Source organism: Hibiscus syriacus, unplaced genomic scaffold, assembly GCF_006381635.1.
Source record: "Hibiscus syriacus cultivar Baekdansim isolate YM2019G1 unplaced genomic scaffold, ASM638163v2 tig00112285_pilon, whole genome shotgun sequence".
Lineage (NCBI taxonomy): Eukaryota > Viridiplantae > Streptophyta > Magnoliopsida > Malvales > Malvaceae > Hibiscus > Hibiscus syriacus.
The window spans coordinates 1,517,617-1,661,795 of record NW_024063293.1 but is presented as its reverse complement, the minus strand read 5'-3'; the positions used below and the strand labels follow the sequence as shown (position 1 = coordinate 1,661,795).

The 144,179-nt window shown below is 35.4% G+C and overlaps 5 protein-coding genes and 3 pseudogenes across 5 annotated transcripts; 5 read left to right on the top strand and 3 right to left on the bottom strand.

Moving 5' to 3' along the window:
- Positions 1-6,799: 6,799 nt before the first annotated feature.
- On the bottom strand, positions 6,800-7,489 carry LOC120177284 (U-box domain-containing protein 9-like). The gene is made up of 2 exons (XM_039183488.1): positions 7,334-7,489; positions 6,800-7,288 (listed from the first exon to the last, which is right to left on the bottom strand). Exons 1-2 carry the CDS (start codon positions 7,487-7,489, stop codon positions 6,800-6,802), a joined length of 645 nt encoding a protein of 214 aa, XP_039039419.1.
- Positions 7,490-7,511: 22 nt separating this feature from the next.
- On the top strand, positions 7,512-8,454 carry LOC120177283 (annotated as a pseudogene).
- Positions 8,455-38,253: 29,799 nt separating this feature from the next.
- LOC120177282 (U-box domain-containing protein 9-like) lies at positions 38,254-56,589 on the top strand. Its single transcript, XM_039183487.1, has 4 exons — positions 38,254-38,290; positions 46,820-46,823; positions 55,973-56,231; positions 56,314-56,589. The coding sequence occupies exons 1-4, from the start codon at positions 38,254-38,256 to the stop codon at positions 56,587-56,589; spliced, it is 576 nt and encodes a 191-aa protein (XP_039039418.1).
- A 7,447-nt stretch (positions 56,590-64,036) lies between these two features.
- LOC120177222 lies at positions 64,037-66,823 on the bottom strand (annotated as a pseudogene).
- Positions 66,824-72,534: 5,711 nt separating this feature from the next.
- Positions 72,535-73,112, top strand: LOC120177223 (EPIDERMAL PATTERNING FACTOR-like protein 9). Its single transcript, XM_039183446.1, has 3 exons — positions 72,535-72,610; positions 72,681-72,751; positions 72,833-73,112. The coding sequence occupies exons 1-3, from the start codon at positions 72,538-72,540 to the stop codon at positions 73,016-73,018; spliced, it is 330 nt and encodes a 109-aa protein (XP_039039377.1). The 5' UTR covers positions 72,535-72,537; the 3' UTR covers positions 73,019-73,112.
- Positions 73,113-84,936: 11,824 nt separating this feature from the next.
- LOC120177187 (dCTP pyrophosphatase 1-like) lies at positions 84,937-85,796 on the top strand. Its single transcript, XM_039183410.1, has 2 exons — positions 84,937-85,080; positions 85,528-85,796. Exons 1-2 carry the CDS (start codon positions 84,952-84,954, stop codon positions 85,786-85,788), a joined length of 390 nt encoding a protein of 129 aa, XP_039039341.1. The 5' UTR covers positions 84,937-84,951; the 3' UTR covers positions 85,789-85,796.
- Positions 85,797-98,132: 12,336 nt separating this feature from the next.
- Positions 98,133-106,833, top strand: LOC120177281 (annotated as a pseudogene).
- An 18,869-nt stretch (positions 106,834-125,702) lies between these two features.
- LOC120177211 lies at positions 125,703-126,972 on the bottom strand. The gene is made up of 3 exons (XM_039183432.1): positions 126,750-126,972; positions 126,058-126,225; positions 125,703-125,967 (listed from the first exon to the last, which is right to left on the bottom strand). Exons 1-3 carry the CDS (start codon positions 126,771-126,773, stop codon positions 125,911-125,913), a joined length of 249 nt encoding a protein of 82 aa, XP_039039363.1. The 5' UTR covers positions 126,774-126,972; the 3' UTR covers positions 125,703-125,910.
- Positions 126,973-144,179: the final 17,207 nt, after the last annotated feature.

The window sequence follows — 144,179 nt, the reverse complement described above, 5'->3', positions numbered from 1 at the left end:
ATGGACACATGACGACCAACTTGGCAGAGGCAATCAATTCAACGTTAAAGGGTGCATGTCACTTACCAGTAGCGGCTTTGGTAAAGACTACATATTTTCGTTTGGGGGCGCTTTTTGCGAAGCTCGGGGGACAAGCTCAAACCTAGATGCAAGGCGGTCATGTCTATCACCCTAGATTAGTTGCAGATCTACAGAAAAAAGTTTCTGCATCAAATGGAATGTCTATAAAAAGCTTCTCTAGAAGGCATGAAATGTTTCGTGTCACAGAGTTGCCGCAACCTCTTCAAGGGATTGAAGCTGTGTCGTTAAGAGTAAATCTAAGGGACAGAACGTGCGACTGCAGGTTTTTTCAAGCTCTTAAGTATCCATGCTCTTATGTGATAGTAGCTTGCTCGCATACACGTCAAGACTATAACCATTTTTTGGATCCCGTATACCTACTATCTGAAGTTTTTAAGGTATACGAATTTGAGTTTCCCCCCATATGTAATGACAAAGACCCTGATGAGGTTCAAGATTGGCTTTCGATTGTACCAAATCCGAGTTTATTGAGGGAGCGTGGTTGTCCAAAATCCAATCAAATTCATTGCGATATGGATATTCGAGAAAGATCTAGACAAGACAGAAGATGTGGGCATTGTAGAAACCCAGAACACACTAGAAAAACATGTCCACTTATGTTGTCATCAAGTAACAATTGATGAGGAAATGATGTATTTGTTTATCAAATAATAATTCTTGTACTTTAATTTGCATTTACTTCAACTTAATGTCATTCGATAATCGTTGATGAAGATTAAAAAAATGATACAATAATACGAGATTGGACGTTTGCGTTATATGTGATTATAATAAAAGAGATAATAAGTGACAAACTTAAGAAATTTATCGAATAATTTGGTATTTCAAAATAATTTTAAATACAACAAACTTACAATAAGTATTAAATGGTAAATGATAACCAAATTACAATAATTGATATTAAATGGTAATAAACAAAAATAACTGAAATACATTAAAAAAAGTCAAACAAATTTAACAAAATAAAGTAAGTATTAAATGAGAAATAATAAAAAATTACAATTAAAAAGTCCAATAAACTAAATACAAATATAATAAAAAACAAAATCTATCGATGCTTGCGATGCGAATGTGTTCCGCAGGGCGGTGGCTGTCGTTCTCAAGGAGAATTTCTTCGTATCACTGGTTATGACTCATCGCTATCATCATCATCACCATCATCATCGTCATTGTCGTCGTCCTGAGTAGGTACATTAGGTTGATGAGGAGCTTATGATGATGAAGCACCTCCATAGAATAAGGACCCTGGAGGTGTATGACTGACTATCCCACCGGCCTGCGAAAACTGGGAAAACTCATAAAACCCAGACATCGCTGAGTGTGAAAACTGTACAGGAGGTGTCTGTGCTGCGGCCATGGGTGATGAGACTGAACCCGCCAAATATGCAGCATATGAACCCCAAGTCGGATCTACAAACATAGTCCCATAATAGCCTCCAGGAGGGGTCATCTGTGACGGTGGCGATGGTGGGGTCATAAAAGCAGGTGAAGGCGGCAACGTCGGCATATGGTAATGGAAAGGCGGTGGCGGCATCATATATGACTACGATATATAAGTCGTTGGATACAGTGGTTGTTGTGAAGGTCCAGCTGGTGCAGCTGAGGATGAACCGGAAGCACTTGCTCTCCGTCCACGAGTCGGGGGATGATGGTGCTGTGTTGCTATACGTCTCTGTCGACGTCGCGGAAAGGTCTGCCCTCGTGCATCCTCGGGAAGTAGAAACAGTTTCCCATTACTGTTGAACCACTCGTAATAACCGTCAGCAACCAATAAGAGGTCAAGTAAAATTGGCTCTCTATGGGGAAGGCGCCGATATCGATCCTCCCACAACACAACCCACGCATGATGCCTCACCAGCCAATCTGTATCTGTCTTGCCGCGTCTATCTGTGCTATGCAACTCGTCCATATTGCGAGGTGCTTCCGTAATTGGTTGAAAACAACCAAATTGCCGGAGCACGCGATCAGTGGAGTGCCACTCGACGGTCGCATAACAGATCAAGGGGATCGTCGCCATCCAAACATCTGATAGGCCCCTCAACTCAGGTGGGATCACCGCCCTCACATCATCAGTAGAATATGACACCCATTCAAACTAAAACAAATATATATAATTTTTATCAAAATAATAATATAATTATATAACTATAATCTAAAATCGATTTTTAAATATTAAAATTCATACCTGTGTGCCAGCCTTCTGATCGATTTAATTTTTTCTAAATCATTAGGTAGCTCCTGATGATTTTTCCTATCAGTAGACCACCTATTTAAGAAAAATAATTTCTTATTCACTGTATAAAATTATTAATATACAAAATCAGTTTTATAATTACCTTAGGAGTAGCGGAAATACGAATGGGTTCTTGACAACAAGACATAAAAAGGGCAATCGATACCATGCCCGAGATTGTAGCAGCAAGATACATCCGCTGATAGCATTACTCCTGTAGTCAATGGCTCGACACATCTCCCTGTACAGGCAAGCCAAAACTACCGTGCCCCAACTGAGTGATCCTGCCAGATAAAAGTCGCCAAGATGTTGCAACCACATACAGTGAACTTGGTTGCATGATTTTTCAGGCATCAACAACCCTCTTATCAGCTGCAGTATACATGCCCGTGCATACTATTTAACTTCATCGTCAGACGCGTCCTCGCTCAACTCTCGAAAATTGGCATTAAACCAATTTAACAGTATCCGTCCACTGTTAAAATTTTTCGGGACACGTCCTAGACTAACCCGACACAAAGTAGTCCAAGAACCGGAAGTTATCCTTGATATCACACCTCCATCCATCGGAAGCCCCAGGTGCATAGAAACATCCTCAAGCGTGATCGTGCACTCTCCGCACGGAAGATGGAATGTGTGGGTCTCCGGCCTCCACTGCTCTACTAAGGCAGAAATAAGGTATGGTTCTATCTTACAATGACCTTGATATCTACCTAGGTGACCGAATCTAGCCTCTAGTAAATACGGCATTACACGAGTAAGTATAACTAACTTAAGGTTCCTAATAAAATGATCTAATATACGGTCTGCTCCTAAAATATAAATAATTACACAAATTAATTTTTAAACTAATAATCATGCATTAAATAAATAAATTAATTAATTAAATTAAAACGTTAAAATGTTATCGTATCAGCAAAGTGTCGAGATATATGATTTCCATCCAACCAAAGTAGACCGCCTTCCATTTTATATCTGCAAAAACAATTAATTAAATAAAATATTAAACAATTAAAATAATTAAATAAATTATTAAAAAATACTAAATATATTAAAATATACGTTAATAAGAGAATATAAGAGTATTTGAGAGAAGTTGAGAGGATTTGATGTGATTAAAGTGATTGAGAATGGGGGTATTTATAGGGAGGGATGGGTGTGAACGGGCGGGGGTAGGATGGTAATTAAGGGTATAGCGCGCCGCAAGGGTCGCGTCTTTCTGACGCGTGTCAGAATCACAGGTAAGGCGCGGCCCCTGCGGCGCGCTATACCCTTAATTACCATCCTACCCCCGCCATACCCACGTGTAATCTATGTCAGCATAAGGCACGTCGCAGGAGCACACCTTACCCCACGTGGCGCCAAATCAGCGCATAGCGTGCTGCAGGGGGCGCGCCTTACTGTAAAGGGTGTTAGATCGAAAAATATAGTCTGACTGGTGTTAGATCGAAAAATATAGTCTGACTGGTGTTAGATCGATAAATATACCGGTCACCGGTGATTTTTTTGGAAAAAACGCCATGGTATTAGGCCAATTTTACCGTGAATATTAAGACAAAGATCTTTTGGATCGACTGTAGACTTTAAAATATTAGGGCAGAAGATATTAGAGAATGAGTAGATCAAATTACAACTAAAGTGGAAGGTCGGCCCAATTCTCCTCTGGCTAGGTTGGGTATCACATTAAGTATATAATATATACTTCGACAAAAAAGTAACGGACCTTCAGATATCACTATTAGATTAGACTACGTTAGGTTATGTTCTTTGTCCGATATTTTCTCTCTTCTTTCGTTTAAATTGAGCTTTAATAATTCTGAACTTCGTTAACTAATATGGATTAAGATGGCTCAATATTTTTTCAGATTTTTTTCTTTATATTTTTATAAGGCTTTAATGGAGGTTTTTCTTTTCACCTTTTGTGTGTAATATTTTTGGATTTATTACAAAGCATTATGGAAGATACATGGAATTTGATAACAAAGAAGATATCGTGCATTAGATTAACTTCGCAAATTTTTATTATGAAAATGAATTTTATTTGATTTGTGTTTGTTTTGGTTTTGATGACCGATGTGTTTGATATGAGTTTTTTGGGTTCTACTGACGAAATGGTCGAGAAAGATGATAAAAAAAACTTAAATTTGTTGATAATGTATAGCATAGGTTTTAAGAATATTGATTTTAGTTTTTTTTAAGATAATGCAAAAAGTAATTTATTTTAATTTTTTAAACCAATAATGGGTTTTACTTTAGTTTTATAATTTCTTCGTTATGTTATGATAATAAAATATAATGATTTAGTCTTGACGCCATTTTAATGACAAACCATGATTTGAACAACTTCATATGTTTTATAGTTCGTGCACATGAAATCCATGCAAATGATGAAAAGGTAAAAGCAACACGGGACTATCCCACACTATCTTCCATCACCAAGAGTTATCGAATGGGGTTAGGTGACCCTCCTGACGAGTTACCACCTAAAAGCCCTAATCACTATACCATATCAATGAAGAATCACAATTTACGAAAGCCAAAAGGTAAGTGTTTTATTATTCATTTTAATGATATTGTAAATTATTTTTTCTCCTTTTTAAAAGGTAAGACTCTTGAAGTTGTCATTCATACTAAACACAACTCCTTTAAGTGCATAAAAGATTGAGGTAATCAAAACATAGTAGACGAGGCACTACCACGAAGGTATACTCTTACATATCAAACACATACTACTATTCCGAGAATTGAACATATCAAAGATGTATATCACGATAACTCAGATATTTCTGATATTTATACTCATACTTTTAAAAGTGCTTTTAATGTGCTTTACCTTGTATATGGGTTTCTTTTCCAACTAAATAGGTTTTGTAGTCTACAAATCTCCTCTCGATAATTCTTAGTTCATGAACCACACTTAGGAGACTTAAGAGATTACTTCAACAAAGCAGTTGACATAGTTTTTAAACACTTATTCTCACCACACACGAATAAAACCATGGAGAAAATATCTGAAGCAATCATACAGAAAGCCAACAGTGGCCGGCGCCATGTTGAATTTCAACCTAAACATCATATTAAAAGACTTGTATGCAAAAGAGGATTTCAAGACTACAATAAATCAGTTCCTACAAAGAACAAACTTCGACTAAAATGCATAAAGTCACATCACATTAATCTTGGTAAATGTTTCACAAGTTTTACTTTCAACACATCTAATTCTCTTTCTCTTGGATTTTCAGATTCGAGGACGAATCCTTTTGAGGTGAGGTGGAATGATACATGCACCAAAGTCCATAATGATAATACATGCTTCTATGAATAATGTTTCTACTCAAACCTATTAGAAGAACAAAGTCTCGAAGATTCAAATCATATCTATTCGGTAAGCATAATGTGAATGAATCATTAAACGATTATAATGTTGCTCTCTTTAATGTTTCATATTTGAGGTCAAATCTTTTTGAAGAAAGGGAGGATGATAAATGCATCACAAGGCTCACATCAAAGGAAGAAGTAATAACTCTTCCAAATGACCCACTCGTCTAAGCCTTGGAAAAGAAGACCAGAACAGCAGTAGACTTGCGATGACTTTTTGAATGAGATCCTGATCTTATTTGGTCAACATGTCTTCTGAATATACAACCGACTGTCTCTTATCTTTCCAATAGATCTTGAATTGCATCAATCCGGTATCAGGAACTCAATATATGATCATTTTAGTGAAGACAATGTATGCAAAAAAAAATCCTATACGGGATTAATACGAGGTTTTGTAAATATTACGAATTTTTCAAATTTTTATTGATTATTTGTAATATAATTTAATATAGGATGATGCATTATTTTTTAGGATTAGATTTATTATTTTATTAGGAATTAAAGTTGGTTTAAAACATGTTTAGTTTTGTTATTATTTTATTCCTTAGTTATTTAGGACCTTTAGAACTCATCTCCTATATAAATGAGACTTTATTCAACTTTGTAAAACAAATTTCTTTGATTAATAATACAACGAGAGTTCGTTTTTACAAGTGATGATTGCCTTGTTCCTTTGAAGCTTCTTCTCATGGAGTTCTTTCAAGTTTTTGTGAGGGAGATTAATATTCACACTCCAACTTGCTTTTTCATCACAACTAAGAGGGCTGGTTAGAGTCATATTATCGAGTTTGCATTTTCATTGCGATTAGGAGGGTTCGATAGGACACTTATCTACCTATTTTGCAGAAATCCATCTACACCATCAATCATCTTTACCGATAATCTTATAAGGGAGATCTTTTGATTTCTTTATTATTTTACTTTATTTTCAATTTCTTTATCTTTTATTTATCTTGTTCTAATCTTGTTGCTTTGATTCTAACACTTAAAAGAAACCCTAAAGAATCTTAGCTATTGTCGTCACCTTCCCCTATTAATTTCCCTTTATTTTTTACTAAGTCTAGAGTTTTCTAAATTTGATTATTCAACAAGAGTAAAAGTTGATTAACCCGTCACCGCTTTCCTATCAAGAATGCGGTTAAATATGGCAGAAGCAACATCTTTCAGCGCTAATGTATGCCCCTCATCGAGAAGCTCAATCAAAGGGTTTAAAGCACCTGATTTGCCAATGAGTTCCTTGTTGGATTCAAGAGCAGATAAGGTGAAAAGGGCAGCAACTGCATTGCTCCTTGTTTCAATAGTTCCATATCTTAGACCTTCCATAAGCAGAGTGATGGCCATCGGCCTTTCGGCAACCAACTTCTTGTTACCGTCATGAATTGAAAGATTCAACATTATCGTAATCACATTTTCCTGGATATCAGTGTGGAGAACGCCGCTTTGAGATTTGGATCCCAAAAGCGGGGCGAACAGTCGAGGAATGGGGTTGATGGATTCCCCGAAAAGGGCACGGAACGAAGGGGTGTTCTTCATCAACAACCGCATCTCCTTCGCAGCTTCCTTCAGATGAGGGCGCTGCGGCGGACAACTTATCTAGCAAAGAAAAGAAAAGAAACGATAACGCTCTGCTTCCGTTACACCTTCAACACCATGCTGAACCGGGATTTGCAATTCAATTCCTTGATTGTCGCACCACTGCGATATCATTTCATTGATGAGGAGATTCGGAGTTAAAATTGTGTGCGAAAGAACTTGTTGGGTATGAGGGCAAGAAGATTCCCCGCTTTCAGCCATTTCTGCATAAAGATTCTATCATATGTTAGCCCGAAAGTATGGCCCCATCATGCACTTACGCCTCGGGTTGATGCCCGTGATTGTCGTCTCGTCCCCGGAAGCTGCCGAGCTGTTCCTCAAGACACATGACCTTGTTTTCGCTAGCAGGCCGCCTCAAGAAGAGTCAAAGTATATTAGTTACAATGAACATAACTTGGTCTTCGCTCCATATGGTTCATACTGGCGCAACATGCGCAAGATGCACACCTTAGAGTTACTTAGTAACCACAAAATTAGTACAGTCAGATCCATGAGGAAGCTAGAAGCCGATCTCTTAGTTCATCGAATTAGAGAGGCTGCTGCTGCTGGTGTTGCTGTTGATATCAGTTCTGAAGTCACATCTTTTAGTATGATGTCGCTTGTAGAATTGTCATAGGAAAGAAATATAATCGTGATGATTTTAGTGAAAAAGGGTTCGAAGATACCGTCCGAGAGACTATTCAAATAGCATATGCGTTTAATTTAGCGGATTACATCCCTCAAATTAGAGAACTCGATCTTCAAGGGAAAATCAATCGCAAGAAAGCTATTGCCAAGGATTTTGATGACTTTTTAAGAAGATATTTGAAGAACACGTTGAATCTAAAGATGAAAACAGAACCAAGGACTTCATAGATGTCATGTTGGGATTCATGGGATCTCAAGAAACTGAGTACCGCATGTAAGGAGACACTGTCAGAGCAATCATCTTGGTACTCTTTTATTCCTCGATATATGTCCCTTTCTGAACTCGTCTTTCACGCCTTTCGATCTAAAATTTTGCCCTGTACATTTCGATTCTTACAGGACATGGTTGCAGCTTCAATGGATACATCGGCAGCTGCGACCGATTGGACAATGACGGAACTCATCAGACATCCAAATCTGACAAAGAAACTCCACAGGAACTCGAAGATATGGTAGGCATGAATCGGACGGTCGAATAATCGGACCTGGAGAAATTGGAGTACTTGGACATGGTTATGAAAGAAAGCTTCAGGCGTCATCCAGTAGCGCCATTGATTGTCCATGCATCTAGGGAAGATTGCACGGTTTACGGTTTTCACATGCCAAAAGACGCACGCAGCTTTATAAACGCATGGGCTATAGGTCGGGACCAAAGGGTTTGGACCGATGCTGACAAGTTTAATCCGAAAAGATTCGTTGGAAGCAACATTGATGTTCGACAAAACTCTGATTAGGTCGTAGAAGCTGCCGAATGCAATTGGGTCTCAACATACCCAGCTTGAGTTTAAATTTAATCGAGTTAAGTTAAATATGTTTGATTTTATTTTAAATTATTATTTAATAAATTAATAGTGAAATTATCTTTTACTAAGTGGTTTTAATCTGCGTATCTAAATTAAAATGTTGTTGCTATAATTAAAAATAACAAAACGGGATGGGGTTTATAACTAATGGGCTCAGATAGAGTCCAAAATCACGAAATCCACGGCGCTCCACGGCTGGCGGTGGTCTTCTTTCGTTAAAGAACCAAATCTAATCTAGTGAAGATAAATTATGAGATCCATTGATGTTAGAAAAATAATACCATTGGAAAAACAAAATGTAGACACCCATTTTCTTCTTATTTTTTTTCTTTTTTTTTTCTTTCCAAAAAATAGAAATAATAAGAGTTACTCTCTTAGGAGGACTCTTCCACCTCCATATCTTTTAAACTAACAACCACCATATCCCATGAAATCCAATATCCCACTACAACTCAACTTCCCCAAGAATCCCATACAATTTGGACTCTCACCATCATCTCCCATACATGTTGGATATATGAACTGCAAAACTACACCGTTAGCACTGATTGAAAATATAAACAGTAATTAAAAGGAACAAATTCATAAACCGTGTCGTGGAAAAAAACCACTGCCTTAGAAACGAATTCGCCCCGATGTGTGTAATCGTTGCAGTAGGCGGACCGTCCCCCGAGGTTAACACGGTCGCTCCGTACACCCGAAATCGGAGTGGACTGCCGGTGGTATTGCTCTTCTTATCGGAAAGCACAGAAAGAATAATTGCAGAAAACACTTTGAAAGTGAATTGTGAATGTTGAGAGTGAGTTGGGAAGCTGAATATAACCCTCTATTTATAGGCTAGAAATAGGGTTAAAATCGTCCATAAAATTTCAGGATTAAATCTCTTCTTTTGTAACAGCTGAAACATCTATATGAACCTGACTAAAAAATAGTCCAGGTTCATTGCATCATTATTCAGCTGTTATAACTCCTGAAATTATATCATGTAACCCCTGAAATTAAATCAAATAAATCCTGTAACTCCTGATATTAACAGCTTGTCTCCTCTGTACAAAGCTGGAAATCAGTCAAGATACATCTTAACGTTTTTGATTTAATTTAGGAAAAAACTGTTTAATTTCTGATAACTCTCATAAACCAGCTGTTATCATTTGAAATTAAACAGTCCTCAGCAGCCTATAAATATCAGTTGAAATCTTTCATATTTTTCCATTTGTTTCTTTCAAAGAGAAATTCCTCTAAAAAGATAGTATCCGCGCGGACGTGTCGAAGACACGTATTACCACGACCACGACCACGACCACGAGCCGAGACAGACGGACGGCGGTGGTGGTGCGCGAGAGTCCCCTTTGTTCTCTTTCACTCAACAAGGAAGTGAGAATTCCATACTATAAATACTCATTCCCAATAGTGTTTCCAATACTATGTGGGATTGAGCATTACCAATAATACATCCCTATTTAAACCCATCTTCATACCTTGTAACGGGGAGGAAAAAAATTCTGAAAAGAAAAACAGCAAAAAAAACACAGAATTTTGAGAAGAGAAATCTGTGCAAAGAAAAAGAAAGAGCTCTATAGATCGAGGGAGGTAAAACAAAAGCATCAAAGTGACGAACGAACTTTTAAGTCTTGAATGAGCTAGCGTTCAACATTGAATTTCCAGACTTAAAGAAGGTAACAAAATCAGAATTTGGAACTACTTTCTTGGTATATCTGCACGTTTTTGGGTTTTGTGTGATTAACTGTTTAATGTTTTCATTCGTCTCTAATTTGCTTCGTTGAACTTGGCTTTAATTGCTCAATTCATTTAATCAAGATCCTTGTTCTGATCAATGTTTGAATGGTGGTATCTATCGAATTGATTTTACCCTCAATTACGTGGTTGCTTTTTAATTTTTTTAGTTTGATTGTGAAACATGTCTTAATTATTTATTTCCTTGATTAGCCAACTGTGGATTAACGTGATTAATGTGCATAATCGGTGATCAGATTTCAGCAGCTTGGTTAATTAATTTGTTCTCGACATGTAGTTTGTAATTTTGATTTCCATAGTTGATTTGCGCGAAATAGAATATGCCATTAATGCTTTAGAATTTCACGTCTTGATCCATATTTGAGCATAACTTTTAATTTGTAATTAAAACGTTAATTGGTTCAATTTGGTATAAACTCGCATGACTGAAGTTATTTTTGGCCTGTATCTTTTGATTAGGTTTTGATCTCCATGATTGATTAGTATTTTTTTAAAAACAATTTATTAATGGAATAATTGGATTTAAGTTAAATAATTAATATTGCTAAAACTCACATTATTTATTAATTGGTTTTAATTGACTTTAGTTTTGACACCTAGACACTCACATTAATTATTATGATTCGTAATTGGACTATAGGGAAATAATTTGATGATTCAATATTTATCTCTCTTTTGGCCTTAATTAAGAATTTAAATAATAATTTTGATGAATGTTGTTGAAATTGGGTATGTTTGAATCAAATATTTTTTGATTTTTTTCGGTAGTAATTTCAACCAATCAGAGGTAAGTAATTCGAATCGAATATTTTAAATTTTAATTTTTAATTTTCGCAATTAAAGACAACCGAAAAATTAATTGGTACCGAAAGGGCGGTTCAAGGGTACTAATCCTTCCTTGACAGTAATCGACTCCCGAACCCGACACGTTTATGGTACAACGCAGATCAGATAAGATGGTATCCGACCCACCTAAATTCTTTTTAAAATGGTCGGTGGCGAATCTAACCCAATTATTCAAGTCGAATCCCAATTCCGGGGCACCACCGAAAGACGGTTACGACACAAAATAAGAGTGAATAAAGGAGCGTAGAGGCTGACAAAGGAAATGAAATTAGGGTTGCCCCTCTTAAAAGAGTTGTTATTCTTCTTAATCGGTTCAAAACATTATAATTTAATATAAATGTTAGAATTTAAACTTACATAAGATAAGATATATAAATATCATTGAAATAGAAAAATATAATATAATATAAGACATTATCACACTTACAAACCTGATCTGAATTATTGATAATTTAAGTTATTATTAAGCTTTAATTAATTTTAATGTCATTATCACACTTACAAATTTGATCTGACATGGGAAAATAAAGATATTTTAGGGCATCCCATAATTCTAAAGGTAGGTTAAATGGTGATAACATTCTTATTCTCTTAACTCTAACTTTTTCCTAAAATTATATATATACGCATGCATGGCTTAATTTGAGTACATGGATTTTTACAAGTAAATTAAATAAGGAATAATGGTATTAATGCATTTGTATTCTCGTGAATCTTTCAATATGGTATCTTTACTTTCTAAATATTTAATGTATTTTAATTTCATCATTCAATATAGCATTTGGGGTCTAACAACGTAAATTCTAATTTGTCGTGATACATGAATCACCCTAATAGTGTCTCGTGTCACAATTCTAAAAAACGAGAAGTTGAGAAACTTGGAAATAATATAATATTTTCTTCTTTAAAAGAAATTCTAATTTCCCATAAGTAGAAAACACACAAATCTGAAATGCTTTGAGGTTGGTCCAATAAGCAAGCTATTATAATTAGCTCAAACTTCTTAAACACAGGCCCCATTTATCTCCCGCAACATACTACAATTTATTTTCATTTTTTAAATACTAACAAATAAGGTATCATTAATCATACTATTAGACTTGTTAAATTATCCAAAAACAAAGGAGGGAGGGGGGAACTACTCACCCAGAAATTCACTCTTTTCCCCAAAACAAATGATTTTCATTTCATTTTTTAAAATATATTTTCCCACTTTACCCTTTCTTGTGGGGTTAGAATAGGGTTGTAAATAAGACGAGATCGATAGCAGGTTATTCGAGTTCGACTCGGTTAAAATTCGACCAGCAATCAATTCGAATGGATTTGATTTGAGTTCTTAATGAGTCGAAGAGAACTAATTGATACTCGACTCGAAAAGCTAGCTTAAAATAAATAAATAAAAGCAATACTTTAAATTAAATTATTAATAATGTTAATATTTACAAATTTTTTAAAATACAATATAAGATTTTCATGTTTTAAGATTCAGGTTAGATTTTGAGTTCGAGTTTGAACCGAGTTTGAGTTTAAACTTCAATCGAGCTAGGTTAGAGAATTTTCGAGTTCAAATTTTTTCGAGCTCGAGCTCGAGTTTTAATTTTTTATTTTGAATTCAAATCAAACTTGATAGTTTTAATCTCACAAATTTTCAAACCGATTAGAATTCAGATTTTAACTTTTTCAAATCGAGTCAGCTCAACCAGCACTATAAAAATGGGGAGGTAAGGTGGTGAGTATCGTCAGCCAGCAAGCTGGCCTCCACTCCACTGTCTGTTGATTGGAATTTTATGTGCTTAAATTATAGTTTCAAACTGTTGGGCTGCTGATGAGTGTTGTTAACAACTGAACTGATGACAATTATAAGTAACTTTTTTTGTGTTTTGCTTGTTAATGACAGTGAATCAATGATGGGATTGGTAGCTATATAAATAAGGATCCTTTCTACCGGGTTTGATAGGGCACATGCATAACTCAACATTGTTGAAAAAGTAACGTTTTTTGGTTACTGCTGATAGGATTTATCTAGAATGTTTTACCATAAATTCAATGTAGCTTCTGTGAAATTATGAATTTCCCTATAAAATCGATAAAGCTCTTTTGTAGACATTTATATGATGATGCAGTGCTTACCGTTGATTCCTTTTAATCTACTATGTATTCAATTTTTTTTTTTTATTAATTACAGTTAAAGTATCAAAAACTCGTTTACAGAAATAAACCAACCCCGCCATCAAGTTTGAATGCATTTGAAAACCCCGACGGGCGACCTCCGGAGCCGAGTTTGAGGATATAGGTGGGCCCAGCGAGAGAGAGACTGGCGTCTCCTACTCGTTTGGATGTTGAACTTCTGCCCAAGAAGGGGAGGAGTGAAGAAGATATGGGGAAAGTATCAGAAGATACGACTATGGAGGCTGTCAATGAGGATGGTGTCGAGAATAATGGAAAAACTGGTACTGGTTCTCTGATTGGCGAACGAGAACAGGGAGGAGTACAAACAATTGAAGCGGTGAAGGAATCTTACGCAAGTAAGGTTGGTTGTAATTCCCCGAATCTCGTGTTAATAGTTTTGGGATAGCCCGAGGGGCTTAAATATATCCATTAGCCTTATAGAGAAATTTAGACCAAATTAGTTTTGGGCTGGGCTTGGTTTGGCCCAACATGTGATAAAAAGAATATGTTTAAAATGAGGATGAAACTAGAGTGACCAAAGGAGTAATTATACCATTTTAAATTTCAAAAAACTGAAAATCATTAAGAAATGGTGATCTCATATCCTGCACACTCTCACTCTCTTTTTCACCATCCTCTTTGTCTTCTTCTTCTTCCATCTTGACCTACATTGCTCTTACTTCCAAGTTAAAGGTATCAACTTTGTAAGCCTTCAAGCATGAGTAAGAATCAACAAGGTAAGTACAAAAATCCTCTTATTCTAAGTTTCAATTCAATCTCCCAATTGTAAGTTTTAGTGGAGAAAACCACAAGTGGCTTTAGTGGGGTTTTAGAAACCTAAATGATTTCAGTAAGTTTTTGAAAGATTTAGATCACTAGAAACATTTTAAATCCCCCAAGCTTCCCAACAACGTTAGTAACCCTTGCTTTGCTTTCTTGCTTAGTGGGAGAAGTTGGAGAATGTTCCAAGAGCAAAAGGAAGGAAAAACTTACCTTAGGTTGAGCCTTAGACACTTTCAACGGTCTAAATTATCAAGGTAACTCACTTCTAACTCAACTCTACCACATGTAAGTCATTAAATGTGTTTGGTAGGTTGCATGAGTTATGAAGTATTTTCTAGGTAGAATTCAGAGATCAGTGTTTTTCAGCATGTTTATGGACTCTTTATGACCCCTATATTCATACATAAGACTTTAATAACAACTGGGGCCCTCAATAGGGTGTTTCGGGTAGGAAGTTAGCATTTTTCGTGTTCAAAACAGGGCATTTCTGAGCACGAGTATCGGTATTGAAGTACCTGCCGAGATGTTTCTCTGCCCTGGCGACGGAGAGTGCAAATAGTACACCCCAGACGGTGTAACTAGTCTCGAAAAAGTAAGTGCTTATATTCCATGAATCAGATTAAACACCAAATTGTAGAGTCGCCACCAATATTTTAATTTGGTGAGATTGGTCACCAAAATGTCATATATTATTTTAATAAAAATTCCTAAGAATATTATTAAAATAATACAACTCGGGTCTGCTTTACCAGAAAAATGAGTTCGGGAGTCGGTTACGTATGGAAAAGAATTAGCATTCCCACAACGCCCAAAATTGGTACCGGTATTTATTAATTAAAATTTTTTGCATTAATTATAAATTTGTTATTAAAAATTTAATTTAAAAATAATATAAATATTAAATAATTACTAAATAATATTAAACATAAATATTATTAGTCCTATTTTTATAATTAATATTAACTATATAAATCAAATTATATATTATATATAATAATAAACCTAAAATACTAATAATAATTAATCATATAATAATTTTATATTTAAAACATATAATATTTAAATAAATTAATTCAAATTAATACTATAATTATGTAATTTACCCTAATTTACTAATAAGGTTAAAATATAAACTTATTAATATGTAGGGACTAAATATATAATTAAACTAAATATACATATATATAAGGACTAAAACCGGCCCTCTAAAGGTCATTTCTCCCATTTCTCTCGCATATCTCTCTAAACCGGGAGAACCCTCTCGGTTCTCTCTAAAGAACACTCGCCTGAGGGATAACTACCATCGGTCGGCAGCCTTACGCCGCCATCGTTTGTCGTCGACGTCCATCACACCCACGATGGCTACACCAAACTTACCCAAAATAAAGATCCAAACCCCATCGTTCTAAATCTGGTCTTGCTTTTTCTTAAAACTTAGCCAAACGTCGTAGATCTGGATATTTACCTTCGGTGCTTCGTATTCTCTGGTGGCGCGTAGTTACTCTGACTACGATGGTAAGGCTTCATTTGCTCGCTTTGCTTTTGAATACTGCTGTGGATTGTTGTGATAGCCTCTTTCTTGCTCTTTGTTTTGTGTTTGTTTCTCTCTCGTTGTTGTGTGTACTTTTGCAGGTGATGGGGGTTATTTATAGTCCTCCAAGTTCGGCGTAATAATGACCCTACCCGGTGAGTCACCGGACCTACGGTGGTGACTCACCCTAGGGTAGTGAGGTGTGCGGTTCATATTGTTCTTCTGGGTTCTTCTATGGATTCGTGTGAGATTTGATGGTGACAGCGGCAGGCATGAAACTGGAGGCGATGGCTGCTAGAGTGAAAACCCTAGCTGACGGAAGATCTGAACCCTCCATTTTCCCTTGATCGAACAGATGAGGAGAAGCAGCGCAGGAGAAGAGTTGTGGAAACCCTAGCTGTTGAGTTCGGGCTTCTCGGGCCTGGACTGGAATTGGGTTTAGACTGGTTCTGGGCCGAGTATGGGTTTGAACTGGGCCAACATCTGTAAATGGGTTCCAGATTATGTTTGTAATATTAGGCCCCAGGTTATTTGGTATTTGGGCCTTGATTTTTTGTAATATTTGTAAATATAATAATATATATAATTAATATATAATAATATATATAATTAATATATAATAATAATAATAGTAACATATATAATTAATAATAATATATTATTATAAAAACTCTGACGAAAACGACTATCGACAGCTGCCCCTCTTTGCTTATTTTTGTGTTAACAAGAATAAAGCAAAGATAAAAGACAAGTTTTCGTCCAATTGACCTATTTTTGATAAAAATTCGTTCCACTACTCTTCTGTGGAGACTAGAATTAAAGAGTGTAAACATCCTGCCCAAAGGTCTGACGGCTGACCCTAAGGACTTATCATCTTGCTCGAAAGACTAACATATGACCCGAAGGATTTAAGCATCATACTCGAAAGACTTACAGATGACCCGAAGGATTTACAAATTCGTGATAAATAATTTACTGAGTAAGAGATTTCTTACATTTCAAAAATTTGATTTTCTAGAACATTAAATAAGAAACTTTGAAAACCGCTTTCTCATTTTCATGCGAAAATCATATGTAAACATCCTACCCAAAGGTTTTACGGATGGCCCTAAGGACTTATCATCTGGCTCGAAAGACTGACAGATGACCCGAAGGTTTTAACATCATGCTCGAAGGACTTACAAATGACCTGAAGGATTTACAAATTCATGGGAAATAATTTATTGGGTAAGAAACTTTGGAAATCACTTTCTCATTTTCAAGACTACTTGTTGGTTTGGGCATGCCAAAAAAATAATGCTTCTTTTATGGATTGCGTCCATCTTTTCTTCAGATGTTTGCCTCTCCAAACATGATACCTTCTATTTGTAAGGTATTTTGTCCCTGCATCTTTGTGAAAATGTATCTATGCAAATACAATGAAATGCATGATCTTTATGCAAATGATGTTCTTATGAATGCAAAATATCAATTCAATCCTCAATTGATTCGATCATTCCTTTTCTGAATAATCATCTGATCATCTTGTATCTTTGTATCTTCTTTTGTCATTTATGGGATTCTTGCCATAATCAGAATTATGACTTTGTTGACCCACTTTTGTTGATAACACCAGCTGTCTCTATCTGAACTTGAGTAGAAATATGATAAAGCTTTGGTCTTTGAAAAGAGAATCTATCGTCTTTGCAGAATGTAGATATGTGATAACTCCGTAAAAGGGCAAATTTTGGGACCTTTTCACTTAAGTTATTGAATGTTTAAGAGCTCAATTAGGAGCATATAGATGCATTTAGTTGCATGTGGTGAATTTCAGTTTGGCGTGGCATTTTATTTTTATTGCGGTGCTGCTTTATGGGAAAGGTATTTGTCTGATGATGTGCAAGTATTGAAAGCAAGGAAAGAGGAAAGAAAATGTCGTGACATAAGGAGATTGCTGAGCTAAATAAAAATGCCAAGTTCGACTGGCATTTCAAGAGCGCACATAGTGAAGGAAGATATTTTCCAGCCAACTGTCCCCGACTCCCTGTGCCCTCTGCCCAAGAAATCCACCTCCAGATACGCCTGGAGGGATCGACGCTCTGCCCGCCGGTTCTGTAGATCTTGTCTGTCCTTGGGCACCTGCGATGGAATTATGCCGGTCACTCAGCCAGCTACCCATGTTGCATCATAGCCTGCTCAGCCCGACTTCCAAGTAATTTAATTATGGTTTTGGGGTTTCCTAGGATAGTTAACACCAAGTCCTAGGATTTGTTTTCCCCTATAAATAGAGGATGAAGCCACATTATTGAAGACTTTGGTTCCACCCAGATTTGAGCTTAAAAAGTTAGAGAGAGAAGGTCTCATCTTTCTCCGTCAATCCTACTTGCCGCGACATTTCTCCATGACAAGCATACGGGAGTGGCATTCTAGGCATCCGAGAGGAGCTAGTTCGTTGGGGGTAGTTTGTGGTGGCCGAGGGAAGCTCCGACAGTGCACGTCAAAGGCTTTTTCTCCTTCCCTTACTTTCATATTTTGTTATTTGGGTTGTAAGGAACGAATAATTTTGCTTTCTGCTTATTTATTTCGAACCCCACCATGAACTAATCCTATTTGGTGGGAGTTCGCTTGAATGTTTAAGTTTTATTTCAATGAATGGTTGTTTTTATATGCTTTTATCTGTTTTGTTTATGAAACTTAATGATTTAAGGTTGTAGGAGCTACGAGAGTAGCCTTTTCTTAGAAGATGCTTAGGGTTCGAGAGAATGCATCGGTAAAATATCTTTAGTCTTCGAGAGAGAAGCTAGGGAGGAACTATATAAACAAGGGGTTTTAGGTATGAACTAGGCCTAATCCACCTTAGAGATAAGGCTAGGATTTCATTCGACTAAATGGAGCTGTACAAAAATGATAGGTTAGATGTTGATGCTGCCACAAAAAGATATTGCCGAGACATATCCTGTTATCTGGACCAATAGGATCAGTGCAGGGGCTTACGCCAATCGGTTTTGCCAGGGCATCTTAAATCTGTAGAGTCCCTTACTAGAGATAGCATAGGGCACTTCAGTAGACTCTGTCGGGCAGGTTAAGCATAGAAGAAATGCCATTCAGAGAAATAGACTTAGATTTTCCTAGTGACTCCTACCACTCATTCCCATAGCAGCTTGTCGATTGAGAAAACTAAAGTCCTATATATATTAAATTTAGTATTTGCATTTTTATTCTGCCTTGACATTTCCATTTGTTTGCATGCGTTAATTTAATTTGCCGCAACATATCCATTTGCTACCATACCACTATTCCATTTCCACAACATCCATCTCATTTTGCCACAGTATTATCATTTGTACATACCATCATTAACTTTACTTAGGTGACAAAGTAAAGTGCCTTGACAAACCTATTTGACTTCTCCAATTCCATGTGGAGACGATACTTTACTTATCACTTTATTACTTGTTCGATTGTGTATACTTGCACACACATCTGCACTCATTTATAGTACTCACAAAGAGCGAACAAGGTTTTGGCGCCGTTGCCAGGGAATTGGCAACTGGAAGTTAAATTGATTCGTCATAGCATTTTTATTTTTACTTGTTCATATTTTCTTTTTAGTTAGCTTTACTTGTTACTTTCCTTGATTTTTCTTCATTTATTTTTATAGGTACATGAACCGAAGCAACCCTTAAGAGCCATTAGAACCGCTTGATCATGAAATCGAGAGGCTTTTTAGACAAAGAAGACGCGCTCAACATGTAAACATGTACCAAATCGGAAATCAAGGTATTGGTCATGAGGAGGATCAGAATGTCGGGGCAAATTTAAATGCTGGAAACGCAGCCAGACCTCGTGCCATTCGTGATCACTTAAACCCGATTTTAGAGGATTTAAATCCTGGTATTGTGGCCCCAGATATTCAGGCAGCCCACCTGGAACTCAAACCTGTCATGTTCAATATGTTGAACTTTATCGGGCAGTTTGGGGGCATGCCAAATGAAGATGCCAGGCATCATATTCGTAACTTCTTAGAGGTATGCGATTCTTTCCACCAACAAGGGGTGCACGAAGATGTTTTGAAATTAAAGTTGTTTCCGTACTCCCTGCGCGACCGAGCAAGGGCATGGTTGAGTGGCGTTCCAGTGGGTTCAATGGAGTCGTGGACAGATCTGTGCAAAATTTTTTTGCTGCGGTATAATCCTCCGAATATGAACACCCAATTGTGGAACGACATTGCTTCCTTCTGTCAAGCTAATGACGAGTCGATGTATGAATACTGGGATCGATACAAGGCATTGCTCCGCAAGTGTTCAAACCACGGTTTTCAAGATTGGACACAAGTGGTGATGTTCTATAATGGAGTTAACGCGCCCACGAGGATGATGCTAGATGCCTCGACAAATGGGATACTGCTTGACAAATCACCAACAGAGGCATTTAACATTCTGGATAAGATTGACACTAATGATTATCAGTTTCCATCCACACGGCTTGGAGCTGGGTGCAAATCACACGGAGCTTTCGAGCTAGATTCTAAAGATAACGTGTTTGCCCAACATGCTGAAAAATTTGCAAAGGCCAAGTGAGGTGAGAGAAGTGAAGGCAATCCACTCAGCTTGTCTATTATGCCACGACAATCACAATGAGAGTGACTGCCTGACCAATCAAGAATCTATAAACTTTGTGGGCAATTTTAATTGAAGTAACAATAACCCCTATTTTAACACGTATAATCCTGGATGGCACCAGCATCCAAACTTTTCGTGGAGAAATCAAGGATCCAACAATGCCCATCAACCAGCTCGGTAGTAGAATTACAATGACTCTCAGGGTTATCAATCGAATATGCTATGTCATAATTCTAACAAGGGAGGGTCATCTTAATCAAATACCAGTTCTTTGGAGGCCACAATGCAAGAGTTTATTGCAACAACAAAAACAATGCTGCAAGACCATGCGACCTTCATAAAAAATCAAGAGGCCGTGCTCCAGAGCCATAGTTTGTCGCTAAGGGCGCTAGAGAGTCTAGTTTATCAAATTACCGTGACATTACAAGAATGCAAATCAGGATAGTTACCGAGTGACACTGAAGTCACCAAACCTCATAGAAAGGAGAACTGCAGTGTGCTAACTCTCCAAAGTGGTACACAAATTAATGTTGAAGACAAGTTTGGGGAAAGACCGAAGGATGAGTCAGCCCCTGTAACCAAGCAAGCTGATCAAGAAGTGCAAGAAGAAGCACCAGTAGAAAAGGAAAAGGCTGAGGACTCATCAAGTAAAGAAACCGAGGGGGAAATAGGGGGAAATAAAAATGCCAAGGCAAATTCTATTCGCACCCCATCAGTACAAGAAGCCATACCCCCACCTCATTTTTCGCAAAGACTGAAGAAACATAATGAAGATATCCAGTTTAAAAAGTTCGTTGACATTCTGAGTCAACTGTAAATCAATGTTCCTTTTTTAGAGGCGATGGAACAAATGCCCACATATGCCAAATTTCTCAAGGAAGTTATCACCAAGAAGAGAAAGGTTAAGCAATATGAAACAATTGCCACGGAAAAAGAATTTTGCTATTCCTTAAGTAAGCTGCCACCAAAGAGACATGATCCGGGCAGCTTCATCATCCCATGTTTAATAGGAGACAAATTTATTGGGAAGGCATTATGTGACCTTGGCTCAAGTGTGAATTTGATGCCTAAGTCAATATTCGTCAAGCTCGGGATAGGAAATGTGAGACCCACCTCGGTCATCTTGCAATTAGCCGATCGTTCACATGTTCGACCAGATGGGCGAATTGAAGATATCATCGTAAGGGTCTACAAGTACGTTTTTCTTGTCGATTTTCTGATTTTGGACTGTGAGGTCGACGCCACAGTACCCATCATCTTAGGGAGGCCTTTCCTAGCTACCGGTCGTATTCTCATCGACTGTGAGAGAGGCGAGCTAACCATGCGAGTGGCCGATCAACATGTCACTGTAAATGTCTTCCGATCACTTAAGTATATGGATGATTCTGAAGAATGCCTGAGCATTTTTGAAGTAGATAAAGTAATTGTAAAAGAAGCAAATCAATTTTTCCATGACAATTTCATTCCGTTGGATGATAATGAGAGGCTACTGGAAGACTTAAAGGCCGAAGAGCCTAACAATTTTTCATCCGAGGAACAGCAGGCTAACTTTCTCAAAGGTAGCCCAGGTATGCATTTTGAACCTCTTAATTTCGAAGAGTTTGTTCCTCCCAAGTCTTCATTATAACATGCTCCTACCCTAGAACTTAAGAATTTGCCACAACATCTTAAATATGCTTATCTGGGTAGTGATAAAACTTTGCCTGTGATTATTTCCTCTGCCCTCACTCCTAACCAAGAATCTAGTTTTCTAAGTGTTTTGTCACAGCATAAGAAAGCGTTAGGATGGACGATGACAGATCTGAAGGGAATAAGTCCAAAAATAGCATGCACAAAATCCTGCTAGAAGAATGCCATGGTAAATCCATATAGCCACAGCGAAGATTGAACCCAATCATGAAGCAAGTTATGATTAAGGAGATTCTTAAATGGCTTGATGCTGGAGTAATTTACCCCATCTCGGATAGTTCTTGGGTGAGTCTCGTTCAATGTGTCCCCAAGAAGGGAGGCACGACCGTGGTGACGAGTGAAGACAACGAGTTGATACCTACTCGCACGGTCACCGGGTGGCGAATCTGCATGGACTACCGCAAGCTCAACAAGGCGACCAAGAAGGATCACTTCCCATTTTCGTTCATCGATCAAATGCTGGATCAACTTACTGGCAATGCATTTTATTGTTTCTTAGATGGTTACTCGGGGTATAACCAGATTGCCATCGCATCAGAGGACCAAGAGAAGACCACATTCACGTGCCCCTATGACATTTATGCTTTTCGAAGAATGCCTTTTGGACTCTGTAATGCCCCGACAACTTTTCAGCGCTGCATGCAAGCCATATTCTCTGACATGGTTGAGGATTATCTTGAAATTTTCATGGATGATTTTTCTATTTCTGGGGATGACTTTCAAAAATTCCTCGACAATCTGGCAAAGGCACTGAAGCGGTGCGAGGAGGCCGATCTCGTATTGAATTAGGAAAAATGCCACTTCATGGTAACAAAGGGCATTGTTCTAGGTCACAAGATTTATGAAAAGGGCAGTTAGGTAGATAAGGCCAAAATCGAGGTGATCGAGAAGCCTCCCACCAAATTCCTTTAAAGGTATTCGGAGTTTCCTTGGACATGCTAGATTTTATCGAAGATTCATCAAGGACTTCTCCATAATATCCAAGCCCTTGTGCACCCTGCTGCAACAGAACAACCATTTTTGTTCGATCAAAAAATGTCATGACGCATTCAAAGAGGTGAAGCAAAGACTTATCTCTACACCAATCATAGTTCCCCCAGATTGGACGGCACCGTTCAAATTAATGTGCGATGCAAGTGATTTTGCCGTGGGAGCTGTGCTTGGGCAACGTAAAGGTAAAATTTTTCATGTGATTTATTATGCTAGTCATACCTTAAATGATGCAAAATTAAATTACATGACCACTGAGAAAGAATTACTTGCCGTGGTATTTACATTTGACAAGTTTAGGCCATACTTGATAGGCACCAAAGTTATAGTTCACGGTGATCATTCAGCTATAAAATACTTAGTGAACAAGAAAGATGCTAAGCCTAGACTGATTAGGTGGATATTACTCTTGGAAGAATTTGACTTAGAGGTAATTGATAGGAAATGTACTGAAAATCAGGTTGCAAACCATATATCTAGGCTAGAGAACATTTCTGAATGCCATGACATTTTTGATATTAAAGAAGAATTCCCTGACGAGAAAATTTTATATGCCACGGCAATTCCGTGGTACGCTGACCTTGTTAATTTTCTTGTTAGTGGTGTTTTTCCTTATGAACTAAACAACCAAGGCAAAAAGAGGTTTTTACATGATGCCAACTTCTATTTTTGGGATGAGCCGTACTTATTCAAGCAATGTGCCGATCAAATGATTCGATGGTGCATCCCCGAAGAAGAGCAAATTGATATCTTACACCATTTCTACACAACAACCTGTGGAGGGAATTTTGGAGGTTCGAAAACTGCTACAAAGGTCCTCCAATCGGGCTTCTATTGGCTATCGCTATTTAAAGATGCCCACGAATTTTTCATAGCGTGCGACAGATGCCAACGCATTGGGAACATTTCCAGACGACATGAAATGCCGCTACAAAATATTCTGGAAATAGAACTTTTCGATGTTTGGGGCATTGATTTCATGAGACCATTCACATCTTTCTTTGGAGACTTATATATTTTGCTTGCGATGGATTACGTCTCGAAGTGGGTTGAAGCAATTGCTACGTCGAGGAACGACTCAAAGACGGTGCTCAAGTTCCTTCACAAGAACATATTCACTCAATTTGGAGTACCGAGAGCTATCATCAGCGATGAGGGCACCCGTTACGATAACAGATTAATTGCCAAGGCATTACAGAAATATGGAGTGCGACATAAGATTGCCACGGCATATCACCCGTAGACAAATGGGCAAGCCAAAGTGTCCAATCGAGAAGTCAAGCAAATCCTTGAGAAGGTGGTGAACCCTCAAAGGAAAGACTGGTCCCCCAAGCTCGATGAAGCATTATGGGCTTATAGGACGACATTCAAAACACCTCTGGGAATGTCGCCTTTCAAGATGGTATATGGAAAAGCCTGCCACCTCCCAGTTGAGTTAGAACAAAAGGCATACTGGGCAATCAAGAAGTTAAACTTCGACGCACAACTTACTGGGGAGAAACAATTGCTCGATTTAAATGAAATGGAGGAGTTTCGAGCACAAGCATATGAAAATGCCAAGCTCTACAAGGAAAAAACAAAAAAAATGGCATGACAAAATGCTTTTGCCACGTCATTTTCATGTGGGCCAGAAAGTGCTGCTTTTCAACTAAAGGCTCAAACTCTTCCCTGGTAAACTAAAGTCACGTTGGTTGGGACCTTTTGAAGTTCACCATGTTTACCCCTACAGTGTTGTTGATATCAAGAACATGAACTATGAATCCATCTTTAAAGTCAATGGCCAGCGCCTAAAGGCCTACCAGGGAATCCCACCTGCGCGTGACAAGTTAGCGCTGCTCTTGCATGATGTCGACACTGGTCCGACATCTTAAGGATGCCATTGTATTTTAATTTTACTTCTGTACATAAATTATTCTTATCTTATCGTTGTTTTAATATTTCTTTTTTTTAATTAATTATTTTTATATTTTTATAAGGATTAAATCATATGGAGAGCACGTGAATCATATGGAAGAAGCTTGAAAAATTTGGGCGGCAAACATTGAATAGTAAAAGGAGGGAACTTTTCACTTTTTACTTAGGATTATTTTTTTTTTCATTTCTTCCTTTTTGTTTTCTTCCCGCCTAAACCCCACCTTTTTATAGCATGTCCCCACAAAAATCTTCACTTTGTTTGCATCCCTTTTTCACTTTTTACCTTATCTCTTTCAATTTGCACTTTCTATCTTATTCTTTTTTTCCGTTTGGCCGAGCCTCCATAACCGATCACGATCCAAGCTTTCTTCCTTATTTTTCCTTTTCACGATGGTCCGATCAAGACCCCCTCCACTACCCTCACCACCTCGCTTTATAGATGATGCCGCCCGCGAATGGTTCCAAACTATCAAGAACCGATGAGTCTTTTTTGAGTTGGGTTTTATCTTCCCCGAAAAGGAGGATGTCGACTTAGGGAGCGAAGTGCTTGATGTGGTCACCAAACATAAGTGGCAAAAATTTGTCAAGCATCCTACCGCAGTCAATGCAACTATAGTGAAGGAGTTTTATTCAAACATCACCGAGCCAAATTAACATGTTGTGGTAGTTCATGGTATTTCTATTCATTTTACTCATTCTGCCATTAATCGCTATTTTAAACTGTAGGTTGCTGAAGACCACCATGCTAGTTTTGCTTAAGAAGCTGACAACAAAATTTACCAAGGCATCCTAGAAGACCTCTGTCTTCCCGACACGCAATGAAATGGTCAGTAAATGAGCCGCAAGACCGTGGACCGGGAGAGGCTACTTCCACAAGTGAAGTTGTGGAATCATTTCGAAGCACAAACTCTTACCCACTTCCCAAAACACCACTGTGTACTGCCAGCGGATGCTCTTTCTACATTCCATCATATTCGGGCAAGCCGTTGATGTAGGGAAAATTATTGTGGACCAGGCTCATCTGTGCCTGAAGCGACATGCAAGTGCCCTGGTATTTCCAAATCTCATCACCGCTTTATTCCGTAAAAAGAAGGTACCACAGCCCACGGAGTTAGCCGAGGAGTCACAATGCGAGATGCCACGGCAAGCTCCTTTGCGTAGGAGCCGACGTCGCCTTATGAAGGCATCTCAGTATTAGGAGTCCCTGCTCCCAGCCATTCCAGAAGGACCTAGAACTCCTCCAGCTGCACCTGCGTCTGACTCTGAACATTCTAGCCCCGCTAAGTTAAGAAAGCGCACTCGCCACGCAACCTCTGCACCACCACCCACGTAAAGCCAAGGTACCTTGCATTTGCATTGCATTCAAATCATGTAGTTTTATTTGCCTTTAGTAAGCATTGGGGCCAATGCTTCTCTCAAGTTTGGGGGATGTAGGGTTCCCGCATCATTGTATGATAGTAGCAGTAAATTAAAAATGCCATGACATTAGTAATTGCCTGAATAGTTTTCTGGAACTTGTTAAGGAAGTCCGATGATGATGATTTTGATGGCTAGGATAGAATGTACATGACTAGTTGGGGATGATAGAATCAACTCTAGGACTTGCTTCTTTGAAACCCTTGATTACACGATTGTATGTTTTCCATGCTTGAGAAACTTAGAAATTTTTTATAAGAGAATTCTTAAAATGTCATGGCATAAAACTTTGACTGTTGAAAGCCCTGTTTATATGCTTAAAAAATGTTTGAAGTTATAAATAAATGCCTAGGCATATCTGTAGAGGGACACTCCGCTATGCCATGGCATATGAGTGAATGAAAGATGTCACAGGATGACTCTACCTAACTAGCTCGGGGGTAGAAGGTATGCTGCCTTTCACCTAGAGTGTTTGATGGTAGAGTGATGGGCTGACTCCCCTCGTAGCAGAACTAATAAAAGAAAAGAAAGGCAAGGTGGGAGCTGATTTTGAAAATGTCATGGCAAATTAAGAAAGCTTGCATAGAAAATTTTTAAATTTGTTAAGCATGGACTGGATACAAAAACTCACACACCCACACAAAGAATCTTGGTCTAGGGGACAATACTAGATTTCTCAAACCTAGTTTAGCATGTTGAAGCCATATGTGCTGAGGGCTGAAATTTTATCCCATAAGACTATTATGCTTCTGAACTTGTCATGGTATTTTTGTTTTACTTATCATTATCCATTGTTTGAGGACAAGAAATAGCTTAAGTTTGGGGGTGTGATAACTCTGTAAAAGGTCACATTTTGGGACATTTGCATTTAGAAGCATTTAGTTGCATGTGGTGAATTTCAGTTTGCCATGGCATTTTATTTTTACTGCGGTGCTGCTTTATGGGAAGGGTACTTGTCTAATGATGTGCAAGTATTGAAAGCAAGGAAAGATGAAAGAAAATGTCGTTACATAAAGAGATTATTGAGCTAAATAAAAATGCCAAGTTCGACTTGCATTTCGAGAGCGTATATGGGGTTCCACCCAGATTTGAGCTTAAAAAGTTAGAGAGAGAAGGTCTCATATTTCTCCGTCAATCCTATCTGCCGTGGCATTTCTCCTTGACAAGCATGCGAGAGTGGCGTTCTAGGCATCCGAGAGGAGCTAGTTCGATGGGGGCAGTTTGTGGTAGCCGAGGGAAGCTCCGGCAGTGCACGTCGAAGGCTTTTTCTCATTCCCTTAGTTATTTGTTTACATATTTTGTTATTTGGGTTGTAAGGAACGGATAATCTTGCTTTGTTCTTGTTTATTTCGAACCCCACCATGAACTAATCCTATTTGGTGGGAGTTCGCTTGGATGTTTAAGTTTTATTTCAATGAATGGTTGTTTTTATATGCTTTTATTTGTTTTGTTTATGAAACTTAATGATTTAAGGTTGTAGGAGCTATGAGAGTAGACTTTCCTTGGAAGATGCTTAGGGTTCGAGAGAATGCCTCGGCAAAATATCTTTAGTCTTCGAGAGAGAAGCTAGGGAGGAACTATATAAACAAGGGGTTCTAGGTATGAACTAGGCCTAATCCACCTTAGAGATAAGGCTAGGATTTCATTCGACTAAATGGAGCTGTACAAAAACGATAGGTTAGATGTTGATGCTGCCGCAAAAAGATATTGCCGAGACATATCCTGTTATCTGGACCAATAGGATCACTGCAAGGGCTTACGCCAATCGGTTTTGCCAGGGTATCTTAAATCTGTCGAGTCCCTTACTAGAGATAGCATAGGGCACTTCAGTAGACTCTATCGGGCAGGTTAAGCATAAAAGAAATACCATTCAGAGAAATAGACTTAGTTTTCCTAGTGACTCCTACCACTCATTCCCATAACAGCTTGTCGTATGAGAAAGCTAAAGTCCTATATATATTAAATCTATTATTTGCATTTTTATTTTGCCTTGACATTTCTATTTATTTGCATGCGTTAATTTAATTTGCCACAACATATCCATTTGCTACCATACCACTGTTCTATTTCCACAACATCCATCTCATTTTGCCATAGCATTATCATTTGTACATACCATCACTAACTTTACTTACGTGACAAAGTAAAGTGCCTTGACAAACCTATTTGACTTCTCCAATTCCCTGTGGAGATGATACTTTACTTATCACTTTATTACTTGTTCGATTGTGTATACTTGCACAAACATCCACACTCATTTATAGTACTCACAAAGAGCGTACAATATGACTATGCTAACTCAACAGAGATTAATCAGGATATCAGCCACGTCTGTTCTGATTTGACTCTTGAAACACTTTATAAAAAATATTTATCCTAATCTCTTTCATATCTCCACATCTAATCATATTTCATAAAAGGATTTATCCTAATTCCTTTCATGTCTCCACATCTAATCATTTCTAGAACAAGGTTCTTCAAACCATATCATGTTGAAATGCTCAACAACAAACCATCGTTCAATCTTAATTGGATTCATTAGTTTCTTTTTGTTAAAGTTCCAACATTCTTTCGTGGAAAGAGATCTTCATTATATCTCATTTCTAATCTTGGAGTTTGAAGACAAACTTTATCTTATGTCAACCATATGATCATAACATTGGTTGAGCACCATAATACTGGTTCATAAAACATTTGACAACACATTCATCCTTTCCTGTGGCTTCTGTAGGGATGATGTAATCGCATGGTGGACAAAACAGTGATGTATAGTCAACTCGATGGTCATTGGTTTACCATTTTCAATCTTCATACCTTTCTGTTTCAGGAGAACGATTTTTTCTTTAGAATAATAAGAGTCCAGTATGCCCCAGCATTTGCTTCTTGTTGGTGTGAGCCTTCAAAAATGCTCCAACATTGATGTGATCGTTCAAAATATCCTGTTGGATTCTTTTTTTTTGAAATGGGCCTTCAGCATGCCCCAGCATTCTAAGTTTGTAAGGTTCACTCTTAATGTCCATTCATGCTTCTCATGAGGTCTAATTTTGATAATGCTCCATCATGGATACTCATGGCTTAATTTGTGCCAAATTTCTTGATATTGAATGCTCCCATTCCAGTGGTACTAAACAGTAATGTTGTTTAAGTAACTTGAGAGATGCTATCACAAATTTAAGAAGTGGTCGATTTTTCTGAAAAATGTTTGAGAATGTGCCTCTTTTGAATGATATGATTATCTTCTTCTTGACTGGTTGTATTTTTGTCATTTTTTGCTATGCGATGGGATACGCGCCTTCCTTTCAAATGAGGTAATCATCTTTTCTTGACAAGTTGTCACAAAGGAACATTATAAGTTCAATTCCCTAGACTTTGGTTTCTCAAGCTTCTTGCTTTCAAAAATATGAAATGCTTCATCATTCTGGCCTTGTTAATTCTTCTTCTCAATAAGAGGTAGAATAAACATCAATTTGCTTCAAGATCCTTTCTCATTTGGGATAATTTTGTTTGAAAATGTTCTTCCTCCTTTCTTATCAAAGAATGAAATAATTTTGTAAAATACTGCTTCTTACAGGTTCACAATAGAATCAAATCATAAGCATGAATTCAAAGAATATCAAAAGAATCAACAACTTTTACTATTTCAGAGTTATAGTTATTTGAAAAGTATCAAGATTGAGAGGTTAGTTTCAGGTTGGCTTCCCTATTTTCTATGGTTACATCTTAATGAAGATGTGACTCCTTTCTTGATCTTTGTGAACATTGTCACATGCCTCATTTTCTTGACTTGGTATCTTTAACCGGATGCATACAAAATGACACAATTTAGCATAACAGTTACTAGACCTTCTAAAATACCTCAATTTCAATTCTCAGAAATCTTTGATTCTACCTAAAGCAGTGTGAAAACATTTATACAACAAAGAGATTTTTGTGTGCACATGTGTGAAATAGACTACAACAGGTATTATTCTACTCTTTTTACAACAACTTCTTCTTTTTCCATTTTGGCTTGCTGAATTCAGCTTTATCGACATTAACCATCATTGGGCTAATTACATTTATGACTCTAATTTTTTTTAAAAGAATCTGTTATAGTCTATGTTTTTGGTGAAATTCAGAAAATCTCGTTACCAAATTTCCATTTACAACAACTAACTTAAACCAGATTTATCAAAGTTTCATCGTTGAATCTCATCAATAAAAAGGGTAATCTAGTCAGCTTCGTTATGCCATAAAAGATGTCCCATGTTGTATGCTTCTAAATATCAATACCAAGCCTTTTGTCTAATTCTTTACATTGGAGAAAGTTCCCTCATTTTTGTGGAAAGGGTAGTATTTGGGATGTATTTCTTCTGAGGAAAGATCAGGGTCCTTTTTTTTTCTTGTGCTCAATCTTGATACTTTTGTCAAGGATGTATAACTCTAATTGTAAAGAGTTTTTAATCTAATGATATTCAAAGAACTTCAAGATTGCACAATTGATTCAATGCTCATAACCTTGAAAACAAAATATTTTATTTCAAAATACAGAGAAAGGAGCAAAAACATATCCAAACAAGATGCTACAAAATGAAAGGTACAATAGTGCTAAATAAAAACTTCCACTGCCTCATTTTTCCTTGGATGTTGGGTGTATAATCAAACCAGGATCTCTGTCTATATTTGCCCCCATTTCTTGGGTAGCTTCTTTGGATGAGCTTTTAGACATACAAATCTCAGCTTTCCCCTGAGTTATCTCTTGATCAAATTTCATCATTATTTTTCCTGATTGATAATTGGGCTCAATTTGAATTTCAAAACCAATCTTTTTGGTAGCAATAGTGGTATCCTGATTCTTGATGTTTCTTGTAACTGTATCTGGAGTAACATTCTTTAAATTTCCCCCCGTTTACCTTGATTTTGAAAAATTTAACGTAAGTAACTCCAAGATTATATATGTCTCATTTCTTTTTAAACATGTAGGTCAGTCTCAAATTACCTTTCCTTTTTCTTTTTCATTTCACATTTTTTCATCATTTTTTTTAGTTTGAGAGAAGTATCAAGAGTTAAATCTGCCCCGCATACTTCATTTTCCTTGACTTTGCCTGGTCTTCCATTTGTTTTGACACCATCAGCTTTATTTCTAGAGTTGACTCCTAAATGTTTAATCAAAATGGATTGACTGTTGGCATCCACTTCTATAATTCCATGAGTCAGAAGATATTGAATTCGTCATTTGAAGTTGCCACAATTATCAATAGAGTGTCTTCGGATTCCAGCATGATACTTAGAAAAGACCCTTTTATTATACCATCTTGGGTAAGACGGTACCAAAGGTTTAGCCAGACATGGGGCAATAAGTTGCGCTTCATGTAATTTGGCATATAACTTGCTGCATGAGATTGAAGGAAAACAAGGTAAAGATTCCCTTGATATGACCGTTTATTTGCTATTGCTTTCCTGAAAATGTTTGCTTTAAATGTCTGACTTTTGACCATCGTCTTGACTTGAAAATTTCTCTTTTTTAATCAACTTTGAATTCTTGAGGTTCTTAGGTTTCCCATTTTCGAAACATAACAACCGTTCTTCCATAAGGTCTTGAACCTTTAATTTTAGCATTATGCAATTTTCTATAGAATGACCAAAATCTCCATTATGATAATTGCATGGATTCTTGATATTTTTCCAATTTTGATGCAAATAAGTACTAGGAGGAATGAGTTTCACAAGACCACTTTCAAATAGAAAGGGTAACAACTCTGAATACAAAATGTCCATGCTATCTGTCATATTTCCTTATTCGTAAAAATGAGTTGGATTTATATATTCCACAACAGGTTCTTGATCACTTGTCATTATATCATTGAAATTAGACTTTTTCCTGAGACCTTTATCTTTTCATTCTCAACAGGGTCTTTTAACATTTCCTCCCCGTATAATAAAGTAACCATCATACCCATTATCTTAGACATTTGTTCCCTGGACTCAGCTTGGAACTTTCTTGTTTCTTCAAGCATTTCTCGTTGGATTTCTATAAGTTATTCTTGGATTTTCTCAATCCTCCCAACTCGAGCTAATATTCCATTTATTGCTTTCAATCTTTTAAAGACCTACCCTGATTTTCAGAACTCTTGATTCCAAAATATTTCACTGATTATTCCCATGCTTTCATGATTGATACATGCTATCATGCTATGCAGAACAGGATTGTGAATACAAAAGTGTATATGTAAATGTATGTATGAAAAGGTGTAATTCAAGAGTAATTATCTTAAAACAACTTTCATTGAACACAGAAAGGGTTTTTCAATACATCCAGAGGATCATTTCATATAAGGGATAGCTTTCCCTCCTAGTTTCTCTATTTCCTTAAAAAGCCAAGTTAATTTCCATTTATGTGTAATTCAAGAGTAATTATCTTAAACAACTTTCATTGAACCAGAAAGGGTTTTTCAATACATCCAGAGGATCATTTCATATAAGGGATAGCTTTCCCTCCTAGTTTCTCTATTTCCTTAAAAAGCCAAGTTAATTTCCATTTATGCTCCAGAATCCTATTGCCATCCTGCTTTAGTTCACTCGTGAAACCAACTAAGTTCACTAGCTTGTGGGCTACCTTACTTGCTTGAGCATCAGCTTTCTTCAAGTCATCTTCTTTTCCTCAAACCTTGTCTACCATTTCCGGAAATTACAGACAATATTGTTCATTTTCCTTTATCAGAGAACCTATATGTTCAAGAAGTTCTTGTACCAGATCTCCATAATCATCCACTATTTTCAGCAATGTGTGGTTCTGAGCTCTAATGGATTTTAATTTAGCATTAATTTCATATTGATAGATCAGATATGAAGTTTCCATGTTGGTTATGTTCTTCTTCAATATCTGGTTTTCAACTTGACATTTCTCCAAATTGGTGATGGTTGCATTATATATTTCTTCAGCAATTTGAAAATCATAGGAGAATTTCTTTGCTTGATCCTCATGTATCTTTTTCCAGTAACCAACATCAGTCTTCAGTTTAATGATTTATATCATCCATTCTTCAGGAGTACCTCCGAGTCCAACATCTTTGAAGGTTTAACTGACTTTTCAGAAATCATCAAGCATGGCTTCGACTTCTGTGCTTAATTTCTTGTTTTCGTCTTTCAAAAAACTTGCTTGAGATTTATAAAAATTCTCTCCCTTGTGACTACTCCTATTGATGTTCTTACCATAAAATATATTTGGCACCAGTCTAACAGGATTTTTGCATATGTAGCCCTTCATTATTTTGAAAACTTCCTCGAGATATCCTTCTTTTATTACTTCATAGTTTACTTGATCATGAAACCCTTTATCCATAATAAAAGCCTTTAATTATGATAATCACTCTTGAATCAACACCCTTGAGTATGCCATGATTATGCAAATGCAAATAGAACAATTAATATATGCATTTTTAGAATATATACAAACACTGGTTTCTAGTTCCATGCTTTGTTTGGAAAAATAACCTAACTGCATGATTTCTAGTTCGCATGTATTTATTCAGAAAATAAATAAAAATAAAATATTCAACGTACTTTTCCTTGTGTACTAAACTTACAAAACTTATTTGGGTTAGGTTTCACCTAAACTCCAGTTCTAGGTTTTCTATATGCTGAGTTGTGGCTCTAGAGTAAAAAGGATCAACATATTGTCCTTTGTTAGTGTCCCCTTGGACTGTCAAGCCCTCAATCCTAGTCCATTATAGACTTTTGGATTAAGTTCAATTCGAAGGAACACACCTCCTTAAGTCCATACGAAGGTGAAAACCACACGAGGAACATAAGGTGTGAGCTCACAGAATGGTCCCCTATCCCATACGGAGGTGAAAACCACACGAGGGAGTAGTTTCTCATTCACTTAAATAGGATAAGAGCGGGGTTTTAGCTCATGTCATGAATGCAGAGCACAGTGGGTGAGGAAAACCATAAAATAAAAATAATTATAATGTACAACCTATTATCCTATTTTAATAACCCATAATTAAAATCTGTTTACACATAAAAAAACAAAAGTTAGTAAAATAATAAAAATAATTATAATAAAATTAAAACAAATTTATTATTTACTACAAAGACATATAATTAATAAATTGGTGGCTGGACTCTCATTTTTTAAAAAAATTCCCCAGCGGAGTCGCTAAGCCGTCGAGACATTTCTCTGCCCTGGCGACGGAGAGTGTAAATAGTACACCCCAGACAGTGTAACTAGTCTCGAAAAAGTAAGTGTTTATCTTCCATGAATCATATTAAACACCAAATTGTAGAGTCACCACCAATCTTTTAATTTGGTGAGATTTGTCACCAAAATATCATATTATTTTAATAAAAATTCTTAAGAATATTATTAAAATAATACAACTCGGGTCTACTTTACTAGAAAAATGAATTTGGGAGTCGGTTACGTATGGAAAAGAATTAGCATTCCCACGACGCCCAAAATTGATACCGATATTTATTAATTAAATGTCTTTGCAGTATTTATAAATTTGTTATTAAAAATTTAATTTAAAAATAATATAAATATTAAATAATTACTAAATAATATTAAACATAAATATTATTTGTAACATCCTCAATATCGGGTTAGTGACTAGATTGAAAAATTTCAGAAATTGGTTATTAAAGTATGATAATTGAATAGTTCAATGATTTATTGGATATATGAAAGGTTATTTGGTAATTATTGAATAAATTAAAGGGTAAAATGGTCATTTGACTAGAAATATTTTTATCTTTCTTTTGAGCTTATAAAACACGTGGAAAGAGTGAGAAAGAAAAAGAAAATTCTAGAGCTTGGGTTGTCTCCTTCCTCTTCTCTTCCAGTAAGCTCCATGGCAAAGGTAAGCTTAATTTCAGTTGGTTAATTCTTGAGTTTTAAGCTTAGTTTTGATTCTTGGGGTGCTAAGAAAGATTAATTAGAGATTAAAGTCTGTTGAAACTTCAAAATGGATGAGTTATGAAGGATTAAATATGAAGAGTTTTTAAGTGAATTAGTGAAATAGAAGGAGTTAATAGATTTTGAAGTTGAATTTGACTTGTCAATGGTTAAATTAAGAGATATGAAGTGATAAAATGAGTTTTAAAACATGTTGAAAATCTGGTATGATTCTTGAAGTTAATAAAGAGGAAAGGATATTAAGTTTCAAGACGAGATAAATGAATATAAATGAGTTTGAATATGAGTAAGTAAGTTAAGAATAAGAAAGGGGATGATATATGAAGTAATTAAGCTGAAAAGAGGGGATTTTCGGGCATAAATTGGAATTCTGGGCTATGTGCATTGATGCACATTCAATGTGTACCGATGCATCAAGGGTAAATTTCTAGAAATTGTTCAGTGTGTATCGATGCACAGGAAGTGCATCGATGCACCCCTTAAAAATGGAAACATCGAATGCAATTAGTGCATCGATGCATAAGGAGTGCATCGATGCACATGTTAAGGGATGCATCGATACACTGTAGAATGCATCGATGCACTTCAAGGGGAAATATAAATAAACCTTTCTTTTGGTATAAGAAATGATAGATTAGAGTATATCAATTGGATACTAATATGTATCAATGTATGAATATATAGATATCGAGCACGAACAAGTCCCGGAACGATTATCAAGTTATGATTCGATCGTAAGAGAGAAAATTATAAAAATGGATTGGAACTTAGTGAGGCCAAGGTGAGTGCATATGATTATAGTATATGATTATATGGAAATTAGACTTGCGATGAGTCTATTTCCATGTTCTGATTTTATGAATGCATGAAAATAAGTATAGTTGGTAGCCGTTAGTATGTGAATATGGATTGTTATGTTATTTTCTATGTAATATAAGTTATGTGATGAGGATCTATGTTTTTTATATGTCTATGAGAAGTATGTGCTATGTGATGTATATATGAGCTATGAGTTATATGGTTCTATGAGAATATGAAAAGAGATATGTGAATTATATGAAAAGTTATATGAATTACATGAAAAGAAGCTATATGTCTACATGTATATGTGAAAGAAGCTATGAGCTTATATGAACATGTGAAATGATATAATTGAAAATGCCCATGTTATGTGTAAAGAGAGCTAGAGGTATAGTTGGCATGCCAAGAGTCGAGGGTTCTACGTGGTCCTTCGGGACATATATGTATTATTTGGAACATTTACACGATCTTATGAGACACATATGTGATCCATTGAAATATGTATATGGTTCTTAAGGAGTGGTCCTTCGGGACAAATACAGTACATAGGTCCTTCATGACAAAATTCATAGCCCCTTGTGGGACCCCATACGAGCTGTAGTGACAGTATAGTACACAACCTCAATAGACTCATATATCTACAGTTCTCATAGATGTACATGGGCTAACAAAGAGATAACAATAAATATATATATTACTTATAAAGTATATGTTTTTGTGATCTGAATTGTATTATATGATTGATATGATGATGTGTGTATGGTTTGAATGAGTCATATATCCGATAAAAAGGTATGATTAAAGGATATAAATGATAAAAGAATAAGGTTAATGATGGAAATGAAGAATGACGTGTATATGTGTACATTTGATTATATGAAATGCTATATTGTTTTGTGTGATAGCATGATATGATATGATATGATATGTTCATGCATGATTAAATAGTTAGAGTTACTTTAATGTGTTTAATGCCTCACTAAGTCATAGACTTAGCGTGTGAGTGTTTCACACGTAGGTTCTGGAAAGCAAGAAAGAGAAGTTTAGAGGAGCAAGACAGGCCAGATTCTTCTTCCCACAATTCAGATCAGAAATAGGTTTAAATTATGTATTTTTGTCATATGAAATGTAGTTGGCATGTAAGATAAAATATTTGTACTGGAAACGCTCTGATCAATTTGTAAAACCATACGTTCTATACTATAGAAATTATTTGGGTTTTATTGGAAATGTCTAATTGAATTTCATTGGATTTTGTCAAAGTAAACGTTTTGATCGGTCAATGTGACACCTCGGACTTGTATTCGGGTCGGGTACGGGTTGGGGGAGTTACATTATTTGTCCTATTTTTATAATTAATATTAACTATATAAATCAAATTATATATTATATATAATAATAAACCTAAAATACTAATAATAATTAATCATATAATAATTTTATATTTAAAACATATAATATTGAAATTAATTAATTTGAATTAATACTATAATTATGTATTAATTATGTAATTTACCCTAATTTACTAAAAAGGTTAAAATATAAACTTATTAATATGTAGGTACTAAATATATAATTAACCTAAATATACATATGTATACAAGGACTAAAATATAAATATACAAAATAAGAAACCAAATTAAAGAAATGCAAAACCTGATTTCGGGACCAAATCGTAAAGCTTACAAAGCCATAGGGATTACGCGCGTAGTTGACCCATGCAGAAATTACAAAGATACCCTCCCAAAATGACGTTGTTCGGGAGAGGGTATATATAGCCCAAAACCAGCCCTCTAAGGGCCATTTCTCCCATTTCTCTCATCTCTCTCTAAACCGAGAGAACCCTCTCGATTCTCTCTCTAAAGAACCCTCACCTGAGGGATAACTACCACCGACCGACAACCTTATGCCGTCGCCGTTCGTCGCCGCCGGCCACCACCCACGGTGGCCATAATACACCAAACTTACCCAAAATAAAGATTTGAACCCCCTCGTTCTAAGTCTGGGCTTGCTTTTTCCTAAAACTTAGCCAAACATCGTAGATCTGGCTATTTACCTTCTGTGTTTCGCCTTCTCTAATGGAGCGTGGAGGCGGTAGTTACTCCGACTACGATGGTAAGGCTTCATTTGCTCTCTTTGCTTTCGAATACTGCTGTGGATCGTTGTGGTAGCCTCTTTCTTGCTCTCTGTTTTGTGTTTGTTTATCTCTCGTTGTTATGTGTTCTTTTGCAGGTGATGGGGGCTATTTATAGTCCTCCAAGTTCGACGTAATAATGACCCTACCCGGTGAGCCACCAGACCTACGGTGGTAACTCACCCTAGGGTAGTGAGGTATGCGGTTCATATTGTTCTTTTGGGTTTACTGTGTATTCGGGTGAGATTTGATGGTGACAACGGTGGTGCTTGAAACTGGAGGCGACGACTGCTAGGGTGAAAACCCTAGCTGATGGAAGATCTGGACCCTCCATTTTCCCCTTGATCGAACGAATGAGGAGGAAAAACGGCGCAGGAGAAGAGTTATGAAAACCCTAGCTGCTGAGTTCGGGCTTCTCGGGCCTAGACTGGAATTGGGTTTGGACTGGTTATGGGCCGAGTATGGGTCTGAACCGGGTCAACATCTGTAAATGGGTTCCGGTTTATGTTTACAATATTGGGCCCTGGGTTATTTGGTATTTGGGCCTTGATTTTTATAATATTTATAAATATAATAATATATATAATTAATATATAATAATAATAATAACATATATAATTAATAATAGTATATTATTATAAAAACTCGGACGAAAACAACTGTCGACAGTACCGATATTGTTCTTTAGCTAGAGTAAAACAAGGAAATTTTGTGAAGGTAGTATCGATACTCCTTTATAGGATATTGATACCATGGGTAGGGCATTAATCATTCATATGGTATCGATACCATGGGTAGGGTATCGATATACCATGAGTGGTGGTTGACCGGGGGGTTTTAAGATTTGCAAAGGGCGCCGGTCGAGGGAAAGAGAGAAGATAAGAGAAACTCTCAAAATAAAGGAGGGGGTTGGGAGCAATTAGTTTAGGTATAGTTTCAGGTTAAACTATAATTAGTCTTTTATATAGGTTAATTAGGATTAATCTATTTAGGGTCCCTAAAGTTTAAGTGCTTATTTATAAACCGGTCCTTAATTTCTTTAATTTCATGAATTTACTTAAATGTACAGACCCCGTTCACGTTATTTAGCCTTTAGTTCTCTTAATATGATAATCTTAATTGAAAAGGGAAATTTATGTTTTAGTACCTCTATTTTTTTAAGTATTTTTGCATTTTAATCCCTATTCAGTTTTTTAATTATTGCAATCTTGCCATTTTTATTATTATTTATTGTAATTTGATTACTGTTTATAAGGTTGTTATTTTTTATTTGGTCCTTTAATTATGTTGTTGGTTTTAATTTAGTCATTTAACTAATTGTCATTAAATTAACCTTAATATTAATTTAGTTTTATTTGTAAATTATTAATTAGTTTAGTTTTTTATTTTAAATTTGTATTAATAATTTTAGTATATTTACATTTTCTTTTTATGTATTTACATTTTTTATTATTTAATTTCGATTTTTATGTACTTTATTGTAATATTTTTTCTTTGATTAATTAGATTGTAGGATAAATCCTTTATATTTAATTCTCTTTAATTTAGTTCATAATTAGAGCCTTAGATTTTAAATTTAACCCTTAGATTTAGATTTCTCACGCTTTAGTAATGAACTTTTTAATTTAGGGAATAATTTGATTTGACCCTCACATTAAATGTTCGAGGATCCATTTCGATTATTTGATTCAATAATTGGTTAAAATAAATTAGGATTAATATTAGAGCCTATATTTTTAGGTTTAGTCCTCTATGTTCTTTAATTTTCATAAATTGACACTTTAAGTCAAGGATTGCCTTAATTAACCCACCTAGCATAATTAGGTTTAACTACTTGTTTGGTTACATCTTGATTTTAAAATAATACGGCAATATTCATTTATCAATTAATTAGTAGTGTATCCTCCGTGTTATGCTCAGGGGGTGACCACTGGTAATTTCCGAAGTAAATCAACATCTTTTTCGAAACACATATCATGATTTCTTAAACTTTAAGGCAATGTTTGTTTACTTAGATCAATAACGAAGTTTTCACATAAAATGCTCAAGGATGGTCGTTATTAATCTTAGTAAACCGACATCATTTTCTAAACTTGGCATCCATAATGAATTTTAAATTAAATAAAACATTGAACTCAAAATTTCCAATTTTAAATATAGGGTAATCAACTAGGTATCAATTTTTGGATGTTGTGTGGTGCTAACTCTTCCTCACGCGTAACCGACTCCTAAACCTGTTTTTTTTCCCAAACCCAAATTTGGTATTTTTGATAAAATAAAATGTTTTATTAAAATTAGCCGATTTTAGGTATTCCAATCGTACCTTAAAATGATTGATAGCGACTCCCAACATTTCATTAAAAATCTTTTCAAAAACCTCATTGTTGCAACTAGTCAGCTTTTCCCCCTAAGAGTCGGTTGAGATAGTATTTAGAACATATACTATTTTGTAATCACCTTAACTTAATAAAAAAATAATTAAAGTACATAAATATATTAGACATTTATAAAGTAGAGGTATTATATTAAGGCATTCTCTAAAGTACACGGGATTAATGCCATTATTCCTTGTTTAATTGAACAAAGATTTTACTTAACAAAATCCTCGTACATTGCAATTTTAAGTCTTGGAATGACATGGTATCATGTACTCAAATTAAGTCACGTATATGTGTTTTTGGAAAGAAGATAGTGTTAAAAGAATAAGAATATTAACACCATTTAACCTACCTTTAGAATGATGGGATGTCTTAAACTATCTTTGTTTCCCCATGCCAGATCAAATTTGTAGTGTGATAATCGCTTATTGAAATAAACTAAAGCTTAATAATAACAAAAAAAAAAGACTTCGAAAAAAGTTCAATGAAATATTCAAATTATTAATGACTAAAGTCCAAAGAATTTTAGAGTTAATTAGAGAGACTAAAAAAATCTATACGGTTTGTGGTAAATAATTAAAAATAAATTGTATTAATGAAATTCACTGGGAATGGTTGAAGAAATAAAACTGGGAGAAAGACAGATTTGAAGGAACAATTAATAGTAATCACAAAAAATTTGAAGTTGAGGAGGAATCTGGAGAAATGTAGTTGGAAGCATCCTTCTAACAACACGTGGAAACAACAGCAGTCCCCCATTTTAGACGACAACCCTTATTGGTTGGGACAGGAGGACTCAGAATGCACCCACTTCCAAATCCCTCAAAACTTTTGTCTTTGTTTTTGTTTTAGTCATCTAGTTTTAAGACATTTTGATTATTTTTTTTAATTTTTCTATTACCCATCTATTAATTGTCTTAACCTTTTGAGTAAATTTATGTAAAAATCCCTTAAAACTTTCCTTTAAAACCCATCTTCTCGGTCTCTCTTTGTTTAATTGACATTTGAGTATTTCATTTTAAATTTGAAACTATGAAGAGATAGTAAAGGAGGAGAAAAAAAAATATTTGAATTCTATAATTATCAAAGAATAGAGATTGCAAGTTGAGATAAGACAATGTTGAAGCTTTTATTATTGTTTTTTTTTTTTAATTTTGAAAAATATTAAGCCGAAAGAAAAGAAAGAATGAAAAAAATGATAACATTTAAGTATCATTTACGTAAGAAATAATGGTTTACATATGTCAAAAGATAAATAACATTTAATTAATTAGTGCTATTACTATAGACTAGAATCTATAATTTATGTGGAACAATAAATAAATAAATATAGATAGATTTACTATATTATATATAGATACATAGTAGATTAAAATCACTTATTAAAAGATAATTTCACAATTAATATATTAAATAATCAAACTTATTTAAAAAAGTGGTTTGTGTGTCTGTTGGGTTCCTAATTTAGTTGAGACATCTAATTTTAAAAATAAAAAGCTTGGACTGTTTCTTTTATAATGTAGGGCGGGACGAACTCAAAATTTGTACTTGAAACCAATATACCCACATGATGCATGTAGGTGTTCAAAGTTGAGGCTATTTGACATAATTGACACCGTTTTTTTTTTAAATTTTCCCTTTCTGACACCGTTTGACCAATATTTCCAGAAGTAGCACCCTTTCTGCTGAGTTGGCAAAGGCGTGTCCCCGGGGACGCGCTTTACCCGTGTTTTAGCTGAGTTGGATGCCACGTGTGGAAGGCGCATCCCCGGGGACGCGCCTTCCATTAAATGTCATAAATGCCCCCATCCGTTTTTCCTAACTACCCCTCCTCCTCCCCTATATAAACCCCCTCAACCCTCTCTCATTCTTCACACCAAAATCATATTCTCCTCTTTTATATAACTCAAATTCTCCAACTATTTGAGTTTTAAATTTGTTATTAGTGGTAAGAAATTTATTTTTATGTTAGTATTTTTTTAAATAGTTATTATTTTTTATATTAATATATTTATGTAAATATTATTTTTTATTAAAATAATATTTATATAATTATTATTTATTTAGAATTATTAATTTTTTTTGCTAATTATTTTTGTCTACAGTTATAATTGAAAACGAAATGCTGTTGCGATTGGATATTGATCATATCTCCAGACATTTTAGCGATATGGTAATATTTTTTATAATTAATGTTACTATTTAAATTTATTTTTATTTTAAAGTTATTATGAATTTATATTAATTTTATTTTTTATAATGTATATTATTTAGGATGCTGATCGTATTTTAGAGACTTTTATTAAAAATCCACGTATACCGACACCGGAACGTATTTTGCCATATTTGGCTTCTGCCGGTTCGGGTATATTGCAACATTATAGGCGGTTGCAAACTCGAACCTGTCCTAATTTCTGCACTGATTGAGAGGTGGAGGCCCGAGACACACACACTTTTCACCTTCCATGTGGAGAGGCGACAATTACATTGGAGGATGTCTCTATGCATCTGGGGCTTCCCGTCGACAGAAATATGATGTGTGGTATGGCGGATGGTGATTGGCAATCAATGTGCATTGATTATCTTGGAGCTGCTCCGCCAGAGTTTAATGGAGGTAGAATAGCTTTATCTTGGTTGAAAGCTAATTTGAGGTTTTAAATGAAATGCTTCAGAGGATCAAGCAAAGGCATGTGCTCGGCATATATTCTACGAATAATTGGAGGAATATTGATGCCCGACAAATCTCGCAACCAGGTGCATTGTATGTGGTTGCGGCATCTGATCGATTTTGATGAAGCTGGAAGATAGTTGGGGTGCTGCAGTTTTGGCATTTCTCTTTAGAGAAATGTGTTGGGCGACGAATTATAAGAAAACTGCTATCGGTGGATGTCTTCTGCTTCTACAATCATGGGCGTGGTTCCGCATGCCTTTCTTATGCCCGATCGTGAATGAACCATACGTATTCCCCTTATTGTTGAGGTAATTTTCGAACTAAATTTTGATTTAAATATTTTCAATTAAATAGGGTGATATTTAGTTTATATATATATATTTCATAGGTGGTCGATGAAAAGAAAGGACCATAAAAGTATCCTACTGGGTTAGAGGAAATTCGTTTACTTATTATATGAAAGCTGGGTCTGAGGTATGTTTTTAAATTTGTTTAATTATTAATATTTTAATTTAAAATGTTAGATATAATTAGAATATTTTATAATTGAATATTTATATTTCAGTTTCAGTGGATACCTTATGCGAGCGATGAAGTGAAAGCTTGCATCCCACCCCACCTTAGTGGGTCATTAGAGGTATGGATATCAGTTATACCTCTTATATGTTATGCTATTATTGAGTGGCATCCAGTTGATCGCGTGCTCCGTCAGTATGGTTGTACGCAATATATTCCTAGAGCTCCTAGGAATTTAGACGACGTGCATAACATAGATAGACGAGGAAAGAAAGATGTTAACTGGGTGGTGAGACACAGAGATTGGATTATGCTTTGGGAGAACCGATATACACTGGTGGCCCCTCGACAATATTACGCTGAAACTGGTCATATGGTTACGGATAACTATATGGACTGGTTTAATGAAAATGGGAAGCCGTTTCTACTTTCGGCGGAAGCACGAGGGGTTAACATTCCTAGGCGCCGAGAAAGATGTCAACCGTCTCAATATCATCGTCCCCCGACGCGTGGACGGAGAGAAGGCGCTACCGGTTCTGCATCAGTCCCACCACAACATCCTTATTCGTCGATGCCGCAGGGGTACATGCCCAGCCCTCCACTTCATATGCCAAGCCCACCAGTTTATATGCCATCTCCGCAGGGTTACATTCCGAGCCCGCAGGGTTACATTCCGAGCCCGCAGGGTTACATTCCTAGCCCGCCAGGTTAATTGCCTAGCCCGCACGGTTTTATACCATATGGAGGTGCATATACGACTATGTTTAATGATCCAGCATATGGTTCATATGCATCTTATTTGGCTGGTGGTGCTTCTCCGCAGACACCTCAATCTCCATCTGGATCACAGACATCGATGCCAATGTTTCCACAGTTTTCACAGTTCCCGGGGAGCGGTGGGATTGTTACTAGCACTCCTCCAGGGTCGTTATTTTATACAGGCCCTTCAGCCCCTTCAGCGTCATCTACACCAAATGAAGAAAATGTTGCTGATGATGATAGTGAAGATGAGGAGACTGAAGAACAAGTTCCACGAAGAAATCCTCCACGAAATAGACAACCACCGCCATGTGGAACTCATTCGCGAAGACGACATCGGTGATCCCGTTATATTTAATGTTATTTAAATAATTATATTTCAGAATTTTATGTAATTTGGTTATGTTATTTAAATGTTTCATGGTTGTTACATACATATTTTTTAATGTTATTTTTTATTCACATTTAACATTAAATGTTTGATAAATGTTTTTAAAATACAAATTATATTATTCGAAATTTAAATTTAAATTTAAAATAAAAATAAAAATAATATTATTCAAATTTAAATTTAAAATATAAATTATAGTATTCGAAATTTAACATTAAATTTCAACTTAATATTCCAATTGTATTCAAAATTAAAAGTTATATTCCAATTATAGTTCACAATACTTAAATTGAAATTAATTTATCCACATATGATTTTATCATATATATATTAAAACGTATACATTAAAATCAACTTATGTTGAGTTCATCGATCGACGGAATCGGCCAAGAGGGGTGAATTGGCAATTTCAATGTCACATTTCAATGCTCATTCCATACAATTTCAATGTCACATCAACTTCTTTCACATTATTCAATTTATCCATACATTATCTAATTTATTCAAACTTCACATAACGTTTAATTAAGTTATTCTTAACTTGCTGAACTTTCAAAAGAAGTTAATTTTGGTTATAATTACCTGATTTACTGATATATCTGTCCCCGAGGGACATGAGTGAATAGGGAAATGATAAAATTTCTATGACAAAATAATGGAAGGCGCGCCCCCGGGAACGCGCCTTCATGTCCCCTGAGAAATAATAGGTACTGATATATCTAGTGTCCCCGAGGGACATGAGTGACAAATAGGGGCAATGATAACATATTTCTCTGATGAAATAATGGAAGGCGCGCCCCCGGGAACGCCTTCATGTGAATAGTGAAATAATAGGTACTGATATCTAGTGTCCCCGAGGACATGAGTGACATAATAGGGCAATGATAACATATTCTCTGACGAAATAATGGAAGAAGCGCCCCGGGAACGCGCCTTCATGAATAGTACTCCGATTATAGACACTATTATATGCAACGTATTATAAACTTTCAAACAAACTTCAGTTCACAATCTTCAAATTCTCAAATTCCCAAACTCTAAATTCTCAAATTCTATGAAAATGAGTCGTCTTTCTACTGTTGTTTTGTATGATGGAGAAATTAAGGAAGCTGAAGAGGGGGTTGTTTTTGAGTCAGATCATTATATCCCCTTAACCTTGAAGAAACATCACAATTGAGGAGTTAATCACAAAATTTCGTTAAAGATTCGTGTAGGCCAGATAAGACTATCTTCACTTCAGTGCAGATTTCCTACTGAACTTTTTCCGCTCACGTATACATCATTTCAGCTTTCAAACGATGATGATGTTTCTATGATGGTTGATGCTCATATGGGGAGTTCACAATCTCTTATTGAAATGTATGCCACTTTTATTGAGGTTTGTGCAACTCGTGGTCTCTCATATTCCTCTCACTTTGGCATTACATATCAACTGATCAAGTTGATAGCCCGACACAACTGATCTGTAATGATTTCACATCATTAATGGCGGATCCAACGCCATACCATGCCATCAAGTTCAATAGGAAGGCATTCATCTGCAACTGCTTATGATCTCAACCCACGTGGCTTCACCAATCCATATGGCAACATCTCTTCTACTTCAAGGGGCAGACATTCACTGCCAATGTTTTCGACTTATATGGAAATGCCAACGAGACGACAGTCTATTCACATCCCACATGATACAATGGCCTCAAGTTCAAGGGGAGGACACGCAAGCGGAAACTTATTTGACCTCAACATTGGATTATCGGAGGAACCCTCATCTCCACCAGAAAAACCTCTTCGGGAGCCAGGTGCAGATGCTGAAACAGGATTATTCGTTGAACCTGACTCACCACAGTTTAACGTACATTCTGATGATGACGAGGGACGTTCCGATAATACAACACCAGCCGAACTTCCTGCACATATGTATGAGGCTGATTATGATGCAATGTATGAGCCTGAATTTCCAGATCTTCCTGATGTTGGCAACTATGACTTCAATCATCAGTCAATGACGGTAATTTACATATTGGAATGGAGTTCGCATCGAAGGAGGAAGCAATGATGGCAATAAAGAGTTACAATATTCGTAACTCAGTTCAGTCCCGAGTTTGATCGATCTAACACGGAGAAATATGTCTGCTACTGCGTCCAACGTGACAACGGATGTCAATGGATGTTCCGTGTATCAAAGGAAGAGGAAGAACAACTTATGGGAACTAACCAGATACAACGGTCCTCATACATGTTGTGCAACAGGTATAAACCAGGATCATCCCAACTTGGACTCCAACATTATTTCAAGCAATCATGCCCATTGTGAAGCAAAGCTCTCATAGCTGTTGCAGTGTTGATTTCTGCTATACAGTCACATATGGGTACTCTCATATAAAAAGCGTGGTTGGCAAAACAGAATGCCATTTGCAAACTTCATGGCGAATGGGATTCCTCTTACAACGAGCTGCCCAGTTGGTTTCATGTTGTGCAAAGACTTAATCCTGGGACAATTGTTGAGTTCGAAACTCAACATCATTACGTGAATGATCGAATGTTCGCGATCGCTGCCAATTTTACTGAGTCTTTTGGACTTACCCTCAGTGTATTAATGCAGTCAAGTACTGTAAACCAATTGTCCAATTGATGGTACTTTCTTGTATGGGAAATACAAGCAAGTTTTATTATTGGCTGTGGTCCAAGATGGAAACCGCAATATTCTTCCTGTTGCGTTTGCCCTCGTTCAAGGAGAAGACACTGAGTCTTGGGCTTTTTTCCTTAAAAATTTACGTTTACATGTTGTCACCAGGGAACGAGTATGCATTATTTCAGACCGAGGAGCCGGGATAAAGCAGCAATGGACTCTTTGGGTACAATGTATAGACCTCCACATGTTCAACATCGTTATTGTGTCCGTCATATTGCTGCAAACTATTACGGAAAATACAAGAAGAACGATGAACGTCAGTTAGTCGTGCGGATGGGTATGTTTTTTTCCCAATTTTTCTATCAATTTCTTATTACTTATTTATACTTCATATTAACTATTACATATTCCTAATGGCTTAGGTTACGAACTCTTACCTCAAAGGTTTGAGTCGATACTACAAGAGCTGTTTGGCAAAATAAGAAGGGGTGCGAGTACATTATGGACATCAGCAAAGAAATGTGGACAAATGCATATGACGGGGGTATCACTATGGTCATATGACAACAAACTTGGCTGAAGCAATAAATTCAACCTTAAAGGGGCGCGTCATTTACCAGTCATGGCGTTGGTTAAAACGACTTATTTTCGTTTGGGTCAACTCTTTGCAAAGCTCGGTGGACAAGCTCTTACTTGGATGCAAAATGGACATATTTACCACCCAAGACTAGTAGTTGATTTACAGAAAAAAGTGGCTGCATCAAATGGGATGTTAGTTACAAATTTTTCTCGCACCCGTGAATTGTTTCGTGTAACCGAAATGCCACGTCCCCTGCAAGGGATTGAAGCTAACTCTTTCAGAGTTAATCTGCAAGAGAGGTGGTGCGATTGTGGTTTCTTTCAAGCACTCAAATATCCATGCTCTCATGTCATTGCTGCTTGCTCACATTCGCATTTGGACTACAAAAATTATGTTGATCCCGTATACCAACTTTCACAAGTATTCAAGGTATATGAATTTGAGTTTCCGCCCATAGGAAACGAAAGAGACCCAAATGAGATTCAAACTTGGCTTACAATTGTACCAGATCCATTGCTATTGAGGGACTCAGGTCGTCCAAAATCTACCAGAATACATTGTGATATGGATATTCGGGAGAAGTCAACAGAACAAAAACGATGTGGGCATTGTAGAAACATCGGGCACAATAGAAAAAAATGTCCAGCTCTGTTATCATCATATAACCGTTAACTCTTATGTAATTAATATTGTATTTAAATGAATGTTTTTGTTTCTAATAATTTAATGTTATTGCATTTATAATTTGTCAATGTATGTACACCTAAATAATTTTTTTTTTAACTTTTAAATACATAAATATTTAATATATTTATTTAATATAATAATTAATATTATTAGTTATAATTTTTTTTAAAATATAATAATAATTCCACCTTCTAAGTAGAGAAAAATATTAAATTAAACAAATTAAAAGTTATTAAAAATTTTATGTATACGATGACACATTTCATGTTCTGATTGGAGGATTAAATTTATTAAATTAAATTTTCAATAAGACTAATTTTATAAAATATGTAAGTCTTGAAGATTAAATATGTAATTATACTAATTTATTAACGTATGCATCAATATTTTCGTTAAATATTGATATGAGATGACTAGATTGATAACATTTAAATAATTAACTGATAAAATTAATAGATCGATAATCAAAATCAAAAATAATAATATAACCATATGTGTAATATTATAATTTCATACATTTTTCCTATAACTACAATAAAGTCAAAACTGGTTTTCATATATTGTTATATCATATTAATGTAGATAATTCACTCCACCTTTAACACACATTAACAAAATACATTTGATAATTCTTACATTATAATCGAAACATTTTACATAATATATTATTAATTTATAATAATAATAATAAAAATAAACTATTTATTATTAAACAAAATACGTGTCTGCTGAGTTGGCAAAGGCGCGTCCCTGGGGATGCGCCTTCCACACGTGGCATCCAACTCAGCGAAAACACGGGTAAAGCGCGTCCCCGGGGACGCGCCTTTGCCAACTCAGCAGAAAGGGTGCGACTTCTGGAAATATTAGTCAAACGGTGTCAGAAAGGGAAAATTAAAAAAAACGGTGTCAGTTATGTCAAATAGCCCAAAGTTGACAGTAATTGGCTTTTTTTTAATGCAAAATTAGGTATAGGCACAGGATAATGTTGAGCGTTTTTCCCGAAATATCACTTTTACCCTATAATATTCCCTATCAGGTATCCTTCAGATTATTTTTCTCGATCTAACGCCCTTTGCAGTAAGGCACGCCCCTTGCAGCATGCTTTACGTTGATATGGAACCACGTGGGGTAAGGCGCGCCCCCTACAGCACGCTTTACGTTGATCTGGCGCTACGTGGGGTATAGTGCGAGGCAGGGGCCGCACTTTACCTTTAATGCTGGCACGCGTCAGAAAGGCGCTTACCCCTTATCTCGGCCGTTCACACCCTACCCCCTCCCTATAAATACCCCCATTCTCAATCACTTTCATTACACTAAATCCTCTCAACTTCTCTCAAATATTCTTATCTTCTATTTTGACTGTTTAAGGTATATTTTATTATATTTAATATTTTGTTTTTAATTTATTTAAGTATTTAAATTTTTTAATATTTTATTTAATTAATTTTTTTGCAGATATAAAATAGAAGGAGGTATACTTCGCTTGGATAGAAATCATATATCGCGACATTTTGTTGATACGGTAACATTTTAACGTTTTAATATAATTTAAATTATTAGTAATATTTTTTTATTTATTTAATACATGATTATTAGTTTAAAAATTAATTTGTGTAATTATTTAATTTTAGGAGAAAGATCGTGTATTAGATCATTTTATTAGGAATCTTAAGTTAGTGATACCTAATCGTGTCTTGCCGTATTTAGTAGAGGCTGGATTCAGTCACATAGGTAGATATGAGGGTCATTGTAAGATAGAACCATACCTTATTTTTGCCTTAGAGGAGCGGTGGAGGCCGGAGACCCACACATTCCATCTTCCGTATGGAGAGTGCACGATTACACTTGAGGATATTTCTATGCACCTGGGGCTTCCGGTGGATGGAGATGTGATATTGGGGATGGCGCACGGTTCATGGACTGCTTTGTGTCGGGACTATCTAGAACGTGTCCCGGAAAATTTTAACGGTGGTCGGATACTGTTAAATTGGTTAGATGCCATTTTTCGGGAGTTAAGCGATGACGCCTCTGCTGATGAAGTTAAAATGTATGCATGAGCATGCATACTGCAGCTGATATGAGGGTTACTGATGCCGGATAAATCGCACAACCAAGTTCACTGTATGTGGTTGCGACATCTTGGCGACTTTCGTCTGGCCGGATCACTCAGTTGAAGCTTGGCAGTTTTGGCTTTCCTGTACAGGGAGATGTGTTGAGCCACTGACTACAAGAAAAATGCTATCGACGGATGTCTCCTGCTGGTGCAGTCTTGGGCATGGTATCGATTGCCCTTTTTATGTCCCTTTGTCAAGAACCCATTCGTATTTCTGCTACTATTGAGGTAATTATAAAACTGATTTCATATATTAATCATTTTATACACTGTATAATAAATTTTGTTTTCCTTGAATATGTGGTCTACTGATAGGAAAAATCATCAGTAGCTACCTGATGATTTAGAAAAAATTAGGGTGCTAATCGATCAGAAGATTGGCAAACATGTATGCATTTTAATGTTTAAAAATCGATTTTAGATTATGGTTGTATAATTAGATTATTATTTTGATAAAAATGATATATATATATATGTTTTAGTTTGAATGTGTGTCATATTCTAATGATGATGTGAGGATCGTGATCCCACCTAAGTTGAGGGGCCCATTAGATGTTTGGATGGCGATGATCCCTTTGATCTGTTATGCGATCGTCGAGTGGCACTCCACTGATCGCGTGCTCCAGAAATTTGGTTGTTTTCAACCAATTCCGGAAGCACCTCACAACATGGACTAGTTGCATAGCACAGATAGACGCGGCAAGACCGATACAGATTGGCTGGTGAGGCATCATGAGTGGGTCGTGCTGTGGGAGGATCGACATCGGCACCTTCCCCGTAGAGAGCCCATTTTTACTGACCTCTTCATGGCTGCTGACGGTTATTATGAGTGGTTTAACAGTAACGGGAAATTGTTTCTTCTTTCCAAGGATGTACGAGGGCAGACCTTTCAACGATGTCAATAGAGACGTTCGCCAATACAGCACCATCGTCCCTCGACTCATGGACGGAGAACAGGTGCTTCTGGTTCATCCTCAGCTGCACCTGCAGGACCTTCACAGCAGTCACCATCTACAGCGACTTACATACTGCAGCCATATGTGATGTCGCCACCGTCGTTCCCTTACCCGATATCGCCACCGCCACCTGGTTTTATGACCCTGTTGCCACCACCATCACAGAGTTTTATGACCCCTCCTGGAGGATATTATGAGTCTATGTTTGTAGATCCGACTTGGTGTTCATATGCCCACATTTTGGCGGGTTCAACCTCATCACCCATGGCTGCAGCACAGACACCTCCTGTACAGTTTTCACACTCAACGATGTCTGGGTTTTATGAGTTTTCCCAATTTTCGCAGGCCGGTGGGATAGTCAGTCATACACCTCCAAGGTCCTTATTCTATGGAGGTGCTTCATCGTCATCAGCTCCTCATCAACCTAATGTAGCTACTCACGATGACGATGACGACGATGATGACAGCGAGGAGTCACAACCACTGATACGAAGAAATCCTCCTCGAGACCGACAGCCACCGCCCTGCGGAACACATTCGTGTCGTAGACATCGATAGATTTTTTTTATATTTGTATTTAGTTGTTTATTGGACTTTTTTATTGTAATTTTTTATTATTTATCATTTAATACTTACTTTATTTCATTAATTTTGTTGGATTTATTTTAATTTATTTTGTTAAATTTGTTGGATTTTTTGTTAATGTATTTTGGTTAATTTTGTTTATTACCATTTAATATCAGTTATTTTAATTTGTTTATCATTTATCATTTAATACTTATTGTAAGTTTGTTGTATTTAAAATTATATTCAAATGCCAAATTTTTATTATTTTGATAAAATTTAATAATTGTGTTCGATAACTTTCTTCAGTTTTTCACTTACTGTAAGATCGAATGACAATAACTTGAAGTAAATGCAAATTAAGTACAAGAATTCTTATTTGATAAACAACCACATCAGTTCCTCATCAATTGTTACTTGATGACAGCAGAAGTGGACATGTTTTTCTAGTGTGTCATGGGTTTCTACAATGCCCACATCGTCTGTCTTGTCTAGATCTTTCTCGAATATCCATATCACAATGAATTCGATTTGATTTTGGACGACCACTCTCCCTCAATAAAGTTGGATTTGGTACAATCGGAAGCCAATCCAGAACCTCATCAGGGTCTTTATCATTACCTATAGGGGGAACTCAAATTCGTATACCTTAAAAACTTCAGATAGTAGATATACGGGATCCACAAAACAGTTATAGTCTTGACGTGTATGCGAGCAAGCTGCTATCACATGAGAGCATGGATACTTCAAAGCTTGAAAAAACTTGTAGTCGCACGTTCTGTCCCGTAAATGTACTCTTAACAACACAACTTTAATCCCTTGAAGAGGTCGCGGCAACTCTGTGACACGAAACATTTCATGTCTTCTAGAGAAACTTGATACATACATTTCATTTGATGCATCAATTTTTTTTGTAGATCTGCAACTAATCTAGGGTGATAGACATGACCGCCTTGCATCCAGGTTTGAGCTTGTCCCTTGAGCTTCTCAAAAAGCGCCCCCAAACAAAAATATGTAGTTTTTACCAAAGCCGCTACAGGTAAGTGACGTGCACCCTTTAAGGTTGAATTGATTGCCTCAGCCAAATTAGTCGTCATGTGTCAATATCGATATCCACCATCATATGCGTTCGTCCACATTTATTTATCGATGAGGCTGATGTAATCATATCCTTCCTCGTTTTTCGCCCGCAAATCTTGAAGCACTGATTCAAACGTTTGAGGAAGTAGTTCATAACCTGATCAAAAAATATATAACTTACTAACTTTCTTTCTTTGCAAAATTAAAATGATCGAAAGAAAACAAACTACATCAGTTTCACTTACCCATGCGCACAATTAATTGATGCTCATCATTCTTCTTGTTCCTTCCATGGTAGTTCGCAGCAATGTGTCGGAGACAATACCTATGTTGGACAAACGGTGGTTGCCACATTGGACCCAAAGACTCCATTGCTGCTTTGATCCCAGCTCCGCGATCTGAAATGACACATATATTTTCCCTCGTGATAACATGTGCACATAAGTTTCGGAGGAAAAAGCCCAAGAATCTATATCTTCTCTTTCAACAAGAGCAAAAACAACTGAAATAATGTTGTGATTGCCACTTGGACAACTGCCAATAATAAAACTTGCTTGTATTTTACATACAAGAAAGTCTCGTCGATCTAGACCATAGGCTTGCAATATTTGACAGCATTAACGCATTGTGAGTAAGTCTAAAAAACCCGATAGAATTGACATTGATCGCGAAGAACTCAATCATTATGGTATGCATAGGAGGTTTCGAAGTCCACAATTTTCCCAGGATTCAACCTTCGTACCAGCATGAAAGTTCGTTGTAAGATGCATCTCATTCGCCATGAAGTTTGACAATGACATTTTATTTTGCCAACCAAGCTTTTTTATAGGAGAAAATGTACCCATATTGCGATTGTATAGCTGAAATCAACACAGCAACAACTATATGAGAGCTTGCTTTTACCATGGGCATGATGACTTGGCATATCACTTCAGAGTCCAAGTTGGGATGATCTTGGTTGACCCCTCCAGCACAACATGTGTTAGGATCGTTGTATAATGTTAGTTCTCATCTGTTGTTTTTCCTCTTCCTCTTCGATATATGAACCATCCAATTGCATCCGTTTTCGCGTCAGGAACAGTAGCATACATATTTTTCTATCGTGGAGCAGTCGACTCTCGATTGAACAGAATTACGGATATTGTAATTTTTTATAGCCATCATCGCTTCTTCTTTGCTTGAAAACTCTATGCCTAAAGATAACTCACCATTATTTATTGATGAGTAATATCCATAGTTACCGAGATTAGGCATATCTGCAAATTCTAGCATGTATATTGCACCATAATCAACTTCATACATGTGTGCTGGAGGGTCAGTTTGTGCCACATTTAATGGAACTTCAATGAATAGTCCAGTCTCAGTACCATCCACACCAGGTTCACGAAGCAGTTCTTCTGGTGGAGATGATGGTTCCTCCATGCTCTCCACATTTAGGTCGAAGAACATACTATTTGCACGTCTTCCCCTTGAACTAAAAGGCATATTGTCATTGAGATCGAAAAAGCTCGTAGTGGAATGCCTTCCCCTGGAGCTTGAAGCCATCGTGTCAAATGGAAACTGCACAGATTGTTGCGTCGATGGCATCTCCATATTAAGGTCAAAGAAATTTGCAGATGAATGTCTTCCCCTTGAACTGGACGCGATGTTGCCATACGGATTGTTTGTGGACCCATCTTGGTACATATGTAAGGAGTTACGGATGAATATCTCCCCATTGAAGTTGATGTGACGGCACCATAATGCGGATTCCCATTATGGCGTTAAAATCATTACATATTATTGTAGTCGGGCTGTCAACTTGATCAACTTGTTCAGCCAGCCCATAGTGGGAGCTTAATGACTGACCCCGAACAGCACGCACTTGAACAAACTTTGCATACATCTCAATATCATCATCTGAATAATTACTTTGATAATCAACCATCATTTCAACATCATCATTGTTCGATAGTTCGAAAGTTGTATAAGTTAATGGCAACAATGATGTTGGAAATATGTATTGCAACGACGATATTCTTCTACTACTTCCAACATGAACCTTCCTCGAAATCTTCGTTATCAGTTCCTCAAGAGTTATGTTTCTCTTGAATGATATTTTAACACGTTCATTTGATACGAAAACAACGCCGGAAAAAGGCCATAATCTTGCTGTAAAATTATTCCATTGACCGCCATAAAAGGAGAGAATAGAACTCAGTATTCTTATTCTCCCATTCTTTCTCTTACCATTATTATTGACTAGCGCCTTTTTTGAGTGGTGGTGGTGGTAACGTCGGAAACAATCGAATGGCTAAAACTGGTTTATTAAGTTCCGATCCAACAGCCAGAGCTAGGGCGGCGGAGTTGAAGAAACAACTCCAGAGGCTGGTTAAGACCATCGTCGACGATGAGGATTACAACCTCCACTCCATCGATCAAGCCAGAGATGTTCTTTCTGCTTTGAGAGCGGTTAAGTTTAACAAACGTTCGACGGTGTCCACCGTTACGTCGTCTTTGAAATTACACGAACCGCTGTCCTGCCCCCCCCAAGAGTTTGTGTGTCCTCTTTCTAAAAAGCTTATGAGAGATCCCGTTATTTTATCTTCAGGCCAGGTATATTGGAATTTTTATTATCTGTTTTAAACAAACAAACAAAAAGTTCACTCTTTGATAAGTTCAGTTTGTTGATTTGCAGACATATGATAGACCCTTTATCCAGAAATGGCTGAAAGCGGGTAATCGGACTTGCCCTCAGACCCAACAAGTTCTTTCGCCCCGTTTGTTGACGAAGAACATCCCTTCGTTCCATGCCCTTTTTGGAGAATCTGTTGACGCCATCCCACGATTGCTCGCCCCGCTTTCCGGAGCCAAATCTCAAAGCGGCCTTCTTCACACTAATATCCAGGAAGATGTGATTACGACATTGTTGAACCTTTCAATTCATATGAAAAATTCAAGACCTCCATGTTGATTCTTTTCAATAGAATTGTTGGAGCGGTCGAAGTTTCATTGCAAGTGACCTCAAACCATGAATCCAAGTAAATATCGGATCCGATCCCAAAAGGGAAGGAAACACTGACATTTCCGCAGCTGCCTTTAAATCCAGGTTTTTCTGTAGCAATAGCTGTAGAATTAAATGCTACTGCGTGGGTAGTTACCAGAAGCAAGAAAGTGAAGCTTGAAGCAAATCGCAAAGCCATTTCTGTTTCTTTTGCACCTCTTTGGATCATTTTATAGAGGAAACTAGGGAAAACAAAAAGATATTTCTTTGCAGTTTCAGAGGTTAATCATCATGACCGTTCCTTATTTTCTACATAGGGATAGACTGAACAGTGCCAAGGCAATCCTGAAAAAGTCTGGAATATCAGAAATGCGACTTCTTTGAAATATCAGCATATAGTTTGTTTTAGGCAAAATCAACGAGATAATGCTCTCAAATTGTTTATTTCACGAAATAATGATCTCCCCAGATTAATTGCTCAAATGGAGTGATCTCCACAGTGTTGCCGTAGGTCGCCATGGCATCCGGGCGAGCTTGGAGGTCGCCATGGCATCCGGGCAAGCTTGGAGTCTCTGCATGGTTGTGCATGGCGGCATGGCAACGTGGCATGGGTCTGGGCGAGCTTGGAGTCTCTGCATGGCTGTGCATGGCGGCATGGCAACGTGGCATGAGTCTGGTGGCAGCATGGCAACGTGGGTAGGTCGCCAGGGAATCCCAATGACATTGTAGGTCGCCAGGGCATCCCAGCGACATTGTAGGTCGCCAAGGGATCCCAACGACCTATGCCTTTGCCCGAAGCTCTCACGTGCTCTGCTGTCGCTGCGCCTCTGCTCCCATACAGTGTGAAATCAGCTGCATTATTGCAGCCCGTGAACGTGAATGACTCGGCCACCTGTAATTGAAGCAAAGTATGCCCGGTTGTTGTATTATATATTGGATGGATGGGGTTAATGAGTGAAACAATTAAGAGAGAAAGAAAGGGAGAAAATAGCAAAGGAGAATATAGCAGAAAAAAGATGAGGAAGAAGAAATGGAGAGCACAACATCGAGGTAAGTTTTTTAATTATTTTAATTAGTTTATTATTTTAAATTATTAGTTTGTTAGTTTATGGTTTCAGTTAAAACAAAATTTTAGTTAATTATTTAATTAGTTTGTTTGATGGTTATATATTAAAAAAATAATTAATTAGTGTGTTAGTTAGTCTAATATTTAATTAGTTTGTAGTTAGTTAAATAGTTAAGTTATATTTTGGTTGTTGAATTTATATTATATAAAAAATTAGTTTATTAGTAGTTTAAGTTTTATTATAATAAAAAATAGTTTATTAGTTTAAGTTATATAAAAGAATAATTATTTAAATTAGTTTATTGTTATAAATTATTAGTTAATTAGTTTATTATTATAAATTAGGGTAAAACAAAAAATTAGTTAATTAGTTTGTTAGTTTAAGTTATATTATTGTTAGTTTAAGTTATATCATATAGAAATAAAAAATTATTTAATTAGCATGTTTGATAGTTACATATTAATAAAAATATTTAGTTAGTTTGTTAGTCGTTAGTTATATATAAAAAAATATGTAATTAGTTTGTGTTAGTTAAATAATTAAGTTATGTTTATTTGTTGAATTTATATTATATAAAAAAATTAGTTAATTAGTTTTTTAGTAGTAAATTATAATTAAAAATCATTTATTAGTTTAAGTTATATTAAAGAATAGTTTATTAGTTAACGTTATATTAAAGAATAGTTAAAGTTATATTAAAGAATAGTTTATTAGTTGTTTAAGAGAAAATTTACGTTTAACTTATATTTTAAAAAGTTTAGTTTGTTTTATTAAATAAATTTGCCAAAATAGTTAGTTAGTTAGTTAGATTATATTAGTTATATTAAATGAATTTTTAAATAATGTTGTTTACTTTTTTTACAGATTCATTCCAATGGCTGACCAAATTCTACTGCTGAGACTTGACAATGAACATATTTCAAGTCATTTGGGAATAATGGTGAATAAAATATTTGTTTAATGAATTATAATTAATAAATATTTGAATATTATTTTATGATGATTGTGATAATTTTTTGCATTATTTAATTATAGGAGGACGAGCAGCGAGTCCTTCGTCTTCGGCTACATAAAGTGTCCAAGCCACGCCCATTGATAGAAGAAAACTTGTAAGAGGCTGGATTTTGGTATGTAACATTTGTGCGAGATTACAAGTTGGTCCCAGGTTTGATCAGTGCGTTAATTGAACGTTGGAGACCATAAACGCACACGTTTCATTTGTCGTGTGGCGAATGCACGATAACTTTGGAGGATGTGACAATGCAACTCGGGGTCCAAACTAATGGGATGCCGGTGGTAATGTCACATGAGTTTAAAAATGTGGCAAAACTTTGCAACTTGCTTCTTGGGAAAGCGCCTGTACCACCAGAGTGTAGAGGGTGGCGAGTGAGGTTGTCATGGTTGAAGAATGAATTTCAACTTCAACCAAATAGTACGGAGCACAAAATTATATATGCAACATAAGCATATATATTACAGTTGATTGGGGGAATTTTGATGCCTGATAAATCCGGTAGTTATGTTCACACTCAGTATCTTCTTTTTTTAACAAATTTTGAGAATTGTAGGCAATATAGCTGGGGGTTCGGCGATATTGGCGTTCTTGTATCATGAGATGTGCAAGGCATCATTAGTCGTGAATGATAATAATACAGCAGAAATCGATGGATGTCTGTTGCTGCTACAATCATGAGCTTGGCATAGACTTCTGTTTTTGACACCGATTAGTCGGACTGCGGTTGACTTTTCACTTGCCAGAAGGTAATATGAATCCTCTATTTTAATATAAAATATTAATTAGAAAAAAATTATTTTGATTAAAATTATTGAACAAAATGTCTCTATTTTTGTTTTGATTGATATGCAGATGGAGACATAAAATTGAAGGCACGGGGTTGGTGCACAACAACATTAAAGAGTTCAGGCTGAAGATCGACATTAAGGCCAAAAAGGAGGTATGTATAATCTTTATTTTTTAATTATTATTTAAATTAACTATATTATTTGATTTAAATCAATTTTATTGTTTTTGTAATTTTACAGTTTAATTGGAGACCATACATGAATGAAGAATTATTTGCGTTGATATCGCACGATATTTTAGATGGGTTTCAATATTGGTGTGCTGTTACACCATTGATCAATTTAGCTTTTGTTGAGATCCAATTTGGGGATAGAGTGCTGAGGCAATTCCACTTCCACCAACCTATTCCGCGGAGTCCATGGGATCATGACCTCCTCCAAAACTTAGATGGTCGTCGTCCAGTGAATTGGGTTGAGACGCATGACGACCTGCACAGATTTGACCTTCGTCGTAAAGAAGACGTTAATTGGGTTGAGAAGCATGCAACCTACATTAATGCTTGGAATAATAGGGCTTCATTCATGCCAACTCTTGACGCCATTCAAGACGACGACTTTAATTTTGAGACTTCGGCTTACCTTGCTTATTTTTGGGATAATGGAAAGTCGTTTCTCACAATAATGGTAGAGAGGCAAAAGTTTTTGAGGTTTAAGAAAAGATTTGGTAAAGCTGAATACTCTCTACCGAGTGGGAGTGGGAGTTCATCTCTACAACCTGAAGCGGAAATGACCGATGAGGATAATAGCGCACCACAACCGTTCGGCGATGCGGGATCGTTGCATCACGCAGTTGATGATTCTACTGTACCAGCATACATACTAGAGTTTGTGCAGCCTGAGGCACCCATCTATTCTCCTACGTTTTCGTCGACGTATGACTTTGAACACATGGCAATTCAAATGCCTTCATTGCCTTCATCTTCGCATTCCACACCTTGCCATATTTTACTTGATATCCAAATTGGCTTCGAATAGATGCAGCTAACACTGAACAAGATATCCTTGGATCCTTTTTAACCATCGCCTTCACGTATTCACATATTACATCGGAGTCCAATAGTCGGTGGTCTTGTTCGATGGAGTTTCGTAAACATGTGTGCGGACCATTGTACCTCGTGATGACCCAAACATCGTGCCTTTGATTTTTCGACACTCTGATCTTCCACTTGCACTCTGGGCTATATTTTACACACTTCGCGTATAGGGTTTTCTTGTTGGACTCTCCAACATGGACATCAACATGGCATTTGATGCAGTACTCTTTAATCGCCAGTGTAGCTTCATTTTTTCCTCTGAATTGTACCCCAACTGAAAATTTACCAGAATTATCGAATGATTCAGTCATTTGGTACGGAGGTAAATGTGGCATGTCTGGGAATTCAGGTGCCCTCATCGCATCATAGTCTATCTCGTATATGTGAGGAGTAGTTTCATACGGTGATGGAATTTCATCAATTGCACCTCCACCAAAAATATTTTCGTCGCCGCCCAAAATGGGTTCTTCGGTTTCTTCATCTTCGCTTGAATCATCATGAATTTCTCCCCATCGATTTTCAGCATCAATATCAACAACCAATTCCGGTATGTTTCTCGTCTCATACTCTGCTGCTGCAGATGTCCCCCGACTTCATTTACACTTTCCAATAGTGCCATAAAACTGTTCAGGAACATGTATGTCGTCTCCTCAAACTGACTATATAAAGCTATTTCAGATGGATTTTGAGCCACACCTCTTGATGACCCAGGAACATCACATATGTTACGCACATCAACAAATAACTCAATAACTGCTATATTGGTTTACTCATGTAATCCAACCATGGTTCCAATATCATCATCTTCTTCAAGTGGAACTGCAGCATATCTGACTGGGTTGGGGCACATTATAAACCTATACCTCAAACCATCAACTGCAGCTCGAATTTTTCTTTCTATCTTATGCTTCATTTCTATAAATGTGATGTCTTTTTTGAACATCATATTTATTGGTTTTTTAGACTGAAAAACTACTCCGACCTCTTTTTCCATAATCTGTCCATTATAATGGACAATCATGAAAAAGTTGTTTCTCATTTTTTCTACAAATAAAATAATAAATTAATTTAGATTAAAATATTAGATAAGATAATTTCATAAAACATTAAATCATTCAATATAATATAATATACTATTATATTAATGATCAAATAAAAATTGTTATTTAACTTGATTGATTGATTGATTACTAATATTACTAATAATGATTTAATAATTATTGTTAATCTAATGATTTGATATTTAATGATTTAATAATAATATGATTTAGTCATGATTACTAATAATTATTTATTATAAATATTTAATGATTTAGATTTGATACTAATCATTTAGTAATTATTACTAATAATCATGATTAGTTTGATAATATTTTTTATTTTTTTAAAATATCAAACAAATTTATTAGGCAAAATATCGTGATAATGCGTTGGCCAGATTATTTCATTCAATTAATTTTTACTCCATACTAATTTACACATACAATATAAATTAAACAAAATATTTTTTTAAAACACCACTAAATATTTTTAAACACAATATTTTTTTTAAACAGAAATTATCTCGCACAAATTAGTTTATATAATCTAATATAAACTTACTAACTAACTAATTTACAACAAAAAATAATAAATTACTCACGTATTTATGCCTTCTTCCTTTCCTTTCTTTTCCTTCTTTGTTTCTTTCTTCGAATCAATCTGAACGTGGGCAAATATTGTGGAATAATGCCCTGTATGTATAAACCGTTTAATTTATTTAAACAACAATAGCTCCCACAAATTAATTTTATATAATCTAATATATTATAATATAACTTAAACTAATAAACTATTTCTTTATTATAATATAACTTAGTTAAAATAACACACTAATTAAGCACTAATTAATTTTTTTATAATATAACTTCAACTTCAAAAACAACCTAATATACGTTTAAAGACACTAACAAATTAATTAATATTTTTTTATATTTAATAACTTAAACTAATAAACTAATTGACTAATTTTTTATATAATATAATATATAACTTAAACTAACAAACAAATAATTTATACTAACAAACTAATTAACTAGATTTTAGTTTTACCCTAAACCCTAAACCCTAAACTAACAAACTAATAATTTCATATAATAAACTAAATTAAACAATAAAAAATTACCTCAAGAACTATGTTTGATCCTTTATATTCTTTTCTTCTTCTTCCTTTTCTTTCTCTCCGCAAAGTGCTTATGCTTATGCTCCTGGTTCTGCTTCTACCCTAAACCCCGTATTATTTATATAAAGAAAAAAATCGTTGGACAGAATCATTAAATTTGACTATTGAAGAAAATAATATTAGCATTGAATCTCCCAGCTATGGATGCAACGCATGCATGAGTGATAGGGTTAAAGCTTGGTCGTGATGCAGGAATCTCCCAGCTATGGATGCAACATGCATGAGGGACACAACTTGGTCGCCCAGCTATGGATGCAACGCATGCATGAGTGATAGGGTTAAAGCTTGGTCGGGATGCAGGAATCTCCCAGCAGCTTGGTCGTCGAGACTCCATGGCGACCTACACCCCACGTGCATGCCCCATGCACCGATCTCCCCCCATATACACCATGCAGCTCCTGCTCCTTGGTCGCCCCGAGTGAATGACGACCTCCTTGGTCGTTGGGCGTGATCTCCCCATGCATGCACCGATCTCCCCCCATGCACACCATGCAGCTCCCGCTCCTTGGTCGCCCTGAGTGAATGGCGACCTCCTTGGTCGTTGGGCGTGATCTCCCCCCCATGCACACCATGCAACTCCCGCTCCTTGGTCGCCCTTAGTGCATGACGACCTCCTTGGTCGTTGGGCGTGCATGACGACCTCTTTGGTCACTGTAGAATTAACCCTATCTCAACAAATAATATGTCCAAAGCATTATCTCGTGAAAAAAAAATTCGAGAACAATATCTCATGGAATCAGCCGTTTGTTTTACGGTTTCAATATATTTACCTGGAAAGCCAAGAATTTATTAACATTCCATTGAATTTTGCATTTAAATCTATCACAAAAATAACAAAAAAGAAAAATGCGGCTATAACATTATGGTATGGCAGGAATTTCCCAGACCCTAGAGAACACCAATACTGTTTGCTTCTTTACAGTTTGGGCTACCAGTCAAACTACTGCCTTTCTTTTCAATTTCTCTTGCTTCTTTATGGTTTTACAATGACTAACAAAGTAGAGAAAATTCCAGGAAGAAACTGAATTATGAAATTAGGACGACAAAATTGAAAACATAACTATTATGTTGTTGACATTAGAATATTAACAACGTAATGTGCTGGGCCTTGTTTCTCACCACATCAATGCGCCAGTAGGAAAATTTTCAAATATGATTTTTGTATTAAAAAGATTTATTATAAACTGCTGATAAAAAAAATCTTTTTTTAACATTTTAATAGGCTTTAGATAGTGAAACAACAAGCTTCCGACTTAGACTGAACAAACAAAATCACAACATGGTGAAGGACCGACGAGTCTTGAAAGAATGAACTATATACTTCTATTCTATGGTACATAAGATGAAGCCAAAATGTATATATTTATATATTATGATATCACACAGATTCAAGACACAGTTGACACTTGATCTTTGCTCTCTCCGGAAACGTTATGCAACAATTCTTGAACATGATTCGCAAGACCTGACGTTTCCAGGTCTATCTTCAGAGGACACCGATGCAAACTCTGTAAAACTAGAAGCATGTCATATTTACTCACCGTGAAACCCTACTTCCTTTTTTTTGTGTATGCAAGTAAATACCCAAGCAAATGAAGCATACCTCAGAGGTCCACAATCAATCTCCTGCTTTACGGGGAATTATGTGAATATGTGTCTGAAATAAATATGAGATCTATTTTAGTTGCCATGAAACATAAACTACCTTCTATGCCTACTCTAGACGCAAGCATCCAAAGAAAAAGGGTAAATGAAGTGCCATCAACTTACATGAAATATAACTTGACCCGCAGCTGCACCATTGTTAACCAACAAATTGAATGAATCTGCGCATTGGAACTTCCAAGGTTAATTTACATGATAAGATTTGTTGCATCTACATCAATTCCAACATGTAATAAAAACATTGTCATCTACATTTAAAAATATATTTAACAGAAACTACAAAGTTGGTAAACATAATAACTCTGTTTGATGAACTAATTTTCCTCAAAGTAACATTAAATGGTAGTGAAGCTGCCTATATCATGTGTGTTGCCTAGCTCCAAGAAAACCATGTGAAATGACTTGAGTAAACATTAGACCAATATTGCTTTCTTCAACGAAGTAATTCTAGTCACAGTTCTTCTCTAGACTCAATAAAGTTGCATACAAATAAACCCCAACCTGATTCATGGTGGAAAACCAACACTGCTGCTGAGATACTTATATCCAGGCATATACTTATCATAGTGGTGAAATTTATATATTTCAACCATCCATACTTCCAAAAGAATTTTATGAATAAGGATGATCAAACAAATACAGACCAATTTTAATCTTAAGCTTGTTTTAATCTTCTAACCCTATATAAAGATATAATATATGGCTTATGGTCATGGATTTGAATAATCATAATTCAAAAGCCACAGATTTCAAGCGAAATTGATGGAAAATTTAACATAAATTAGTTTATGTAGTCTAATAACTTCAAAGAAAACTGATATGTATAGATTAAAGCTGCAATAAACACACTTCAGCACATACCAGAACCAGTAGCTTTCATGATTGCGTTGCCAAGAAAAGGCACTTTTGAACACATCGCAGCTACCACCTGAATGCTCCTCAAAAGACACATAAAAGAGAGACTAAATATGTGATTTATTCCAAAAAAAATTTCGAGCAATCTCAAATTTGCAAAGTATGATATTTAGTCCACGAAATTTATATAAATCCAAGTATGTTTAAATAGATAATGCAGAGTAGAACAAAACTAAAAGTTTTAGGTCTTAACATTAATAAAATTTTGCAGCTTCTATTAACTTGGATGCTGTTTAACAACCAATGAATCCACTTTCTATAATCAAGAAGCAAAATCTGTCTGAAATGGAACACTGGACACATGTTAATGCCTTATCTACTCACCAATATGTATAACAGTTTTAGTTCAATCAACATTCCTTTGCACAATGTTCAGTAATAATGAAGAGCGATCACAACTGCTTGAGAAAAAAACAAACTATGTCTAGCAAACTTACAGATGGTGGAGTTGCGTCCAAAGAAGAAAAATGAGACTTTGGGATAAGAAGAGAGTGCCTAGGAAACAACAACAAGGTTCAACATGCAATGGATAAGCTAAACATAAAAAAAACGCATAATGTAAACATCGTCACAGAGTGATAATATACATAGGATAGAAATCATTCCGGTTTTGCCAACGGAACTTTTAAACTAAACATGTTGGATTAGTAAAGAAACACATACATATTAAGAGTACATTTATAAAATATTTTATCTGAAAATCAATGTGACATATAAATAAAGTTTTTCTTAAAGAAGTTAAAAGGATAAAATCTGTCCAGATATAGACCATGGTTTTTGTTTTTCCTCGCAATTCATATTGAAGTCAAATGCACACATCTTAGAAAGCGAAAACAACATCAACCTTCCTTTCCAAACTACACCTAACCTTGATTCTTATTTTGCAACAACTAACACTAATTTACCAAATGGGATATTATTAAATCGATAATTTCACTTCGAAGTCACCATTTCAATTGGATTAAGAATGGTTGGATGAAGTAATAGAACTAAACCACAGCAGAGGTCAGAAATTAGCATAACATAAATAAGAGAAGTTACTTTTGAGATGGTAAAAGTAACAATAGAAAGATGATACCTTACCCACGACTCAAGGGTCTGGTATCCAATATAAACAGGCACATATCATCTTCATACAGCTGCTTAAATTTCAACATAAATTAAATAAAACAAAATTAAAGCAGAAATTTAGCTGGAAAAAAAAGTAAATGGAGAAGAAGAAACCTTGAAAGCCGGGGATTGGCCGCGAATAATAAGACAAAAAACGCAGTCGTCTCGAAGGGTTTCGTTGCCGTGGGGAGCGCAAGCTGAGGGAGAAACGCTTGAGGAGAGGGGTAGAAGAGAAGGCGAAGGGGAGGGGCAAAGATGGGAATAGAGAAGGGCCAATCTCCGAGCTTCCATTAAAGAAACAGATTTTGGCTATGGCATCTGCTTTAAAGTACGAGTGAAATGGGATTATGGAGATAAGCTGGAGGTGGTTGAGTTGGCTATATCCGAATTTCCCACCCAGCCAGCCACGTGATATTTTTTTGTCTCTTGTTTTTTCTTCTTTAATTATTATAAAACAGAAACAGATTATCTCACTCTTCAGCTTCTCTCGGTCTGCTACCAACCCTTATCTTTCTTCTTATAAACTATATTATTTTCTCAACTATATAATTTAAATTTTAAAGATTAATAATTAAATATATATGCAATGCCCTACTTTCGCCTAGGGAATTTTGCAGCACAAATTAATTATGCCATGCTATCCGTTTAAAATTTCATCGTGTCCGGTTGGGTTATATTTTTTTATTTTTTAAATTTAAAATTTAAAACCTTTTATGTGCATTTCATCCGATTCAAATTTCTTCGATTTAAAATTAACATGATAATTTATGTCAAAACATATATTTGATTTGACTCGACTTGTATATATATAATTTATTTAAATAAAACAGTAATTTAATTAAAAAAATATTATTATATTATCCCTAAATATATAAAAGGACAAATATAAGATTATTTCGAGTTAAGTTTTTTCATCTTAAACTCGAGCTGACTCGATTTGATCACACCCTTAAAGAACTCAATTCAAACTTGAATTTTTCAAATAGAAAAATTGACTCGATGAGGCAAAGTCAAAACCCGTCGAGTCCAAGTAAAATGGTCACCCTTATTCGTTTTCACATCTACATTATTTTTACAAGAATCTAATCTCATTCACACGTTGTATTATTAAGGGTGGACATTTAATTTTGATGGATTTTAATCAACATGATTTTATAAGGTTATGTTTTATTTTAAAAATATGGATTAGAATCGAATTAAATCAAGGTTTTTTAAGGATAAAGTCATGTTAGGTTCAAATTTGTGTTAAGTCATCATGAGATGAGATTAAAAATCAAGGATCTCATCTCATTCGATTAGATTGGAAATTCTTCGAGATGATGGAGATTGGAAAAAGGATACTATCTTACTCTACTGTCCCAACATATATTTTCTCTACTTTAAGCTCAATGGTTTGCTTTTCATGTGCTGATGGTTTTTCCAAAATTCTTGGGCTAGTACACACGTTTTGGTTAGTAGAATTTTTCCTGCAGCACTAGAACTACAGTCGGAATGAACCGAGTAGCAGCTGTTATGAAAATTTCAAATTATCATACATTTTAGATTCTTTTTCGTAGTACATAAGATTTTGTGTTCGTCCTCTAACATTGTACCGGATAAATTCTTCGAGAAGATGGAGATTGGAAAAATGATTTCTGGGCTGTCATTAGATATCTCAGGCATGCCTCCAAGTATAATGAAGCCCTCCAGGTTCGTCCGTTTTCGCTCTGTCTCTGTTTTTTGAATTATACAATCCCTAAAGCTCAGATTTTTACTAAATTCGGAATGTTGCTTTTAAGGACTCGTTTTGTCTCTGAGAAAATGATGGAAAATAAAGTTATGGTTGGAGAAAACACGCTAAATATAGGCTTTAGAGTTGAGATTTTTACTGAAGTTTTGTTTCGACTCTGAGAAATCTGTCTGGTCAGTGAGAAAGGGATGGAAAATGAGAAGTTTTGAGCTGGAATATGGGTAGGAAAAATACATTAAATATAGAACATGGTATGTTTTCTAGCTTTCCAATTTGATTACTCTGAAATTTTAGAATTTATATATGCGTGGGCAAGTTTTTCATATGTGGGAGAACATGGATAAATCAAGAATAAATGGACTGAACATGGCAAGTTTTTCATATGTGGGCAAGTTTTCTAGTTGTTAAGAGTGGGAGATTAAGATTTAAGATGGAAATGGTTTTAGGTTTTAAGAAGAAGAAGACACGTGGAGTTTTTAGGAATTTTTTTAAATTTTTATTGTATTTATTATTTTTAAATTTTCATGTCACATATCCGTTAAGGGGTTAACGGCAAGAGACTTAAACAGGACGGATCGATAATTTTAGGGATCATTTACCTTTAATTTTTAAATTGATGACTAAAATTGGTCATACCGAAAACAAGAGAGACTAATCTCATAGTTTACCCTATAAATAATTATAATTAAATTTAAATAAAAAATCAGACGCTCAACTTAATTTCAAAAATTCAATTTAACTTGAAAATTTTCAAATATAACTTGAATCATATTCTTTTAACTGCACTTGACTGAATAATCACCCTATTCCATTGGTATATAAACACACTTCTTAATGTTTCAATTGCAGAAAGAATTCCTTAGGCTAATAACATGCGAGCCTGGACCCATTTATAGAAAAAATGGCTGATATACTCCATAACCGGTTTGGCTGGTTGAAATTAACATGATCGGATTCGGGCCAAATAATTAAGAAACCCACCCTTAAAACATCAAAAATCAAACATACCCTAAACTGGATAAGTAGTTTAGATTCAATCACAGAGTCCACTAAAACGAGTTCATTTCATCCAAATTGCGGAAAAAATCCTTAAACGATAAAACATTCCTTCCTCTTCTTTGTCGAAACATCGCGCGCAATCTCAGCACAATATGTCCGAAATATGCATCAACGAACGGCAACAAACAAGAAAATCATCGTAGACAGAATAGGAGGAAAGAAGGGTGTAAACATGTATTGTGCATCGTGAGAAGCTCCAGCTGTCGGGCATTATGCACGACGAGTCTCTTAAACCCGTTGGGAAGATAGTGGCTCCGAGCCCCATAACCAATATTGGGCATCAAAGTACATCCCTTGAACAAAATGTTTTATTACACTTGTCTGAGGGTACGTTTGATGGATTATAATTGGTTTTCTGAAAATTGTTTTACGTAAAATGGATTATATGAAAATTGGTTTATGTAAAATCAGGGGCGGATCCTGGGGGTTGCCAGGGGTAGCACAGGCAACCCCTCAAATTGTGAGGAACATTGATCAAATGTTATTATTTTAGTATTTATATATATATATTTTGTGATTTTTAGGTAGAATCTCTATATTTCAGTAAAATTCTTATAAAAAAAATTTATACAACAAAATTGTCTACTTAGTGTTAATTTTTTCTATTTTTTTTAATTAATACAAGTGTCACCTTTAATATTGTGCAACCCCTAAAAAAATTTATAAGAATTTTTTTGTGCAACCTCTGAATTTTTGTCCTGGGTCCGCTCCTGTGTAAAATGACTTACATTTTCTACAAAACAGTTTTTGGAAATTATTTTACAGTATTTTGATGATATTGTGTAAATAATTTTCACTAATTGTTTGATACACTGTAATTAATTTTATAAAAAATAATTTACATAAAATGAATAAAGTTTGGTTCGATTAATATTTTTAGAAAAAATTGATTTGATTAACGATTAAAGAAAAAAGTTTAGTTAAATCGGTTAATGATAATTCAATTCGATAGGTGACTTAATTAACTGTTTGAACACCATTAATTTTAATTATAGTATTTTATTAATATAATACTAATTTACTATATTAATATTAAATGCATAAATTAAATTACTCATTATTAATAATTTAATAATATTACATTTATACACGAACTAAGCAACTTCAATGGTAAAAAAATTGTTGTTGTTCCTTGATGTCTCGAGTTTGAGCATCATAAATGTCAGAGGTATGAGCATTCAATATTAAATAGTTAAAATTTATCTTTGAAAATATATTATCTTGTACTTATCCATAATTAATAAAAAATATTATTATATTTATAAGAATAATGATAATATTAATTATATGAAAAATTTATTATATATTACTAAATTAAAAATATAATATCATATGTTATTATAATATATGTACATATTAATATAATATTAAAAATATAATATTATTAAAATTGTATTATAAAAATATTAAATATTTTATTAAAATATTAAATTAATATTAAATAAATAAAATAGTATTTTTAAGCATTTATACTTTGAAGTGAAAAGTTAGGAAAATATTTTACGAAAACTTATATGGTAAAACATTTTACAGAAAATACAAATGAACTAAGAAAATGAATTATATCGAAAAAATTAATTATGACTATCAAACATCGAAAAATATTTTTTGTAAAACCAATTACAATTATCAAACATCAAAAAATATTTTTATCAAACACAAAAAAAAAATAAAGAAAACGTTTTCGTTATCAAACACACCCTACACTAAGATCAATAAAAAGAGCCATAACCAAAGGTTAGAGATCCGAATCTCACTTCCACTATGGAACACGGCTCGCTGGCTAAGAAAAGCCACTCAACTCAAAATTCAGGAGACCTAAGCCCTGAAAACAATGTCCCAGTCCCAGTCCCAGTCCCAGTCCCAGTCCCAGTCCCAGTCCCAGTCCCAGTCCCAGTCCCAGTCCCACAGTAGCATCCCCAAACATTATTTTAAATTTGAAGTAATGAAGCTAAAAAATAAGTGATAATGTGCATCCGGCGAATCGAACCTCGGTCAGTGCAGAGGAAGGGTACTATGATAACACAGCAATAGATGTGCCTAGACGGTATGCGGACAAAAAGGACTTGGTTTTCAGTGGAGAAAGGAAATGAATAATACTTGACATTATTTCTGACTTTCTTAACATAACATGGATCTTCCTTTAAATAACCACAAATTATATCTCTGAATTTTCTATATAAAAAAAACCTAAAAATGACTCGGTAAGTATAAATTAAAATCGAATAATTTATTTTACATTGTACTGGATAAATTAATCTCTAAAATAGTTACACCTGAAGATTTAACTTGTTTACACCAATATTATCACCTATGTCTGCAGCACATGAATGCGAGACCAATTTGTGAACCATCTTCTAACAACTTAAACTACCTGAGTACTGGCAGAAGACCAGTTGAAGATGACTAGAATTCAATGTGACACGAATTAATTAAGAGATATTGGGGCTTAGGGTCAAAAGTCAAGGGCTGCAAGATTCGTGTAACAGATGTCATCTGCAACATAAAGCATGGAAATCAAAGAGTGTATCATTATTAGGTTCAACTTAAAGGATCTTTTTTTTTCTTGTGACAAAATGTCCAGAAATATAGCAATGTATGCAAAGAATACCGTTGATGTCCTTGGAGGAATATGGAGATAAGCCCTTGAGGAATCAAGGGGTAATCTTTTCCTTGACAAAGGATACTGTCTTACTCTACTGTCCCAACATGAATTTTCTCTACTTTAAGCTCAATGGTTTGCTTTTCATGTGCTGATGGTTTTTCCAAAACACCTTGGGCTAGTACACACGTTTTGGTTGGTAGAATTTTGCCTGCAGACAATAGAACTACAGTCAGGATGAACTGAGGAGCAGCTGCCATGAGAATTTCAAATTATCATATATTTTAGATTCTTTTTTGTAGTCCCCTAACATAAGATTTTGCATTTGTCCCTTGGTGTAGCTGAATCCATCACCAGCAGACCAAAGCCCCCGGCACCTCAATTCTCGTTTCTACCCCCACCCAAAATATCAACCTAATCCAAACCCTTTCCTCTTTATAGAAAACACAATGGGCATTTTTGTAACTCCAAAAGTCTCATGTGTATACTCTATCCTCTTATGCCCATCAATTAACCACAACTCTTTCTTTACCCCCCTTCTCTGTCTCTCATTTCATCCTCTCATATATATATATATATATATATATACTGCCCTACAACTTCATATTCATATTATATCAACCTTATAACTTGGCAATTCCAAAGGAGAAACAATGGCCAACCTTAATGTAATCTTCTTAAACATTCTATTCTTCACCTTCTTCCTTGCAGCAAATGCAATTCAAGGTCAAGATCACTCCTTTATAATCAGTATCGCATTTGTTTTGTTTTCATGCTTATGGTTCCAATTTTGCAGGATCTAAAACAACTCAAGTAATATTTCCTTGGCAACAAAGGGTCTCTTTCTCGCCTCCATGGGAGTTGCAGGTAATGATTTCAAAATCCCAGCATTTTGCTTTTACTTTCCAGACTTCTTTCTAAACTGCAACATTCTGAAAACAAAAAAAGGGTAGCAATGAAGGGAAGATGAAAAGAAATTCAAGGAGATTGATGATTGGATCCACAGCACCTACCTGCACTTACAATGAATGCAGAGGATGCAAATACAAATGTCGAGCCGAGCAAGTTCCGATCGAAGGAAACGACCCGATCAATAGCGCATACCGCTACAAATGTGTTTGCCATAGACCATAATTCAAGTCTGTCTTGCATATTAAGAATTTTCCTGCTAGTTGTTTGTCTTGCAAGACAAGAATGCTGTTGGCTTGTGTGTTTGGATTTAGGTTGTACAAGGTTAATGTAAGAGCAAATGAAGTAGCATTTATGCCTTAATTTTGTTGTTCCATTTTTGTGCAACCAAGCTTTCGAGTAATGGTGTTCGGAAGTAGAAGATGATGTCTGGGTCTGCAAGTTGGAACATGTGGAGGCGGTCCCAAATATTAAAACATAAGCCAACAAAAACATTTTACAATCATTTAATGGCAGAATTGAAAAGTAAGAAAGAATCCAGAATGCTCATGAAAAATAAACAAGGGGGAGGGCCCCATTTTCCGAGTACCAACATTTATAAATGCTTCATTATAGTTTGGACGTGGTCCCTATACCTCCGCTTAGTACATTTAGCTGCACATTCATGAATCACCTTCTCCTCCATAATTTCTAATCCTAAGAAACATTTAACTTTTCCACAACTCCGTTCTTGGAAGCTAGATAATACCTTTAAGATCAAATCGGTAGTCTTTCAACAACTTATTCATATTTTCTACTCTAATGTTGTTTGTGTTGTTGACGACTCTCTAAATGCCACCGTTAGTATTCGCTCCTATCTCATAGGACAATACGTCCACATTGATGTCGCTTCCATAGTTAGAGATTTAGGAATAGAGGTCAAGGGCATAGACAATAAAAGTGATATTGTTGAATCCCTTTATAAGATTGGTCATAGTGTCTGTCGCGGCCGTCTTTCGGGTGGGTCCGAAATTGGGTTTCGACTTGGAATAATGGGTTAGAGTCGCCACCGATCATTTTAAAAATATTTAGGTGGATCGGACACCATCTTACCTGATCTTCGTTTTACCAGAAATGTGTTGGGTTCGGGAGTCGGTTACAGACAAGGAATGATTAACACCCTTGTACTGCCCTTTTGGTACCAATTAATTTGTCGGTTGTCTTAGTTGCGAAAATTAAAAAAATTAAATTTAAATTTAAAAAACCAATTCAAATTACTTACCTTTGACCGAAAAGAAAAAAAAAGTTCAAAAGAATGTTAGATTGAATAAATAAAAAAAATAGAAACTTATAGGACTAAAATAAAAAAAAAACATTTAAAGGACTAAAATATAAAAAAAACAAAAACTTAAGTGGCTAAAATAGAAAAAAAAAACAAACATTTAAGGGACTGAATTGGTATTAACAGAGACTATAAGGACCTAATAAATAAATATAAATAAATCAAAACCCCAATAATCAATTAAAATAAATACAGGGACCAGAAACTAAAATAACCCATAAATAAAATTTATAGATTAAAATAAAATAAACAAGAAACATGGAGGACTAAACAATAATTAATCCTAAATGCCAAACAGTGACTAAAATTATATCTATATAAATTACAGGGTCAAATTTAACATAGTATATAAATTAGTGATTGAAATAAAAATAATTAAAATTAGAGGCTCGAAAACACGGGTGAGTTAGGGGGCAAAATGGCAGCGTTTTGTATTATATATAAATATAACAATTAAAGCCTTAAACAAGCCACATCTCTCATTTGCTTCATTTGCCAGACAAGAGAAGAGAGAGAGAGAGAGAAGAAATTCTCTCAACTTCCCCCTCATCGGGGAAGAAAAGCTACGGCGGAGCTTGTAGTGGCAAGCGACGGTGATCGGAGATAGAGAGTAAGTTACCTCGAATGACTCATGTCTACTTTCTCAACCCGAAAACCGACCCCCACAACCTAAATCTGACCCCAAACCCATAGATCTAGGAAAACATATGGCCTTTTTTTACCTTCGATGAGGCTATTCCTCTCTTCCGACGAGATTTACAACCACCACCAACGACGAAAGGTAAGGCTTCTCTCTGTTTTTTCCTTTTTTTAAATTATTTTTTTGCGTAATTTGCTTCGAATCTCTCAGTTTTTTCCTCGGTATTTCTTGTGCTTACTCGTACTCCTCTCTTGGTTATGCTTACATCTATTTATAGCCATAAAAAATCTATATTTAGTGTTTCCTATTGGAACTAAAACACTTGTGTTCGTTGCTTGTTGGTGAGGTTGGTGTCGAGAATAATGCCGGGAAACTCGAGGGCCTTGTTGACTGAGTGGTTGCGAGTGGGATGGATCTTCCCTTGAGTGTTTGGAGGCGCGGTGCCTGAGGAAAATGATGGATTAGGGTTAGAAAACCCTAATTGATTCGGGTGAAAAAGTTTGGTCGGTTTGGGTCTTGAACCGGTTCGGGTTGCTTCAGATTGCATTCGGGTTGGACTGTTGGGTTTATTTGGGGCTGCTGGGTTTATTTGCACTGCTGGGTTTGTTTGTACTTGGGCTGGCACCTTTGTAATGGCTTTGGGCCTGCAAAATAAAATAACCAGAATAAATATATTGATATAATATATATATTTATACTATATAATATACAACATAACAACAACAACAACAATAAAACCCTGATTCCCATATGCAATGGGGTAAGGGGAGGTAGGGTAGTAGACTGACCCCAACGCCAGGTTGAGAGCAGCTTCCGTGGAAGATCTCCGGCAGTCAGAAAATTAAAAATAAAGATAAGATGCAAATGCGTGTATAAATAAATAAATAAATACATAGATGAACAGTCTTCATATGCAGTCTTGATATGTGCGTCTGTAATGGGGAGTAATCCCTATAAATAATTCCCTGCAAATAATTCCCTACATAGAAATCTCTGCATATAGACTGAAAATGTAAGACCCAGCTAAATTTAAAAAGAGGAAACATGAATAGAAATGATGCACAGAAGTCAATAATAGCAAGCTACGAGAAGGAATAAATTCAAATGAGTTAATTCTTAAACTAAGGCAACACTACTCCGATACCCTAGTTCTAAGCCTTCATACATTTCAATGACAGAAACATGTATAAAGTAGAAGTCATGGAAAGTACTACAAAGACATTAAAAAGAATACAGAGATGTTACACCCTATGGCTGTGAACCGCACTACTCAACTACCTTGGTCTTAAGTCTCCATACTTTCCTATCGGAGGTCATGTCCTCGGTAAGGGCTAATTCCTTCAAATCAGATCTCAAGCAGTCTTCCCACTTCCGTCTTGGTCGTCCTCTCCTTCTGACACCGTCGACTGTAATCGACTCTACCCTCCTGACCGCATCCGACGGTTGTCGCCTAAGGACATGCCCAAACCACCGTAGTCTTCCCTCCCTCAATTTTTCGGATACAGGCACCACCCCCAAGTACATCCTAATAGCAGAGTTAGGTGTCATATCCCACAGAGTCCTACCACATGTCCATCGAAGCATTCTCATTTCTGCGGCCTCCATCCTCCTTACGTGATCCTTCTTGATTGCCCAACATTCTGATCCATACAGCAGCGCTGGTCTTATTGACATTCTATAAAATTTTCCCTTTAGTTTTAGAGGCACCTTCTTGTCACACAAAACTCCAGTAGCAGCCCTCCACTTTAGCCATCCCGCCTTTATACGGTGTGTAACGTCTTCATCTACACCCCCATCTTTATGTATCATAGACCCTAGGTACTTGAAACAATCATTTGAGGGGATAATGTGTCCTTCTATGCATACTTCTACATCTTCATCGTTTTGGTTTCCACTGAAGTTTGAACATACATAATTTGTCTTTTCAATATTGATCCTTAGACCTTTTTCTTCCAAAACAGTCTTCCAGGTAGCAAGTCTACTATTCAGCTCAGTTTTTGTTTCAGCAATTAGGACAATGTCGTCAGCGAAAAGCATACACCATGGAACACCGTCTGGTGTCGCACAATAGATGTCGTCCATAATCAAGGCGAAGATGTAAGGGCTAAGAGCCGACCCCTGGTGGAGTCCGATTTCCACCGGGAATGCCTTGGTGTTGCCAACTGTAGTCCTGAAGGTAGTAGTAGATCTACAGTACATATCACGAATCACCCGGATATAAGCAGTTGGGATCCGTCTCGTTTCCAAGGTCTTCCAGATCGTATCGCGGGGAACGCTTTCATAAGTCTTCTCAAGGTCAATGAACGCCATGTGAAGATCACTATTTTTTCCCTATATTTCTCCATAAGTCGTCGAAGTAGATGAATTGCCTCCGTAGTAGACCTGCCTGGCATAAAGCCAAATTGGTTTTCTGAAACCCTAGTAACCTGTCTCAACCTAGCCTCTAATATACAACATAATATGCATATATTATACAATATAATACACATATGTTTATACATTAATTATATAACATGAATTAACTTATAAATGTTATATAGTAAAGTCAGACGAAAATATGTGTCGGCAGTGTCAATACCCTAGACATTCATGAGCGTTTCTTGCATCTTATTATCACTTGGTGGTTTCGACCATCTGGGAGAAAATTCTCTAACCTTCACACTGTAGATATTTGGTGGATCCATTGGTTTCAAAACTCTAATCAAATAAACTTTCCCCAAATCATCTTTGGCAAGCTTGTCGACGTCATTAATAATTTTCAATCTAAGAAATTTGATACTCTTGTTTATGGTTGCATTCTTAGTCATATCTTTCTTAAAGCTGATATCAATGTCTCTCTAGATCCTCTCCATTCCACTATCCTCCTACGTTGATATTAAATCTCTTCAGAAATTGATATGGGAAAAGATTGGGACCACGTGGACAATGAAAGGGAAGCAATCCCTAGTCTCTACCTCTGCTTCTCCTTCGCCTCCGGACGATTATCCAATTCGAGACATCGATGATCGATGAACCGCATTCCTGTCGATCTCCCTTCAGTTGGCAGTGAGGATGCGAGTGCAATTCCACCTTACCTTTAGACGTTCATGGAGATGATGGACATGAGGTTTGCTACCATAGAGTCTCACTTGACTAAGATTGGTGCTCAACAATTATCTTTGGAGGCGATGTATGTATACTCCAAACGTGATCTTCATGCTAGATTAGACACAGTGACGGATAGGATTGACACTCTTTCTTGCGACTTTGCTTTCTTCTGCGCTCCATATTCGGATCATTATCTTCCTCCGTCGGACGCCTGATTACTTTTCGTTGATTAATTGTTTTCTATCTGCTCATATTCGATCTTGCATTTTGATTATTTTGATACCTTTACGCTTTTGGATATTATCCTTTGATACTTTGATGCTCAATTATTTGGATTATTTTGGATTTGGATGTTATTTTACTTTGCTTATGGATTAGGCTAATCATGCACATTGATGCTTTTATTTTAATATTTATAATAGTTTGGATGCTTATTATGGTTTAAAATGTGATGTTTGAGACATGTTTTACTTTATGACCATTATAATTGCTTAAGAATATTACTTGGGTTGAATAACCTCGTTTGGTTCATTTGATATTCACAGTCCCTATTTATCTTGCTTTTTAAACTTTTTGATTTAAAAAAAGGGGAGAAATATTAGAATAAGGGGGAGTTTTCCAAGCAAATCTTAAAAATCTTAATTTTTTCAAAAGTTTTGTTATATCAGAATGGGGGAGATTCTTGAACCATGCTTTGATATTTTGATATACCAAAAGAAAATAAGTTTAAAAAAAAATTAAGGTTATTTTTAATTCGGTTTTTAAACTTATATTCGATTCAACCATTCGAATATAGAAACTATTTTCAAAGTTAAAAACTTCATAATTACTTCTTACTCTTTTGAAAAATTCAAGTCATATACTATAAATAATTTTAAAAATTTTTACAAAGGATTTCAGATTTTAATCAAGTCAAAAATCAAATTTTAACACTAGAGTATCGATACTGTAAGAACAGTAACGATATTGTTCAAGTGGTACGATACATATATCGATACCAATGTGTAAAAATACATTGTAGTTGGTACCGATTCTAATGTGTAAAAATACACTAAATTACTAATACTGGTTCCGATACTCCTATTAAATCTTTGACAAACACGATTCAAGTAGGCTATTTTCGTACCGATACTCTGTGAGTATCAATACGAGTATCAATACTCTATATGGAGTACCAATACTCCCCTCTTCTCAATGGCTAGATTTTTGTAATTAATCCAGGCAATACCGATACTCCAAGCCCGAGTACCAGTACTCAAAGTGTCTGGGCATCATTTATTTCGGGAAAATTCTTCCCAACGGCTCTATTAACTCCACAACAATCCAAACAGCTAGAATTGAATCAAGAGTTATAAAAACAAGATTCTAAGTCATATGTGAAGACAAGAAATCATAGAGAAAGCCAAGAGAAATCAAATTGAGCCAAAAATCAAGTCAACATTCTTCATTATTCTTTTTGCTTTCAACGAACACTTTGTACTCATTTGTTTCATTTTGTTGAGTGTTCTTATTTGTTCTTGATTGTGCAAACACATCCTAGAGAGGATTTCTAAGTTTTTTATTTGTAATTTCTTCTTATGAAGGGTTGTACACTTGAGACTTTGGGGTATAAGTCTAAGTTTGTTGTAAGGTTACACCTTATCCTAAAAGGTTTGAATAAATTAGTGAATTTGTTGAAATCATTAGTGTGGAAGTTAAGGCAGTGGATGTAAACTTCATTAAGGAAGTTGAACCACTCTAAAATTGCTTGTGTCCACTTTTTCATTCTTTTGCAAAAAAACTTCCATCAATTTTTTATTTGTCAATTCACCCCCTCTTGACTATTTCATTGGTTCGATTGACTCAACCGTAACTATAGTCTATAAACAAGTTTATGAGCATAAACAAATGAAAGATAGCTTTATCTAAATACGTTTGTTTATAAGGCTAAGTATTGATTCATAATTATATCATAAAAAATTTCATTGAATTTATTGTTCTGTTTACCATCCAGTCCGTGAGTAGATATCAAGAGATCACTTTGGTATCACTACAGCAAAACTGTAATTTAGCGGCGTTTTTAGCAGCGTTTTGAGAGTAAACGCCACAAACTTTAAACATATAGCGGCGTTTACATTCCAAACGCCATAAAATGGTAACTTTAGAGGCGTTTCTTTACAAACGCCGTAATAGGTTCATCTATAGTGGCGTTTTTTTTAAAAAAATGCCGCAACAGAGTAGTACTTTAGCGGCGTTTTTATACAAACGAAGCAATAGGTCCATCTATAGTGGCGTTTTTCAATAAACACTGCAATAGTTTAGTACTTTAGCGGTGTTTTTACAAAAATGTCATAATAGGGTTCACCTATAGTGGTGTTTTTTGATAAACGCCGTAATAAATTATAACTTTAGCGGCGTTTTTATACAAACACCGATAGTGGCGTTTTTTCAATAAATGCCACAACAAATTATAACTTTAGCGGCGTTTTTATACAAACGCTGCAATAATATTTACCTATAGTGGCGTTTTTTCAATAAATGCCGTAGTTGTTTGAATTTATACGAAATGCTATAGCATTATTAAATTATGGATTAATAACAAAAATGACATGAATTGAATTAAAAGTTATTATAATAATATTTAAAAAATATTATAATAGTTATAAGTTAACGAACATTAAAATATATAACTTAACGTGATTAGTAACATAATCTCAATTGAATACTTTCTTAAAACTAAATTTCTAGTTTATTGTAATGATAAAAATATTAAAACATAAATATTATTAATACTTTTTAAATAAAAATAATTTATTTTTTAAATCACATTTAATTATCAAATTAAGAAATTAAAATGTTTTAAAATTTATTAAAATTTATATATTTTTAAAAACATCTAGGGTTTTAGATTCACCTTTTCTTGTTAAAATCAAGCTTGTTTCTTTCTCGGCCGTAAAGTCACCTCTATTTTCTTTTTGCTATCTATTGTCTGTATGCTCTGTAAATTTTTACTTTGAGCTCCTCATATTCTAATCAAGCAACCCCTTTAAAATCCAAGGCTTCTAGGAGCCTAACCTCGAAATCGCCGGTTTCCAAAACCCTAGAAAAGCACTCATCCCGGCTCCCCAACCGTGCTCGTAACCCTGCCCTCTCCATTAAGGAGGTACAAAAAGTGGCTCAGACTCGATCCAAAGCTTCTACAGTCCAGATCAAGTCGGCCTGAAAGCAGATATTATCCTGGCCCACCGAATCTCCTCCACCCAAGGCCTCCGGTGGACGTCCCGATAAACTCCCTGAAAAGTAGGTCCGCTTGAGACCCTCACACTGGTTTCTTTATTTAATAATGTTATTGATTGAAAGTTTTTGGAACATGTACGAGATATTGTGTGAGTTTTACAATAGCTTAGATTCTGCAATCCGGATGCTAAGATCGAAGGGGTCAATGCCTACTTTTACAAATATCAGCCCCAAAATAGTGTTTAACTGATAGGTAATTTTACCTTAATCATCTCAGTTAGTGTTGGTTAATAGATTTATTAAGTTCTGTTTGGTTTGTTTTATATTGAGTATTTTATTTTTTGGGTTTGATGTGGTTTTATAAGCGGTTTTTATACAGTCACTTGGCTCAATTGAAGCATATTTTACCCGAGGCGATTGAGATAAAGAGAATTCTTGTGTTTGATGAAATGTCTAGTTGTATGAAACTGGATCTCCATGTAAGCATCATTCTCTAAGTATAAATTTGAATTTTGAAGTTCATAATTGTTCCAATGATGGTTTCCAAGCGGCTCTCAAGAGTTGGAAGAGATTCATTCCTCTAAAACTTTTACTTCCCTGTAATTGTTTTGGAAAATGCATGCATTGTAATTGCAGTCTATTTTTTAGTTTGCTCGTTTTATTTCTGAGAAAGAAACACTCTTCATTGTTTTTGTTAGAATTGGATGATTGTGTGTGTTCTCTCTTTAACATTTCTTTGTACAAATTATAAACTATGCATGCTAAAGTGATATTGGCTTTCCAAACAATTTGTTGATACAGATACCACCTGCTGGATTTTCAAGATCTGAACCTAACTTTTCCTGCATGAAAATTGAGAAACAAATACTCTGCTAGTTAAATTGGTAAAAATGTCATCAGTAAGCAATGCTGATAGGAAAGCAGCTCTATATGTGGCCTCATGGTTTTTCAACGTTGTCACATCTGTGGGTATAATAATGGTCAATAAAGCCTTGATAGCTACCTATGGCTTCAGTTTTGGTATGTTTTGAGTGAGCATTTACATGCAAACATTGATTAACTTTGCTTTTGCACATAGTCTTGTTCATTGCGCTTGCATATAGATTTGGTATCTAATGGATCAATTACTTCTATGCTCATTATGTTTCTATGTAGCCTTCTTGTTCTATGGTCCAACTCCATATGATCAACCTAAATGAGAGAAACAGGGTAGCAAGACTAATTGCTGACTATCTCAAACTTTAGGAACAATCCGTCTCCTAAGATCGCTCCCATAAACTAGAACAAAGCTTCCTCTTACACCTTGGTTTTTTTCTTGGATGTTAACAGATTTACGCCTGTTAGTTTTGTTAAACAATGCTCATTTTCCTTTTTTTAACTTTATATCTTTAAGGAGATAACTAAATAGGATAGCTATTTAAGATTATATTTTCTTAATTTCCCCCAAAACCCAAAAAACTAAGGGTTCTAGAGTTTTACTTGTTTTCATTTTTTTTCTCATATATCTTATTTAAAGTTGAGATGAAAAATTAAAAATTCTTTCCAATTGAAGCAGGCCTAACTTTTTCAAATGCCTAGTAACTCTTATAAACAATAAAATAATGTTAGGGATAGAATTTATGTAGAGGAGTATACTATGATTAGTTATGACTATGTTAGTTCTGATGGTGCAAGTCAAAAGTTAACAATATTCACCTAAGAAATACTTTGATTTTGTGTCCCATTTGTTACTGTGCCGTAGCTACAATTAAGTTGTAAGATTTCAGATAGTAATTTCAACCTCAGTCAGTTTATCTGCATCGGCAGGTTTATGGCCGTATCGTTCCAAGTGTTTGGCCATATGAAGACTATTCTCGTCCTGATTTTAGGTTTCATTTTCTTTGGTAAAGAATGTCTCAATCTACATGTAATTCTGGGTATGGTTGGAAGTGGAGTGTCATTTTTTAATTTCCTTGGCCTTTATTAAAAATGTCTTATTGGATTATTGCAATGAAGATCAATGTCAAACTACATTATATTTAATTTTAATGTTTATAAATTTTAATTTATTTTGTTGTTAGTATTTTTTTGCATAACTTGTCTTTATTAAAATGTATGGTTGTTAATTAGATAAAGCTAGATGATAATAAATTTAGGTGATATAGAGCATAATCATCTTAGCTAAAGAAAGATAATTAGCGACGTTTGTTCTAAAAACGCCGTTATAGATCTGACCTTTTGCGGCGTTTGTTCCAAAGATGCCGCTATATATATAATTTTTTACGGCGTTTATTCAAAAACGCCGCTACAGATCTCGGCCTTTTGCGGCATTTATTCCAAAAACACCGCTATATATCTCAATATTTTGCGACGTTTGTTCTGAAAATGCCGTTATAGGTATCGATTTTTCACGACGTTTGTTCCAAAACGCCACTATAGATCTTGACTTATGGCGGCTTTTTTGTTAAAAAAATGCCGCTAATTTTAGCGGCGCTGATTTTAGCGACGCTTCCTGTGGCGTTTTTCCTTTCGTCGCAAGTAGTTTTAGCGGCGCTTAAAAACGCCGCTAAAATTCTATTTTGTGTATGGAATTTAGTCATCAAACTTGAACGAATTAATTTAATAATTTGACAGAAATCCCTGCACGGCAACATAAAATAAGCCAATAAACAATTGCTGCTGTCAGTGGAACTTGCTAATTATAATGTTTTGTCTTTAACAATGGAGTTATGTTTTGAGGCTAGAGGGTGGGATGTCCACGACCCACGACCGGGTCCAACGCGATGACTAATAAAAGATGCCGACAAAGACCATCTTTAAAGATGACTTGTTATCTTTTTAACCATCCCAAAGTTTCTTTTGAAGATGGCTTCTCATTTGATTAAAACAATTTTCACTTTCGGTCTGCTACGTCGTTTTCATTTCGATATCCACAGATTTTGGGTAATTCACAAACTTTTTCAAACAAAAGGGGTTGGAAGCCATCACCCATCAGTCAAATGACATGTATCTTGAAAAAATGCAAAATGACAAACATAAGAAACAAATAGAACCATAAATCTCTCATCGTGCTGTTTTGTTTAAACAAGTATGTCAAGTGTTCTTAATTGACAACTGTCGTATGGATTCATAAATTTTTGACTTTTTTGGGAGTCTTTATGGGTTGATAGAAACGTCTTAAATTGACAAGGTAAAATCATAAAAATCGACCTAAAAACTTGACCTCATAACTTAAGCCATATAAATTATTAATGGAGAAATATGATATCGCTTGGACTTGATTTTAAACTCTTATAATTCAAGTAGATCGAATTGAAATTAGAATTTATGTTATATACAACTATAAATTATACTCCTGGTCGACCGAACCTCTTCCTCAGATTGATCTCTATATATTAAAACTTTAGAGAACCTGTTTGTAGTCAAAACCTCAAAAAAATTCTTCGAATATAAGACCTCTAGAGTCTTACAATTATCAGGAAGTCATGATCTTTTGATATGAATTTTGACAGGTTACATGGTTATTTATTGTCAACCGATTATATTCGCTTAGTCGGCTAATCTATGAGTAGTCTTAATATGGTTCTACACCTAACATTAATATTATATGTCACTATAAAATCCATCGATTGAGATCGAGAGAAGGGTCTTAATTTTTTTTCCTACGCTCACCTTTTTTCTATCTCTCTAGGGAGATAGAAGTCATTGACATCGATCAAGAGTCGTTCTTCCACCGACTATAATTTCCTGTTTAAATAAAAAATAAATAAATTATCTATAACTTATAAGTTGTAAATCAAGAAAACTGCACTTCCTCTCCCATTTCTCTGGATTTCATCTTTTTATCAAACCCTTCTTTCTCTTCTTTCCTTTTATCTTTGTTTTTTTTTCTTTTTGCATTTAAACAAAGGTACGATGACTGGGGGATTTCAGGAAGGTGATCAAAGTGTGACTCTTGATCTTCTTAAGCAGAAAATGGATAGCTTTGCCAAGGAAAGGGACTGGGATCAGTTCCACAGCCCTAGAAACCTCCTTTTGGCCCTGGTATCTTTCTTTATCTCCCTTTACAGGCATCTTAAACAAATCTTCATTAATCTTCATAAAAAAAAAAACAAAGCTTCATCAGGAACGTTACTCGTTTAGTCTTGGAATATTAGATTATAGTTTCCATTTCCATGAGACAATAAAGATGAAAGGTTAGCTTTTACTGATATGTATATTATTGTCTATTGTAATCTTTTCTTTGACAAACCAAAATACAGATTAAACCAGTTGAATTATCATATATATATAGATATATACAAGTGCTTTATCATTTAGTCTTGTTCTTCCCTAAATGCTAAATCACAGAACATGGTTTGCAGTTGCACCTCTGCAAATTGCCTTCTTTCTGTTTTTCTCTTATTACTTTTGTACTTCCCAGCTAGGGATTGAAGCTTTTCTTTCAACTCGGTCTGCAGATGCTTCACTTTTTTGTGACGATTCATGTAGGTGGGTGAAGTGGGAGAATTGTCGGCGATATTTCAGTGGAAAGGAGAGGTACCAAAAGGGTTGCCTGATTGGAAAGAAGAAGAAAAAGTTCACGCCGGTGAAGAACTCTCCGATGTTCTACTCTACCTCGTAAGGCTGTCTGATGTCTGTGACATTGATCTGGGGAAAGCTGCTTTGCGCAAAGTAGAACTCAATGCTATCAAATACCCGGCTTCAAGGACATACTCCAACGCCAACAATGGCATTGCAGAGACTAGTTGATCCATTATCTATTTAAGTGTTTAGTTTTCTTAAGAATTTGTATTTACATCAACGTAACTTTAATTATAAAAAGGGTTATGCTTTTGGAGTAAATTATTAAATCTTCATCAATAAAAATCTTTGACAGATTTTATCATTTTCGTTGGAATGGCTCTTAAAGTTTATACTTGTCAATCTTTAACACAATATTTGATAAAATCAAATCTGATAATTAACAGTCATACATGTATAATTTGTCAATCTATTAATGATCATGATAACTCTAGATTTGACATATACGATCAAAATGTCGGTATAAAAGTCTATCAGACAAACCTGATGAGAGGAATTTCTCTATTTTCTGATTCTCCTACCTACACTATTCATCTTCTTTTATTTTCATTTATTCTCCTAACTTGTTTTAACTCCGGTTTACGGTTGAATCTTTATCAAGTATAATTTTATTTAAACTAGAAGGAATTATCAATGTACGAAGAGATAAACTTATGGTGAAAGTTGAAAAATTATATTAAAGGAAAAATAAGAGTATAATGGGGTTCCTTGATGATCGGTACCTCTTACCAACTTTCTCTTTGAACTCATTTAAAGCATTAATGAAGCACCCCATCTCTTCTAATCATGACTACCGCAAGCTTCATTTTAAAAGGGGAATGAAACCTTTTTTTAATCAAGCTTAGAGCTTCACGATTATAATAATGAACGACCATAATGACCATCATCATTAATCAAACCCTGCTCTATCTTCACACTCACTGTTAGTGTTATCTATACGAGCCTGTGCATGGGTTGTGTGAGCTCTAGAATAGTTCTAGAATAGTTTGTTAGCTTCTTGTTATGAGCAGTTAAGTTGTTAATGATTTATTACACAACAGTTACCTTTCTCTTTGCTTGTATAAATAGCTACTCTCTAACTCAAGAGAGATCAACTTTTTGTTAATAAAGAATTACAGAGGTTTCAGTTCTTTTCTTGCTTTCTTAGATAGCTCAACTGCTATCTTATCATGGTATCTTTCGCCAATACCTGGGTGTGTTTCTTCCGCTGTTTCTTCTCCTTTTCAGTAGTTGCACGAGATTAGGCTCTCACGTCTCGTGTGTTTCTTGGCATCATGGTTGATTTGACGGTTGATCCTGAGGATGTGTCTCTGAATGCTTCTTCCCTGAGTCCAGGAACTTCTCGAGGTATGCTTGGCATTCAACACATACCAAAGCATGAAACTGTTAAACTCACTGAATCCACATACCTTCTTTGGAAGCATCAAGTGGCTTTGATAATTGATGGCTATGGGTTGCTGAGGTTCATCTCAGCCGGTTCTGTTGCACCAGATGAGTTCATCACTAATGCGTCTGGACAACGTGAAGAGAATCCAGTGTTTGCAGCTCATCACCAGCAAGATAAACTGCTTGCTTCCTGGCTTTTAATTACTGTGAGTACAGAGGTTTTACCTCACTTAACTGGACTTACAACTGCGATGTCAATCTGGAATACTATATCTCGTCTGTTTGGTGCTCGCTCCAGTGCGAAGATTTCTTCTCTCCGGCACAATCTTCATTCGCAGCGAAAGACTGGTTTGATTATTAGGGAATATCTTGCTAAGGTCAAGTCTATTTGTGATCTGCTGAATGCTTCGGGTAGTGTGGTTACTGAGCAAGAACATGTTAATGTTGTGTTAGCTGGACTTACAGTGGAGTTTGAGTCCATTATTGCAATTGCGTCACGAGAAAAAATTTCTCTTGATGTTCTTACTGAGATGTTGTTAGATTGCGAGGCTCGACAGAAGGTGTTCTTGATAGAAGACTTTTCCGCAAATCTTGTTCTTCACTCTCGAGAAGGTGGTGGTGCTGAAACTGATTCTTGTGGAACTCAGGATGCTAATAATGGGTCATCACAGGGTCATCAATCTCGTGGACAGTCAAATGGATATCGTGGTCGAGGTCGAGGGCGTAATAATAATCGTCCTCAATGTCAGTTGTGTGGTCATTTTGGACATGTGGTCCAAAAGTGTTATCATCGCTTCGATAGAGACTACACTGGTATGTCTGGATCTGAGTCGTTGATAGAGAATGGTTCGAAGCCCACTGGCGGTGGGAATTCTGCTAAACACGAGCAATCTGGTGGACAACCATATGCTCACACTGTAACCTCCATGCCTTCTCGTTCAAGCTTTGTTCCCACTCTTTTTTACTTTCCTTCCCTGTATGCTCCTGGATATTACTCATTTCCTGGTTTCTTCCCTGGATTTGCTTCGAATATTTCTTATGGTCCTCATGCTACATCCCCCTCTTTTTTGACACCTAGCTCGGCAGCCTATACGTCCACGGTTCCAACAAACTCTGGGTACAGTTCTTCACACATCATGTTACAAATGATATGTCTTTGTTTCAATCAGGTACTCTTTATACAGGTGGTAATTCCTTGCTCATGGGTAATGATGATGGTGTTCCAATTACACATGTTGGTCAAGGATTTTTGAGCTCAAATAGGAAGCCTTTAATTTTACAAAATATGTTGCACGTACCTAACATAAAGAAAAAGTTGTTGTTTGTTTCTCAGTTCACTAGTGACAATGGTGTCTTCATGGAATTTCACCCCTCTGAATGTCCTGTAAAGGATGCTCGGACTCAAGTAATTCTGTTTCGAGGGAGGCTCACGGATGACGGGTTGTATCAGCTGCTGCCTTGTAAGGATCAGAGGTCACCTTGCTTGGAGAATAATGTCTCGAAGTCACATGTGTCTTTGAAATTGTGGCATCAGCGTCTTGGCCATCCATCTCTTGATGTTGTTGACCGTGTTTTAAAGTCGTGTAGTATTGTTTTCAATAAAACTGAAGCCATGAATGTGTGTTCTGCTTGTATGCAAGGGAAATCACATAAGTTGCCCTTTTGTACATCATTGATAGAATATAATGAGACTTTTCAACTTGTTGTCTCTGACGTCTGGGGACCAGCTCCTGTATGCTCCAGTGACGGTTTTCTTTATTATGTTTCTTTTGTTGATGTTTGTAGCCGTTATACCTGGATGTACCTCTTGAAACGTAAATCTGAGGTGGCTCAATGCTTTCTTGACTTTGCGAAATTGGTTGAAGTACAGTTCGGATATAAAATTAAAGCACTGCAGGCTGATGGTGGTGGGGAGTATCAACCACTTCGAAAGTGGTTTTGTGCCAATGGAGTGCAGCATCGCCTCTCGTGCCCTGGTACCTCGGAACATAATGGTAAAACTGAGAGGAAGCATAGGCACATTGTTGAAACATGATTGACAATGTAAGCTCAGTCTTTTTTACCTCAGAAATTTTGGAGATATTCCTTTGTTTCTGCTGTTTATCTTATCAATCGGTTACCCACACCTGTTTTGCATGGCAAGTCTCCCTTTGAAGCTCTGCATCGTGTCTTTCCAGATTATTCCTTTCTCAGGGTGTTTGGTTGTGCTTGTTATCCTTGCTTGCGTTTTTTTTAATCATCATAAACTGGATTTCAGGTCAAAGAAGTGTGTGTTTCTAGGATATAGCACTTCTCATAAGGGGTATAAGTGTCTTGATGATTCTGGCAGAGTAATAATTTAGAGTCATGTCATATTTGATGAAAATGTTTTTCCTTATGCAGTGTGTAATATTCCAAATATTGCTTCAGATAATGGTGTCTCCATGGGTGTTATTCCTCTTGTCTCCCCTGTACAGACACTGCAAGTCCCATTAACGTGTGCTCCACCAGTGCCTGCTCTATTAAGTGAGAACAATCCATGTGTCTCTCCATCAACGCATGACTCATCAAATAGTCAAAGGCATAATGCGCATGGGTGTCAAAACATTGGGACCATACCTTTTGACATGGTCGAGGGTCAAGTATTGGATGAACGTGATTTTGGTAATGCGAATAAAGGCACTTTCAACGTTGTTGGGTCAGGTGCGCATGGGACCATTGCTTTTGAAAACACGCATGGGACCACGCTGCTAACTTGTGACAATATGCATACTCCAAAGGCTCCACCAACACATGTCGTGCATGCTCTAAAGGCTCCACCAACACATGTCACCCCTACTCCACTAAGTTCAACGCATGATCCAGAGAATTCAATACATGTGCATGATTTTTTAAATACAAACAATGCTCCACTAGTTTCAATGCATGCTCCATTCTTTACAGGTGCACATGGGGCTTTTTCATTTGAAAATATGCCAGCAGGTGCGCATGAGTCCATTTCTTTTTATAATATGCCAAATTGTGCTGCTCGTGCTGCTCCATTAAATAAAAACAGCCCATGTGTTGCTAGTCCCGCACAATCCCGTGCCATTGTGGAGCCTATGCTTGCTTCTCCAAATTTTGTTTGTAATGAGGCACATGATACTTCTAGTAATTCGAGTAGCACGCCTATTGGAGCTGTGGCCGACCACTACAATGCTCATGGAGCCACGCCTTTTGGAGCAATGGCTGACAATGACAATGTGCATAGAGTCGTTACAACGGGTAACAATACGCATGGGGCTAGTTTGGTTCAAAATGCTCATCCTATGGTTACCAGGGCCAAAGATGGCATTCGGAAACCCCGTGTTCTGCATGTTGAATATTGTGATGAAGAACCTCGGTCCATTAAAGAAGCTATGAAGATTCCTCATTGGAAGAAAACTACACAGGAAGAGTTTGATGCTTTGATTGCAAATAACACGTGGTCTCTGGTCCCTCTTCCTAGAGATCGTGTACCTGTTCACTGCAAGTGGATTTTTAAGGCGAAACGTATTGTTGATGGCTCAGTGTCTCGGTACAAGGCTCATCTTGTTGCGAAGGGGTTTCTTCAACAACCAGGGATTGATTTTCATAAGGTTTTTAGTCCGGTTGTGAAACCTGTAACAGTACGAGTGATTCTTACTCTTGCATTGACAAGAGGTTGGTTGTTACGTCAGGTAGATATTAATAATGCCTTTTTAAAAGGGGCATTGATGGAAGAGGTTTACATGACTCAGCCTCCTAGGTTTGTGCAAGCTGGTGATGGTTTAGTTTGCAAGCTGCATAAAGCAATTTATGGCTTGAAGCAAGCTCCTTGGGCCTAGTTTGAGAGCCTTCGAGAATACCTGGTCTCTGAAAGGTTCGTTTTGTCTAAATCTGAATTATCCTTGTTTGTTCAAAAATCAGCTAGCAGTGTTGTCTACATGCTTGTATATGTAGATGATATCATCTTGACAGGGAGTGATGCTAGTGAGGTTCAGTGTGATTGAAAAACTGATTTCTCGTTTTTCGTTAAAGGATCTTGGTTCTCTTAATTTCTTTCTTGGTATAGAGGTGTGTTCTGATGACAATGGTCTTGTTTTGACTCAACAAAAATACATTCATGAGCTTTTGTATAAGCATGGTTTTGGTGATGTCAAGAGTCTTCCTACTCCCATGGTCTCCAATTACAAGTTATCGATTGATACTGGTGACCCCGTTGAAGATGCAGCTCAATATAGAAGCATTATAGGAGCTCTTCAGTACATAGTAGTCACTCGGCCATATATTTCCTTTGCAGTAAACAAAGTTTGTCAGTTCATGCAGTCACCTCGTAATAGCCATTTTCAGGCTGTTAAGAGGATTTTACGTTATCTTCAAGGGACAGCTGATTATGGTCTTCGATTTACAGCATCTTCTCGCATGTCTCTGACTGGTTTTGCGAATGCAGACTGGGGGTCCGATCCTGATGATAGGCGTTCCACGACTGGCTACTGTATTTTCTTTGGTGGGAATCTTATTTCCTGGAGCTCACGCAAACAACAAGTTGTTTCTCGTTCCACGGCTGAAGTCGAATATAGAAGTGTTGCTTCTGCAGTTGCTGAGATTATTTGGGTTGAGTCATTACTTCAGGAGTTGTGTGTGGTTCCACATGGTAAAGCTACCTTGTGGTGTGATAATTCCAGCACTGTTGCGGTCTGTGCCAATCTTGTTCAGCACTCTAAGTTCAAGCATATTGAGCTTGACTTATTTTTTGTTCGAAAAATGGTTGATGATGGTCGTTTACAAGTTAATGAGATTCCTGCCTATGAGCAGGTGGCAGATGCTTTGACAAAGCCACTCTTTTCCCATTCGTTTCTCAAACACAGACAGGAACTCTTAGTAACACAACTAAGAGGTCTTCCTGCAGGTTTACAAAGTGGGAATGGCAGGGGGAATATTGAAGTCAAGAAGTTCGTTGTAGCTGCAGAAGCTGCAGCAAGTGCTGAAGAAGTTAATGAAGCAGGGTGAATGTTAGTGTTATCTATACGAGCCTGTGCATGGGTTGTGTGAGTTCTAGAATAGTTCTAGAATAGTTTGTTAGCTTCTTGTTATGAGCAGTTAAGTTGTTAATGATTTGTTACACAACAGTTACCTTTCTCTTTGCTTGTATAAATAGCTACTCTCTAACTCAAGAGAGATCAACTTTTTGTTAATAAAGAATTACAGAGGTTTCAGTTCTTTTCTTGTTTTCTTAGATAGCTCAACTGCTATCTTATCACTCACTATATAAGCAACCGAGTTGCGAATTGGCTGAAACACTTAATTTGCAATCCGCATTAGCACCAACGGGTCTTCTTTTTTAAAGAATGCTGAGAAAAGGTTCTATGACCGTATCGATGTTTCCAAACTCGACGCTATTGGTGCCGTGGTGCCAGGGACGGATGCGTCTGAAGAGGAGAAAGGGAAGCACCATACGGCTCGAGTATAAGGTTAAACGTCGAGGGTTCTGGTTAGGGTCACGCCCGGTGGTTCGATGGAGTGTGGTGGTTGGTCCTCTGAAAACGATCATTTCGGAGATCATGGTGAAAGAAAATTTCATAGAGGTTTATTATATGTACTTGCCCTACTTACGCCCTCAACTGTTTCCCTTGTGTTGATATATAATTTGAATACACTTTTCTCCCCCCTTTTCTCCTTCTCCTTTCTTATGTTATGAATGCTTTATAGTTTTTTTTGGCTTATTATACAAATTGGTACTTGAATCTAGTGACTTTTATCAAATTAATATTTAAACTTGAAAAAAAATCTCAAACAATACCTATGTTAACATCTCAATAATCAATTAGGTCGATCGATAAAGTTATTAAGTACCACGTGTCATAACTTAATTAGTTGTTAGAATACCTCGTTGGTGTTGAGTACCAATTTGAGAATTTCTTTTTTTTCTTTTGATTTTTTTAAAATTCAAGTACCAATATGCAACAAAAAGCAAATTCAAGAACTAATTTGAGAATTTTTGCAAAGTTCATATGCAAGAAATAATATTTCTCTAAACACTCAATAAAATAAACAATATTCTCTAAAACTGAAGAGTAATTCGTCACTTGGGATGTTTTGATTTCTTTTCTTCCTTTGCGACTATTCATCAAAGTACTTGTGTCCGTACACGCCAGCAAAATAGGGAAGCAGAGCGAAAGTATCGACATCTTTTAGAGGTTGCTAGAGCCCTTCGTTTCCATTCTAATGTTTCGATTAAATTTTAGGGTGAGTGCCTTAATACTGCTTGTTACCTTATTAATCGCTTACCTTCATTTGTGTTGCACTGGAAAACTCCCTTTGAAAAGCTATATAATGAAGTATCCAATCTTTCTCATCTTCATGTTTTTGGTTGAATTTGTTATGCCACTGACACCAATTATAATGATAAATTTTCTGCTAAAGCCTTCCTTCTGTGTTTCTTGGATATTCATCAACCCAAAAGGGTTACATTTTGTTTAATCTCAAAACCAAGGTTTTTTTTTGTTAGCAGGGATGTTATTTTCCATGAAGACATGTTTCCCTTTTGTTTTCCTATTGCTACTGTAAACTCTTTTTTTCCTTCTCATCCTAGTGTTTGTAATGATGATTTTTTGGTATTGCAACCTAGAATTCAACCTTCAGTCTCACCTTTTATTTATCCAATGCCTACGAGCGGTTCATTACCTACCTTACCTATGGCTTTAGCAGATTCTTCTATACCTTCAGTTTCTAATTCTTTACCTTCTGTTTCAGCAGAAATATCCCCAGATTTAGTCCCTCCTGTGTCACGCAGATCCACTAGAGTTTTTAAGCCTCCAAATTGGTTATGTGACTATGCTCGAACTTACCAATCAACTTCGTCTATTTCAGGTTAGTATCTTATTTCTAAACATATATTTTATTCTCGTTTATCTCATCGCACACAATTATTTCTTTCTTCCACTTCTCATTTGATTGAACCATCTTTTTATAAAGAAGCTTGTACCCATCCTCAATGGGTGCAAGCCATGAAAGATGAGATTTTAGCTCTTGAGTTGAATAATACGTAGACTGTTGTACCTTTTCCTTATGAGAAAATCAGCAATGGATCTATAAGATCAAGTATAGAGCCTCCGGTGAAGTGGAGCGTTCTAAAACACGTTTGGTAGCGAAAGGGTATGATCAACAGGAAGGCGTGGATTTTGTTGAAACATTTTTTCCCAATGGCTAAGTTTATTACGATTCGCCTTGTTCTTGCTCTTGCCTACATTTTGACTGGCCACTTTGGCAAATGGACGTAAATAATGCATTTCTTCAAGGTGATTTACTAGAGGAAGTTTATATGACGTTGCCCGATGGTTTTTGTAGTCAGAGGGAGCGTATGGTGTGCCGACTACAAAAATCACTTTATGGTTTGAAACAAGCCTTTAAACAATAGAATATTTAGTTGACAGAGGCGCTTTTATCAGCAGGTTGTTGTCAAAGTAAACATGATTATTCCATGTCTATAAAGCAAGGATAAGGTAAACTTATGATAGTTCTTGTGTATGTCGATGATGTATTAATCACCGGAATGATGCAGGGTTAATAGATGGCATCAAGAGTATTTTACATCACAGTTTCAAAATGGACTTGTGTGAACTCAAGTATTTCCTTAGGCTGGAAGTTATGCGATCAGAAAAGGGTGTTGTCTCGAACCAATGGAAACATGCTCTGGAACTTATCGAAGATGTGGGATTGGGAAGAGCAAAGTCGGTTTCTACACCCTTGGAGCAGAACAATAAACTTGTTTCAGCAGCTTTTGGAGAGACAGTTCAAAGTGATAATACTAATGAAGAATTGTAAGATAGAACTCTGTATCAAAGATTAGTTGGGAGGCTCATTTATTTAAAACATACAAGTCCCGATATTGCTTATACAATACAATATTTAAGTCAGTTCATGCATTAGTCTATGCAATCCCATCTAGAAGCAGCCCTAAGAGTGGTTCGATACATAAAAGGGAGTTTGGGTCAAGGAACTCTGCTAGACGCATCAAGTAAGTGTCAATTATTTGCGTTTTACGATTCGGATTGGCCTCGTGTCCCATGATAAGGAGGTCAGTGACGGGTTACTGCATAAAACTTGGAAATTCTTTGGTATCATGGAAATCAAAGAAGCAAACGGTGTCAAGGTCGTTTGCAAAAGCAGAGTATCGAAGCTGTTGTGAAATTCGGGTTAATTTCCACCAATAACAGATTCACCGTGAAAACTATTATCTAGGTGACTAGTGTGAAAACGATTGTACTAAAAATCACCCCAAGGTAGATTCCCAGGAAAGAGGAGGGGTCACAATGGTCCCTCTTAAAACCCACTTTCCTTAGACAGAACTACCAAGACAAGTAATTTTAATAGGACAATAATTGACAACAACTATACCCGACAATAGCTATTAAATAGACATAAAAGAGAACACCAAAATATTTCACTAATAGAGGAAATATTACAAAGAGAGAAAGAATACAAATAGCCTTTAAAATAGAAGAAGGCTTATATATTTGTGGGATAATTAACTAAGGAGGAGGAGGGCTTTATTTATAACAAAAGAATTTCCCCTCCTCCTTATACACAACCAATGTGGGACTTTTGCCAAAAACCAACAAATCTCCACCTTGGCAAATTCCACACACATCTCTAAAAAAAACAATCTTTTAATTTGTAACAATATTGACCAAATCTAAACAATGTTTAAACTTGACCGCAGTTACCACTTTTGTCAACATATCAGCAGGATTCTCAGTGGTCCGAATCTTCTGGATTATGACTCCACCTTCTTCTAGAATCTCTCGTACAAAGTGATATCGAACATCAATGTGCTTCGTCCTTGCATGGTAAACCTGGTTCTTTGCTAAATGAATAGCACTCTGACTGTCACAGTGCACTTTGATGTGCTTTTGTTCCATTCCCAATTCACCAAGCAACCCTTGAAGCCAAATTGCCTCCTTCACAGCCTCTGTAACTGCCATATACTCTGCCTCTGTAGTAGACAAAGCCACTGTTGACTGTAAGGTGGACTTCCAACTGACTGGTGCCTTTGCAAATGTAAACACATAACCAGTAGTTGATTGACGCTTGTCCAAATCACCTGCATAGTCTGAATCACAATACCCAACTACACACACTGACCATCTTGTTTGTCCTGCTGAAAGACCAAACCAACATCTACGGTGTTCAGAATATACCGCAGAATCCATTTCACAGCTTGCCAATGCTCCTTTCCAGGATCATGCATATACCTGCTCACAACCCCAATTGCCTATGAAATATCAGGTCTCGTACACACCATTGCATACATCAAGCTACCAACAGCACTTGCATACGGAACCTTTGACATGTATTCCCATTCTGCATCATCCTTAGGTGACATGGATGCACCGAGCTTGAAATGAGGAGCAAAAGGTGTACTAACTGGTTTTGACATCTCATTTATGCCAAATCGTTTTAGTACCTTCCTCAGATATTCTTTCTGAGACAAACAAAGCCTCCCCAATTTCTTATCCCTTGATATCTCCATGCCTAGAATCTTCTTCGCTTCACCAAGATCCTTCATCTCAAACTCCCTGTTCAATTGAGTCTTTAGTTTCGCAATTTCTGTCTGACTCCTGGAAGCTATCAGCATATCATCAACATAAAGAAGAAGATATATATAGGATCCGTCTTCTAGCTCGCGTAAATACACACAATGATCATATTTGCTTCTTATGTACTTCTGCCCTATCATAAACTTGTCAAATCGCTTGTACCACTGCCTTGGAGATTGCTTCAATCCGTATAGCGATTTTTCTAATTTGCACACCATCTCTTCTTTTTCAGCAACTTTGAATCCATCTGGCTGAGTCATGTAGATTTCCTCATCCAAGTCTCCATGTAAAAATGCAGTTTTTACATCCATCTGAACTAGTTCCAAATCCAACTGCGCTACCAAAGCCAACAAAATTCTGATGGAGGAATGTTTTACAACTGGAGAAAATACTTCATTATAATCAACTCCCTCCGTTTGAGCGTAGCCTTTAGCCACCAATCTTGCTTTGTAGCGGATGTTATTCTTGTCAGGAAATCCATCTTTCTTTGCATATACCCACTTGCACCCAATTGCCTTCTTTCCCTTCGGAAGACTAGCTAGTTTCCACGTCTGATTCTTTTGAAGGGATTGCATTTCTTCATTCATAGCAATCCTCCACTTTTTATGTTCTGAACTTTGAACTGCTTCATGAAAAGTGGCAGGAACGTCATCAATTGCAATTGGTGATGCAAAAGAGACCATATCAGCATAACAAGCAGGTTGTCTAATGGTCCTCTTTCCATTTCTGAGTGCAATTGATTCATGTTGCTGTGGAGGTTCTTAGGTCTGAACCTCTTCTTCATCTGACTCTTCTTCTACCATAGGAGAGTCAACATCATTTTCTTTACTGGTTGGGACAAATTTGCTTCCTTCAAACTCCACCTTTTTGGGAGTTCCATCTGTCTGCTCCAATTTTTCTGAAGTCACCTTTCTCAACATGGTAGATTCATCAAAGGTAACATCCCTGCTGAAGATTATTTTCTTTGTTTCTGGACACCAAAGACGATAGCCTTTCACACCAGAGGTGATCCCCATAAAAATCGCCTTCTTTGCTCTTGGATCCAGCTTTGACTCCTTAACATGGTAGTATGCAGTGGAACCAAACACATGTAAGGAATCATAATCTGTAGCAGGTACTCCAAACCATTTCTCTAATGGTGTTTTACCACCAATAGCAGTCGATGGTAAGCGGTTGACAAGGTGACAAGCATAGACCAAAGCCTCAGCCCAAAATTCTTTGCCTAACCCAGCATTAGACAACATACACCGAACCTTCTCCACTAATGTCCGGTTCATACGCTCTGCCACTCAATTCTGTTGTGGTGTACCTCTGAAAGTGAAGTGCCTAACAATACCTTCCTCTTCACAGACTTTCAGAAATGGATCATTTTTGTACTCTCCACCATTGTCTGTACGGAGACGTTTGATTTTTCTGCCTGTTTGAGTCTCCATCATCTTTTTCATTTAAGGAAAAATCCTAGCACCTCATCCTTTGTCTTCATTGGATACACCCAAACTCTCCGGGAAAAATCATCAACAAAGGTGACATAATAGTGTGTTCCTCCCAATGAAGTTGTCTTGGAAGGCCCCCATACATCTGAATGAACATAATCCAAAATACCTTTAGTATCATGGATTGCTGTTCCAAATTTCACCCTCGTCTTCTTCCCTTTGATGCAATGCTCACAAAAAGCTAATTTGCAAGCCCGAGCACCCTTCAATAATCCTTGATCTATCAGTAATTTCAAGGATTTTTCACCAACATGCCCCAAGCGCATATGCCATAACCTGGTTGCTTCTGACTCCTGTTCATCAGTAGAAGCTGCCACTGCTGCTGTCCCAACAATTGTACTACCCAGAAAGTAATACACATTGTTTCTTTTTCGGATTCCCTTCATTATCACCAGTGCACCAGAGATAATCCTCATAATCCCATCTTTTGCCCTCACTTCTAAACCTTTTGACTCTAAGGTTCCCACAGAGATGAGATTTCTCATTAAATCTGGTACATAATGGACACCTGTTAAGGTTCTGATTGATCCATCCTGATTCCTCAAGCGAATTGAACCAATCCCAAGTGTGTCAAGAGGGGAATTATTTGCTATGTAGATAATTCCACCTTTTAGTTCTTTAAAATCAAAGAACCATTCTCTATTGGGGGTCATATGGTGGCTACAAGCTGAATCTAACAGCCATGAACTGGAACAGCTGGTTGATGGCTTAGCAGCGAATGCGAAATCTGAATCTCCATCATCAAACTCGACCACATTTGATTCTGAGATAGCCTTCCCCCTTTCAGGTTTGCCTTTATTCTTTAGCCTGGGACATTCTTTCTTCCAGTGCCATTTTTCTCGACAAAAGGCACATTCATCTTTGCTCAATCTGGACTTTGACTTCGATCTCCCTCTGCTTCCTTTATTCTGACTCTTGGAACGGCCTCTAACAACAAGAGCTTCTGCTTCGACACTTGTGTTTTCTTGTTTGTCTTTCTTTCTCAATTCATAACTATACAAGGCAGCAGTTACTTCACTAAGAGACACATCAACCTTCCCATGAAGTAGAGTAGTTTCAAGATACTCAAACTCATCAGGAAGTGATCCCATCAACATCAGAGCCAGATCTTCGTCTTCAAAAGTCACGTCCATATTCATCAGATCAGTCACCAGCTGATTAAAGCTAGTAATGTGATCATTCATAGTGGTACCTGGTACAAAGTTGAAGCGGCACAGTCTCTTTTTCATGTAGAGTTTGTTCTGACCGCTTTTCTTCAAAAATTTCTCCTCCAGTGCCTTCCACAATTTACTTGCAGAAGTTTCCTTAGAAAATGCATACTTCTGCTCTCTAGAAAGACACGATCGAATAGTACCACATGCCATTCTATTGATCCTCTTCCATTCTTTCTCCTCAACATCATCTGGTTTCTCTCCTTCAATAGTAATGTCTAGACCCTGCTGAAATAGGGCATCTAGAACCTCGCTTTGCCACATGCCGAAATGACCGGTGCCATCAAAAATCTCCACTGCAAATCTAACATTTGTCACAGCATTTCTTGCCAAAATTGAAGATGAAGAAGCGTCTGCCATTTCTGCTACAAATTCTATTTAATAGCTGCCAATGCAGAATGTCAATTATCCCAAGGAAATTTTTCTGATGTGGAAGATCAACCTAAGCCGCAACCACAGAGCATACTAAAATAAACCAAGAGCTCTGATACCAATTGTTGTGAAATTCGGGTTAATTTCCACCAATAACAGATTCACCGTGAAAACTATTATCTAGGTGACTAGTGTGAAAACGATTGTACTAAAAATCACCCCAAGGTAGATTCCCAGGAAAGAGGAGGGGTCACAATGGTCCCTCTTAAAACCCACTTTCCTTAGACAGAACTACCAAGACAAGTAATTTTAATAGGACAATAATTGACAACAACTATACCCGATAATAGCTATTAAATAGACATAAAAGAGAACACCAAAATATTTCACTAATAGAGGAAATATTACAAAGAGAGAAAGAATACAAATAGCCTTTAAAATAGAAGAAGGCTTATATTTGTGGGATAATTAACTAAGGAGGAGGAGGGCTTTATTTATAACAAAAGAATTTCCCCTCCTCCTTATACACAACCAATGTGGGACTTTTGCCAAAAACCAACAAAAGCATGGTGATAACAAAGATGAAATTAACTTAGTTGGATGGATGGTGTTTTAACTGAATTTGAATATCAGAAAGGAGGGACCAGCTAAGATGTTCTACGACATCAAAGCAGCCTTGCAAATCGCGTCTAATCCGGTGTATCATGAACGCAAGAAACATATTGAAATCGATTGCAATTTTGTTCGAGATAAGATACAAAAGGATTGATTCAAGCAGAACATATAACAAGAAGAGAGCAGCAAGCAGATGTGTTGACCAAAGCTTTATGAGTGGCTCAACATGAATATCTAATTAGCAAGGTGGGCGTTAAAGACGTATTTCAACCACCAACTTGAGAGGGAGAGTTATGAAGCCTCTTGTAATAACAGAAGTTAGTTTGTTGTTTCTGTTATCTAGGTGTTTGCTTAGTTAGTTTACATCACTTAGCTTAATTTCTTGTATATATATACCCTTATTGAAATGAGAAATATATCAAGGCATTATTCATTTCCTATCTTTTGCATTTGTTGTTATAATGTTGACATCTTCTTCGCTTCCTTAAAGGACCGCCCTAGTGGATACCTCAACAGGTCGTTGACGGTGGTTGTGACGGGATTAACTAAGTGACTCGACATTTACAGTGGGGTAGGTTCTGCTCAGTTAGTTCCCTAACATTCCTTGGGACAGGCAGGCCCTTTAGGCTATTAGGGATCTCTGTGATCCTTATTTGAATCTCTTCAGGAATATAATTCCACCTATCTTTGACACTTTGGATGCTAACCCGCTTCTGGCTTTTGCAGTGTTGGGGATGTTGGATTAAAATCTATAATTATGGGCATATAATGTATATTTTTATCATAAAATATGACATAAATTAAGTGATCAATTATGTTATAAAATCATAAGGTATTATAAGTGTCATGAAAATAAAAGTGTAGATACTATTAAAGTTGTATTTATAATTCGATGGGGATAAAGTTATAAGTACAAACAATAAATGATTCTTACATCAATTATATAAAGGGGTTATGGTCTCCAAGAAATAGACAATCTCATATTTACCCTTATCTCGTCAGAGAGTTTATACATAAGAGAATTTTATCTTCTTAGAAGATCACATCCAAAGATAGATTCAATGGTTTCAACCTATCAATTAATTCAAGTATGCTTCCGCATCTAGTATTTAATTTATTATTGATGATTTGACATGATTAGATCTTGATTAATTTCATATTTATCATGGTTTGATTCTAACAAGTGCATCGTCGTCATATTGTGTTAAATCATTGAGAACTTATTTGATTTATAGATTTATTTTTAAATATGGTTTTAATAAATTGATTTGATATCTCATATCATATTAAAATTCAGGTCTGATATTTTATTAATTCTATTAATTTAGGGTTTTAAATTAATATGTTTGAATGCATTAATTTCATAGATTCCATTCATGTTTAATTTATATATATGTGTGTGTTTGGTTTATGGATTGAGTCTTATCGATTGTTTTATTTTTCCTCGACAGAGGTAAATGTCCTGTAATATTTTTTATAGGATTCTATTGTACAAAGAAATATGAGTGCATAGCTTTTGCTTCTACAATTATTAAGTTTTGTTTTGTGTTTCCTAATTTTGATTATATACATATTAGTGTTTAGCCTTAAAATGGATGAACCTTTATGTTTCATTTGGTCTGTTTCACCTTTAACGATTATCGTTGTATGCTTCATACTATGCCATAAGTTCTTAGTGCTAAATCTTCTAGATTATGTGTGGATTAAGAACCAAAAATTATGAAGCGTACATAATTTTTATGTACGTAAAGTTAGATTACAAATATGTATTACTTATAGTATAAGTTCGGATTATGGATTATGGATTATGTATTTGGTTTTAGTTTCTTGTATCGTATTTTGGTTTTATTTTATGAATCCATAGTTTTGATAAATAGTCAAATATTTAGATTTTTCGATTTTATAATAACATTTTTTAGACAATCTTATTATGGGTTACTTCAAAAATCATGACATGATTAGAAAATTTGGTTTTTTTTACTGTTATGGATATAAAATATATATTTGACATTGATATATTCGATTTAGTTTAACTAAAATTATTATTATTATTATTATTATTATTATTATTATTATTTATTATTATTTAATCTTTGGAAAAGTTATCTTTCACTAGTATGTACTTTGACTTTGATTAAATGTTGGTTGTTTTGAATTCGGTTTGTCTATGGTAATTTATGAAGTTATGTATTAAATGCATGTTTAAGGAATTTGTTAGAAACAATCAAATACTTGAGTTTCTAATTTTTGAGAACACCATTTATGTATTCTTATTTGGGGTTATTTCGGATATTGTAGTGTAATAAAAAAATCCAGTTTTGACATTTGATTGTTATAGAATATTAAATTTGAAATTGATATTTATTTTGAGATGACTTATTTAAAATATGAAGGGTTATATGCATGTAACTTATGATATGTTAGTATTGATCGGCCCAAAGGAAGATTAATAGTTAACATAATCGCATGTACAACTTTGGTAATAAGCATTTGATAATTATTCGGTTTAATGTGTGAGTAATAAATCGATCCAAATGAAGATTTTTGCTTGACATGTTTTTATTATTAATGTTTGGTTATCGTATTAGATATCACTTGAGATGAATATTTTCTCTAAAGATGAAATATTAATGGAGTATTTGATATCTTGAGACAAGGTTTAAGTGTATTCAAATTTATTATTATTTTGGTTATCTTTTAATTTAATTAAAAGATAAATTAAGAGAAATTGATTGGTTGACAATATTTATATGGTTTTACTTATATTGTTAATGCAATGTATGTATATATTCAATTCGGTTTTTTCAATTTTGATTGTTGGTTAAATATATATATATATATATATATATATATATTGAAATAAATTAACTTATATTATGATTATGTCTGATATTTTGATAGATTAGTTGAAAGAAAATGTCACCAAAGTGACCTCTTTTGTGTAGACTAATTTATTTGAAACATCAATATGATTATGTGTTTCTTTTGATTCATGCATTTATTAATTGGCCCAAAGGAAAGTTAATATTTGACTGGATTTCAAGCGACACTTGTGGTAATAACATGTGACAATTATAATGTATTTATTTTATGTGACCATTACATTAGTCCAAAGATTAGTCTTTTGTTCGACATAACTTATTGTCAGTGTTTGATTACTACAACAAGAGTACCGTTTATTGTTAATATTATTGTTCAAAGACTTGATATTATGTAGTGTTTGGTATCTTGTGATTGAAATTAGCCATAATTTTGAATTTACTTATTTACTTAAGATGTGTGCTTTAGTTTTATTTATATTTTGTTCTATATTCAATTTATTTATTTATTTATTGCTATCACAATATCTTTTTTATGGAAAAATACACTTAGGAACGTGAATATGAAGAAATGATGCACTTACAAAAGGTTTGGTTGTATGAACATAGACTTTGCGCTAAGTAAAAAACAATTTCCACCTCTCGTAGGAAATAACATTCTTAATTGGTTTAAGAGATTTTGAGAGAGGTGAAATTTATTTAAATTGTATAAGTCTATTGATCATAAAACACAAAATTTTATAAGTTTTTAAGAGCACATAATCTGAAAATATTACTAAAGCTAATGGTTTTCTTGACGAAGTTGAGAAATGTTTTTTAAAACAATAAGGTTTAAATGACATCATTTCTTTACTTCTTTGATGTATATAAAGTATAAGGGTCAAGGAAATGTGAGGGAGTACATTATGGATATGTTTCATATTACTTCAAAACTTAAGGCACTTAAGATCGAGTTTTTTTCAAAGGATTACTTGTTCTTGTGAATTTAGAATCGTTTCCGATAGAGTTTAATCAACTCAAAGGGAGAAATGAAATCTAAATGAGCTCATTTTTTATTGTGTGCAAGAGAAAGAAAGGTTGAAGCATAATAAGCTTTAAAGTACTCATTTAAAAAGTGCATATAAATATAAGGGTGAAAATAAAATCAGAATGTGGTGGTTAAGAGTCCAATTCAAAAGAGACAATAATATGTTATAAAGTGTTCTTCTCTTTTGGAATAAGTTAGGACATATGAAGAGAAATTAAAATTCTAAAACAGTAAGCAACTACTTTAGTTATTCTACATGATCTAGGGGTTATAAATTTTATGATTTCACAATTAAAAAATATTTTTAAGGTAAGATCTATAACACTATCTTTTAGGATATTGAGTTTGGAGGGAGAAATAAGGTTTAAAAATTAATTTAAAGGAGGAATTGGATTATAACTCAATTCCTATCATCACTTTTGATGATATCCATGTGTTATACATGTCTTTAATCAAGAAGTGAGTCTAAAATCTCAAATAAGATAATATTGAACAACTCTTCACTTAAGATGAGAAATTGTTACAGAAGAACAAACTCAACAACCTCAAAGAACAAGTGTTATTAGGAATATCCACGAGATGAGAGGAATATTATTTTAGATTATTATGTTTCTATAAGAAATAAGAATAAGAATAACAGTATAATGATGAAAGATGATTTAATCAACTTTCGTTGTGTCATAAAAGTTTTGACTCTCAAAAGTAGATTAATGTCATTGAAGAAGAGTATAAGTTCTATACAAGAAAGTTTGAGAACTTGTTTCATTACTTGAATGTGCAAATTTTATTGGTTGCAAATGGATATTTAAAACCAAGATGGATGCAAATTGTGATGTTGATATGAATAAGGTATGTCTTGTATCTAAAATATATATTTAGAAAGAATACAATAATTTCGTAAAGACTTTCTCTTTGGTTTCATTTAAAGACATTCTCAAGATAATTATGATACTTGTTGCTCATGTTTGATTATGAGTTACATAAGTTGGATTTCAAAACTGTGTTTCTCAATGTTAATATTGATGGAATATTTTATACGATGCAGTTAGAAAATTGTGTCAAATGAAACAAAACTAATGATATGCAAATTAAGAAAATCTATTTATAAGTTCAAGTATTACTCCCGTTAATTGTATAACAAATTTCACCAAGTGATTATCTCATTTGGTTTTTAGATGAATTAGGTTGATTATTGTATATATTATAAGTTCAGTGGGAGTAAATCAAATAATACCCCTTATTGCTAAAGGAAACAAGTTTAGTCTTTATCAGTGCCCTAAGGATGATTTTGAAACTAAGGAAATGTAAAAGGTTCTTTATGCTTCAAAATAAATAAAGAATTTAATGTATATTCATGTTTATACACATTCAGACATAACGTATGATTTTAGGATATTAAGCAGATATTTAAGCAATTTGGGTATGGATCGTTGGATAGCAGCCAAATTGATTCATACAATACATTTAAGAACAAAAAATATCACATGCTCACATATTGGAGGTCTAGTAAGTAAGAGATCATCAAGTTTTATAGACTCCGACTTATTGGAATATAAATGCAAAATTTTGTCACGTGAACAGCTAATTATGGATTGATAAGAAAGATCACTTTAGTTATTTGGTGAAAACTAAGTTGTTGTCCTTTATTCCATATATATAATAGAAATATCTTAAGTCTAAGCACATAGACATTATTTTTCTGGTTGTTAAAGAAATTTCAAAGTGATTATGTTTTTATAGACCATGTTGGTAGAAACTCATAATTATGCGCTTACTAAAGAACTGTCACCCAAAGTCTTTCATGAGCACACTACTCATGTGGGTGTAATATCATTTAAGAATATTTTATTTTAGTGGGAGTTTGTAATATTAATATTCGTTTGTTATAGATACAATTTCAATTACTTCAGTTTAAGGATATTTATGTTAAAATTATTTTCTGCAGAAATAAAATTTTATTTTGGTTTATCCACACTCTAATTTCGGTAAAATTTGATCTCACTAATGTTTAAAGAGGACCAGTTAGAAATAGATTCACATTGTATGTAATTTCCATGCTTCGCTCCATGATTGATCTATGTCATTTGATTATGTTTGTATATGTGATCATTCACGGGTCTAGTCATGAATGATACGAGGAGATTGTTATAGAATACCTATTGAACTCATAAGGATATACATTTATCAGGAAACATGTTGTCCAAGTGGGAGATTGTTAGATTAAAATCCATAATTATGAGCACATATTTATAATATATATTGTTATCATAAAATATGTCATAAATTAAGTGATCAATTATGTTATAAAGTTATAAGGTGTTAGAAGTGTCATGGAAATAAAAGTATAAATATTATTAAAGTTGTATTTATAATTTGATGAGGGACAAATTTATAAGTACAAACAATAATTGATTCTTAAATCGGTTATATAAAAGGGTTATGGTCCCCAAGAAATAGCAAATCTCGTATTTACTCTTATCCCGTCAGAGAGTTTATACTTAAGAGAATTCTATCTTCTTGGAAGATCACAACCAAAGATAGATTAAAGGTTTCAACCTATTAATTAATTCAGGTACACTTCCGCATCTAGTATTTAATTTATTTTTGATGATTTAGCATGATTAGATCCTGGTTAATTTCATATTTATTATGATTTGGTTCTAATAGGGGACTCTGGGGTCGATTCTCAATAGCAGTAGAGGATTGTATTGATTGCTTGCGCCGCAAGGAGAATTTGTAAGAAATGATACTTCAGTGTTGGATTATCTATTCTGAGGTTTAAATATTGGAATGATGGAATTATATACAAAATTTGGCTGCTTTATTGAAATGCTCTGTTTCTGTTTTAAGGAGTGTTTATGGAGGAATGCAGTAGATATGTTATTGTTTATTGAACTCTAGGATTGTTGATACGATAGAACTCTGCATCTGGTTGTTATAATGGGAATTTAGAATAATTCTTTGTAATGTTTTTCGTTCGAACAAAACAGTTCTCGGTTTATCCTCTACTGAAGCTGTAAATTTTTCCCTGCTTACAGTTTACTGTTATCCCACTTCTATGGAAGCTTTTAAAGTTGCATCTGATATCATGGCTTGGAGTATATGTATAATATTTTGTTGGAATTGTTGGGATTTCTCGTTGATGAAACAATTTAATCTTCTTCTTCCGAAGTGAAAATTAGCCAAAGTGGATGGATCATGGAGCCCTTAGCAGGTTTGAGCATTAGGTTTTGAAATTATTGCAACTCACTTTAGAAAAGAAAAATGTATATACATGTCCCTAGCTCTTATATTTTACTAGTTATATTCTTCATGAGATCGGTCAATGCACCTAAAGATTGTTGATAAGTTCAGACACAAAGATCCTAGACTACAGATCCTCTCCCACCACAATGCCAAGCTTCAACAGAAACAATGGGTGCGACAGTCTCCGGAGCAGTAAAGAAAACATGCAAGCCAAATGAGAGGTGACAGGCCATCCTCGCCATAATATCCGTTGCTCTGTTGTATTCTCGTGGAGAAAAAACAAGTTACACCGTCCACGATCGACCTATTAAATCTGCAATATGTGGCAGCATAGATGAGCCACCCCCTTAGCCGAAGTAGAACTGAAAATAGACAATTCAACCCTGCTACCTGTTTCCACCATAACTATTCCCGCTCTCAAAGACCAATCAATGCCAAGGCCTTCAAAATTTTTCCAAAACTCCGAATCCGCAGATAGATTTGGTAAAATCCCCTCATAATCACGTAAAACGCTTCCACAAGGTCAAATTTACGAACGCCAATCGTATTTAACTTGATCTAACCAACACGTGGGCGTCTCCATGGAATTAATTGATTTAAATTGAAATTTGATTTTTAAATCAAAACCTTGAATTAAAAATGCTACTGCTACATATTCAATTTTAGGCCTATAAACGAACCGAACGCACACGAACGGAGGTATGTTCATGTTTGTCATTTAATAAATAAACGAACATGAACAAAAAAAATTTTGTTCATGTTCGTTCATTAAAGAATATAGCTTGTTCATGTTCGTTCATTTAAATGATAAACGAACATAAACGAACGTAAACGAACACAAACAAACGAACATAAACGAACGTAAACGAACTCAAACAAACGAACATAAACGAACATAATAAATGAACATAAACGAACATACATAAACATCGAGTATGTCATAAAAAACCCGAGATCATCATGTTTCTTATAATCAATGTAAGCAATAAGCGCATTCACATCCCCATTGACGATTTCCTTTATTTTACCTCTTTGAAGTGCATTGTAGAGGTCTTTATGTGTAAATCCAACATTATGATAGCTCTCTGCCTGGTGCGTTAAATAGTTCATTATTTGTGACGTGCCAACACTGACCTCTTTCAATGTTGTTGCCTCATCGATATCAGCCTTACTTACAGCTCTATTAGAACGCATAAATGGTGTCATAGCATGTGTGCACAATGCATGATTATGTTTCTGATAAGACTTACTTATAACCCAGTGATCGTTTGTATTTGTTGTTGTAACTACGACTCTAGCCTTGCATCCTGTTCTTGTGACTGGCGTATGAGCATGTTGACGATCAACAGTATTGACTTTTGATACTCGAAACCCTTCTTTGGAATAACAAAATTCTTGTGTCTTTACATTCCCTTCCACGTCAAGTCGTGTTGTTCCCTTACGTGTACTAAACCCATGTTCATGCGCGAATCTCTTGTAAAAGTATCAAGCTTGAGCACGTGAAGAGAAGAGCTGACCAACCAATCTGTCAGATTCATCAACATTATGTACTTCATGGCATTCCTCGGTTGGCTTAACATTGTCTGCATCAGTATGATCCTTGGAAAAAATTTTGTTGTACAAGTTTAGTGGTCCCGGAGTTGATGGAGATGTAAGTAAATGTTCATTAAACATGTTTCAGTCGTGCTTTCAATAGGATATGGTAGTGGTAGTGGTAGTTGAAGGGTGGATACAACATTAAATTCGCATGACATATTTAGGTATGTACAATAACTACCTAAATATGTGTCGATACATTTTCTAAAAGTATCGACCCAAAAAACATCGAAACCAATAATTATAATGTAATAGGTAAATTAACAATGTAACCGGTATAAATATACCGGTTAATTAGAAAACAGGTCAACATAATGTACACTTGTGGAATTTGTGTCGATACTTATTGTCCAAAATGAATACCCAAATGAGATGCACACATAAAGTGTCGATACATTTATTAAAAGTATTTATCCCAATAAAATCGAAATCGATAATTATAATGTAATATGTAAATTTACAATATAAATATACCGGTTTTATGAGAAAATAGGTCAGCATAAAGTATTGACACTTGTTAAATTTGTGTCGATACATTTTGTCCATAATGAATGCCAAACGGGTGCACACATAAAGTATCGATACATTTATTAAAAGTATCGATCCCAAAAATATCGAAACCGATAATTACAACGTGATATGTAAATTTACAATGTACCTGATAGAAATATACCGGTTTTATGAGAAAATATGTCTAAATAATGTATCGACACTTTTTAAGTTTGTGTCGATACTTTTTTCCATAATAAATGTCCAATGAGGTGCACACATAAAGTGTCGATACATTTCAAATTGTATCTATCCAAAAAACATCGAAACCGATAATTATAATATAATAGGTAAATTTGCAATGTTACCGGTATAAATATACCGGTTTACTTATAAAACATGTTAATATAAGCGCTACCTATTACATTATATAAGCGTTACTTAATATGTTATTGTACTTGATAATATTTTCGATTAAATGTTTATTTTATTATATAAGCGCTACCTAATATGTTATTGTACTTGATAATATTTTTTATTAAATGATATAACATAAACGATCTAAATTTTAACTGATCACTTATTTAACCGATCTAAATTTTAACTAATAACTTATTTAACTGATCACATCATTTTTAAGCGCCGCACAACAGAAATTCAACATACAAGTATCCGTACCCAGAGATGCAAGAAAAGAGGTTGGACTATCTGAATCATAAAAAAGTCCTCGGATACCATAGTTCATAGGTAAATAGAAAGCCTTGTCAGATTCACTTTCATCTCAGCTGTTGCACAGTAACGAGAGTGATGATATTCAAAGGTGTAAGATGGAAATTAATTAATTAAAAAGCATTAACGGATCACATTTACGGTGATTTTTCCAAAAAAAAAAAAATCATCCTGCCAAATTTTATTTTTCTGTCAGACATTCTTTTATCTTTATATTTTGATTTAACATCCTTTATAATAAGATACGGCCCATACATTACGTCTTATATTGATGTGGTATCACGTGAGTAAGGAGTGGTCCATGCACCGCACCTTGTGGAATGTATAAAAAACTCGGGTACTAATTTTATAAATATTTTTAAAATGATGCATAAAATGTTATTAATTTTTATTAAGGTGATATTTGTGTAAAAATATTAACTTTATTTATTTATTTATTTTGAAAAAAACATTATACATTAAAATCTTTAAATTTTCTTTTACAAATTATTTTATAACTCGAGAAATTTTAATTTTTGTATGAAATTACACAATACATATAATCTAGTATAGGAAAACTTTAAAGGTAAGTATTTTAAAATATGAATAATTTTATAAAAGTTTTATAACTAGTATTTATTTTACAAAATGATAATGATGATGATAAATATTTTATAAATTAAAAAATTATAAATTTCATATATTTTTGAAAATTTTATTGACTTTTAAAATTAATTGTTTAAAAATATAAAAAATATTAAAATAAATTTTTAATTATATTTAAGGGATCAAATGAATTATTATTCATTAATTATTATTTTTTTAAAACAGTTAATAATGTTTATTTATTTTTAATAAAATTATTTTAATTTTTGCATGAAATTACACAATACTTATAATATAGTATAGGAAAACTTTGAGGGTAAGTATTTTAAAATATGAATAATTTTATAAAATTTTTATAACTAGTATTTCTTTTACAAAATGATGATGATGATAATAATAAATATTTTATAATTTAAAAAATTATAAATTTCATATATTTTTGAAAAAAAAATATTAACTTTTAAAATTAATTGTTTAAAAATATAAAAAAATTTAAGGGTAAGTATTTTAAAATATGAATAATTTTATAAAAGTTTTATAACTAGTATTTATTTTACAAAATGATGATGAAGATGATAAATATTTTATAATTTAAAAAATTATAAATTTCATATATATTTGAAAAATTTATTGACTTTTAAAATTAATTTTTTTAAAATATAAAAAATATTAAAATAAAATTTTAATTACATTTGAGGTATCAAATAAATTATTATTCATTATTTATTATTTTTTAACAACAGTTAATAATGTTTATTTATTTTTAATAAAATTATTTTGATTTTTGCATGAGATTACACAATATGTATAATATAGTATAGGAAAGTTTTGAGGGTATGTATTTTAAAATATGAATAATTTTATAAAAGTTTTATAACTAGTATTTCTTTTACAAAATGATGATGATGATGATAAATATTTTATAATTTAAAAAATTATAAATTTCATATATATTTGAAAAATATTATTAACTTTTAAATTAATTGTTTAAAAATATAAAATATTTTAAATTAAACTTTTAATTACAATTAAGAGATCAAATGAATTATTATTCATTAATTATTACTTTTAACAACAATTAATAATGTTTATTTATTTTTAATAAAATTGTAATTTTATATTTATTTTATATTTTTTAAAATTAATATTAAAAAAAATATTTAAATAAATAGGTGATATTTTTTAGCTTTACATTCTTTTTTATTGAATTTTAATATTTTTTAGCTTTACATTCTTTTTTATTGAAATTTATTCACTTTTAATTTTTTTATTTCATTTTTATTAATTTTTTAAAAAAATGAATAATAATTCATTTGATCCCTCAATTATAATTAAAAGTTTATTTTTAATATTTTATAGTTTTAAACAATTAATTTTAAAAGTCAATAAACATTATTAACTATTGTTAAAAAATAATATCACACATAAAAATAAATAAATAAATAAAGTTAATATTTTTACACAAATATCATCATAACAGAAATTAATTATATATTAGCATCATTTTAAAAATATTTACAAAACTAGCATATGTTTTTTTACACGTTTCACATGGCACGGTCGATGAGCCGTGACTTACGACAAAAAGAGTGTTAGATCAAAAAATAAAGATGAAAGGATGTCTGACAGAGAAATAAAGTTGATGAGGGTGATTTTTTTTGAGAAAATCACCCACATTTACAACTTGTAATGTTGCAGGAGAGACGCATTAATGTTAGTATAGAATGCCTTGGGGAATTTCATTTGATTTTTCACACAAGAATGAGAGATGACATTGACTCAGAATTTACTTATCTTATTGACAAAGATCGAGTTTTCTTCTTTTTTGACTTTTTGAATTGCAGTTGTACTGGTTTGTGCAGTCAAAAATCTTTGATAGATTAATCATCAACCGGCTGGGGTTGGGGCGATTTTCTCGATATATCACCGTTTAACAATATATTTTCCGATCAGGCACCGTTCAGACTATATTTCTCGATCTAACACCCTTTACAGAAAGGTGCGGCCCTTGCAACGCGTTTTACGCTGATTTGGCGCCACGTGGGGTAAGGCGCGCCCCTTGCAGTTCGCCATATGCTGACATGGTATACACGTGTGTACAGGAGTATAGCGCGGTGCAGGGGCTGCGCCTTACCCCAGAATCTGCCACGCGTCAGTAAGGCGCGCCCCCTACGGCGCGCCTTGGGTATAATTACCCACCTACCCCGATGTTTCACACCCCAATCTCTCCCTATAAATACCCCCATCCTCAATCATTTTCATCACACCAAATTCTCTCAACTTCTCTCAACTTCTCTCAAATACTCTTATAATCTTTGTCTAAGGTATATTTTATTATATTTTTAATATTTTGTATTTAATTTATTTAATATTTTATTTAATTAATTTTTTTCTAGATATAAAATGGAAGACGGTCTACTTCGCTTGGATGGAAATCATATATCTCGACACTTTGCTGATATGTAACGTTTTAATTTAATTTAAATTATTAGTAATTATTTGTTGATTTATTTAATGCATGATTATTAGATTAAGAATTATTTTTTGTAATTATTTAATTTTAGGAGAAGGACCGTGTATTAAATCTATTTATTAGGAATCTTAAGTTAGTGATACCTAGCCATGTCTTGCCTTATTTAGTAGAGGCTGGATTCGGTTACATAGGTAGATATCAGGGTCACTGTAAGATAGAACCATACCTTATTTCTGCTTTAGTAGAGCGGTGGAGGCTGGAGACCGACATATTCCATCTTCCGTGCGGAGAGTGCACGATTACACTTGAGGATGTTGCTATGCACCTGGGGCTTCCGGTGGATGGAGATGTGATATCGGGGATCGCGCAGGGTTCCTGGACTGCTTTGTGTTGGGATAATCTAGGACGTGTCCCGAAAAGTTTTAACGGTGGTCGGATACCGTTAAATTGGTTAGATGCCAATTTTCGGGAGTTGAGCGAGGACGCGTCATATGATGAAGTTAAAATGTATGCACTGGCATGCATACTCCAACTGATAGGAGGGTTGTTGATACCGGACAAATCGCGCAACCAAGTTCACTGTATGTGGTTGCGACATCTTGTCTACTTTCATCTGGCCTGATCACTCAGTTGGGGATCGGCAGTTTTGGCTTTATTGTACACGGAGATGTGTCGAGCCACTGACTACAGGAGAAATGCTATCGGTGGATGTCTCCTCCTGCTACAGTCTTGGGCATGGTATTGATTGCCCTTTTTTATCCCATTGTGAAGAACCCATTCGTATTTCCACTACTGTTGAGGTAATTATAAAACTGATTTCGTATATTAATCATTTTATATAGCGTATAATAATTTTTTTTTCTTAAATAGGTAGTCTACTGATAGGAAAAATCATCAGGAGCTACCTGATGATTTAGAAAAAATTAGGGTGCTCATCGATCAGAAGGCTGGCACACAGGTATGAATTTAAATGTTTAAAAATCGATTTTAGATTATAGTTATATAATTAGATTATTATTTTGATAAAAATTATATATATTTGTTTTAGTTTGAATGGGTGCCATATTCTAATGATGATGTGAGGACGGTGATCGCACCTGAGTTGAGGGGCCTATTAGATGTTTGGATGGCAATGGTCTCTTTGATATGTTATGCGGCCGTCGAGTGGCACTCCACTGATCGCGTGCTCTGGTAATTTGGTTGTTTTCAACCGATTCCGAAAGCACCTTGCAATATGGACGACTTGCATGCCACAAATAGACGCGGCAAGACCGATACAGATTGGCTTGTGCGGCATCATGAGTGGGTCGTATTGTGGGAGGATCTACATCGGCGCCTTCCCCGTAGAGAGCCCGTTTATGTTGATGACTTGACGGTTGGTGATCGACATCTCGTATAATTGTATCGTTTTTCTAATCTTCATCAGTGATTATCAAGTAACATTAACTTTAAGTAAATGCAAATTAAAGTATAATAATTATTAATTGATAAACAACTACATCATTTCCTAATCAATTGTTACTTGATGACAACAGAAGTGGACATGTTTTTCTAGTGTGTCCTGGGTTTCTACAATGCCCACATCTTCTGTCTTGTCTAGATCTTTCTCGAATATCCATATCGCAATGAATTCGATTGGATTTTAGACGGTCACACTCCCTCAATAAACTCAGATTTGGTATAATCGGAAGCCAATCTTGAACCTTATCAGGGTCTTTGTCATTACCTATGGGGGAACTCAAATTCGTATACCTTAAAAACTTCAGATAGTAGGTATACGTGATCCACAAAATGGTTATAGTCTTGACGTGTATACGAGCAAGCTGCTATCACATGAGAACATGGATATTTCAGAGCTTGAAAAAACCCGCAGTCGCACGTTCTATCCCTTAGATTTACTCTTAACGACACAGCTTCAATCCCTTGAAGAGGTCGGGGCAACTCTGTGACACGAAACATTTCATGCCTTCTAGAGAAACTTGTTACAGACATCCCATTTAATGCAACCATTTTTTATGTAGATTTGCAACTAATCTAGGGTGATACACATGACCGCCTTGCATCCAGGTTTGAGCTTATCCCCCGAGCTTCGCAAAAAACGCCTCCAAACGAAAATATGTAGTCTTTACCAAAGCCGCTACAGGTAAGTGACGTGCACCCTTTAAGGTTGAATTGATTGCCTCTGCCAAGTTGGTCATCATGTGTCCATATCGATATCCACCATCATATGCGTTCGTCCACATTTCTTTATCAATGAGGCTGATGTAATCGTCTCCTTCCTTGTTCTTCGCCCGTAAATCTTAAAGCATTGATTCAAAGATTCAAGGAAGTAGTTCGTAACCTGATCAAAAAATGTATAACTTACTAACATGATCAAAAGGATCGAAAAAAAACAAACTACATCAGTTTCACTTACCCCTTACCCATGCACACAAGTAATTGACGCTCATCATTCTTCTTGTATCTTCCATAGTAGTTCGCAGCAATGTGTCGGAGACAATACCTATGTTGGACAAAGGGTGGTTGCCACATTGGACCCAAAGAATCCATTGTTGCTTTGATCCCAGCTCCGCGATCTAAAATGACAGATTTTTTCCCTCGTGATAACATGTGCACGTAAATTTCTGAGGAAAAAAGCCCAAGAATCTGTATCTTCTCCTTCGACAAGAACAAAAGCAACTGGAAGAATGTTGCGATTGCCTTCTTGGACATCTGTCAATAATAAAACTTGCTTGTATTTTCCATACAAGAAAGTCCCATTGATCTGGACCACAGGCTTGCAGTATTTGACAACATTAACGCACTGTGGATAAGTCCAAAAAACCCGGTAGAATTGGCATCGATCAAGGAGAACTCGATCATTATGGTATGCATAGGAGGTTTCAAAGTCCACAATTATCCTAGGATTCAACCTCCGCACCAGCCTAAACCAGCCTGGAAGTTCGTTGTAAGATGCATTCCATTTGCCATGAAGTTTGACAATGGCATTTTGTTTTGCCAACCAAGTTTTTTTATAGGAGACAATGTACCCATATTGCGATTGTATAGTTGAAATCAACACAGCGGCAGCTATATGAGAGCTTGCTTTTACCATGGGCATGATGACTTAGCATATCACTTCAGAGTCCAAGTTGGGATGATATTTGTTGACCCCTCCAGCACAATATGTATGAGGACCGTTGTATACTGTTAGTTCTTATCTGTTGTTTTTCCTCTTCCTCTTCGATACGTGAACCATCCAATTGCATCCGTTTTCGCGTCGGGCATAGTAGTAAACATATTTTTCTGTCGTGGAGCGGTCGACTCTCGATTGAACAGAATTACAGATATTGTAATTTTTTATAGCCATCATCGCTTGTTCTTTGCTTGAAAACTCCATGCCTAAATATAACTCACCATTATTTATTGATGAGTAATATCCATAGTCACCGAGATGAGGCATATCCGCAAATTCTGACCCATACATTGCACCATAATCAACTTCATACATGTGTGCTAGAGGGTCAGTTTGTGCCACATTTGCTGAAACTTCATCCACATCATCATCATCATCATCATCATCATCAGAGTTGAATTGCAGTGATTCTGGGTGAATGAATAGTCCAGTCTCAGCACCATCCGCACCAGGCTCATGAAGTGGTTCTTCTGGTAGAGATGATGGTTCCTCCATGCTCTCCACATTTAGGTCGAAGAACCTACTACTTGCACGTCTTCCCCTTGAATTGGAATGCATAACGACATTCAGATCGAAAAAGCTCGCAGTTGAATGCCTCCCCCTGGAGCTTGAAGCCATCGTGTCAAATGGAAACTGCACAGATTGTTGCGTCGATGGCATCTCCATATTAAGGTCAAAGGGATTTGTAGATGAATGTCTTCCCCTTTAACTAGACTGACAACTGTCGTTTCAGATGTCAAAATAATTCTTTATTCTCAATCAATAAATTAAGGAAATGTGTAGCAAGGAGAAGGGTCGATTCCACAGGGACTTAGAAAATTATAAATTTCTGTCTGAATTATTTATGCCAGGCGTGAAACAGTAAAAATGGGGGGATTTTAGTAAAAGATAATAAAGTGATTAAATAAAAGTAATTAAAGTAAAAATAAGAAGATGAAGATTGTGAATAAATATGGTAAAAGTAGCCTCAAGCTTCGCTTTGATTCAATTTCCTTTAGATCATCGAATAAGATTTTCTCTTCGGGATTCACGTCGGTTACTTTGTCTACAAGGGCTATCTTTGTGACTCTATCTTGTATACCGAATACCCAAGGCAATCTTTGATTCCAGCTTCGGTAGTTGATTCTAACAACATCTATTGTCATAGATCAAATATCGTTTAAGTTCGTGGCGACCGACTCGGATTGTTGTTTCTATAACCGTCAATTCCGATCTCAATTCCCTCTTGGCAAAGCTATCTCGCCAAGTGTGTTCCCAGGAAGTCGAATTGCTTTCTATAAGCCGAATCTTCCTCCCACACGTTTAATTGCAACAACCTCTTGACCAAAGTCAATCTTTGATTTTGAAAACTGTTTTGATTTTGAAAAAATAAGCGCAGAGATTGAGAGAGAGATTCCGAAGATATTAAGGGACCGTTTCAATTCTCCCGTTGGAATTGAATCATCGCGACAGCTCTCGGCTTATGAAAAGTTTAGCTAAGCATGACAAAAGTCATACTTAGCATAAAAATAAAAACTTGAAAATAAAGAAAAATAAAAAGAACTTGAAAAGGAAAAGAGAAAACTTTTATAAAAACTAGAGAGAAAAGAAGAATGTATTCTGAATGATGAGTTTAGGCTTACCCCAAGTGGGTATTTATAGCCTCTCAAAGCCTAAAGGATAAACAAAGAAAATAATAAAATAATACAAAAGATAATTGTTTTTAAATTTAAATTCAAACTTAAACTAGTCTCCTAATGCAACTCTGCTCGTCAATCTTCCAGAAGGCGTGCAGACGAAGTCTCCTAGAAACCGCCACTGACTGGACCTTCTAGAAACTGCCACGTCAGACCGCGTCGTGCCCAGAGTCGTGCCCATGTCTCCAGCCGTGACCAAATAATAATATAAAAAATGCAGAATTCGCACGTTTTGTCACAAATTCTGGAAAACAATGACCTGTACGAAAACAAGCACAAAACGACCAAATCAACAGTAATAAATCCACAAAACCGAAGAAATAACGAGCAAATATTAAATATTATGAACACTCATCAAATTCCCCCTCACTTATCTCATGCTTGTCCTCAAGTATGATTAACCAAATCAGTCAAAAACTTCATTAAACGTTCTTTCTCAAGTTTCACATTTAGGGAAGCAAGGTAGAGACCACAATAACTATTCAAGTCAAGAAATCAATCAATTGAACATCACCAATTGGAACAAGTCAAGTGCAATTGTAATATCCATTCATTCATTAATTTCAATGCTCATAACTCAATACCTTACCGTGATTCACTAAAATCACTCAATGTGTTTGGAGTAAAGAAACGCTCAATGTCAGAATTTACACGGTATTACCATAAGCCTGCAAGTAAATCAAATCTCCACTACTAATAAGAACAAGATGCATAAATCAAAGGGTCTTTTATTGGTTGTAACGTGGCTTAGGTAAAGGTGGGGAAAAGGATGAATATATGGCTAAAATTCAAGGCAAGGAACTAACAAATAATAATCTCAACTCCATCAAAACATTAAGCACAACAAGATAAAAAAAAAGACGACATATCAAACAACAATTTTCTCGTCGAAATGCATTTTTTTCTTTTTCACACTTTTGTTGTTTTGTTTTCCATTTTTTTCTTTCATGTCTTTTTTTTCGAACAATTTTTTTTTCTTTTTCGAACTGCTATTTTTTCAACATTTTTTTGTGATGGAGAATAAAATGGTAAAATTATTCACTTGCCTTGAAAAAGGTAGAAAAGAGGGATAAAATAAAAAGGCTCTGGTTTATGAATATGGTGGAAACAAAGAAATGGAAATAGGCTCAAAAGTGGTTAACTAAGGGAAAATATGCATGGGTAGGCTATTTAGTGGGGAAACGGAATGGTTAATCCTAAGGTGCCCAAATCATTTTTAAGCATCATGTTCATGTGTAATCTCGACAGTATTTAACATGCAGGTTCTAGAATACCAATGCCAAATTCGACACACTCAATCAAACAAAATGAGAGCGAAATTGATATGCTCGTAAAGGCTCAAATCTCACCAAATTGTTTCATGCATTGAGCTAATCACATTTCAACTAACAAAGTCATGGAATATCACAGAAAATACCAATTTATCACAATTCATGCTATTCGCTATCAAGAATATCCTAACATAAACAATCATGTGTTCCCAAACAAGCATAGCATTCCAAAAATTTTCAACAAGACAAAGACAATCAATGAAATTTCTGACCAATTCAACCAACACATACTAGATTCAAAGCATAAAGATAAGAAAGGGAAATTCAATCCTACACTCTACTCCCCCTCACTTAAAGCGTTTTGCCTCAAAACGAAAAAAATTAAAGTGCAAGAGAAGGACTAGAGTACTCCCTGGATTTAATGTCGATCGGTCTCCTTAGAAGTGTGCTAACGTGTACCGTTACATGCTCCTAGGGGTTGAATTGGCATTGTTCGGATGATAATCTCTCAATTCTTCGTTGTTTAAGTTTGAAATTCATGAAGCGCTTTATTTAACGTCATTAGCTCGACGACCTGGTTCAGACTACAGGTTTCGTGACAAACACTTCCACTTTAGTTGCGTTTTCCAACTAAGAAATTCCTTATGAGAAATTTGAAAATTCTCATAAAGATTTCTTCGGATATTTCCCAATTTTAAAATCTCGTCCAGAAGAATGGCCATCAAAACATCTTTTTTACCAAAAAATGATTTCTTCAAACGACTCCTTGATGATTTTGACTTAATTTTTGGTGCCTGCAAAAAAGAAGGTAAATCTTTAGTTTTTAAAGGAGTTAAGATCAAATTTGAATCAACAACTGAAATATTTTTCAACTCCCTTATGTCGTCTTTGTTATCATCCGACTCCTTGCATAAATCATCAACCAAGTTAGATTTACCATCAACAAGTTCAAAAATGCCAACAAAATTAATACTATGAACGTTATCCGGATATCTCATTGCTTTATAAACATCAAATTTTAAGATCTCACCGTCGAACTCCATAGTAAGAATACCACTTCGAACATCAATTTTTGCATTTGTCGTGCTCAGAAAGGGACGACTGAGGAGGATTTCAGAACCAATGTTGCTACGATCATTTTCCATATCAATCACATAAAAATCAGCATGGAAAATTAAGTTTTCTACCTCCATTAGAACATTTTCTATGAGTCCTTCAGGATAAATAATTGATTTGTCGGCTAGCTGAAGTGTAACTCTCGTCTCTTTCAAAGGCTTGGTGGAAATTAAATTATAGACGGAGAAGGGCATTACATTGATAGAGGCACCTAGATCGCACATAGCTCGCTTGATCTTAACCTCACCAATTTTACAAGGTATTTAAAACATACATTGGTCTTTATATTTCGGTGGAAGCGGTCGTTGGAAAACTGCTGAGACGTTCGTGCCTAAATCCACTTTCTCGACCCCGGTAAGCTTCCTTTTAGTCGTACAGAGATCCTTCAAAAACCGACAATACCTTGGAACTTTCCGGATAACTTCGAGGAGAGGTATGTTAACTTCCACCTTCCGAAGTACGTATAATATTTCATTTTCTTCAGCTTTTTTTATCCTTTTTAGCTAACCTTGATGGAAAAGGTGGTGACACGTCGTAGGGAGATGGCTTCGGATCGTCCAATTGTTCTTCATCGTTCTCTTTCTGAGATCCTGCGTCAACTGCTTCTTCTTCCCTTTGGGAGTTCAAAGTGTCTTCTTTCTTCTGGGATCTTGCGCTCACTTCCTTTGGGTCTGGTTGTTCAACAATTGTACCGCTTCAGAGGGTAATGGCGCTAACATTCTCTATTGGATTCGGCTCAGTGTGGGATGGTAACCTCTTTTGTGACTCTAATCTCCCAACGGTTTGAGCCAGTTGGCTCAATTGCTTGTCCATCTCTTGGAAGTGGGCTTCAGTTCGGGTCTGGAATTTCTCTTGGGATAGTGCTAACCTTTCGACAATCGATTCTAGTGATGTCTTCTGCGACTGTTGTTGTGGTGAAGGTCTCTCTTGATAGCCTTGATTCGGTCTCGGGTTCTGCGCATAACTGAAGTTCGGATGATCCCTCCATCCTGGGTTGTATGTATTACCGTAAGGATTATAAGCTTTTTGGGGAGGTCCCGAGAAGTTTCCGACTACATTGACTTGAGCTGTTGCATCGTCTTGAATCAGTGGACAACCGTCTGTTGGATGATCAAGTAGTGCACATATTCCACATAATCGATTTTTTCATGTCTTTCCTGCAACAAGAGAGTTTACGACTTCAGTTAACTTGTCAATTTTATTTTCCAAGGAATATGAACTTATCTCATGAACCCTTCGAAAAGGTTCATTATTTGCGCGGAACTGTTGGGAATTTGTAGACATCGTCGATATTAAGTTTCTTGCTTCAGTAGGAGTCATATTCACCAAGGCTCCACCGCTGGCTGCATCGATCATCTTCATTTCCAGGGGAGATAGTCCTTCGTAAAAGTATTGAAGGAGTGTTTGTTCGGATAACCCATGTTGTGGGCAACTAGAACATAATTTCTTAAACCGCTCCCAGTAGTCGTAGAGCGACTCTCCATCAAGTTGCTTGATTCCAAGTATTCTCCTTCGTAATTCACTTACTTTTGCCGCAGGGAAAAACCTGTCAAGAAAACAACGAGTCATTTGAGCCCATGTAGTAATAGAATTAGGAGGAATATAAAATAACCACTCCTTAGCTAAATCGGCTAAAGAAAAAGGAAAAGCTCTAAGTTTGATTTGATCCTCGGTTACTCCCTGTGGTGTCATGCTAGAGCAGACCATGTGAAATTCCTTGAGATGTTTGTGTGGATCCTCGTTTGGCAATCCGTGGAATGTAGGGAGGAGATGAATAAGACCGGTTTTCAACTGGTATGGAGTTTCGCCTTGGGGAAAATTAATGCACATAGGTCCTTGTTCAGTGGGTGCCGCGGCTAACTCCTGAATAGTAGGTTCGACCATCGGATTTGTATTACCTGAATTTGATCTTTCTTCTGGATCTAATTGTTGTCTCCTTCTTTCCCGAAGTGTCTGTGCGTGGAGTCTCCTAGCTTCAGCTTCGATCTCCGGGTTGTACTCCACTAATGTGTCCGGATTAGTCCTGGTCATAAATAAAAAAAACAAAAATTAGTAACTTTGGCGAAGTCCCCGGCAACGGCGCCAATTTGACAACTGTCGTTTCGGATGTCAAAATAATTCCTTATTCTCAATCAATAAATTAAGGAAATGCGTAGCAAGGAGAAGGGTCGATTCCACAGGGACTTAGAAAATTATAAATTTCTGTCTGAATTATTTATGCCAGGCGTGAAACAGTAAAAATGGGGGGATTTTAGTAAAAGATAATAAAGTGATTAAATAAAAGTAATTAAAGTAAAAATAAGAAGATGAAGATTGTGAATAAATATGGTAAAAGTAGCCTCAAGCTTCGCTTTGATTCAATTTCCTTTAGATCATCGAATAAGATTTTCTCTTCGGGATTCACGTCGGTTACTTTGTCTACAAGGGCTATCTTTGTGACTCTATCTTGTATACCGAATACCCAAGGAAATCTTTGATTCCGGCTTCGGTAGTTGATTCTAACAACATCTATTGTCGTAGATCAAATATCGTTTAAGTTCGTGGCGACCGACTCGGATTGTTGTTTCTATAACCGTCAATTCCGATCTCAATTCCCTCTTGGCGAAGCTATCTCGCCAAGTGTGTTCCCAGGAAGTCGAATTGCTTTCTATAAGTCGAATCTTCCTCCCACACGTTTAATTGCAACAACCTCTTGACCAAAGTCAATCTTTGATTTTGAAAACTGTTTTGATTTTGAAAAAATAAGCGCAGAGATTGAGAGAGAGATTCCGAAGATATTAAGGGACCGTTTCAATTCTCCCGTTGGAATTGAATCATCGCGACAGCTCTCGGCTTATGAAAAGTTTAGCTAAGCATGACAAAAGTCATACTTAGCATAAAAATAAAACTTGAAAATAAAGAAAAATAAAAAGAACTTGAAAAGGAAAAGAGAAAACTTTTATAAAAACTAGAGAGAAAAGAAGAATGTATTCTGAATGATGAGTTTAGGCTTACCCCAAGTGGGTATTTATAGCCTCTCAAAGCCTAAAGGATAAACAAAGAAAATAATAAAATAATACAAAAGATAATTGTTTTTAAATTTAAATTCAAACTTAAACTAGTCTCCTAATGCAACTCTGCTCATCAATCTTCCAGAAGGCGTGCAGACGAAGTCTCCTAGAAACCGCCGCTGACTGGACCTTCTAGAAACTGCCACGTCAGACCGCGTCGTGCCCAGGGTCGTGCCCATGTCTCCAGCCGTGACCAAATAATAATAAAAAAATACAGAATTCACACGTTTTGTCACAAATTCTGGAAAACAATGACCTGTACGAAAACAAGCACAAAACGACCAAATCAACAGTAATAAATCCACAAAACCGAAGAAATAACGAGCAAATATTAAATATTATGAACACTCATCATGGACGCGATGTTGCCATACGGATTGTTTGTCGACCCACCTCGGTACATATCGTAAGGAGTTGCGGATGAATGTCTCCCAATTATGGCATTAAAATCATTACACATTACTGTCGTTGAGCTGTCAACTTGATCAACTTGTTCAACCAGTCCATAGTGGGAGCTTAATGATTGACCCCGAACAACACGCACTTGAATAAAATTTGCATACATCTCAATATCGGCGTCTGAATAATTACTTTGAGCTTCAACCATTATTTCAACATTATCATTGTTCAAAAGTTCGAACACTGTATAAGTTAATGGCAACAATGATGTTGGAAATCTGTACTGCAACGACGACATTCTTCTACTACTTGCAACATGAATCTTCCTTGAAATCTTCGTTATCAGCTCCTCAAGAGTTATGTTTCTCTTCAATGATATTTTAACACGCTCATTTGATACGAAAACAATGTCGGTTTCATCTTTTCGAATTTCTCCATCATAATAAACAAGAGCTTAAAGTCGCGTCATTCTTTGAGTTTAAAAGTGTGGCAATATTATATCTACAAAAAAACAACTGAAACAATGCTGATTAAATAAATAATATATGAACGAAAATATAACACAATAAAATTTTTACACATAAACGTAAATAATTTAAATAATATAATTTTATATTATTACATGTACCGTAAAACTATTTCGACGTATATTTATGCTTTCTAATTTTACAAACACATAAATTAATTGACAACAATTAGTATAATATTTTTCAAATAATCATAATAAACAATAAGTATAATAAAAAAATTTATCACAAAATTACCTTATAACGAAAACTCGCACGAACTTCTGAATTAAATATGAGAAGATTGTTGGATTGTTGTATTAATTTTTTTCTAATCGAGAGGAAATGTGAGGAGTTATCCCGGGGAAAGGATATTTATAGCCGGGAAAAGCTACAAGATGCAGTACTTGCACCGTGCCTTACATAATTATATCAAATAAAGTTAAGGCGCGACCCCTGTTCTGCGCCTAATAATTGTGCTAAAGGTCAGGCGCGGCCCCTGTCTTGCACTATACTCCTAGGTGGCATAAGGCGTTTCCCGGGGCCGCGCTTTACACACGTGTATACCATGTCAGCATAAGGTGTACTGCAGGGGGCGCCTTACCTCACGTGGTGTCAAATCAGCGTAAAGCGCATTGCAGGAGTCGTGCCTTTCTACAAAGGGTGTTAGATCGAAAAATATAATATGGACGGTGTCTGATCAAGAAATATATTGTTCAACGGTGATATATAAAAAAAAAAATCGCCTGGATTGGACCCGGACAATGAGAAATCTCAACTTTGAGGTCCAGCAACAATGTAAATTTGGGAAGGTCAAATCACATTTACTTTGAATGGAAAGAAATCAGAATCTCCTTAGGAGTATCACTTTCTTTTACTCATTATCTTCTCTGTTTATTTCCTTTGTCTAAAAGTCTGGAAAGCAAAGGCTCTGCTTTATAGTAACGTAACCCATTTGTGTTTCACTTTCAACTTTTCCAACCACTAAGCCCCCTTTAAACCAGAGTCAAATCTTGTGCCAAACCAAAACATTTGAATGAATTTGAGATGAACTGGTCGGTGATCATAATAATAATAATAATTTGCAGAGATTAAGACGTGGCCCGTGATGTTACCAGAAAACCAATAAAAAGGGTATTCAAGTTCCAACCACTCCCAACTATATTTTTCTTCGAATTCCATTTTTTCATTAAAAACCTCTAAAAGACGGCATTCCAATACAAGAAACTGAGCAATGCAAAAAAAGAAACAGCACCTCAACAACAAGATTCTACCTACAATAACCCTCACGTAATAATAGAAGTAAAAAAAACTATATTAATTCACTTCTTAACACAATAATCCTCTCAATATCCAGATTAAGGGAGGGAGGGAAACAAGTACCCATGCCATAATCCCATTCTCGTCATCCTCTTAAAACTATATTAACTTCATCCTATACACGCACATGCACTTTGGCAATGGGAAAAACAACAGCTTCACAACACACAAGCAGGAACCTGCATGCAGCTCGAAAAGAGGCTTAACCCTCTCTTCTGCATCAACAAACAGACAAAGGGTTAGAGACATTGAAATTTTAAATAAAGCTTCGACTTTACTAACTTATATGGAAGAAAGAAGCATACTTTTCTGGCTTTTGCGTAAAGCAGATGTGGGGAAATTTTATAGAGGTCTTCGTCAACCGGTTTGGGTGCTGGCCTGTGGTGGATAGGAGTGGGACTTGGTGGTTCTTTCACGTCATTGATCTCCCAGCTTTGCCTTTTTCCTTTAACATTGGACTGTCGTACTTTTGTCTGCACAATTTTCATTCATCTTTATTACCAAAAATAACACATTTACAGTCATTGAATCAATGCATGCTTATCAATTCACCATCGTCATTGTTTCATCACATTACCATTTTAGTTTAGGGACAAGATTTTCCTTTTCTTCTAAAATTTTTTGGACAACTTAACTCATAATCACTTGGCTATAGAAACAACAAAAAGCTTCTGCCTAAGTCACATGAATGCTCTTAGGTCGTAAACCTTTCATTTATGAGCACGCCAATGTCCTTTTCTCACCCTTCCAGCATTATAATAAGCTTAAACCAATGAACGCAAAGTAAACTCGTTTACATGCAATTTTCTTACTTTTTTTTTACATTTTGACCCCTTTTGCTGTAACAAGGAACCCCTTTTAATGAAACAACTCAATGCTTTTCGAAGAAACCAGTCTTTATCACGCATCAAAACAAATGTATCAAAACAAAGTAAAGCACATGAACAAGTGAAAAAGAAACTACTATGGTTTTTAAGGGTTTTCATTTGAATGTTACCCTTCTGCGAGGAACAACGATCATGGCAGGAGTAACAACATCATTATCATAAAGATCACCAGCAACATATAGATCACGATCCTCGGAGTAGCTGTAACGAAGCAAGCCGGCTTGTCTTGCTGATTCGAAACACTGAGTGAAAGGGAGATCTTTGTTCCAATCCCAGCTGCCAAAAGCTGGAATATGGCTCCTCGTATGGTATTCCTATAACACAAACCTCATCAGCCACAACAACACATGTACAAAACCAAACAAAACATTTAAGTGAAGAGCTTGAAGCATAGATAATCGTAGAGAAAGAAAAGGGTATGCTTTACTTACATCCATATTGTTATTACACAGAGAAAGGGAGGCCTAGTATTAGAATATCTTGGAGATTCTCAAAGAATTCTAGCCAATTTAAAAGGGAGGAAGAGGGGCTATGAAAGAGAAAGAAGGGAATAGGGTAAAGTAGGGTAAGGGGGTATAGAGGGTCCAAAGCAACAAAACTTCTGCTAGGTAAAAGGCAAAGGAACTCACAGTAGCAGACAAAAGGACAAGAGGTAAGGTAAAAAACGGGGTGAAGACCAAAGAGAGAGAGAGACAAGACAGGTAAACCGATATAACTGACACCTTTGACCCTAATATTTCCTATTTAACATCTATTGATTAATATTTCTCGAAGTAACATCCTTTCAATTGAGGTAGTACAAAGGTGCATTCATATAGATACATTTTATCTAGATTTTAGCTGACTGTGATGTCATACGATTAAGCGCTTTCACGGGGTTTTACTGAGTCAGATGTCACGAGGGTAAGACACATCCCCAAAAACATACCTATCATTAAATATCATAAATATCCATCCTTTTTTCCTCAACTACTTCCCTCTTCCTCCCATATATAAACTCCTTCAACCCTCTTCATTATTCACAAAAAAACATCTCTTCTTCTCTTATATAATTCAAATTCTACTTTTATTTGAGTTTTAAATTTTTTATTAGTGGTAATAAATTTTTGTTTAAGTTAGTATTTTTTTAAATAGTTGTTATATTTTTTATTTTTATATTTATATAAATATTATTTTTTAAAATAATATTTATATAATTATTATTTATTTTAAATTTATTAATTAATTATTATTTGTGCTAATTATATTTTTTGTTTACATTTATAATGGAAAGCGAAATGTTATTGCGATTATATACAAACCATATCTCTAGATATTTTAGTGATATGGTAATAATTTTTTTAATTTATGTTAATATTTATTATTATTTTTAATTTAAATTTATCATGAATTTATATTAATTTAAATTTTTTGAATGCTTATTAATTAGGAAAATAATTGTATTTTAGAGACATTTATTAAAAACTCGCGTATACCGACAACCAATACATATTTTGTCATATTTGTCTTCTGCCGTGTTCGAGTATATTGCACATATTATTGGCGGTTGCAAACTCGAACCTGTCCTAATTTCTACATTGATTGAGAGGTGGAGGCCCGAGACACACACATTTCATCTTCCATGTGGAGAGTCTACAATTACATTGGAGGATGTCTTCATGCATCTGGGGCTTCCCATCGACGGAAATATTATGTGTGGTATGGCCGATGGTGATTGGTAGTCTATGTGTATGGAGTATCTTGGAGCTGCTCCGCTAGAGTTTAATGGAGGTAGAATAGTTTTATCATGGCTGAAAGCTAATTTTGAAGTTTTGAATGAAAATGTTTCTGATGATGAAGCAAAGGCATGTGCTCGGGCTTATATTCTACGAATCATTGGAGGAATATTGATGTCCGACAAATCTCGCAACCAGGTGCATTGTATGTGGTTGCGTCATCTGATTGATTTTGATGAAGCTGGAAGATATAGTAGGGGCGCTGCAGTTTTGACATTTCTCTTTAGAGAAATGTGTCGTGCAACGAATTATAAAAAAACTGATACCGGTTGATGTCTCATGCTTCTGCAATCATGGGCGTGGTTCCACATGCCTTTCTTATGCCCGATTATTAATGAGTGATACGTATTCCCCTTATTATTGAGGTAATTTCTGAACTACATTTTGATTTAAATATTTTTAATTAAATAGGGTTATATTTAGTTTATATTATATTTCATAGGTGGTCAATGAAAAGAAAAAATCATAGAGATATCCCTACTGAATTAGAGAAAATCCGTTTACTTATTGATACAAAAGCTGGGTCTGATGTATGTTTTTAAATCTATTTAAATATGAATATTTTAATTTAAAATGCTAGATATAATTAGAATATTATATTTATTTGAATTGTATATTTATATTTCAGTTTCAGTGGATACCTTATGCGAGCGATGAAGTAAAGGCTTGCATCCCACCCCACCTGAGTGGGTAATTAGATGTTTGGATGTCAGTTGTACCTCTTATATGTTATGCGATTATTGAGTGGCATCCGGTTGATTGTGTGCTCCGTCAGTTTTGTTGTACGCAATATATTCCTGCAGCACCTAGGAATTTAGATGACATACATAACATAGACAGACGAGGAAAGAAAGATGTCAACTGGGTGGTGAGACACAGTGATTGGATTGCGATTTGGCAGAATCGGTATGCACAGTTGCCCCCTCGACAATTTTTCGTTGAAACTGATCATATGGTTACGAATAACTATATGGAGTGGTTTAATAAAAACATGAAATTGTTTTTACTTTCGACGGAAGCACGAGGGTTAGCATTAATAGGTGCCGAGATAGATGTCTACCATCTCAATATCATCGTTCTCTGACTCGTAAACGGAGAGAAGGCGCTATCGGTTCATCATCAGTCCCACCACAACATCCATATCCACCGATGATGATGCTACAAGGGTACATGCCCAGCCCTCCAGCTTAGATACCATATCCGCAAGGGTATATGCCAAGCCCACCAGTTCATATGCCATATTCGCAGGGTTACATTCCTAGCCCGCAGGGTTACATTCCTTAGCCCGCCAGGTTACATGCCTAGCCTGCAGGGTTTTATGACACCCTATGGAGGTGCATATACGGCTATGTTTAATGATCCAGCATATGGTTCATATGCTTTTTATTTGGGTGGTGGTGTTTCTCCACGGATACCTCAATCTCCATCTAGATCACAGACATCGATGCCAATGTTTTCACAGTTTTCTCAATTCTCTATGAGTGGTGGGATTGTTAGTAATACTCATTCAGGGTTGTTATTTTATACAGGCCCTTCAGCGTCATCTACGCTAAATGAAGAAAATGTCGATAATGATGATGATAGTGAAGACGAGGAGACTGAAGAACAAGTTCCATGAAGAAATTCTCAGTGAAATAGACAACCACCGACATGTGGAACTCATTCGAGAAGACGACATCGGTGATCCAGTTGTATTTTAATGTTATTTAAATAGTTATATTTTAGAAATTTATGTAATTTTGTTATGTTATTTAAATGTTTAATGGTTGTTACAACAATATTTTTAATGTTTTTTATTCAAATTTAAATTAAATGTTTGTTAAATGTTTTTAAACTACAAATCCAAATTCAACTTAATATTCCAATTAAAATTTAAAAGTGTATTCGAAATTAAAAGTTATATTCCAATTATAGTTCACAGTACTTAAATTGAAATTAAATTACATTGTCTTGTAAAAATTATTTAAAAAATAATTCCACAGTTAATGAGCATCATTATAAAACATATACATTAAAACCCACGTGTTATAATCCCATTAATAAAGGCTCACAGTGGAAAATAATTCGTAAAAACATTTCAATGCTCATTCCATACAATTTCAATGTCACAACCAACTTATCACTTCACGTTTATTCAATTTATCCATAACATTTTATCCAATTTATTCAAACTTCACATAAAGTTTTAATTTAAGTTATGAACTTAAATTTATCCATATGTATGATTTTATCCTTAACTTGCTGAACTTCCAAAAAGAACTTAAATTTAGGTTATAATTTACCCGATTTCACCACTTTGTTGCGTCTCCGGGGACATGACTCACATAATAAGGCAATTATAACATATTCTTTGGCATAACAATCGAAGGCGCGCCCCCAGGAACGCGCTTTCACCACTTTGTTAAGTCACATCAAACATAGTAGGTACTGACATGAATAGTGCCCCCGAGGGACATGAGTGACATAATAGGGCAATGATAACATATTCTCTAACAAAATAATGGAAGGCACGCCCTTGGAAGCGCACTTTCACCACTTTGCCAAGTCCCCTCAAACATAATAGGTACTGACATGAATAGTGCCCCCGAGAGACATGAGTGACATAATAGGGTAATGATAACATATTTTCTGACAAAATAATGAAAGGCGTGCCCCCGGAAATGCGTTTTCACCACTTTGCCAAGTCTCCTCAAACATAATAGGTACTGACATGAATAGTGCCCCCGAGGGACATGAGTGACATAATAGGACAATGATAACATGTTCTCTAACAAAATAATGGAAGACGTGCCCCCAGAAACGCGCTTTCACCACTTTGCCAAGTCCCCTCAAACATAATAGGTACTGATATGAATAGTGCCCCCGAGGGACATGAGTGATATATTAGGGCAATGATAACATATTCTCTGACAAAATAATGGAAGACGCGCCCCCGAGAACGCGTATTCAAGTGAATATTACCCCGGTTATAGACACTATTATATGCAACATATTATAAACTTTCAAAACAAACTTCCCCAAGCTTTCAAATTCTCAAACTCTAAATTTCTCAAAAATCTCAATCCTCTATTCTATGAAAATGAGTCATCTTTCTTCTATTGTTTTATATGATGGAGAAATTAAGGAAGCTGAAGAGGGGGTTGTTTTTGAATCAGATCATTATATCCCCTTAACCTTGAAGAGAAACATCACTCTTGAGGAGTTAATCACAAAAATTCCGTTAAAGATTCATGTAGCAGGCCGGAGAAGACTATCTTCACTTCAGTATAGATTTCCTACTGAACTTTTTCCACTCACATATACATCATTTCAGCTTTCTAACGATGATGATGTTTCTATGATGGTTAATGCTAATATGGGAAGTTCACAATCTCTTATTGAAATGTATGCCACTTTTATTGAGGTTCGTGCTTCTCGTGGTCTCTCATATTCCTCTCACTTTGGAATTGCATATCAAGTTGATCAAGTTGATAGCCCGACGCAACTGATCTGTAATGATTTCACATCATTAATGGCGAATCCAACGCCAGATGCCATGCCATCAAGTTCAATAAGAAGGCATTCATCAGCAATTGCTTATGATCTCAACCCACGTGGCTTCACCAATAATCCATATGGCAACATCTCTTCTACTTCAATGGGCATACATTCATCTTCCACTGTTTTTGACTTACACATAGAAATTCCATCGAGATGGTAGTCTGTTCACAACCTACATGATACAATGGCCTCAAGTTCAAGGATAGGACACACAAGCGGTAACTTCTTTGACCTCAACATTGGATTATATGAGGAACCCTTATCTCCACCAGAAGAACCTCTTCAGGAGCCAGGTGCAGATGGTGTTGAAACAGGATTATTCGTTAAACTTGACTCACGACAGTTTAACGTACACTATGATGATGATGAGGATGATGTTCCCATAAATACAACACCAGCCGAACTTCCTGCACATATGTATGGGGCTGATTATGATGCAATGTACGAGCTTGAATTTTTGGATCTCCTTGATGTTGGCAACTATGGACTTCAGTCATCAGTCAATGACGATGATTTATATATTGGAATGGAGTTCGCATCGAAAGAGGAATAAATGATGGCAATAAAGAGTTACAATATTCGTAACTCAGTTCAGTCCCGAGTTGATCGATCTACCACGGAGAAATATGTCTACTACTGCATCCAATGTGACAACGGATGTAAATGGATGGTCTGTGTATCAAAGAGGAAGAACAACTTATGGTAACTAACCAGATACAACGGTTCTCATATGTGTTTTGCAAGAGGTATAAACCAGGATCATCCCAACTTGGACTCCAATATTATTTGCCAAGCAATCATGCCTATTGTGAAGCAAAGCTCTCATATAGCTGTTGCAGTGTTGATTTCTGCTATACAGTCACAATATGGGTACACCATCTCCTATAAAAAAGCTTGGTTGGCAAAACAGAATGCCATTGTCAAACTTCATGGAGAATGAGATTCCTCTTACAACGAGCTACCCAGTTGGTTTCATGTTATTCAGAGACTTAATCTCGGGATAATTGTTGAGTTCGAAACTCAACATCATTACGTGAATGATCGAGTGGTTCGCGATCGATGCCAATTCTATCGTGTCTTTTGGACTTACCCTTATTGTACTAATGAGTGAAGTACTGTAAACCAGTTGTCCAAATTAAATGCACTTTCTTATATGGGAAATACAAGTAAGTTTTATTATTGGTTTTGGTCCAAGATGGTAACCGCAATAATCTTTCTGTTGTGTTTTCCCTCGTTCAAGGAGAAGACACTGAGTCTTGAGCTTTTTCCCTTAAAAATTTACGTTTACATGTTGTCACAAGGGAACGAGTATGTATTATTTTAGACTGAGGAGCCGGGATAAAAGCAGCAATGAACTCTTTGGGTCAAATGTGGAAACCTCCACATGTTCAACATGTTATTGTGTCCGTCATATTGTTGCAAACTATTATGGAAAATACAAGAAGAACGATGAACGTCAGTTAGTCGTGCGCATAGTTACGTTACGTTTTTCCAATTTTTCAATCATTTTCGTATTACTTATTTATACTTCATATTAACTATTACATATTCCTAATGGCTTAGGTTACGAACTCTTACCTCAAAGATTTGAGTCTATGCTACAAGAATTGTTTGGCAAAAATAAGAAGGGGTGCGAGTACATTATGGACATCAGCAAAGAAATGTGGACAAATATGTATGACGGGGGGGGGTATCGCTATAGTCATATGACAACCAACTTGGCTGAAGCAATCAATTCAACCTTAAAGGGGGCGCGTCATTTACCAGTCACGACGTTGGTTAAAACAACTTATTTTCATTTGGGTCAATTCTTTACAAAACTCGATGGACAAACTCTTACTTGGATGCAGAACGACCATATTTACCACCCAAGACTAATAGTTGATTTACAGAAAAAGTGGCTGCATCAAATGGGATGTTGGTTACAAATTTTTCTCGCATCCATGAATTGTTTCGTGTAACCGAAATGTCACGTCTGCTGCAAGGGATTGAAGCTAACTCTTTTAGAGTTAATCTGCAAGAAAGGTGGTGTGATTGTGGTTTCTTTCAAGCACTCAAATATCTATGCTCGTATGTCATTGCATCTTGCTCACATTCACATTTGGACTACAAAAATTATGTTGATCCCGTATACCAACTTTCACAAGTATTCAAGGTATATGAATTTGAGTTTCCGCCCATAGGTAACGAAAGAGACCCAGATGAGATTCAAACTTGGCTTACAATTGTACCAGGTCTGTTGCTATTGAGAGATTCAGGTCCTCCAAAATCCACTATAATACATTGTGATATGAATATTCGGGAGAAGTCAACAGAACAAAAAAGATATGGGCATTGCAGAAACATCGGGCACAATAGAAAAAATGTTCAGCTCTGTTATCATCACATAACCGTTAACCCTTATGTAATTAATATTTTATTTCAATGAATGTTTTTGTTTCTAATATTTAAATGTAATTACATTTTCTATAATTTCTCAATGTATGTACACCTAAATAAATTATATATATATATTTTTAAATTAGTATTTAAAAATTATTTTATGATATTTGGTTAATATTATATAAATTATTTTTTATTGGTAATTTTTTAAAATGATTAATTATAATTATTAAATATAATAATTAATATTATTTATTATATAAAAAATTATTATTAATTTTAAAATATTATAATAATTCCACATTCTAATTAGAAAAAAAAATATTAAATTAAACAAATTAAAAGTTAGAAAAAACTTTATGTATACGATGACGCATTTCCTGTTATGATTGGAGGATTAAATTTATTAAATTAAATTAAAATTAAGACTAAGGGGTTGTTTGTTTACTTCAGAATGATTAAGCGCTGAATGATTCAAATGCTGAATGATTCAAATGCTGAATGATTCAGAGGCTCTGTATGAATTAGCTCTAAATGTGACATGCTATTTGATAATAGCTCTGAATCATTCAGAATGTACTTATGTACTGAATCATTCAGCACTGTTTTGTTGAATCATTCAGCACTGTTTTGATGAATCAGTCAGCACTGAATCATTCAGAGGTGCGAAACAAACGTGCTGAATGCTGAACGGTTCAACATTCAGCGCTAAATGATTCCATTAAGAGGCAAACAAACAACCCCTAAATTGATAAAATATATAAGTATTGAAGACTAAATGTTCAATTATACTAATTTTATTAACTGATGCATCAATATTTTCGTTAAATATTGACAACAGATGACTTGATTGATAACATTTAAATAATTAAGTGATAAAATTAATAGATTGATAATCAAAATAGAAAAAATAATAGATAAATAATCATACGTTTAATATTATAATTTCATACATTTTTCCTAGAACTACAATACGATCAAAGTTGGTTTTCATCTACTGTTCCATTGTCCGAGAGTCGGACACCGTATAGTTCCATCCAATTAATGTCGCGTGGAATGGGCGAATGCCAAAGTCCCTGAAACATATAACACTTTAACCTAAATTCACTCCACCTTTTAACATACATTTAAAAAATACCTTCGATAATTCTTAAATTATAACCGAATCACTTTACATAATATATTACTAATTTATAATAACAATAAAAAATAAATATTTATTAAAACAAAAATCAATGTGGTATCTGATTCAGCAAAACCCCGTGAAAACGCATCCCCTTACCCGCGTGGCATCCCAATAAGCTAAAACCCAGGTAAAGCGTGTCCCCATGGATGCGCCTTTGTGTCACCTCAACCGAAAGAGTTACATCGAGACATATTGGTTAATCGATGTTAGATAGAAAATGTTATGATCAAAGGGTGTCAGTTAGGTCAAATCGCCTAAAACATGGTTATTAGATATTAACTTTGCCTTTTGATTCGTAAAATTTTTAAAGTGAAAGGCACTACACTAGGGGTGTAAACAAGCTGAGTCGAGCTCGAGTATTGCTGATCTCGACTCGACTCGACTCGAAAACTTTGAAATGAAACTCGACTCGACTCAAACTCGAAATCCTAAACTGAAGTTCGTGAGCAGCTCGAAAAGGCTCGAAATGAAAAAAAATTCTTAAACTTAACTTAATTGAAGCCTTAAACTCAAACTCGAATAAGAACCTTAAATACAAGAAATTTTACTATATTTTTTTATTAAAAAATCAATACATAAATATTAATATTATTAATAATTTATTTCTAAAAAATAAAATTTTAATATATTATATTTTCGAGCTGCTCACGAGCTTTTCGAGTCGAATATCGAGTAGCTCGTTAAGAAATCGAGTCGAGCTCGAGTCTATTCGATCCGAGTATTTATCGAACTTTGATCGAATCAATCTCAAGTAACTCACGATCTATCTCGTCTCATTTACACCTACACCCTAGTTTGTGGCTGATCAAAATGCATATTCCAATGCTTGAAAGCCACAGGATGCCTGTTCTCTCTTTTGTTTTTTTAAAATTTTGTGGGTTCTTTTGGTTTTATTTGTTCTCAAATCTCGAAGCAAAGGCTATGGATTGGCCTTTTATTTTGGCTTTTTTAACCCCACACGCATTACCCAGTAAAAGCCTGGTGCTTTGTGCACACAAGGGAATGGCTGAAATAGAAAATGTTGAAATTTTGAAAAGAAAAAAAAAGTGTAATTTAATTGGTGAAGGAAGAAGAAGTGAAAAATAGGTCAACACACTCTACAGTTTACACATAACAGTTTTATATAAATTAGAAAGAAACATGCAGAAGACAAAGGCTCCTTGAGTAAAATAGAGTAAAATATGGTTTGCAGCAGATAAAAAGGATATGCATGTGCACTATGCAGACAAGCTGTGGCCTTTGCTTGCTCCCTCGGCTCAGCTTTTGAGTTCTTATATTTTTTTTTATCCCAAAACAATAATAATTAATAATTTAATATTGTTTTTAAATTTTAGTAGAAAGAAGTCGGTAGTAGTACTTTTCTTATCGAAATTCCTTTTTTTTTTGTCAAAGCTTCTAAATGTTAAGTATTTATAGATATATCAGTAATTCAGAAGTAATCGTCTTTTACACACTGACATGTACCCAAGGTGAAAATAAATGCTTGATTTTCTGACTTCATAAGGGTGTAGAAGGACATGGAATTATATATGGCAGTGATGGGCTTGAAATTCTAAACCCCAAGACCAATAACTAATAACAGAAATTCAGCATGAAGACCTTGAAAATCTTGATTACAGATCAGTAAAACAAATTCAAACAAAAAAGGACTTGTATTTATTAAGAGAGAGAGAATGGTATGGTCAATTGTCATGAAGATTCTGGCGTTAAGTTGAAATCTAGAGCTTAGTATTGTCAATAAATAAAATATAATGAGTAAATATAAGGTGGGGAAAAATGGTTTGAGAAGTAGAGAGGTCCCTCTTCTTTCTACTGCAGTACTATTATACATGATGGATACGTATTCTTCTTTATCCCCCATCTTTTGTCGGCTATATATGCAATAAGCTTTTGCACCACCTTCTTATTCAAATTGCTTACTTTCATCAGTTGAATAAATACTTTGCTGATATATAACAGATGAGGTGGTGATTAGCAATGGTTTGAACAAAAAATAATATTTATATGTACGAATTATGATTTATTTATTTTATTTGAACGATGAATTTTTCATTAAAAAGAATCATAATTTATGTATTCATATGAACTCTATTTTATTTGTTTTTTTCAAAACTTGTCACTATTTTAAGATTAATTCGTAGGTTGAGCATATTAAAAAATTGTCTCGAGGTTTGACACATTGAGTTTATTACTCATTTTTTGAGTTGCTCTACAATTAGTGGGGATAACATAACACGTTCCCTTATGTGAGCGTTACAAAGTGGTGCGCTTAATTTTTTTTTCTAATACAGCAAGTAAATCTAAAGATTAGCTAGACTCAACGGAGCCTTTTTGCAAGATGGTACGCATAGCATCAGGTGGTTGTATGAAATGTGTCGTTCCCATATCAGCTCCTCGTTTTAAGGTTGCCAAGAAGTCGGCAGCAGTGTTCTGCTCACGGCGAATGTGACGAATAACTGTCCTCCAGTCTTGATCTCTGAGTTTGTTGATAGCATCAATCAACGCGCTTCCTCTTAGAGCTTCCGAGGAATTGTTCCTATTTTTGAGACTTCAAGATTGTCTGTTTCCATCTCGATTTGTCGGAATCCAAGTCTCCAAGGAGTAGGAGTTGGAGAATTGGCTCCCTTGTAGGCGAAGACAAGGCGGTTCTCTCCATCAAGCCAATGATCGTACCAGAAATGATGTTCCACGCTATGTTTTCAGTGAACTCCTGCCAAACACAATGTAACCCTTTCCACAATCTTGAACCATTATTATGGTTAAGAGTAAAAGGTAACATTCCTTCCCATTTATTGCACCCAAAGCTTCTCCGGTTTTGTAATTAATTGAAATCCGAGCTTCATCAAAAAAGCTTTATTTTGTTGCTGCAAATTGTGCAAAACTAAGCCTCCATTCTTAATTGGTTGTTGAATCATTTCCCATTTGACAAGCGAAATAGCAGAATTTCCATAGTTTTTCCCCCACTCAAATCTTCTAATTATTTTTTCCATCGCTTCACAAATATCTTTAGGTAACCAGGTAGATTGCATGATATACATTGGGATTGTTTGAAGAACCGCCTTTGCGAGAGTGATAAGACCAGCAAGGGAAAGAGACTTTGCTATCCAACCTGAGAGGCGTTGATTCATTCTGTCAATTAAATAATGATAAGCAGCTTTCGTTATTCGACCATGCAAGAGTGGAACGCCAAGGTACTTCCCCAAATCTTTAACCTCTTCAAACACAAACTCCCTTGCAATGCTTGCCGGATATTGCTGGTACAGTTTTTGGAGAAGAAAATAGTTATCTTTGCGGTACTGATACGATGACCCGATTCTTGGCAGAAACCATTTAGGACATCTTTGATAATGGTTACTTGATCCAGAGATGCCTCCGCAAATAACACTAAATCATCTACGAAGAAAAGATGTGAGATACTCGGTCATTTCTTGAAAGATAAATTTGTTTCCACTGTCTTTCTTCAATTTTAGCTTCAATTTTTTGAGATAGTTTGTCCACGCACAACACAAAGAGGTAGGGCGAAAGAAGGTCCCCTTGTCGGAAAGGTTTAAACGGTGCAGTGAGCTCTCCATTCCAAATCACATGTGTTGATACAGATCTAACACAGGTCATAATACAAGTAATAAAAATTTCAGGAAGACCAGTAGCATATAATGTATCCTCGATGTAGTCTCATTCAAGTCGATCTTATGCTTTCTCAAGATCTACCTTGATGACCATCAAACCCTTTCTACCAGCTTTTCTTGACATGGAGTGAATCACTTCTTGGGCCAGAATTGTATTGTCCGTAATGTGACGATCAGGAACAAAATTTGCTTGGTTCTGTGTTATCCATTTTGGTAAGAAATTAAGGTTTCATCCGGCAAACTAAGAGCTTGGTAATAATCTAATAAAGGACATTACAAAAGCTAATAAGCTTGAATTGACTCATCAGAGTTGGATTATTCACCTTCGGAATGAGGACTAATAAAGTTTGGTTGATCTAGTCCTCGAGAACACCAGTATCAAAAAACATTTTGACAAGTTGATGGACCGACCTGCCAACGATGTTCCAATTTTTCTGAAAAAACGCCACGTGCAAATTGTCCACACCCGGAGCTTTCAAGGGTTCCATACTGTAAACAATTCCCTACACTTCATCCATTGTGATTTCGGTAATCGGTGGACGTAATTCATCATCATGAAATTGAAAGAAATTGCAACTACTGGCAGCGGGGCTATTAGCATGTCTTTCACTAGTGAACAGATTTTGGAAGAAAGAAACTGCATGGTTTCTTAGTAAGGCTTGATCACAACTCCAAATTTCATCCGGAAACTTAAGCATACTAACCGTATTTTGTTTCTGGCGTGCAATAGTGGAAAAGTGGAAGAACTTAGTGTTCTTCTACCCCTTCGAGATCCAATTGCATTGCGCTTTTTGATGCCACAAACTTTCTTCATGGGCGAGTACCGTAGTGAGCTCTTCTTTGAGTTCTACCTCTAAATCCATAAGTTGCGGGTTGCAACGTTGTTCAAGTCTTATTTCGATACCACGTATCCTAGCAAGTAGCAAAGATTTTCTCTTTCCAATATGGCCAAATACATCGAGATTCCACCTGCGACTTTCATTTTGGAAAGCATTAATATTATCCTGCATCCCTCTATCATTATTCCAGGATTGTCTAATCAGATTCGAGAAATCAGGGTGTTCACTCCAGGCATTGATATAGCGAAAAGGCCGAGAATATATTGCATTGTGGTTAAAACCCGTATTGTAATATCCCAAAATCGGGGTTAGTGATTAAAATGGAAATTTTGAAACTTTGAAGTTTTATTTTGAAAGATTGAAAAGTTCAGGGACTAGATTGGTACTATTTAGTTGATGATTGTTTAGTAAATATTAAATGAAGTAAGGGGTAAAATAGTCTTTTCTAAGGAAGGATTTTATTTATCCCTTTATATAGGAGAGCAACACGTGGAAATGGAGAGAAATGAAAGAAAATTCTGGAGCTTGGGTTGTCTTCTTCCTCTTCTCTTCTCGTGGCTCCTTTGGTAAGGTAAGTTGGTCTCAAGTTGGTTAATTATTTCATTTTAAAGTTGGTTTTTATTCTTGGAGTGATAGAAAAGCTTAAGGAAAGCTTAAGAGTCCTTAAAACTCAAAGAGGATTAAGTTATGTAAGATTGAAGGTAAAGAGTTTTTAAAGGAATTATTGAGATAGAGTTAATAAATAAGTTTTGAAGTGAAATTTGACTTGTCAATGATCTAACTAAGAAATTTGGAGTGTCAGAAACGAATTTAGAACATGTTGATTTAGTGGCTTGATTATTGAATTCAAGTGTGTATGTAGGATACTAGAGAGTAGGATGAATTAAAGTGATATAAGTTGATTTGAATAAGTATAGTTAAGTCTCAAGGGTTAACAGGAGGTTATGGAAGCAAAATTAAGTAAGTTTGGTATGATTTTCAGGCTTAAAAAAGAAATTATGGACAGTGGGTATCAGTACTATTGAGTGGGTACCGATACTACAAGGCCATTTTCGAGGATATGATGCAAGGGGTATCGGTACCCGTATGAACAGTATTGATACCCTATGGAAGAGGTATCGATAACTATATAGGGGTATCAATACAGGGGTACTTCGAAGCTAATTTTAGTATCGGTACCTGGATAGGGTATCGATACCCTAAGGATGGTATCGATACCACTTAAGTTGGAAAGTTGAAATTGGGGTTTTAATTAGTTTACATTGATATGAATTGTATCAAGTAAATTGAATCTTGATATTTATTGGATTGTGTAGATATCGATCAAGAGCAACGTCCGGACAAGTCGATAAGAAATAGTCATCGAGGAAAAAGAGATAAGGGATCAATATGGACTAGTGAGGCCAGGTGAGTGTATATTAGATAGTATATGATGTTTGATGGAAATAAGACTTGCGACAAGTCTATTTCCTATAGTGTTATGCATGAATTTATGCACAAGAACATGTGTTTGATATGAGAGTATGTATGCTTGATTATATGAATTGATATGTTCTTGTAGGTTCTATGTGATTTATGTAAAAGCACTATTAAGTGATAATAGGAGATTATAAAATAAGTTATGAAATTATATGAGTATAAAAGATAAGTCATGTGATAAGATTTATGGGATAGATGGAAATGAAAGTATATGTCTATGAAGAGTCATACTAGAACAAAATATAAGTTAGATGATAATGAAATATAAGACTATGTGAATACATGATATGAGATAAATTAGGTAATAATGTGAGAATATGATAAAAGTGAGTTCATGAGAAATGATATGAGCTAAGTAAGCAAATGTAAAGATTATATAAACAATAGGAACATGAGTTGGGAAAGTACAAAGTTGTATGATCATTTAATGAAATAGTAAAATAGAAATTATATGATTAAATGAAAAGTGAGATAAACTAAGTAAGGGTAACCTATATGATAATATGAGAATAGAATATAAGTTAGGAGAATATAGGTTTATGTGACAAATTATGTAAAAATGAAATAATGGAATATAACAAATATGATATAGTGATTATGTGAATTAGAAATGTATAAATTGTATGAAAAGGAGTACATGATGGTGTAATAAATTATATGAATTGATATAATAGAATTATATGAATAAGTGAAAGAGTAAAATAAGTAAGTGACATTGATACAAACTATATTATGAATTAGTCATATAAGAATACGATATAAAATATGCAATAATAATCAATGTGTTATGTGATAAATATGAACATATGAGAACAAGAGATAAGATATGTGACTATGAGTACTTGAATACGTATCTATGTGATGTGACTTACGAGATCATATGAAATATTATATGACTACGTGATTATATGGAAAAGATTACATGTATATGTGATATGTGAATGTGAAGCATATGAAAATGTTCTATGTGCAAGTGAACCATATGACTATATGAATCTGTGAAATGACATAAGTGATAATGCCCATGTTATGTGTCATAGAAGCTAGGGTTATAGTTGGCATGCCAAGATTTGAGGGTTCTACGTGGTCCTTCGGGACATATATGTAATTCTATGGAACATATATGTGGTACCTCGGTACACTTATTTGATCTATTGTATTATGTTTATGGTTCTTAAGGAGTGGTCCTTCGGGATATATGTGATATGTGGTCCTTCGAGACATAGTGATCCTTTGGGACAAATTTTACGTGCCCCTAGTAGGAATTATACGAGCTATGGTGACAGCATATGTGCACAACCTCAATGTACTCACATACCTTAAGTTCTCAGAATGTACATGGGCTAATAAAAGGTAATATAAGTAAACTTGATATGATAATGCGTTGGGTTCTATGTGAAGTGATATATGTGATATATGATATGTATATATATATATATATATATATAGTTGTTATATGAATTGTTATATGATATTTGTATTAAGTTAATATGTGAAATGTGTTACAAGAATTTATATGATGATATGTATATTGTTTGGTTAACAATGTTAGGTGCAAGAGGTTATAACTAAGAGATATAATTGATAATTATGCTAATAATGATAAGAATAATAATAAGATTAATGAAATGATATGTATATGTATGTATTTATGTTTTGATTTATAATGTATTCCATAGCTTATTACGAAATGTGCATAGTAGGAACTAGTAATGGTATGTTATAGTACATTTATTTATGCCTCACTAAGTCATCGACTTAGCGTGTGAATGTTTCACACGTAGGCTCTGAGATGAGTTTATGGATCGATGTGAATCAAGACAAGTCAGTCCTCCTTATCGAAGGTCAGATCATAAGAGAAATGAATAATATGTATTTATTTATATGAAATCTAGTTGGCATGTATTTAAGGAAAAGTAAATTGTATAAGCTTTGAACAATTTTTTAAATGTTTTGAGTAAATATATGTAAATTATTTAGTATGTTTTAAATGGAGTTTGAATATTTCTCTATTTGATATAAGAAAATGGTTTGAAAAGTTGATGTGACATCTCAGACTCGTATTCGGGTTGGATACGAGTTGAGGGTGTTACACGTATCCATCAAAATTGAATGATGATCGGATCCCACTTTTTGAAGATGAAGGACTGAAGAGTAAGCAAACTTTCTATACCAACTAGTATTACACAGATACCTATCAAATCCTTTGAGAAAGTGTACCTCTTTTTCAGGTAAATTTCGGGCCATTAAACCCCATATCGATTAGTCTCAAATAAAAAAAATCACCAAATTTTGGAAAAACACCTGAACGCCGTTGCAAGCCCCTTTGACGTTCTGAAAGCTTGCTAATCGCATTGAAATCGCCCCTAAAATCAAAGAGCAGTCGGGATCTAGTTTCAAAGTTTTCAATTGGTTCTACAAGCAGCGATGAATACTCCCATCTGGACTAGCATAAACTACCATGATGAAGAAATTTTTATTGTCATGGATACTGGAGCAATAGCCATGGATGTATTGTCGAGAGACAGCGAGCTAGTGGAACTTAATCGATTCCCGCCAGAGTAACCAAATACCACCTGCAAAACCTCTTGCTTCAACTCTCTAGGAAAATTCACAATCAGATTTACAAATAAAGTCATCAGCTGCAATACCATTGATACGTGGTTCAAACAAAGCCACCATGTTTCGTTTATAATTCTTCATCACCAACTTG

Excerpts from the sequence above, each read along its gene's own strand:
- LOC120177284 (XM_039183488.1), bottom strand. The coding sequence starts at position 7,489 with ATGGCTGAAAGCGGGGAATCTTCTTGCCCTCATACCCAACAAGTTCTT. Across the intron at positions 7,289-7,333 it reads TTCAGCATGGTGTTGAAGGT|ATAAGTTGTCCGCCGCAGCG; the intron begins GTAACGGAAGCA and ends TTTCTTTGCTAG.
- LOC120177282 (XM_039183487.1), top strand. The coding sequence starts at position 38,254 with ATGGAGCGTGGAGGCGGTAGTTACTCCGACTACGATG. Across the intron at positions 56,232-56,313 it reads TTATTTTATCTTCAGGCCAG|ACATATGATAGACCCTTTAT; the intron begins GTATATTGGAAT and ends GTTGATTTGCAG.
- LOC120177223 (XM_039183446.1), top strand. The coding sequence starts at position 72,538 with ATGGCCAACCTTAATGTAATCTTCTTAAACATTCTATTCTTCACCTTC. Across the intron at positions 72,611-72,680 it reads TGCAGCAAATGCAATTCAAG|GATCTAAAACAACTCAAGTA; the intron begins GTCAAGATCACT and ends CCAATTTTGCAG. Across the intron at positions 72,752-72,832 it reads CGCCTCCATGGGAGTTGCAG|GGTAGCAATGAAGGGAAGAT; the intron begins GTAATGATTTCA and ends AAACAAAAAAAG.
- LOC120177187 (XM_039183410.1), top strand. The coding sequence starts at position 84,952 with ATGACTGGGGGATTTCAGGAAGGTGATCAAAGTGTGACTCTTGATCTT. Across the intron at positions 85,081-85,527 it reads GAAACCTCCTTTTGGCCCTG|GTGGGTGAAGTGGGAGAATT; the intron begins GTATCTTTCTTT and ends CGATTCATGTAG.
- LOC120177211 (XM_039183432.1), bottom strand. The coding sequence starts at position 126,773 with ATGATCGTTGTTCCTCGCAGAAGG. Across the intron at positions 126,226-126,749 it reads TCGTTGTTCCTCGCAGAAGG|ACAAAAGTACGACAGTCCAA; the intron begins GTAACATTCAAA and ends AAAATTGTGCAG. Across the intron at positions 125,968-126,057 it reads TTTACGCAAAAGCCAGAAAA|AAGAGAGGGTTAAGCCTCTT; the intron begins GTATGCTTCTTT and ends TTGTTGATGCAG.